At 40.8% G+C, this 144179-nt stretch overlaps 2 protein-coding genes and 1 pseudogene across 2 annotated transcripts; all 3 read right to left on the bottom strand.

The window, feature by feature from the left end:
- Positions 1 to 42375: 42375 nt before the first annotated feature.
- Positions 42376 to 65805, bottom strand: IL22RA2 (interleukin 22 receptor subunit alpha 2). The gene is made up of 5 exons (XM_047102583.1): positions 65629 to 65805; positions 59839 to 59974; positions 57062 to 57240; positions 44285 to 44454; positions 42376 to 43257 (listed from the first exon to the last, which is right to left on the bottom strand). Exons 1-5 carry the CDS (start codon positions 65687 to 65689, stop codon positions 43108 to 43110), a joined length of 696 nt encoding a protein of 231 aa, XP_046958539.1. The 5' UTR covers positions 65690 to 65805; the 3' UTR covers positions 42376 to 43107.
- LOC124529533 (uncharacterized) lies at positions 45698 to 45851 on the bottom strand (annotated as a pseudogene).
- An 8594-nt stretch (positions 65806 to 74399) lies between the features above and the next one.
- Positions 74400 to 96701, bottom strand: IFNGR1 (interferon gamma receptor 1). The gene is made up of 7 exons (XM_047101202.1): positions 96477 to 96701; positions 85993 to 86107; positions 85132 to 85295; positions 83161 to 83330; positions 80839 to 81025; positions 78030 to 78157; positions 74400 to 75279 (listed from the first exon to the last, which is right to left on the bottom strand). Exons 1-7 carry the CDS (start codon positions 96559 to 96561, stop codon positions 74719 to 74721), a joined length of 1410 nt encoding a protein of 469 aa, XP_046957158.1. The 5' UTR covers positions 96562 to 96701; the 3' UTR covers positions 74400 to 74718.
- Positions 96702 to 144179: the final 47478 nt, after the last annotated feature.

Here is a 144179-nt window from a genome sequence, read left to right as displayed (position 1 = left end):
GGGAGTAGCTGCTCCAGAGGGAAGCATAAACTTGGGTAAGGCAGCTTCTTTCAGCCAAGAACAGTTCCCTGGGAAGGACACACCTATGACAGCCAACACCTCTGGCAGCAGAAAAAGGAATATCTCAGTCTGAAGTGTAGATCTGGTTGGTACAGTGTGATATCCATTCTGGCAACATAGCCAGGCTTTTCACACATGGGGCTTTAAGAAATCATTGATGGGCTCTTTCATTTCCGTGAAACACAAACCTGCTTCCCTGAGCTGATCCTACTTTGTTACTCTCTTTGCTTTTAGAGTCCATCTTCGTTGACATCTTATCTCTGCCTTTTATTGTTTTGAACCTAGAGCACAAGTTTCCCTGGTAGAAAAGGAAAACTTGACTAGAAAGCTTTCTATATACCAGACACAGAGCTGGGTACTTTAGGTATGTCCTCTTTTCAAACACTAAGCTTTATTAGTGTTTTCTCCCAAACTCTGTTGAACCCTTAACTACCTCTTTGTTTCCCCATTTTATTTCTGAGATTTTCGTAAAGGTGTTCTAAAATTTCGCTTTGAAATGAAAACTTCTAGTGGTAGTGTATATACTAGACGCAGTAATAAGATGAAAACTAGCCAAAAAGTGGCAAAAGGTATTTTACCATTATATTTAATATATTATGAATTACTTCATCATTTTTTAAGTTGCTAAAACTGATGCATCCTTACTACTTAACATGAACTTTGCCATAGCAAGAACTTTTAATATCTGCCTTATACGTTTTTGTATGTATATTATCTGCAGATTTCTGCAAACAATAATTGCAAACAGGAATGCATTTTTAGATGAATGATTCCACAGCTCTCCAGAAGCATGCTAAATCCTATTCCGTGCATTCTATAATTCTGAATGGGACATTTATTTCTAGCCCCTTGTAGTCCCAACTGTGTAGTGAAAATTGAAATGTATGTCACCTGGATTGCCATAATATTCTTTTGTCTATTGACCTAATATTTTTAAAAACTTTGGATCGTTATATATATTTTTTTCTTTTTCATTTTTAGAAAGAGAAAGCACATGCAAGCAGAAAGGAGGGGCAGAGGGAGAGAGAGAGAATCTAAACAGGCTCCAGACTCAGTGCGGAGACCTACCCGGGGCTCGATCCCGTGACATGATCCCATGATCCTGAGATCATGACCTGAGCCAAAATCAAGAGTCAGACACCCAACTGACTGAGCCACCTGGGTGCCCCTAGATCGTTATATGGTGGTCTTAGAGTCTGTTCACTATTTTTAGCTGTGTTTCCATATGAATCAGCTATTCCAATAGTCAGTCTAGTGGGATTAGCACAGGATGAGAAGTAGCCCTGGTGACCAGAATCTAGTGTGGGTTCTAGAATGAGCCTCTGTGTTCTCATATGTGAAAAAGAGCTAATGTTTATATCAGATAGTGCTGTGAGATCAGTTAAGAAAACCTACGTAGAAGATCTTTGAAAACAGTGAGATTTTAAAATGAAACCATTATTACTAAAAAGAAACATATAAGGAGAAAGAAATGTAAAATACACTAATTGACTGTGTGCTGTGTACCAGGTACTTTATACAGATTATTTCACAACTATGCTAAGGGGCAGGTATTATCATTCCCATTTTAAGGATGAGAACACTGAGGCAGAAAGAGCTTAAATAACCTCTTAAGGCCACTGACTAGTAAGTGTCTGAACCATGATTAACGCTTAGTTTAGGATTCCAAGCCCCGCCTTTCGTTCGCTTCACCAAAGTTGGTTTTCAATTAATTGTGTATAATCTGTGCAGATCGGTTTACTACTGTAAGTTTTTCCATCCCTTCTCCCGCCCATCTCTTTCCTAGTCATCTCCAGGAGTGCTCCTTGAAATCTCACGGAGGCAGTGGGTTACGATGTAAAATCTCTTGCTTTGGGCATTGCGGTTTACCTTGTCTCTCATATTTGTTTTAGCTCAAGAAATCTGAACTCGAGAACGCATATTACCACTGCTAGTCATGTGTATCTTTCTATATCTAATTTCAGTCCTTGGAGGGAAGAAATTGGTTTGAGGATGCATCTCACAGGTCAGTTCCAGAAGGTCAGGAGGTGCAAATGAGCTGAGCTGTTGATTCAGCTGAAGTAATTCTGATGAGCACATGCTTGCATGCGGGTCTATAATGTGGTTCATCTCCATAAAATCCCAAGCTTTATGGGTTTGAAAGCATTAACTCATGTCTTAGGAACATCCCACATAGATTATTATAATTCTTGGTATGCTGCCTGACCATCTGCTTACCTACAGGAATTACAATCAGATAGAATGGCCCCGCTCAAATCTAGGCTCAGAAAAGAAATATGAGAATACCTGAGTCTTTTTGTTTTGTCGAAACAGCACTATTTTTGTACACCCTGCCCAGCATAATAATAAAAAGTATGTTAACTTGGGATTTTTTCTTGCTTCAAATTGATTAGACTAGGACCGTAAAGTTCTTTCTCCTCCTCTTGGTTTTTTTTTTTTTTTTTATGAGAATGTATCAACGATCTCATGCAGCATGCCTGTAAATTAGTGATATTTAAATGCTTGTTCCCTTGTATTCTACAAAGGTGTCTACCTAATTTCTGTTTGCAGATTTAGCTAAATCACAGGGAAAAAAATTTACGGCAGCTCTATTGGGTCACCTAGGCATGGTTTTAGTGGAAGAAAGGAAAAATGGGAAGCGGAATGAGCAGATTCTCTTTATTTCCTTTACCTCTGATAATGAAATATTAATTTTTTATGCACTTTGATAGCTAAATAACTATCAGATAGTTACTTAGATAGCTAAGTAGCTGACAGGAAAAACTCAGCATACTCCAGCAAAGAGTTGGTAGGACCTAAAGAATGTCATGGTTATTAAGACTATAATGAGGGGCGCCTGGGTGGCTCAGTCAGCCAAGCATCCGACTTCAGCTCAGGTCATGATCTCACGGTTTGTGGGTTTGAGCCCCGCATTGGGCTCTGTGCTGACAGCTTGGAGCCTGGAGCCTGGAGCCTGCTTCGGATTCTGTGTCTCCCTCTCTTTCTGCCCTTCCTCTGCTCATGGCTTGTGCTCTCTCTCTCTCTCTCTCTCTCAAAAATGAATAAACATTGAAAAAAGTTTTAAAAAGAAGACTATAATGAGATTTCTGTGAAAATCATGATGATCAAATATTCATTTCTTAGTTGCATGCAAACAAGATAAAAATACTAAATTTCAACTCCCCTCGTCCATTCCTTTCTTCACTTGATCTCATATGATCACATGACTATCTGGGTACAAAATCCGGATGGAATCCATTTAGTATGAGAACTACATTTTTCCTGTTATTTTATTATCATTTTTTTCTACTATGGCAAAGACTGATCAGAACACACGTGCATGTGAAAGTGATGTCATGACTTAATGCCTATGTGGGTTAGTTATCTCCTATCCATCGCCAGAGATTATACACTTAACCTATGGGGCCATTGGAAGAACCAGACGAAATAGTGTAAATCTGTGATCACTCTGGGATCATCAAACCTCAGAACGATCCCTCTCTTCTCTTCTTCGCTCCTCACTTCCTCCTCCTTTCCTAACTTCCACAAATATTTTATTGATATACTCTAAGCACTGGCAATTTACCACTCTTGAGGACGCAAAGAGGAACAGACACAGTACTTTCCCTTAGGAATATCACAATCTGTCATATGATTTCACTCATATGTGGAATTTGAGAAACAAAACAGATGAATATAAGGGAAGGGAAGTAAAAATAAGATAAAAACAGAGAGGGAGACAAACCGTAAGAGACTCTTAAATTCAGAGAACAAACTGAGGGCTGCTGGAGGGGTGTTGGGTGGGGGGACGGGCTAAATGGATGATGGGCATTAAGGAGGGCACTTGTGGTGAGTGCTGGGTGTTGTATGTTAAGTGGTGAATCACTGGGTTCTACTCCTGAAACCATCATTATATTGTATGTTAACTAACTTGGATTTAAATTAAAAAAAAATTTTTTTAAAAGGGAGATTATACTCTAGTGGGTGAGATAGACATTAAACAGCTCATTCATGTCACCAGAACCCATGACGTTACAGTTGCAGTAAGTGCTATGTCTAAAAATTCCTGGATGCTATGGGGGAAAAATGTATTAGCATATTCTTTCCTTTTTGAAAAAAATATTTATTTTATTATTATTATTTTTTTGACAAAGAGAGAGAGAGAATGCATGCACAAGGGAGAGACAGAGAGAGACGGAAAGAGAGAATCCCAAACAGGCCCCGCACCCTCAGCAGAGCCTGAAGCAGGGCTGGAACTCACAAACCTGGAGACCATGTGCTGAGCTGAAACCAAGTGCTTAACCAACTGAGCCACCTGGGTGCCCCTGTTTTCTTTTCTTTTTATTAGTATTTCCTTTTCTTGTTTTGAAATTGAAATATAATTGACGTATAACATTATGTTAGTTTCAGGTATACAACATAATGATTTTATATCCATATATATATCCATATATATATCTATATACCCATATCTATATATCCATATATATATCTATATATCCATATATATATATCCATATATATATCTATATATCTATATATATAGATATATATATCTCAAAATGATCATCAAAATAGGTATAGTTAACATCCATCACCACACAGTGTTTTCTGAAATGAGATTATTTCTTTGCTATTTTGCTGTCAAGAAGAAACATTCTGGAATTCAACAAGCCATTTCTTATCACTTCTTTTCTGTTCTTCTCTCTACTTCTTAACCAGTCCCAACAACTGCCCATTGGTGTTTTGAGCTAATGCAATTGTATGAGAAAATAGTCATAGTTCTAATGCCTTTGCATAGCCCAAATACCATTACATACCTTTGAAAAGGACAATTTAAAAATCGTATTTTATGTTTTCATTCTATTTTTCTTAGACATGACTCTAATATTGTCCTGCTTGGGTATGTGTATTTTTTCAAGTATTGCTAACTTCCACCTGAAGACAAAAGTCTGATTTTTATCAAGGCTCAAAGAACTTCAAAGAGTTTTGTCCTTAAAACAATGCTGGTAGGTAACTAGGGTGGGCTGCAGGGGGCGCCGGAGGAGAGAGGTGTTTTGGTGTTGGGACAGGGCTTGTAAGAGTAGGAAATGGATTGGCGCAAACCCTAAGGCCCCGAGTTGTGTGTGTGTGTGTGTGTGTGTGTGTGAGTCTGGTACTCTAAAGTCTGGCTTTGAAGTGTAGCTATGGAATTCATTATCAATTGGTTTATCCTCCTCTTGGTTTATTTATAGAGTTTTTCCCAGTGTGTGCCTGTGAATATTTATTCTATGGGATGTTAACAAGTGTTAATGTGGGGGAAAAAAACAACAACAACAAAAAGCCACAAAACTGTCCATGGTCAAATAAGTTTCTTTACTGCCAGACTTCTCAGCAACTTTAAACACCAAGGCACATTGTGAAGTATCAAGAGAGGAATCATAGACAGTATCTATTCAACTTTATTTGATGATTAACCTTGTTTTTATAGAACATCGTATAGGAATTAATACTGTCTGGAATGAAGTTTGGGAAACAGGCTTAGATTACTTTCTGAGTAAATTGATTCTTTTGAGGATACCAGTGGATGACGAGGAAGATGTTTCATAACCTATAGAATAGTAGAAAACAAATTAAGTCTGGATTAAAGTGTTGTTATAGATAATTTACAAAATGGCTCATTCACAGGGAGAAAATCACTGAGGATCAAGAGTTACTATGATTTAATTTCACAAAGGAACGATGAACATGGGCACTAGTGTAATTTTTTACATACATTGTGAAATTTGGCAATTGCAACTTGTTCCTAGGTATTTCAGGATCAATTATGTAAAGTAGAATCATTGTTATTTTGTTTCTTTCAACCCAACACAGCTGACTTTTAAAAATTCTAGATTCACTCATTTGATTTAAGTAGCCCTAGTTTGAAGTATTTCCATCCTTCTTTACTGCAAATGAATTTCCCGGTTAGGGTATGGCTTCACTGGAGATGAATAAAAGGCAAACATAACTGAATGCTGCATGATTTCATAACTCTGTAAAAACATATCGACCAGTTTGAATTGGTCTATGAAGATCTCTTTCTGTTTATTTCAATCCCAGCCTTCCTAATTACTCTAGCTCCTGTGTTCAGTCAGACTTTATGGTGTCTCTTTTTGGATTCTAATTCCAAATTCCATTTCCTAATTTATTGATAGAGGCAAAAACTACAGTTGTACTTCTTTTTTTCTCTCTGGCATCTGAAAAAAAAGTTTGCCGTATTTTCTGAAACTAGATTCTTAAATCTTTCTTTATCATCCTTTAACTCATTAGCCATGTAGTAAGAAACTTAACAGATAAAGTAGAAACATATTTCAGCTGATTGGAACCATCCCTATCAGGAGTTAAAAAGAGGACCCCAGCTTACATTCCAGTGTGAAGGTAGGAGTTTCTTAGGTACTAGAATTGAGGAATGGATTTAGACATCAAAATTTTCATTTCCACCATAACGTTCAAACAGAAATCTTGTTTTAAAAATTAAAATGCTCTAAAATCTCTGCTCAGAAAGTGTACCAGATGAACAAATTGTTATAATACATTTGCACATAATGAAACATTGTCTAACACTGAGTAATGATGGGAGAGAAGTGGAGTTTAAACTCACCTCTGTCCTAGGATGTTCTCATATCAGTCCTGGGATATGTCCCATATCATGGGACATTCCTTATTGTCAGTTTGGATTTCAAAGTCAGCTCAAAAGGAGGATTTCTTTCTTCCCTTTCTTTCTTTTATTTTTTTAAAGTAATTATCTATCATCATGATATAATTACGATTGCAGTATATTGATTTTTAAGATGTAAAGAAAGCCATTCATTCAACAACTGTGGGTGGTTGGGTATCTGATGTACACAGTGTTCTCTCTCTTTTTCTCCTATCATCTGAGCCAGGGAAACATCTCAACACAAAGGGAAGGCATCCTCTTGGTGTTGGGATGCACACAGCAGGCTATGGAGCACGTGGCTAGGACAGTGGCTTGGGAGAGCTATGGTTCACAGAAGGTGAGGGCTCAGCTAGTTTCAGATGATCATTGATTAATTCAGTTATTCATTCAGTGTAGACTGAGCATCTACGGTATGCCAGGAAATACATTTGCAAGGTCAGATCCCTGAACAACTCAAAGTCAAGCTGATGCTGAAATTGCTACCCAGCGCTCGGAAGCCTGGACATTGCCTCGGGAGTGACTTAGCACAAACAGGTAGAGGACTTTTATAATAACGTTCCAAACCAGCTTTCGTTCTCCCCTGATGTTGAGGCTTCCAGGTATTTAAAGAGCTGGTACTTTAACGGTCTGGGTAGAGGTTTTAATTCAACTGGGACGCTGGTTGCAGTTAGTTCATGGGCAATTGAGGATAATGCTAACAATTTCCTACAATTATTGAAACATTATACTTTAGGAAGAGCTCTCATAGCAATTAATTGATTTAGCCCTTATAATTCTGTAAGGTAGAAGGCTCTGACCTGCCGATATCACATATGGAGTAACGATCAGGATCATCTGACTACATGTCCGTTCTCATCTCTTTCCCCAACTTGCCTTCCCAAGGCTTCGAGAAGGGGTCCGCCAACTACAGCCTACGGGCCAGATCTAGTCTGCGGGCCAAATCCAGCTGTTTCTGAACAGCCCGAGCACCATGAATAATATTTATATTTTTGAAAGATTGTAAAAATAAAGAATAATATGCAGCAGAGTCAGTATGTGGCCTGCAAAACCTAAACTATTTACCATCTGGCTCTCTTAGTCCATTCAGGCTGCCACAATAGCATACCACGGACTGGGTGGCCTCGAAACAAGAGAGATTTATTTCTCACAGCCCTGCAGGCTGCAAGTCCAAGGTCAGGGTGCCAGCACAATCAGGTGAGGGCTCTCTTCTCAGTCACAGATGTCTCCTGTGTCCTCACAGGATGGAAGTGGCAAGCTAGCTCTCAGAGCCTTTTTAGAAGAGCCCCAATCTGATTCGTGAGGATTCCGTGACTCCTCCCAAAGGCCCCTCCTCCTAATAACATGACCTTGGGCATTGTATTTTCAACATATGAATTTTGGGGAGGACACAGACCATTCAGACCATATAGCACTGCCCCTTTATTTTAGAAGTTTGCCAGCTTTTGGATTAGCGGCTTATGCATGGGTCTTCATGCTCTTTAGAGACGATTAGTATCATTCACTCTGAAGAAAAAATTGGAAAAAATTAATAGTAATCCAAAAACCTGTCAAAATTCTTGTGACATAATCTTAAAACCAAGCCAGAATGGGCCTGCTGAAGAGTATGAAGAATGGCAGCTTAAAAATGGGTTACACCTGGGGCGCCCGGGTGGCGCAGTCGGTTGAGCATCCGACTTCGGCTCGGGTCATGATCTCACGGTTCCTGGGTTCGAGCCCCGCCTCGGGCTCTGTGCTGACAGCTCAGAGCCCGGAGCCTGTTTCAGATTCTGTGTCTCCCTCTCTCTCTGCCCTTCCCCCACTCATGCTCTGTCTCGCTCTGTCTCAAAAACAAATAAACATTTAAAAATAAATAAATAGATAAAAATAGGTTATACCTGGCCCTGGACCAGTAATGTGTCAGAACTTGCTTGCAAGAGCCGACTGTGCATGTCTGTTCCTAGCTCCAAATCTAATGATGTCAACTTGGTAGCTTGACAAGGCCACGAGGGAAGTAATTCCACCACAGAAATTGGCAAGCTCTACCACTTGGGACCTTTTCTCCCCAGAAAGCTGCTTCTGATACATTTCCCAGTATGCCTCTAAATAAATACATGTTATTTGATGTCTGAGGTCATTTAGAGCCCAAGCTGATGTACTCATTCTGGTAATAAAAAGACTTGAGTGTTTTAATTTCATAGAAGCTAAATTTTGACATGATACTGACAAATTTTCTTAGAACCCAACTCATCTATGTAAGGGGAACAATACAATTCACTACACTGTTGCCTTGTGAGAGTTGAATGTGTTAATATTTGCAAATATTCAGGAAGTTTTCAAAGGTGGAACATTTAACGCAGTGTTTACACATTCTAATTATGCTATCAGTGTCAGTCTTCATATCCAAATTCCAGCTCTGTGGAACAGAGCACATTCGGACAAATCGTATCTAGGTCCCATCTGGAGACAACTTTGGCTTGGAGTCAGAAGAATGCACTGTTCATCCTGTTCCCCCCTTTACTGCTTTGCATCTCAGGCAAGTCAGCCTCAGTATGGCTGACTCTACCCATTTGTAGAAAGAGCTTAATGTCACCCATCTTGCCAGTTGGCGGGAGGATGAGACAAGATAATAGACGGGGAGGCACTTTGCTAATGGTAACACGTCACGCAAACATAAGGTATGATTATCTTACAACAATAAGATATTGAAATGCGTGTGGTAAGACTCAGCCTGACATTCTGTTGAAAAGAAGAAATAAATGAGTCACATCTTCCTTTGCCTCTCACCCTCTTCTGTCAAAAGTGGTGAATCACTGGCCAAAAATGTAAATGAGACTGTCATAAAGACTGATATGGAAGTTTTTATTCCACTTCAAGAAGCTCTGATGGCACTCTGTGTTATAGTAAAACTAACCGATTGACTAGAAACCAAGGTATTGAACTCTACTGCTGTAGAAAATAAACATGTATCTCTTCAGTATAGTTCATTTATTTTTCTATTATGTAAAATATTGTTTTTATTAAAACATTATCTTTATACTTTAAAAATATTAGTTGTGTCATGCATTTGCACGTATAAAAACATTTGCACAATATAAAAACAGTTTTATATTGACATAATTTTATTACTATTGCAAAAGTTGGTGAAGAAATTTGTTGTAAGAAGCTGTTGTTTGAAAAAAAAAATTTTAGTGTTTGTTTATTTTTGAGAGAAGCAGAGAGAGAGCATGAGTGGAGGAAGGGCAGAGAGAGAAGACAGAGGATCTGAAGTGGGCTCTGTGCTGACAGCAGAGAGACTGATCCGGGTCTCAAAACCATGAACTGTGAGATCGTGACCTGGGCCGAAGTCAGATGCTTAACCAACTGAAGCACCCAGGCATCCCTGTAAGAAGCTATCTTAAAAATAATTTAATTAAAATGATAAAAAATGAATAAAGTAACTACGAATTAAGCTTACAGTATACAACTGAGTTGGGAGAGAGCAATTATTATTCTTGTTAATATTTGCTACGAGCTCTGGAATCTTTCTACTCAGACTTTAATGTATTTGTGAATCAACTTGAGACCCGGTTAAAATGCAGATCCCGGTGCAAAAAGCGGGGAGGTGGGACCCTATACACTGAATTTCTCACAATCACCCAGGAAATACCCAGTGCTTTTCTGCAGACCACCCTCTGAGTAGAGGTAGAGGCTGTGCGATATTTAGTGGAGGAAAAAGATTTTTTGAGTCTCTGCTGATTGACTGCAGATTCTATTCTGGCCGCCAGCGGTTGAGGTCCTCAAGAGAGAACGCCTTTCTTTTTGCATAAGTTCTAAATTAGTTGAAAAGGGAAACAAAGGGTAAATATTGAAGCAAGAGTAACACCTTTGTTACTGGTGGAAGTCTAAAGTGAAGAACGTAGCTTTGTGCGAGAGCCACGTGAGAGCTCTCAAAGTCACTGAGAAGTGCAAGCTTCAGCTTTAGTTTTACGGTCAATGTGCAAAAATACTAGTTAAAGAAGGAGTATGGTTGGTGGAAAGTTGAGTTTCTTCTGAGTTTCAGTCTACAGGTCAGTCAACAATTGTTACAGAAGATCCAGATAATTTGGAAGGAGGCTGGTGTCTTGATATCCCAAAATAAATAATATTTCCTAGGCACAGAAAGCAGGTTTTCAACCATACTGTAGTTGTTAGCCAGTTTCTGAGGATTTCTGTGGGTATTCACCATCCTGGACTGCCTCGAGGAGTTAGCTGGGTCCTGGGGAGCTTCTCCTTCCCATTTGAGAGGCTGCACCCAAGCTCAGTTTCCCATGGGACCAGTGACTTCCTCTCTCATTTCCAACCCCCACCAGACCTCAAAGAGACTACACGGAAATACCTCTGAAATCCATTGGCAAGAGAGCAACAGAAGCATCGTGTATGTGTGTGTGTACAGAGATGCTTCTTTGTTAAAACACAGACTCCGATGTGTAAGTCACGTGACGATACCCCATGGCCACCAGCCATTGTGTCAGAAGGTAAGTATTTTCCCTTCAGATGATATTGAGGATCAGTTGTTCAGTTTTTAAAGTTAAATGTCATCTGTCTTTTGAATTTTCATTGTGGTTGTAAGCCGGTAACTAAAAATAAACGAGCAAAACAAAATAAACCCCAAATCACTGCTATTTGTCTCTCCAGACTGCTCTTATCCCTGACATGAAAACTCACCCCGGACAATTTTCTTGATAGGAGAACTTTCATTTTTTTCCTTCCTGCTCCCCTTCCTCTCTCTTCCTTTCTCCTTCTCTTTCTCTTTCTTTCTTGTGGCAAATGTATAATGTTCTATTTATGTGGTTTTAATGTACCTGTGAGGGTGAATTTTTTCTCTCTCTTTCTTACTGTCTGTCCACCCTCCTGCCCCGACCACCTCTTACGTTGGGAATGAGGAGGTCAGAAAGAATGATCTCCTCTTAAATGTCTGATGAAAATAGACTAGCCATCCCATAATATGGAAAGACATTTGTATCATTTATATTCTAGGTTGATGATAAAACCATCTTATAAAATTGGTTGATTATGCTGGGGTTCAACTGTTTATCATGTTGGAAAAGTGGAGTTTGGGGATGATCTAAGGTAAAGGAAATGTTGGTAAGGGGAGACTCCATTTATTGCTTCTACCAGCAGTAAAATCCGAAGCCTTGCAAAATCTCTATAGTGCCCAATTGCATAAAGGCAAGTTAATTTTCCTTGCATCACTGATATTTAAAAGCCACTTAGTGAGCGATGTTGGGACACCTATGTTTTGAAGCATGTGAGGAAACAGCTGTGACCACATTTATAGTAATCTATTGAGTAAGACGCTTCAAATTCAAGATGTGTCCTTTCAAATTTGTAATGTTTACAGGTATCTTTGTATCCAGAGTACCTAAAAAATGAGGTAAAATCATGGAAACTCATTTTTCTCACTTTCTTTGCTTTTTAAAAACCCTCTTTTCAACTAATGCTTTTTGCATGATGGTTCTTTCCCTCCAATTTCCCAAATATCTTCCAAATCATGTTGGGGCGCCTGGGTGGCTCAGTCGGTTGAGCGTCCGACTTCAGCTCGGGTCATGCTCTCTCACTCCGTGAGTTCGAGCCCCGCGTCGGGCTCTGTGCTGACAGCTCAGAGCCCGGAGCCTGCTTCGGATTCGGTGTCGCCCTCTCTCTCTGCCCCTCCCCCACCCATGCTCTGTCTCTCTCTCTCTGTCAAAAATAAATAAACACAAAAAAAATTACAAAAAAATCATGTTAAAGTCTTCAATGACTCCTTTCTGTGCCAGAGACCCCATTTCTTACCAACTTCAATGTGCAAACCAACGTGCCGACGTCGGTCTGGAAAATGGTAAAGGGGATGTTACCTTTCAAAAATAAACAGAAGAAAAACGTAGGTACCCAAATCCAATAAAGAGAATACATGTCACATCGTGGTGTTGTAGAAAGACACCAGTTGTGTTTTCAGCATCGCTGGTATTTATAAGTCACTTGATGAGCCATTTTGAGACATCTCTGTTTGCAGCATGCAAAGTTAACAGCTGGGTCCCATTTATAACATTCCACTCAATAACATGCTTCAGAGTCCATGTTTATAATTTCAGATTGCAATTTATAGGCATACTTGTCTCTAATCATAAGCCTTTTTTTAAGTTGGATAAAATCACTGAGGAGAAGCCTTATCATGCTACTGCGTATCTTTTTAAACTCTTTTTGCAAGTATTATCATTAGCATGATAGGCTTTTCTTATATTGCTTTAGTTTTTAATCATCTTAAGATCTTAAGCTGTTTCCCTTCCTACCAGAATCATAGCAGCCTTCTTTCCATACCAACCCTGAAGTACAAAAATATAATCCTCCAAATAATTGAAAACCACTCTTTAACTTGCAGTGTTGAATCTTATGATGTGTCTTGTTGAATTCTCCAGTCTTTGGAGCATAATATTTTGAAAAACAAAACAAAACAGGACAAAACAAGACCAAACAAAACAAAACAAAACACATGGTCTGTGGAGGCTGACTGATCTGCATTCAAATAGCTATTCAGTTAGAGCCCTTGTGCTTGACCTTACTGGAAATGGGTAAAATAATGTCAGTTTTACAGAATTGTTTCCACGATTAAATGAGAATGACAAGAATAGCTAAGATACATGAAGGCGTTCCTATGCGCTAGGAATTGTTGGGGAGGAAAACAACTTTTCCTCTACCCTTAGGTTCAGTGTCTGGGAGCCTGTGAATGTAACTGACCAAAGATAGATTAAAAGCTTTACATGCACAGGAGTCCACAGGAAAGAAGTGAAACTCAAAGAGGTGGTGAGACTTGGGAGCTTATACACCATTTTCACCAAGCAAAGAGGGTTTGGGTTTCAAGAATGTATAAGTTGTGGGGAAGTAACAAAGAAATAACACGGCAGAACTCATGAGAGAGAAAGGTTTTTAGTAAGGTTCGTTTATGCAGACTCATTCTGGTGCTCTCTGTCTCTTGCAAGACAGGTGGCTTTCCTCATCCTGGAGCAGGACGGTGGGGAAATCTTATTCCCCCTTTACGAAGGGAAATCCCTACCCTGCATGTAGGCAGAAGAGGGGAGGGCAGAGAACTCTTCTTGTGTCTGCTGATTCTTAATTGCTTTTAGTTCAAAATAATGTCTATGACGAAGTGGCATATTTGGGGGTGGCATATCTTGAACCCTTCTGTATTGTGCTGACAGCTTCACGTTGACTTGATCCTTCACCCAGATCAAGTACACATAGAAAAGCTGCCACATTAAATATGAGGCCAGAGAAATGTGAATTTATTCCCTCTTTCTATGCCATTACACTTTTTGTAAGAGATTTTTTACATAAACATAATAGCCTACGGGACACATCCTAACATATTTTACCATTTCCCTATAGTTGAAGAGCATTTAGATTGTTTCTACTCTTTGTTTTGCTATTAAAACTTACACTGCAGGGGCCCCTGAATGGCTCAGTCGGTAAAGTTTCTGACTTCAGCTCAGGTCATGATCTCGCAGCGTGTGAGTTCGAGCCCCGCATCGGGCTCTGTGCTGACAGCTCAGAGCCTGGAGCCTGCTTCTAGTTCTGTCTCCCTCTCTCTGCTCCTCCCCTGTTCACTCTCTCTCTCTCTCTCTCTCTCTCTCAAAAATGAATAAACTTTAAAAAAAATTAAAAAAAAAAACTTACACTGCAGTGAATATCACTGTACCTGAATTCATATTTGCATTTAAAATTTTTCACCCTGAGTATAGAGGGCCAGAAATGCAATTACTGAGTCAAAGGATATGAACACTTTAAAGCAAAATTGTTTTCCAAATTGGTTATCCTAACTTATCAACCTCATCTCATCCTCGCTATTATAATTTAATTATTTTCTGGTTGATGGTTGTAGAATGGTACTTTTTTTTACTTTAACATTTTAACATTTCTAATAAGCCAAATAATAAAAATATTTACTGGCAATTTGTATTTCCTCCATTAAGAACAATTTATTTATGTGTTTTTCTTATTTATCAATGGTTTGATGTTTTTCTTGTTGATCCCCAAAAGCTCTTCATATATTAAGATTAACTCTTTGTTCATTATTTGTTCCAAAAAAAAAAAAAAAGAAATCCCCACACCTTGCTGTTTGGCTTTCAATTCAATTTATATTAAATTTTAAGATTTAGAATAATTTATGGTTTTATGGGATAAAATCTAGCAATTTTTTTCTATTATAACTTCTTTCATTGTTTTTATAATCTAAATCCTTTCACCTTCCAGAGATCAGAAAAAAAAATGTTGAAGTCTTTTCTTCCACGTTTATTTTTGGTTCGACTTTTTTTCAGTTCAGTTCTCTATTCAGTTTAGACTTTCTTTTGATGTGTGGTGTGAGAAAAATATCAAAGTATTCTTTTGAGTGTTCCACAAAGATAAGCCCACATAACTTGGGTCCCGTTAAAATTAAGTGAACAAAGACATCTAAAACAAAACTCGCAAAGCCAAAAAAAAAAAAAAATCAATTAATGGATTTCTTTTTCTTGGAAAACTGTCTTTGCAAAAGAAAGAAACTTAGAAAAACTTTATGTAAGCTCAGGCTTAGCCCAAGATTTAAAAAAAAATATTTATTTATTTTTGAGAGAGAGAGAGAGAGCTGGGGAGGGGCAGAGAGAGAGAGAGAGAGAGGGAAAGAAAGAATCCCAAGCAGGCTCTATGCTGTCAGTGCAGAGCCTAACATGGGACACTGTCTCCTGAACAGTGATCATGACCTGAACTGAAGTCAAGAGTTGGATGGTTAACCAATTGAGCTATTCAGATGCCCCTAGCCCAAGATTTTTAAAACACAGAAAATCCCTTTTCATCTTAATTATTCGAGGCATATAAAACATTACTTTTTCCTTATTCTAGAGTATTCATATTTGTTTCTCTTGCCACATAAAAACATTGAGTCTTTATATCTATATCTGTAGCTCTATCTACCTACGTACATGTATATATTCTTCATGTGGCCACTACTCACCTTCTAAACCTTGTGAAAATGAAATGATCCTCCAGGTGAATGAGAACTTATAGTCATGATACACAGGACTTGCTGGATTAATTCTCTGGCATGCTGCAAGTGAAGACCTCAGGAGGGTATCCTGATTGAGATTGAAGCATATACATGAATAAATCCCCAGCCAATGCTTGATTTGAATAGATATATGGGAGCTGGGGACAGAATTGACCAGATGCTGGACCATATGATAAACACAGAGGGTCATGGTGTGGTATAAAAACCAGGCATTTATATGGTACAGCTGGCCGTGCATAATCTTCTACTAATTTATAAGCAGGAGCATCTGTTCTCTAGCCGCTACTCTTTCCAATTTTCTAACGGCCTTCTCCTTGAGTCTCTTGTTTAATCGAGCAGCTCCCCCATGCTGCGGGAAAGAAAGGGGGGGTGGGGATCACCGGCAGGGGAAAATGAAATGGCCCTGAATCTGCCTTTCAGAGAAGAAAGGGAGAAATACCTCCGGGAAGATTCTTGATCTCATTTTGAATAAGACTTCTTTAGTATCCAATGGCATTTTGAAAATGGTCTTGAATGGAGTATCTTGGGCTGCCATCATTGGGCCCAATCTCTTATAAGAAGAGATTTCTCTCTGTCCCTTAATCAATACAAGGAGATTTTAGGCCACATTACAGCCTCACATTGCTTCCAGTCAGAGTTAGTATCACTTTCTGTTGAATTTGGATCCACCAGCTCTCCTGGAGGCTACGCAGGCAAAAGAGGGAGGCAAGAGCTATGATGTCCTTGTCACCATACAACTTACCTCAAAAAACCAAAACAAACCAAAATAAACCAAAACAAAAGCTTTTGTAGAGGGTCTATCTCCCTATTCACTGTTCTTCCTTTCTGTTACCATTTTTCTTTCTGCTTCTTGGCAGGGCAGGGGGGTGGGGGATTATGGTCGTGGCATGCCCTTCATAATCTACTAGAGCAGATGATGAATGGCAATAGTAGTAGACTGCCTCTCTGTTGAACTTCACTGATGTCTTAGGTGATGGGAGCTTAGAAATTTTTTTTTGTTTCTTCAAAATGGACTTCTACCACTGATATTAAAAAAGTCAAAGAAATGAACGTCTTAATGATGGAATTTTGTTTTCTGGGACACAGAGATAACATAGTTTAAAGAGAAGGAGCACTGTACCTTCAAATAATACCATTTTGGAAGAAATTCCATTGGTCTAGGGGCTTAGAAGGGTCTTGGGTCCTTATTTGGCCCCTAATAGTATTGTGATGTTTGTCCTGTCACCTAACCTCTCTGACCTTGTATTTCCAGAACTTAACAAGGGGGAATAGTAAGAACTCCAATTCATTTTACACAAATACCTTTTAAGATATAAAAGGTATCTAAAAGGTACCTTTTAAGATATAGGACATTAGACAAATATAAGTGACCATGATTAGATCCATAGACATGTGAAATGTTACAGCTACCTGAATTTGTCTAATTTATATAAGTAATATAACTTATCATCCAAACCAGGCTACTTTGAGAGAGAGTGGGGGTGAGAACCACACAGGAAGCCGTGATAATAGCAAACTGTCCTGGGAAAACCTAGACATATGGTCTCTGGCCATAAGAGACTCTAGCAGCCATATGCTGTAATTACTCATAAGACCAGCTTTGTCCCTGGACACTGTACACACAAGAGAGGAGAGAAAAATAAATAAATAAGAGGCCTTTCTGCCGATATGTTATTATGTGTTGGGGGAAACTGAGCACGTTCAAAACACTCAATGATGTTATACGTGATGACCCTCCAATGTTGCCTTTAGAAAAAATGTTTATTTATTTATTTTGAGAGAGAAAGTGCACACATGCAAGCCAGGGTGGGGCAGAGAGAGAGGGATAGAGAATCTTAAGCATGCTTCTGCTTTCAGCGCAGAACCCATGGCATGATCCCACGAATCTTGAGATCATGACCTGAGCCAAAACCAAGAGTCAGACGCTTAACTGACTAAGCCACCCAGGAGTCCCTCCCATGTTGCCTTTTGACCCAGTAACACTTTGGCCATTTGTACAGTGGCCTCCAGCCTCCCCCATCCAATCGTATTCATAGAATAAAAAAAAAAAAAACCATGCCAAGTGATTGAGATGATTTCTGCAGTGCTTTGCAAACAGTGGGCAAGGGTCAAGGCAAAACTGTGACCCTATGGATTCCTTCTGACCGGTTCCTTCAGCTTTACCCATTTCCCCTGGGGCATGCATGTTGTCCTTGAATGCCTGTGACCCACCCCACCATATCCTGCTCCAACCTAAGATATTCACTGATGGTGTTCTGCATTTGATATAATAAAGTTTTCCCAAATCCTCTGATCATAAGAATCACCTCTGGTGCTCTCCTGGTGATTCTGTCACTAGGGTTTGAGGTAGAGTCTGCTTATCTACATATTTAACCAAGCTCCCAGGTGATTTTTATGATCACATGAGTCTGAGATATATGATTTAATAAATATGAAAGTAGAAATTTGCCTTCCAGATCATTTAAACCAGTGGTTATTAAAATGTGGCTTTCCGGTTAGTATCTAAAATCTATAAAGAACTTACCAAACTCAACGCCTGAAAAACAAACAATCCAGTGAAGAAATGGGCAGAAGACATGAATAGACACTTTTCCAAAGAAGACATCCAGATGACCAACAGACACATGAAAAGATGCTCAACGTCACTCCTCATCAGGGAAATATAAATCAATACCATCTCACACCAGCCAGAGTGGGTGAAATTAACAATTCAGGAAACAACAGATGCTGGCGAGGATGTGGAGAAACGGGAACCCCTTGCACTGTTGGTGGGAATGCAAACAGGTGCAGCTACTCTGGAAAACATTGTGGAAGTTCCTCAAAAAATTAAAAACAGAACTACCCTATGACCCAGCAATAGCAGTACTAGGAATTTACCCAAGGGATACAGGAGTGCTGATGCATAGGGGCACTTGTACCCCAATGTTTATAGCAGCACTTTCAACAATAGCCAAATTATGGAAAGAGCCTAAATGTCCATCAACTGATGAATGGATAAAGAAGATGTGGTTTATGTATACAATGGAATACTACTTGGCAATGAGAAAGAATGAAATCCTGCCATTTGCAGCAACGTGGATGGAACTGGAGAGTATTATGCTAAGTGAAATAAGTCAGTCAGAGAAAGACAGATATCATGTTTTCACTCATATGTGGATCTTGAGAAACTTAGCAGAAGACCATGGGGGAGGGGAAGTGGAAAAAAAAAGTTACAAACAGAGAGGGAGGGAGGCAAACCATAAGAGACTCTTAAATACAGAGAACAAGCTGAGGGTGGATGGGGGTGTGGGGGAGAGGGGAAAATGGGTGATGGGCATTCAGGAGGGCACTTGTTGGGATGAGCACTGGGTGTTGTATGTAAACGATGAACCACAGGAATCTGCCCCAGAAACCAAGAGCACACTTTACACACTGTATGTTAGCCAATTTGACATTAAATTATAGTACAAATAAAATAAAATAAAATAAAATAAATAAAATAAAATAAAATAAAATAAATAAAATAAAATAAAATAAATAAAATAAAATAAATAAAATAAAATAAAATAAAATAAAATAAAATAAAATAAAATAAAATATGGCTTGCCAACTAGCAGTATCAACATCACCCGGGGACTTGTTAGAAATGCAAATTGTTGGTGCTATATTGAGTAGGAACCCTGGAGGGTGGGGGGAAGTGACCTGTGTTGTAACAGACCCTCCAGATGATTCTCATGTAAAGTTCCAGACCACTGATTTGGGCCAACCCTTTTTTTTTTTTTTTTTTTGTCCTCCATTTTACAGATGAGGAATGTTGACACTCTTCTCTCTCACTTTGGGATCTCGTGTGTTGAGAGAAGGACAAGTGCTGGAACCCCTGGATGATTGAGAACAGGGCAGAAGACAGATGGTAGGGGGCTACTGAGCATGGACATCGGTGAGGATGGTCCACCACTCTGTCTCCCTACTCCCAGAGCGAGGGCTCTTGTGAGTGTAGATAAGGACTCATGTTTGCCAAAGGACTGCTAAAAGACACAAGGCTTCTGAAGAACCACACCCCTGTGGTAAACCAGAGCCTGGGTGTTAATAGCGACTCTCCACTTAAGAAATCCCCTGAGAACCCAGACACCAAGAAGCCCCAGTTCCTTCCAGAGAAAGACATGTTTCACTCTTGGCCAAGTTTCAGCTCTGCTTTTGGTGGTTAGTCTCTGCTGATTCTCAGGAGTGGTTGACAAAAGACTCTTCTAACTAGTGCTGCAAAAGAAGGTCTCAAATTGTAGCCAGATAGTGATGCAGCTTGATTACACATCTTTCCCTGTCACACTGAAAGAATGAGTGCTCAGCAGATAATTCAGACATCCCTCATAAGCCCAAGACCAGTGTTCCCAGACTTCAGTCATTGACTACAATTTTCACAATGTTTTCCATGTTCAAGTACTAGATGTGCTATTATTTATTTAATATTTTTCACTTATTCTATTTAAAAAACTGTTTTAAAATAGTTTTAAATTTACAAAAAGTGTATGAAGCTAGGACAGAGATTTCCCATATACCCCTCACCTGGTTTCCCCTATTATTAACTTCTTACATTGGTAGGGTCTACTTGTCACAGTTAATGAATCAATATCGATATGTTATTGTTAACTAAAGTCCATATCTTATTCAGATTTCCTTAGGTTTTACATAGTGTCCTTTTTTTTTTTCCTGTTTCTTGATCCCATCTAGGATGTCGCTAAATTAAATTCATTCCTCATATTACATTTGGCTCCTAACCCAGACCTACTGATTGGTGATCTAATGCAAAATGATGCTACTCTGGTTATTACTGTTGCCGTGAGTATTAAAGACCTTTGTTTTTGACCCAGGAGTCTCCTGTCAACTGCCAGCATCAAAGAAACTTTGACAGGCCGACTTGTTAGCTTACAAGTAGGGTACAATACCAGATCTCTGAAAGTTCCTAACAGTGTGTTATACAACTGAAGTATTCAAAAAGGATATGAAATATATGAAATTCATAAACATGTAAAATAATTCAATTAAGCTGGGAAAGGCCTCAGAAAAGGTAATTGTTAAAAGTTGCCAGATTTATAAACAGAATAAGATTTATGAGTTGAACTTAAAAACTCAAGGGAAAAGGGCGCCTGGGTGGCTCAGTCGGTTGAGTGTCCGACTTTGGCTTAGGTCATGATCTCACAGTTCATGAGTTTGAGCCCCACGTCGGGCTCTGGGCTGACAGCTCGGAGCCTGGAGCCTGCTTTGGATTCTGTGTCTCCCTCTCTCTCTGCCCCTAACCCACTCACACTCTGTCTCTCTCAAAAATAAGTAAACATTTAAAAAAAATTTTTAAAACTCAAGGAATAACAAGGGACTTGAATTTGTAGTTTTCATAAATTAAAATATTAATTAAAAAAAAAAAAAGCACAACATTCCCTGAGTAAGTTTTCTGGCACAAAAGCCACTGTAAAGGATGCTATAAAATTCAAATAGATAATATTAGACTGTCTGATCTTGGGTTACTGTCATATGAGAACCCATCCTCAAAGTGAACTTACCCAGAGTATTTATGGCCAAGAATGAAAAGCCATACTGCTTTAAGGGCATTTAGCATATGACAAAGAGCTTTAATCCAAAGAATGAATCTCTAATGGTGGAATTTGGGCACCAGTGTGGGACTAATACTCTTTAAGTCATGTTATGAGGCAAGGACCTATTTTTCAGATTCAAAGGATAGAGCACAGTCCTATCTTGATCTCTGCTGAATCCTCCTCGATTAGAATGGGTGCATAATTGGTGCTCATTCAACATGTGTTAAAGCATTGGAATTGAGGGCGCCTGGGTGGCTCAGTCGGTTAAGCATCCGACTTCAGCTCAGGTCACGATCTCGCGGTCCGTGAGTTCGAGCCCTGCGTCGGGCTCTGGGCTGATGGCTCGGAGCCTGGAGCCTGCTTCCGATTCTGTGTCTCCCTCTCTCTCTGCCCCTCCCCCGTTCATGCTCTGTCTCTCTCTCTGTCTCAAAAATAAACAAACATTAAAAAAAATGTAAAAAGCATTGGAATTGAACTAATTAATGATTTTAAACAAGAGAAAGCTATGATCAGATTTTAGTTTCAGAAAGGTTATTCTGGCTATCACATGAAAATTAGACGGGAGAGGGCAAGTCTAAATAGAAAACCAAAAAGGAAGTCTGCGGTAAGTGAACTTGGTAGTAGACGCCCCGCAGAGGCTTCTAGGGTTTTGGAGCAAAATTTTACCCTCCTCAGCAAATAACTAGTCTGGTTCTGGAAAACAGCTATTGGTTGGTCCCCAGGCACACAAAGAGGCCAAAAGCCTGACCAAGTGCAGCTGTGTGACCACATGACCCAAGCTTCCCATCATTAATGGGTATTCTTTTGGACTATCAAGCTGGGAGGCAGGAGGGGCATAATCAACACTGGACCCAAGGGCACCTGGATGGCTCAGTTGGTTAAGTGTCCAACTCTTGATTTCAGCTTAGGTCATGATCTCCCGGTTCGTGAGATTGAACCTGCATCAGTCTCTGTGCTGACAGTGCAGAGCCTGCTTGGGATTCTCTCTCTCTCTCCCTGTCTCTCTGCCCCTCCCCTGTTCTCTCTCTCTCTCTCTCTCTCTCTCTCTAAGTAGACAAGCTTAAAAAAAAAGACTGGACTCAAACATGTTCTTAGAACACAAATTAACTTCAGCACCTTGAGAACCGACAGATAAGATGATCCATTCTGTAAATATGTAACTTAACCTCTTTCCCACATACGCCAGCTTTCTCAATGCTCTCATGAACAAATGTCCATGCAGGAGAGACAGAGGTTATTATATATGGCTCAAAAGCATGAGCTTCCTGCCATTGAGGCTGACCTGACTACTGCCATTCTGAGTGCCCATACTGGCAACAGCAACAAGCAACCTATGAAGTCTTTGTATGTTGCCATATTTTGGAGGAGGCAGTGACTTGTTCCCAATGGTGTAGGTGCAATAGATTTAGGTTTGCTTTTCTAGCCCACCATGTTTCTGTTTGGCACAGCATGTGTGGACTTACTGAGTGTCTTATTCCCCATGTTGTGTTTTGCCACACAGCACTGCTTCTAACAAAAGTAGTCTCTTTGTAGGAAAAGAAGTCAAGCAAATATATACCACTATCTACCTGGCATCTCTTTGGGGATGTTTCAAAGGCACTTCATGCTCGACGTATCCAAAACTAAACTCATGATCTCCCACAGCCCAATGCTCGTCCACCAGTTTCTGAGTGAATGACACTAGCATCTACCTCAGTGTCATGCTTGGTACCCCCTCCTCTTTCATCCTTCATATCTAACCTAATATCCAATGATTGCCTTCTAGACGTTTCTTAACTGCATCTACTCTTCTCCATTTTTACTATCCATGCTGGATGGAACTTTCAAGAAGACTTTGAATTATGTTATTAAATAAAGACTGCTGTATCTTTTGCCTTGCTTCTGCTTCTTTGTTCCAATGGCAGAGTGGATAGGAGCCCTGGAGGTGCAGAAACTATCTTGTAACCACAAGGTGACAAGAATGTAGACAAAAGCCTGCATGTAGAAAGATGGAAAAGTGGAAAAACAAACTGAGTCCTCAAGGACTCATTGCACTGCCATGATGTGTCTGAACCACCTGTCCTTGTGTAAAGTTCTTTCTGGTTTGTGAAGCAACGGTCATAAGGGTTTAAATATTACTTTTTGAGGAATGAGAATTTTGTTTCAAAACAGGAAAAAAATTATCATGTTGTGATGTGTGGCTCTTTGACTCAAGCTAAAATGGTTCCAAAACCAACACACTCAAATCCAGTATTACCCACTCTCCTAATCTAATCAACATCAAGAGGTAGAAAATAAAATTTTAGCTTTATACCAAAAATTTTAAGATTGTTTGGGAGTGTCAGTCCTGTTTCAGCCTGAGTCTCAGCCAACCTCCCTTTTCTCATCTAACGCACACAGATGTGCACCTACACACCTCTGAATGTTTTGGATATAGGGTTCTACCAATCCCCTAATGTAAGGTCGTATTCACCCTTTCCTGAGTGCCAATTTGTCACTGTAAAGGGACATCTTAGTGGTCTGTGAGATATAACAATACGATAAATTTGTAAGATTAATTTGAAGCCATACCTTAAATACATCTTTACTTCTTGTTCAGACAACACACTAGTGGTGATGGTACTCTCACTTTTCATAATTCTTGTATGCACCACCTGCCCTCAGATTTTGGTCTCTAAGTCTAGCCTCCAATTCAGACATAGGACTCTTTAAAGAGTCCTATAATGATGACCACAAAAAAAAAAGTCAAGATGGGTTTGGAACATCCTATTTTTTGTCATAAAACAGGGTCTAGAGCTAGAAGGATGTCGTGGAAGGCAGCCTAAGGGGGTCCCCAACAGCTAAGTCATGCTCATTTGAGAACAGATTCAAAACAAAGCTTAAGAGAGAAAACTCAGGGGGCCCCTGGGGGGGCTCAGTCAGTTAAGCATCTGACTCTTGATTTCAGCTCAGGTCATGATCTGGCAATTCATGGGTTTAAGCCATTTTTCTACATTTATTATTTTTTAAAATTTTTACATTGATTTTTATCTATTTTATCTACATGAGCAGGAAAGCTACTAATTATAGCTACTTACTTGCATAAAACTAATGATAAATATTTGCACTTTAAAAAACTAGTAGCAGTTGATGTCTACATATGACAAGGGACAGCTAGTGTCACAAAACTTAAAGGCTACTACATTTGAAGAAAGACAATGTCTGAAAAATTGAGAGTTTTTGGAAGTGGCTGGGATATGAGTGAAAACGGTTTTACAAAGTATACTCAGTTTATGACCAAAGCTCAGGTCTAAATGGTCTTAGACTGGGGCGCCTGGGTGGCTCAGTCGATTAAGCATTCGACTTCAGCTCAGGTCGTTATGTCACAGTTCCTGGGTTCGAGCCCAGCGTCAGGCTCCGTACTGTCAGTTCAGAACCTGGAGCCTGCCTCGGCCTCTGTGTCGCCTTCTCTCTCTGCCTCTCCCCCACTCGTGCTGTGTCTCTCTCTTTATCTCTCTCAAAAAATGAATAAACGTTAAAAAAATAGTAAATGGAGCACAAACGATGTACTAATATTATTAAGAACATATTTCCTTCATATGCTAAAACCCCTCAAGCCCCTTCGAACCCCTCGATCTGCCCACTCCTCTCTGCTCTGGGTTCCATGGCCTCAACACCACTAGGTCCCTTCTGTTAAGGTGACCTAACCAACCATGGGTTCTTTGATTCAGTACAAATATACTGAAAAATATTCTGTGCCCCACATCCAGACTAGGCTCACAGTTCCACTCACAGCCCTAAACATCTGTTCTCTTGCCCTATACCGATACGTGTAGACCATAGGATGACTCTTACACTTCCTGCCCTATATGTGTGTGGAGTGGTAAATTCTGTTCTGAGTATACCTGAGCAGACAGCTTCAGATTGCCCTAGGAGGACCTGGAATGTAGAACTGCTTAGTAAGAGAAAAGACAGATTGAATCGTCAAATCTTCCTTTCATTACGCTAATTAAACCAAGACGTGTTTGCATCCAAAGCATCGTTTTCCAAAAGCATCCATTTTCTTGCTTTGTTCCTGCTCCAAAGTATCTTTCCGGAAGTGTTTACAAATCTGGGTAGGCTACACAGCAGTGGCCGGTAGTAGCTAAGACACATTTTACAGGACTGAATGCTACTTTTTTCCCCTTAATGTTGTGCCTCGTAGGTCTAGGTGTAATATGAAAGGTAATATCATTGCTTCTCTAGATAACCAGAGGGAGATAAGAACACTAGAATTGTGAGTTGTGTTATTGTTATAAAATATATGATATTATTTCATTGAAATTTCAAGAGTTTTCAGTTTAATTTAAATGATTTTGATATTTAAATTTCATTAATTATAGATATAATTTTATCAATTATAAAGTGGCCACTAATTATCCTTTTACTTTGCCTTTTTTAAAAGAAGAGATCCTGAATATTTTAATGGAAAATAGCTTTATGGAAATAATACAATAATCATTTTTATATTTTATCTTAACATTTATTTTAATATATATGGATAAAAATATATCCAAGTTCACAATTAACCAACTGAGCCACCTGGGCACCCCTTACTATCTTACACCTCATTTTCAAAAGTACCGGCTTGGACTGCCAAAAAATTTTTAATCTTGAAATTTTAGTCATTGATTTAAGAGATTATCCAAAGTAAACCTGTGATAATGGCATTAGCATTGTTAATAAAAATGGCATATACCTAGAATTTTGGCCCAAAATCCAGAAGCATTCTTTGTGCCATGCATGGTACAGTTAGAATCTGTTACCAAGAGACAAGGCCAATAGTAATGACATTCTTTGAAACAGTTCCGAGATTACATAAAGTACGTTCATCTGCCTAAAGAGGAAACAGTTTGATGGAGCACATACAAAATTTGACCTTATAAACACTCTCAAAGAATGAGCATTCTGAGTAAGTGCTGTTAACTGAGTTGGTTTTTAATTCAGATGAGATGCAAGATACCGTGAAAGAGTAGTGTGAAAACAGCTGTTTTCCAAAAAGAAGATCATGTACTTTAGTGGACTATCAAAATAATTTTGAATTTTTGTTCTCTGCAGTTATTTGCTGTGAACCCTTGCTGGCCATTAATAAAATAAGCAAAACCTCCTAAAAATAAAATAAAGACAACAAAATCAGTCTGAGTTTGGCTGTTTCACTTTTCCAAAGCAGTCTGTGGGCCTTGGTCGAGGAAAATTTCTCCAAGAAAACAGTAAAAATTCTATCAGAACTACAGTGCGTGTAGGTAGGTTGCTCACTTGACATTACGGCCAGCAGAATACAAAATAAGTGAAAATCTTGACTAAAACAGCATAATTAGTAATTGTAGAATGAAGTGAATAGAAATGAAGGCATGAATAATAAATATTATGAAGTAAGTGATGATAAAAATAGATAATAATGTATGAATCACATACCTCTTTAGTTTGTTACACATCTGAAAGGCACTGGCCCATGGCAGAATGCTAAACATATGTAACAATGACTAAATTCAGTCATCGTTGATATTTGGCCAACTCTGAGTCACATAAAAACCATAGTTTTCCACAGTTTTCATTTTGCGCTTATGAAGGCACATTTATCAAGATAGATTGATAGCATATATTTTATTTACCAACTTATTTGCTTTTGAAACACTCAGGTTTATGAAATGTGAGCCTCATTGATTTCTGCTTTTCCCTTAGTTCCTATAAATGTTGGGAACAGTTCTGTTCTTCACAAAGAATTGGGCCTCTGGTACACAGGGCCTCCCCGAGACAGACCCCCACTTCTCCCCCAACACACACCTAACAGGAAGTGAAAGGGCCTTCTGTCTTCATCTCAGAATTGCTGCTAATGCACAGAGCTGAGACCCACATGAGGTGAGTTCCTCCCAAAGTTAAAGAGTAGAGCCAACTTCTGTCAGATATTTTTCTCCCCAAGTGCAAAGTGGAGGCCAAGCTGGTCCTCTAGTCCTCATTCCTATTCCCTCTGCCAGTTTATATAAGCAATAATAAAAGTACACTGAAAAGAGAGGAATTCGTAGGAGACATGGTGCTTTCCCCACCCTAACATCTGAGGGGAAGTCCAAGAGGGCAAATCCTGCTTCAAGGGGAGACTAGCGTCTCACCCCTGTCTGGTACTTGCTGACCTGCCACCACTTAGAAGCTCCCCCAAATGCTCCAGAGAGAAGGCTGGTGGGAGAGCTCTCGTGGGGAGTGAGGTGGCTGAGAGTTCTTGACTCACAGGAGAAATACATGTGTTCCTAAAATTTCTGAATATACATATTGGTGCCTGCCTTCCTCCTGAAAAATTCTGAAAGGGGGAAGCTGGCTGGTGTAGACTCGGATGGCTGCACGAGGTGGGAGGGAAGCAATAGTTTCTCCTATTCAGTACCGCAAGGTGGTGATTTTCCCAAAGACTAGTAGGTAACTGGGTTTGAGCTGTCTTGGGACCCAACACCAGAGGGCTGCTGCAGCAGAGGAGTTACTCAAGGAGTAACTTGCTCTGTAGAGGGTGGCCTGCTGAGAGCAGAAAACGGAGGAGGTCACCAAAGATCAGCAGTTGTAGTGGCCAGATTTCAAAATGGCCCCCAACAATCCCTGCATCCTGGTATTTACAGCCTTGGGTAGTCCTCCCTCATATCGTACCTGACCTGACCATGATGGTAGAAGTGAGGGTGCGTCCCTTTTGAGACTGTATAAACGACACTGCTGCTTCCATCTCTTTTTCTCTTTCTCTCTCTCCCTCTCTCTTTTTCTCACAGATCACTCGCTTTAGGGGAAGCCAGTGTCATGTCATGAGCAACCCTATGGAGAAATACATATGGTGGTGAACTGAGTGAGGAGGTCTTCTGTCAATAGCCACCTGAGTGAGCTTGGGTTTCTCTTTGTATTCTTTAGCCCCAGCTTGGCCTTGATATGACTGTATCCCCAACTGACAGCTAATCTTCAATCCAGGGTTGGGGGAAGGCGGGGTAAGTGGCAGGAAAAGAGAAGCTTTGAAGTGGATGTGGTGTTAAGGTTTTGGCTTAGCCTAGCCTGGAGTTTTTAATACCTGGAAAGTTAGTTTGCCTGAGATGACGAAAGTTGGGGAAGGGACAGGCAATGTAGCATGAATAGAAGCTATGATGAGAGACAATTAAAGCCATTTCCTGTTTATATCCTCCATCAGATAAGCTCATTCAGTATAGGAACAGGCTAGGTAGTAGATGTTTGTGTGTGTGTGTGTGTGTGTGTGTGTGTGTGTGTGTTTCCTGTGATATAGAAAAGAGGTAGGCAAACTTTTCTGTAAAGTTCTAAACAGTAAGTATTTTTTGCTTTGCGGGCCACATACGGTCTCTGTTGCATATTCTGAAAAAAACAAAAACTCTTCGGAAATGTAAATACCACTCAGCTAATGGGCTGTACAAAAATACAAAATTCAGGCCAAGGGCTGGATTTGGTCCTTGGACAGTACTTTACCAACCTTTGATCTGCGTGATATACATGAACAAAGAGACACTAAGAAGAAAAAGTTATCAGTGATAAAATAAAAGTTATTTAAACCGAAGGATGGCATGGCCAGACAAACTAAATCTATATTGAACAGAATGAGTAACGTGAATCTTAAAAATCTTGAAGATTTAAAAAATGTTAAAAAATACCCATTTTATAAGATCAAAACATCCTAAATGCTCATATTGTTTTTATTTATTTATTTATTTTTTTTTTTTCAACGTTTATTTATTTTTGGGACAGAGAGAGAGACAGAGCATGAATGGGGGAGGGGCAGAGAGAGAGGGAGACACAGAATCGGAAACAGGCTCCAGGCTCCGAGCCATCAGCCCAGAGCCCGACGCGGGGCTCGAACTCACGGACCGCGAGATCGTGACCTGGCTGAAGTCGGATGCTTAACCGACTGCGCCACCCAGGCGCCCCCATATTGTTTTTAATGGTGTCTTAATATAAGGTCATCTATGGCTCTGCACATAAGTCCAAGGCCCTTTTGAAGCTTGACAGTGAATAGCTAATTCCCACACAATGAACTTAGGCTATTTGGAACAGAGAGGGACCATGACAAGGCCATTAACTTACACATTTGATGTGTTCAGAGCCCAAAAATCTTATGGAGAGTATAATTTCTTTTTCTGAATAATGACAATAAAACAACTCCTTTCTTGGAAAAATACATTAATTCCGTAGTCCAAAGTGCCGTTTCTCACACAACCCTTATTAAATACTATTTAGCCCCTTAAAATTTTGGCACTCAAAGTGCCATCTAAAAACAAATATTGAGGCACCTGTGTGGCTCAGTTAGTTAAGTGTCTGACTCTTGATTTCAGCTCAGGTCAAGATCTCACGGTTTGTGGGTTCGAGCCCCGCATCGGGTTCTCCGCAGATGGTGTGGAGCCTTCTTGGGATTCTCTCTCTCCTTCTCTCTCTGCCCCTTTCCCACTTGCACTGTCTCCGTCTCTCTCAAAATAAAATAAATACACTTTAAAGTAAAATAAGATAGAATAAAATAAAATAAAGACAAATATCAGTTCTAAACACCAAGCCCAAGGAGCAGATGCAATGGATATACATTTTTGGTATGTTTTAATTCTATTTTTATAAGTTAGGAAGCAGTTTGGAATTCTAATTCACGACAGCTGAATTATAAGAAGGTTCAGTCCATAGACACAGCATGTAATGTTTTCTTTCCTTGTTGAGAGGAAATATTTACGTTTAGGGAGGAAACGTTTATTTGCGTTAGCATCTGCCTAAAATTCAGTGTAGTACTGAAACCTATTGCCTCTAATAAATGGGAAAAGAATGAGAAAATAAATGCCGCTTTTAGTGACTTGTGGAAAACGGAGCACCATCACACGAAGTGTTTAATGAAAACAAAAGCAACAGCAACAAAAAGTGTTTTCTGTGTTTAGAAGCAGAACCTTATTGCACTGTTGGGAGGGGAGTGAGGGTAGGATGAAAATTGAAATACCTTCCAAGGAGGCGCCAATAAAGTCATGGATAACAGAATCAAATAGAATCCTAAGGGAAAGTTAGGACAGATTAGATTATCTTTCAATGTTCAGAATGACAACAAGGCGAAAGCTTCACGCGTTTGAGGGGTTACTTTATTGTTTAAAAACGGTTTTAGAGTGGCCTTTGGGACATGCATTAGAAACAAAGTACTGGGTTGGCTGAATCATGGGTTGATCCAAAGTGGCACTTCTGATGTAGATGTCCATACACTTAACATAATTCCAACCCATAATCTAATCCTTATGCAAATACATGCATATCTATGCATATACATACATGTAACTTTGCATATCAGAATCGCTTCCTAAAGAGAAGAATCGTGTTTTCTTCTTTGACATTCAAGAAATCTTCATTTTTTGTTTCTCTCCCAAATTTAACTGTTTAAAATAAAGTTTTACCGCTTTGAAAGAATTCTACAGTGCTCGAATAGCCAGACATAGACTCCTACTGTACTCATTTGGAAATCCCAGTATGTTTCTCTTAAGACTTTGGTTTGTGGATAGTTGGATGTGGAGGGAAAAGGAAATGAAATGCAGAAGAGGTTAAAAGGAGTTTGCTCAGAAACTATACTTTTCTGTATTCTAACTAACTTATGTTTCTCAAATTTTGGTGAACTTAAAATTCCATGAGAAGCTTTTCCAAAATACATGGGTATGGCCCCCAAACACTGGAGATTCTTTCACTGAGTCTAGGGCAGGGGCTGGCCAACTTTTTCTGTAAAGGGTTGGAAAGTAATTATTTTAGGCTCTAGGCCACATAATATTTGTTGTAAAGGAAACCTGAATATGTCACTCCAAAATATGCCTCGTTGACACAAAAAAATTGTGAGCTGAAGGCAATTAAGAAGCAGCAAACACAGGAAAACTCTCTCCCTTGTCTGCCTAAAGGCAAGACACAAATTCTCTTTTTACTGGAGACGGACTTATCAGCCCAGAACGGCACCACGGGAGTCTGCAAACAAACCTTCTTCCATTAGTTTCCTCCCATATATTTCCCTTACCACAGTCCGTCGCCCTTGGAAGCCTACAGCTGCTTTCCTGTGTCCTGTCACGTCCCTGCAAAGGTATTGTTCTTCGTCGAAGATGCTAGATAAGCTGGAAAGCTGTTGAGTTACTCTTTGCTTATGTTCCTCCCTCGTGATGGGCGCTGCACGCGTTAATGAACAATTTGTTTTTCTCTCGTTAATCTGCTTTTTTGTGGAGTCCCAGCTGAAAACTTCAGACAGGCAGAGGTGAAGATCTTCTCACCAACAGTCGCAACCACTTAGAGGGAAGGACCACGCCAGCCCAAGACCAGCCAGAGACAGTCTGTTAGAAAGGGGGCATGCCTGCGTTCCAATAAAATTTCATTTACACGGTGGATTTGGTCCACATGCTTATTATCTGCCCATCCCTGACGTGGAGTATGGCCCAAGTATACTGTATTTAGAAAACCACTACGGTTTGATAAGGTGCTAAAAAAATTTGTAAAAATAATAATAAGAAGAAGAAGAAAACCCAACAGAAAACTGACAACAACATAGAATAGGTAGTTACAAAAAAGAGATAATAAAATTATTTTATAAAGAAAGGAAAAAATTCAATATAATTAAAGAAATGAAAAGTGAAACAGAACACCACCTTTTGTCCAATAAATTAGCAAAGACTACAAGATCTGATAAAGTGTACTTCTGTCAGGCTGTGGGAGAGCAGGTACACTCGATGTCCTCAGTAGGAGGATGAATTAGTACATCTTCAGGGGCAGTTGAGGCACAGCTATCAAAATTATGTATAAAGAGGGTTTACAATCGCAATAAATTAAGAACTATTTTAAAAATTCACCAACTGGCGGGGGGGGGGGGTGGCCGGTGTGCCTGGGTGTCTCAGTCAGTTGAGCGTCCAACTTCAGCTCAGGTCATGATCTCACGGTTCATGGGTTCGAGCCCCGTGCGGGCTCTGTGCTGCCAGCTCAGGGCCTGGATCCCGCTTCAGATTCTGTGTCTCCCTCTCTCTCTGCTCCTCCCCTGCTCACACTCTGTCAAAAATAAATAAAGATTTAAAAAAATTTAAAAATCCACCAAGTGGGGCACCTGGGTGGCTTAGTCGGTTGAGTGTCCGAATTTGGTTCAGGTCATGATCTCATGGTTCATGAGTTCGAGCCCCACCTCTGGCTTGCTGTGCTGTCAACACAAGAGCCCGCTTCAGATCCTCTGTCCTTCTCTCTCTGCCTCTCCCCTGCTGGCGCTGTCACAAAAAACAAACATTAAAAAAAATAATAAAGATAAAAAATCCACCAAGAAGGACATGGTTGAAAAATTCCAGAATGTGTGTTCTGCCTGATAACTATATAAATATTATGAACAATAAGGTAGAGCATACTATGCTGACTATGGCTGATTATCTCCCCAAATCATTCTCTCCCTTTTTGTTGAACGGGGCTGCCCTGTTTGAGACGTTTGTCCGACTCCTGGGAGCTAGGTGTAGCCAAGTGCCTAAGTCCTCGCCGATGGGAAACGACTACAATGGATGTGTGTAACTGCCAGTTCATCTTCTTAAAGATGTTTACTCTGAATCATTCATCCTTTTTCTATTTCTGTGGCAGCTTAGAAAGCTATGTGTTCGAGATTACCACTCCCCTGCATTCCAATGGGTCCCTGAATGGTTTCCTGGGGCAAAACCCACTTTTCAGCCCTGCACTGTAATGTGAGAAAGAAAGAGATACCTACCATACTTGAACCAGGATGTTTTGGATTCTCTTTACAGCAGCTTAGCACGTTGCCCTAAACAGAAATGGGAAACGGTGCTGTCATAATTAAAACATAAAATGTGGCATTTGTATAATGACAGAGCGGCAAATGATGGAGGTACAGGTATCTCGGGCTCAAAGGCTTGTTCCGGTTGACACACACATTTGGAAAAATGATCATCGGCAGTAATGGGGAAAGCAGACCACCTCCTCTGCTTCTGCAGAAGAAGCGCTTGGAAAGAGTCAGAATGTTGACCTGTGTTCACTGCTCTTTGTCGTTTGTTACAAGACTTCTTAGATAGTGGTGAACCTAGGTAAGAATTGGCAAGTTTGTGAACACAGATGGAAGAAAATAGCCTCCAGAAAAAGGGAGGCTCATAAGGTTTGAAAAGCCAACTCATTCTACATCCCAAACTGGAGGAGATAAACCAATGATCAGAGACTTTCTCAAAGGCCTGTCAAGACTCCTCAAACAAAGAGAAGTCTTTGACAAACAGCACATTCAGAGAGCTGCCTTCCTACCCAAGCTGATTTTTTTTTTTTTTCAGGTGACTTCAAGGTACCTGCCCTTCAAAGGAGGAACAGTGTGTCCGCCTCCAAGGCAGGAACTATGTCAGTCTAAAACCCTGTGTCCAGACAAGAACTTTGTTCTGAAGTCTGAAATCAAGGCCCTGGGAGGGCATACTCTCTCTGAAGGCACTTGGGGAGGATCCTTCCTTGTCCATTCCAGCTTCTGGTGATTTCTGGCAACCCTAGGCAATCCCTGTTTCATGCCTTCGTAACTCCAGACTCTGCTTCCATCTTTACACAGCTGCCTTTCCACTGTGTCCTCGTTTTTTAAGGGCATCAGTCCTAAAGTTACTTCTGGATGAGTTAGAATGTCTGACAATCATGTCACCTTTTGCGAAGCTGATTTTTAAATGCTGTCTGATCACTCTTACCAATAGGTGGCTGGACTACCTACTATGGTCGTTCTCTGGTCACTGATCACACGCATCTGTGTTACTGAGCTAAATGACCATCCTTCTGTATTAATTCTATTGGATTTGTCTTCCAAAGGTCAGATCTTGGATGCATACAAAGAATGTTTCAAGATGTTTTACAAATAACCTATGACAAACTGTTGTTCCCTGGAGGTCCTCCAGGCAAAAGATGTATGTATGTATGTATGTTTGTATGTATGTATGAATTTAACTTTATAAAAAGAAGAGGCTAAAAATAGGTTTGGTATGGTCCATATTTTTTTAGTTAGTTCAACACTATTGTAAGAGCTGCATGGGAAAAGCTGTCAAAGGAAAGGCTCAGCCTTTTGTAGATTAATTCTGTCTTGGTACAATATTACTGATAAATGTGTTTCCCAGCATGGATAACTTTACAGGATAGATTAGAAGGTTCTGGAAATTTGTGAATGCCCTGACTGTCCATAGGCTATTTTTACCTTCAGGGGAAATACTGATCAAAGGTAGTTATATATTAGTATATATGGTACACTATATATATATATATATATATATATATATATATATATACATATACATATATATATTAGTATATATATAAGGTAGTTATATGTTATACCCTGATAGAAAATTTTAGTTTCCTCCATTCTGTATTGGCAGCAATTATAACAAATTAATTGCAGCCAGTCTGTCTTCTCATAGCCAAATGGTTTCGATCTTCCTCCCATACTTGCCTGAAGGCTCTACCATAAGCTATAATTCTAGAAATGGACCTTTAATAATAATAATAATAAAGACAGTTTCAGAGACTTAGTGGCAAGGACTCTACCAGATACTTCTGCATCTATTGTTACTTCGAAGACCAGACTCAGAATAGCGTAGCTTCTGAGTGGATAGTGCTTAGATGGCCGTTTGATTATACCATGGGTCTGACTTGGGATTTCTAGAACTCTCTTCAGTCCAGAAACAGATGCACTCAGGAACACAGACTACTCACCCCCAATATCTGATGATGCAAGAATTCACCAAATAAAACACAATGAACTTGTGAAAAATATATAAGTCATTTTTTTGGATTAATGTTAGTATCAGTTGCAGTGTTATATTTTGATAGATCTATGATAGAAATTGCTACTTAATCTATCTTGAACCTTTCTATGTCTAATACTACCTAAGTAGAACATTCTTGAAAAGTTATCATTCTCATTGAGTCCTTGGAATTCAGACACAATTATTGCTAGAGAAACTTTCCCCCTTTAGTGCATAGAGTCAACAATAGCCTTTTTTAACCAGAAATAATTTGATGAATTGATAGCATAACCTAACTGATTTTATTGAGACTTTCAATAAGTTTTTAAAACTAGATATGACAAACTCACCACTTTGGAACAAAAGTTGTACTTCACTCATAGAACCAATGACTACGAATCTCCCTGGTAAAAAGGTCTGGTACCTGCTTTGATTTACAGAGATACAGTCTTATGTAGTAAGGAAGGTCAATTCCTGACAGGCTTGGTGTTTGTTTCTTTGTTTGTTTTTAAGTAGGGTCTACACCCAATGTCCAACGTGTAACTTGAACTCATGATCCTGAGATCAAGAGTCGCATGTTCTACTGACTGAGCAGCCAGGAGCCCCAGGCTTCATGTTTTAGAAAACTTTGGGGACCTTGAAGAGAGAGGAGATCATCCATATTTATCCATGCATTTATAAATATGCATTTACCTGCATATTTAATTGCAGGTAAAAGTTGGTGGAGATGAATTTCTGGGTTTAGTTTTTTGATCTTGGAATAGAAGAACAATTAAAAAACATTTTTGGAGGGGTACCTGGGTAACTCAGTTGGTTAAGTGTCTGAATCTTGGTTTCAGCTCAGGTCATGATCTCACAACTCGAGTTTAAGTCCTGCATCAGGACTGTGCTGGTAGTGTGGAGCCTGCTTGGGATTCTCTCTCTCCCTCTCTCTCTCTGCCCCTCCCCAACTCACGTTCTCTCTCTGTCACCCTCTCTCTCAAAAATAAATAAATTAAAAGTTATAAATAAATAAATAAATAACTTTCTAGAAAGATGGAGACTATTGAAAATACAATTTCTACAAAATTTTGAGAAAAGTTAATCTTGTGGTCTTAGTAAATGCTTAAATGGGTCCAGCTGGAGATTTGCTGATTATACCACAAGTTGGCTTCTATATATTAAATAATGGTTCTTGCTGCATCTACATAAGTGCATCAGGCTGAAATATATGATTATTGATGATAACAACGAAGGAACCACTAATAAAAGATATCTATAACTTATAAAGGGAAAGGGATGACAGCAATCCTTTCGTTGTAAAACAGGCTTATCTTGACCCACTAATTACTCTTTATTAGGACATTTTACAACTTCAGATGGATGTTAACTTTTAGAAAATCAAATGGCATGTAAATTATTGTCTCTATAGCAATGCAAATGCTTTTTCTTCCTATAGAGATGTATATGATTTTCAGAAGATAACCCTAAAGGTTATAGTTTCACTGACCTGTAGGACATCAACTAGGTTTGTCTCTAAATTAACATTCTTTCTTCAATGACTGTAAATACTTCTCTCTCTCCTGTAGTCCTTTGAATAAGCCTTACCATTCTTCTGGTACTCTCATTCATGAGTTAAATCTTTATTATACACTCACTTAAAGACACACACACACATACACACCACTGAAATGTGACTAAATACCCACCAATATAGCTAAAATTTAAAATATTAACAATACCAAATATTTACAAGGATATAGAACAACTCAAACTCTCTTGTCTTGCTGGTGTGAATATAAATTAAAATAACTACTTTGAAAAAATGGGTTTGTTAGTACTAAAGCTAAACATACTTAAACCTAATGACCTACTCCTGGGTAGATATCCAATAGAAATCCATGAGTATGCATACCAAAAATATATGTAAGAAAATTTGTAAAAACTTGATTTGTGACTGCCCTAAACTGGAAGCAACCCAATGTCCATGAATGGAATAGATAAATTGTGTTTTAAATATACAATGGAGCCTACGCATTGATTTCAAAAGATGCACAGTTGATATAAGCTACAACATAGATGGACTTAACAGACCTAACATTAAATGAAAGCAGACAGATGCAGAGTACTACACACTGTATGACTCTATTTACATGAAGTTCAAAAACAGGATTTCTATCTCTGAGATAGAAATCAGGATGTGGTTACCCCTTGGGAATAGTAAATAGGAGGGCTATGCAAAGAAGCCTTCAGCATGTTGGAAATATTCTATATCTTGACCTGAAATACATATGGAATACATATGTAAAAAAGCACCGACCTATATTCTTAATTCTTGCATCCGTTTTGGGATATAAGTTATAGCTTAATTTTAACAGAAAGAAATAAATGCATTTTGGTTAACTCACAGGCTCTCTGGGGGGTGGGAGTGGGGCAGGGGAGAGAATCTGATTTGGAACCTGCAGGGCGGGAACAATGTGCCAATGTGTTGTAGACTGGCCCATTAAAGACTCCTGTGCTGTGGCGGGTGTAGCCAGTGCAACTTATACCTTAAAGTTCAAACACTAGCCACCGGAGGCTGCCACCGAAATCAAAGCCGCAGCTGTCTCTGTGCCATTCTCTCACCACTCTGGCTAGAATGGATTCTGCACAAGACTGCTCATGTGCAACCTGTCTTGGGACAGCCCGGGGCAGGCCTATCAGATTGGCCGAGCCTCAGTACTTGCCCCTTAGTTGAAGGGAAGTATGGAGAGAAAGTACCTGTTACTATTTCATAAACTGGAGGGATTCCTCAAACATAAGATGGTGGTTCCAATATGAAGCATCCTGAAAGAATAATAAATGTCGGCACAGGGAGGGTAATTCAATTAGTCAACAAGTACTTAAAGTGTGTTTATGTTGTACCAGCCATTATGCTAGTGAAGGAAATCCTTAGGCTGCTTTCCTATGAGATTATTTCTCCTCGCTTATTTGCAGGAAGGGAAAGGAATTTGCGTCCATTTAGTGTTAAGGTGATGAGAGATAAGGTTCAGATCTTGGCAGTAGGCCTTTTCCTTCCAGAGCAGTGTGAGTTCACTTTTCTTTTTATAGGTTTATGAAGCAAGAGTAATGATCTCGACTACCTTTTCCTTGAAAGAATGGAACACTACTTTTAATAGTGAACTTGAACCAATGAAACACTATATACGTTAATGGCAATGGGTCCCAACCTGTAGACATCTTGGCAAACTGCCAGTATCTTGCCTCCACAGCTCCATTCTTGCCACTGTGGCAAAAACTATTGATGGCCTAGGATCTGTGCCCTGGAGTGAAGTACAACATCCAAATATAAGAACAGAAATACACTTACGGGCTGGTGTTCTGTTAAGAGGTTGACAAACAATGTTTCTGGAAACATTCCTCTTTGCTAAAGTTATTTTGAGAAAACAAGAAATAACAGATTAACTTTAAACAATTTTTTTTGATGTTTATTTATTTTTGAAGAAGAGAGAGACAGAGCGCGAGGGGGGAGGGGCAGAGACAGAGGGAGAAACAGAATCCGAAGCAGGCACCAGGCTCTGAGCTGTCAGCACAGAGCCCGACGTGGCGCTCGAACCCGTAAACCACGAGATCGTGACCTGAGCCGGAGTCGGAGGCTTAACCGACTGAGCCACCCAGGCGCCCCCCGGATTAACTTTAAGCAATGAAAAATATTGTTCTCTATGCAAATATGGAAGATAGAGGTGAAGTCAGGTATTAGCTGGAATTTAGATGAAGTTTACAAAGTCCTGTTCTCAAATCAGTAGAGATGACACCCTAGAAGCCTATAATGGCAATTGCTGTGTGTGTGTGTGTGTGTGTGTGTGTGTGTGTGTGTGTGTGAGGAAGAGAGAGAACAAGAGAGCTGTAAGCATTTGAAACAAATACTGAAGACATAGTCGGTGTGGTACATGGAATAGAGTCATTAGCACTGTACTGAGAGGACATCAACAAATATTTGTGGCTTAAATGTGGAGCATTCTAAAAGGACTTTTTGGCCTTGAAGATTATATTAATAGAACAAGTGGGAGATACTGGCCCTTTGGTTACAGTATTCACATAGCTATGTGATCTAAAGAATATCACATGGGACCTTGATTTGCTGTTATAAAAATGGGTAGAAATGAAATTGCACATGTATTTAGTGCCAAGGTAGCTGAAAAATGAACCAAGTGCTATCACTAAGTTGAGAATTTGCTGAACACAAGACAGTGGCTGACTCTGTCTCTAAAAAAGCCTTGACCAGGACAACACATGCACTTGTAGGGTTTTCCTGAGTTCAAATTGCATTAATTTTATCATCTGAAGAAAGGTACGCTCTCTAGCAATGCTCCTCTCGGTATTTAAAAGTGATAGGGGACGTGGACAAAGTTTACTTTTGTTAATATAGCACACAAGTCATGCCACACACACTTGTTACTTTATTCTATTAGTTAAGGATCTCTGGGTTGAAAGTGACAGAAGTTTAGTGAAAGTTAAAGTAAGGGGGAAAGGCAAATTATTTGCTTGCTCGAAGCCAGAGTTCAGCAGGTTGACTAATACTTAGTGCTGCCACATTTACTTGCATACCATCAGAAATCTCTTTCTCCACCTCTGCTCTGCTTTCTTTACGTTCACTTTATTCACGAATGGGCTTTCTCTATCTGGTGGGAAAGTTGGTCTGTGTGGCAGCTCCATATTTAGCTGATCCTTACTGTTCACCATTCCAGAGGAGACAGCAGGCTTCTCTATCCCACTCTCAATATTTGAAAAGAACTCTGATTGACCCACCTAAGATAAATCCCACCAGGGGAAGATACCGTGCATGTATGCAGGAGACCCCTTTGATAAAGTGACAAACAGGGGCAACGGAAGAAGAACAATAGCATTGCTATTGCTGTCTTGCGGCAATCTTGGGGTCAGTGGATGAAATGAGGGGTGACTGCAAAGACGGACCAGCTACGCAGTGTCCACCTTAGCTGCTGTATGCCTCTTCTCACCATCACCCACCTTCCTAGACCTCTCACGGGATCATCAGCCTTGGGTACTGTATGATTTCAAGGGCAGGGAAAATTCTTGATAGTAGTCTGCAGAGCAACTTGGAAATGGAATTTCCCAACAAGTGAAGTTTGCCAATCACTGTATAGACCTAAGAGATCTTTCCAGTGATTACATACCTTCCAACTGTGCCTGTCTCTGAAAGTAGAGACAGTACGTTCCAGCTGCACAGTATGTCTGGAATTAGTTTTACTCAAGGCAAAGTATACTGCTCCTGATTAATTTTTTATAGATAAAAAGCCCCAATCTAAGTATCTGGCAGAACTGGCTCATGGTTGCTTTCTGTCACCAATGGGGGGGTCAGAAAGGAGGAAGGCTTAGGGGAATTGGGGCATTCCATGGGAATGCCCGATGGACCAGTCCCTGCCCACATCAGGCCCAGGAGGTAAGAGAGGCTAGCTATCACTGAAGTGGCAAAAGGGACTGAGGTCTTAGCTTTAAAAAATTGGACACTTTGGGGGCATTGGGGTCAAGCTCCCTCCCCCTGGATCACCCTCATTCTGTAGAGATCAATTTTGGTTGTTCAGTCTGGGCAACACCAAGCACTGAGTTTTGTAGTCCGTTCTGTTACTGTTTAGAGACAGAGGCCCACTTTCCTTTCAGGGGCATGTGGTCCCAACCAGCACGATAAAATAGACAAAAGAAAATCCACTGAAACAACGAAAAAATATTCTCTTCTCTTCTCCAAGTTCACTTGTGTCCCTGGGTAAATGGCAGATAAGTAAAGGGAATCACAGAGTCTGGTGTAAGAATTTCCATGGTTCCAATTCTAAAAGACTTGTCTAGACTTCATTCTAAATCAGCTCTTTAAGTCATAAGGTTGTTTTGTTGCTGTCGTTGTTGTTGATTTTGGTTCTGGTTTTTTGATTTATTTGTTTTTTGCCTTGAAAACATTGGGTCTTCTGTTCAGAAAATAAATTTCTGAATTTTTTCTTGAAAATCAAGATACTATACAAATTATTGAGACTAGCCTTAGAAGCAACTTGGAGATGGAATTTTCCAACTAGTGAAAGTTGGCCAATACCCGTATAGACTTAGATCTTTCCAGTGGATACATACCTTCCAACCATGCATGACAAATAGGTGCTATATTGGTGCTGCTCTACTTGTCTCTGAGAGCAGATGGCTACCCACCAGCTGCCCAGCTGTCCCATTAGATCTGGCCCCCACTGCTCTCTTGTCCTAAAGACCAATACTTGCCCTTCTATATACCGACTGACATTACAGAAAAAAAAAGTCCTGAAGTTCAACAGAGCAAAACTGACATTTAAAAAAAGGTATTTTAACTAGGAAACTAAAGGGATATCTGTATGTACCAAATCCCAGAGGAAGTTCTAGAGGGTCTGATAAAAAGCGCTTAAGCTATGGAGTAGATAGATGTGGTCTATTGACCTTATCGAATCACAACCTCTCAGAGGTTCGCCTATAAGGTGAGCGACCATCTATTTCATGATAACCATGACTGCCTTGTGGGCAAGTGTGAGGGCTAAAGATACAGTGTGGACTGCAAATGTGGACTTGTACAGACTGAAGCCTGGACCTGCTAAGGGATGTGCCTGGAGAAATGACCATCCCTTCATCCAGTTTTATGGTTAGTTCTTGGTATTGGGCTGAGATTGTCTCTAGATCTGTGCTCAAATTCATTTTTTTCTGACCATATGGGAGAGCAATGAAACCAATTCTCTAGCTCCTATTCTGTCTCTTATTCTCTCCCTCCATGCAATTCTGGTAATTTTTAATCCACCTATTATTGGGTGCCATTGTGTATAACCCGAAGCAATTACTGTATTGTTATCACGTTTAGGAGCAGTTTTCATGAGGAACCGTACAAATATTCTAGGATATGTATCTCTTCACAAGAAAGACAACCTTAAACACACATACAAGACTGAGCCCAAAGTGGAGAAGGCAGCTTTTTGTTGCCTAACCTGAGCATTAGGCCAGACCTTTGCTCAGGGGGCGGTGGAGCTTCTGGAAGGTCACTGTTGGGTTTTCTTTGGCCCTATAATCTCCACTCACACCAGTCCCTCTTCCAAATAAACCTACCACCCACTGTATGCTTTCAGCTTCAAGCCAACTTCTCTACCTGGTCCCCAACCACCCTCCATACCCCCCCACTCAAACTGTCATTCATAACATCCTTGTGCAGAGAGAAGGCGATGGTGCCACCAGCAAGGACCCTTTGCCAGGAGGGTTGAGTGGTAACTGTGGTATAAATTGGGGTCAAAATTTCTTTTCACTTTGTTGCTGAAAGGTATTTACTTGATTTTGAGAATAAGGATGAATAATTTTAGGGTAATATTAAGAAACAAAACAAAACAAACACAGAAAAGAAACCTTTAATGTGAGTATGTATTAAATGAGGGAAATTGTATTGCATAGGATTCCTTTGGTATTTAGATGTTATTGTCAATATTAATCTAGATACTAATCCAGAAATCATGAGAAGTCTTTTTTTCAAATGCTATTTGTATTTACATAGAATAGAAGTTGAAAGAAAATATTGGCTCATTAAGTGGAAATATTTTGTAACAGAAAATGAATGTATGAAAAAGTACATTCATATAAAATAGGAAATGCATGGAAAATATGCATTCATGTAAAAGTTCCATTTATGTAAAAATTGGCATATCTATGTCAAGTGAACTGTCTCAATAGCGAGTGAAAAAGGATTGCTTCAAGATTGCTTTTGTCTGTAGCACTCTCTTAAAAAAATCAATCCAACTCTCTTTTGTTAAATGTCTACTATTACCTTGTCTCTTAAATGTTTATTCAGCTGTCTTAGAACAATGCAGGCTGTGGTTGGGATGTTACATTCAGAGACAAAGTTCCGCATTCAGAGAGGACTTTATTCTTTGCCTCCTCTTTAAATTCTAATCTTTTGAGCCATGTTGCTTAAATTAGTTTACCAGTAAAATGTAAAGGAAGAAAGAATGGGTAAACAAAGGGTTCCCCAAGGTGTAATTAATGGTGAACACCGCCTCAAGAAAATATAAGCACAACTTTCAGTGAGATCCTTCAAACATGAGCCGTCCCGCTCTCAGAGAGTTTTGATTTCCATATTGTGGAGCACTCCAGAACCCTTCAAGGAAGTTCCACACATTTCTCTTCACTTCTCCGACTTCTTTTGTCTAGCATGGGCTGGTACATTTCAGCCACTACACAGTAAGCAGTGTGAGGTGCCAGAACTCCAATTTCAACAACTCTGTGAGCTCCTTCATATACCTTTTGTTCCTGTACATAAGGGGAAAAGTAAGATGACAAATGGCTTTCAGTTAGTCACTGATTTGCTCTATTATTAAGAAGTTGTCCACGGTCTCGGTAGTGGTTGGATTATAGGGTTTCTTCCCAGACACATCCTCTTTCTCCAGAGTCCTAGTTCAGAGCCTGATAAAGGGACAGGTCATGGCTGTGTACATGCGACATAAGGGCTGTTGACTGGTTGACTCAATGGCCAGAATCCCTTCTCCAAGAATTTATGCTGTGCAGTGAGGAAAATGGAGGAGACTTGGAGGCCACTGTAGACATGCAACATGTGGCCAGAGACACGGATCGGGATCCTTTAAGACTCTCTTCTCTATCCGTCCTTCCCTGTCCCTTCAAAGCCCGGCAGCACTTTATTTCCTGTTTCTTCCTGTCCCTAAGACCACTTGTTTATTGGGAGTTTTATTAAGCTCCTCCCTTCCCCCTCCCCTTTTCTATTTGAACCAGTTTGAGTGAGTTTCTGTTCCTTACAACCATAGGAACCTTGTCTTAGATGGACACCAAAAAGGAACATTCAATTAACTATCAAACAAGATAAAGGCACATATGGTAGATTAAAATACTATAACAAAATTGGCCTAAATATATAATGCTGTGATCCAAAAGCCACTTAAAAAGAGTGTGTAAAATCCATAAAAATTAGTATTTGTGGTCATCAAATGGAATTAAATATTGTTAACACCAATCTTTAGATATGCACCAATCTTTAGATAGTCACTTTAATTTCTTCAGATTAACTAGGCAGGATGAAGTGGAGACCAGCTGAGCAAAGGCACACACACACACACACACACACACACACACACACACATCTGATGGTGATGCCGGTCACAAATTGCTTATCAATGAGGGTGGAAGTGAGAAGGAATTGAAAAAAAAAAAGGTAAAGAAAAGTAAAAGGAATTGAGTGGCAAAAGAATGGACATACTTTAGAGCTAAAATGTGACTTAAATGAACAAAAGAAAAATACCAAACTTACCTATTCACCGGAACTTACCTTTCCTATTGAATTGTTAATTATAAAGACTCGATATACTAGCTCATAGTAATTTTCTATTGATACATTTTTTCCTTTTTGGTCTCTATATGGTAAACCTGGAGCATGAAGAATCACCAACAAAGATCCATTAACTTGAGTTATATTCATGACTGGAGGATCAATTTTCGCTGGAGAAAGAATGGGAAAATTTGACAAATCATTAAAATAACGTAATATTTCACATGGACACATTATACATAATAACAAGTCACTACTAAGTTCAGAGATCTGGTAAAAATCATTATGAAGAGATACTCTGACACCTAAGATATGCATGTCTGAGAATTCTCTTCAAAGATAATTTTTTATTTGCAAAGACTGGTACCTCCCGATTCAGCTTTAAGAGGACATTTATCAATCATTTCCCCAACTCATAGTGATTGTTTTGTAAAATGAGGTGTAAAAAGTTATTTGGGTGGAGATTTCAAATATTTTGTAGGTTCTTAAAGATGTGAAATTTCAAAGCAGCGTTAAAACCATTTGAAGACTTGTTGTTATAAAATTAATTCAACAGGGTTATGTTACGTACTATGGAAGAGCATGGGAAAGATCCAGAGAGAGAATTTTCGGTCCTTGCATTTTGATATGATTAACCAGATCATTATGAACTAGGAAAGAAAATTGGATAAATTAACACTTTAATTCTCTTCAGATTAACTAACGGCAATTCTAGGAAGAATTAATTCTATGATGGATTTGTTGTTGTCTTCCTTTTTGGTATTCGTTACATATTTTCAGTTTGTAAGTTCATATCTTCTATAATTCTTGAAAATCAACCATTCTTGATAGACAAGAATGATGATAGCTAGACCGCTAGACAGCTAGACAGACAAGTGCATAAAGAGCTATATATGCTTTTCTTCTGGAATTTCAGTTCAACACCTGTTAGAATTTCTTACTTGATTCTCTATATATCTTAACTTTGGTTTTTCCATCCGTTTTCCTCAGCAGAGTATTCTGAATGGCTTTTTCAGACCTGTCTTCCAATCCACCAATTTACTATTCGACCATGTCTGAACTGGTCTTTAAGTCTCCAAATTAATTTTTTTCATTTCAATAATTTTTTTTTTCATTTTGATGAGCTCTGGGTCTTTTTCAATCTATCTGGTCCTAAAAAATAATATTTTGCCTTTGATTATGCTTTTATTTTCTCTGTTATATCTTTAAACTTATTTATTTTGCTATATGCTTCCACTATTATAAGTACTTGAAGTGCTAGTAAGGTAGATGGCTGTTTCTTCCAAACTTCCTTATATTGATCTACTCCCTTGTGTTTTTGTTGTTGAGCACATGTTTAAAGTTGATACTTTCTTTTTTTGCTGCTTTGGTTTGGATTTTTTGATCTAATTTAACTTAATTTTTTTTTAAATCGGGGGACAGTGCTAAATTCCCCACGAACAGAAATTGTGCAGCTGAGTTCCCCTGCTTGAGGAAATTGCAGGTGTCAGAAAGACCTGAGTGCTTTGGATGACCTCTGCCTTGAGAGAACCATGTGATCATGGTATCTCCTCTGCCATGTAAGTATGAATTTTTAAATTAAAAAAAATTAATGTATATTTATTTATTTATTTTGAGAGAGAGAGAGAGAGAGAGCACAGCAGGGGAGGGGCAGAGAGAGAGACACACACACACAGAATCCAAAGCAGGCTCCAGGCTCTGAGCTGTCAGCACAGAGCCTGATGTGGGGCTCGAACCCACAAACCATGAGATCATGACCTGAGCCAAAGTCGGACACTCAACCAACTAAGCCACCCAGACATCCCTGAATTTTTAAATTTTAAATAAACTTTCATTAGCCTATAAGATAGATACTGACAAATAAGTAAATCATATGGCTCAACAAATCTTTACAAATAAACACTCCTGAATAGCCATCCTCCAGAATAAGAAACATTACTAGCACCCTAGAAACCTCCTTCATATTTTCTCCAATTACTTAACCCCAGAAGATAACTACAATTGTACTGATTTCTATGACCGCATATATCAGTTTTTGAAATCATGCAATATACACTTTTTTGTGACTGGTTTCTTTCTCTCTCTATATATATATCTAGATCTAGGTCTATAGAGAGATATAGATATAGATAGATATAGGTATATAGATATATAGTCATATAGATATATAGATATATAGGTATATAGGTATATAGATATATAGATATAGTAATAGGTATGGATATAGATATAGGTAGATACAGACGCAGATACTTAAATTATGGGCTGAATTGTGGCCCCTGCAAATTCATAGGATGAAGTCCTAAGCCCCCTGTACCTCGGAATATGACCCTGTTTGGAGACAGGGACTTGGAAGCGGTTAATTAAAGTAAAATGAAGCCATATTGACTTCATGGGTGGTATTGGTGGGCTTTACTCCAATATGACTGGTGTCCTTACAGGAAGAAATGGACATGCGTGAGCACAGAGGGATGACCATGTGAGGACACAGAGAGAAAGCCAAGCCAAGGAAGAGAGGCCTTAGAAGAAACCAAACCTGCTGATACTTTGGTCTTGGACTTCTGGCTGAAGAACTGTGGGAAAACAAATTTTTGTTGTGTCAGCCAGGGAATCTATGGTATTCCGTGACAGCCCTACGAAAGTAACGTATATATTATGTAGTATATATATACTAATCAATATTGTTGCATGTTTCAAGAGTTCATTCTTTTGATTGCTATGTAGTATTTTTTTAAAAATGTTGATTCATTTCTGAGTGAGAGAGCATGAGCAGGGGAGGGGCAGAGAGAGAGGAAGACAGAGGATCCGAAGCAGGCTCTGTGCTGACAGCAGCAAGCCTGGTGTGGGGCTCAAACTCACGAACTGCGAGATCATGATCTGAGCTGAAGTCGGACAGTCAACTGACTGAGCCACCCAGGGGCCCCTATGTAGTATTTAATTATATGTATATCACAATTTATCTATTGACAGGCTTAGGTTGTTTTATGTAGGTTTAGCTTTTATAGATATTTCCATGCTTCAGGAGACCCACCAATTTATATTCCCTTTAGTGGCATATGAAAGTTCCCATTGTTCACATTCTAACATTTGGCATTATTATTTTTAAAAAAATTAATTTGGGCTATTCTGGGAAGTGTGTTTCATTGTGTTCATTGTGTTTTTAAGTTGCATTTCCCTGACGACTAATGGAGTTTCACGTGTTTATTGGCCATTTGGATGTCCTCTTCTGCGAACAGCTGTTTCAGTATTTTGCCCATTTTTTTAAATTGGTTTCCTCGTCTTCTTCTAATTAATTCGTAAGAGTTCTTTGTACATTCTGAGCACAGTTCTTTGTCAAATATAGCACTGTGAATATTTTCTCTCTGGGATTTGTGTTTTCATTATTTTAATGGTACGTTTTGATAAACAGAAGTTCTTAATTTTCGTGTAGTTCAATTTATCAGTTATTTCCTTCATCAGTAGCACTTTTTGGGGATCTGGCTATGCCAAAGCCATGAAAATATTCTCCCATGTTATCTTACAGAATAGGAGGCAGCAAATATTCTCTGTAAAGGGCCAGATAATAAATACCTCAGGCTTTCGGGCCGCATGTGTCTCTGTTGTAACTGCTCAACTTCGCCATGGCTTGCAGTGCAAAAACAGTCACAGGCAAAATGTAAACGAATCGGTGTGACTATGTTACAATAAAACTTTATTTACAAAATTAGAAGCAGGCAATTTGGCTCACAAGCTGTAGTTGCTAAGTTTTATTGTTTTCGTCCAGCCAGACTCGGTTTTGTAAATGGGTGACGTAGGGGAACAAGACTTATTATTTTCCCAACTGATCTAATCTCGTTTAGACCATAGTGATGCCACTGAACTAAACTATGAACATAAATCAAATGATCGTATATGTGGGTTGTGTTGCTTCTCAACACTGTATTTGGTTTTGTGTCTGCAGGGTATCCCTGTGGCACCATCAACCTGGTACAATCTCAAGATGGTGTTTTCTGAAACTCAAAAGTTCGATATATTTGAATCTCAAGCCTTTATGAATTTAGGAAACACCTGACTGCTGACAGAGTGGAGACAAAAACACACACCCTCCTTTGTTTCCTCTCTTTCTCAGAAGGGCTCTCCCTAGTCTGTTCTTTTATTTATAGGAGCTCTTCGAGGGTCTAAGATTTTATGAGGGTACTAGTTGTAACTCCCCACCCTGTGTAGACCTACAGCCTTGTCTCCTGCCCCAGGGGTGGGGGCTCTTACCACTTAGGGTCTAGTTCCCAAGTCTGGGAAAATGCCCTCAAGGACAGCAAGGCTTCCCTTTGTTTCCCCTCTGGTTTCCCCTCTGGTTCCAGTTACTTTGCTTTGGAGGCCCAGGAGATTTCCTTTATTTTCTTTTATGTTCTTCTGTAGAGTTAAAAAAGAGGTTATGTTTTATCCAGACTTTCTAAGCATTTTAGAAGAGGACAGTTTCTACCATCACAAACCCCCACCCCATCCCATTTACTCTGAAACCAAAAGTTGTTAATTCACTTTTCAATTGTCGGAAATTTTGCCTAATTGTTTTGAAGGTGAAGGATTTCCCCCTTTTTTACACTTTAATTTTGTGAAGTGGTTGATATTTAATCCTGCTTGTGATTTCCTTGCTCCAAATTTGAGTGATCAAGTTACCGTTGACCCCTTGTCTGTCTCTTGCAAGATGAGAAGAGTTACTGCTTTTTGTAGGCTAGTTTAATGTATGTTTAATGTTCTCCTGGATAAAACACATTTCTAACATTCTTGTCACATATCTAACACCAAAAAAACAAAAACCAAAAAAAAAAAAATCCAGTCCTCTTTTTAAAATGTGACTCAGAGTTTAGACTTACTTCAATTGGTAGACATTAGTTAAAGATGAATACTGGCAAGGTTAAATACTACTGTGTATTTTCTTTCTCACTAATGTATTTATACATAAACTGATAATCCTTGCCCCTTCTGGCCCAAGCTGTTATTATTGAAAAATTTTCTTTTAATCATATGCACGCAGAACCTGTCCTTTGAATGTATGCATTCATTATCTTAAATTTTTATTGTTTAATGTGATATTTAACCTTAAATACAGGTGAAGTATATATTTCCAGTGTTGGCCTAGAATTCCAGTGAGCCCGGCTGCAGATATCACAGGAGCTCCTACTGTGTGGTCCATGATGCTGAGCTTTGTAACTGAGTGACCATTCTTGACCCATGCACTGAATTGTGATTTTGTTACAATGGACAATTTAAGATTACTTTATCTCCCAAGACCAATTCATTCGACTGCTCTCTCCTTGAAGCATTAGCTTCCTGGAGCATTCACAAATATAATGGACTCACTGGTTTCCTCCTACTTTGTACTCAGGCATCCTTTAAATACCTGGACTTATTCAACTCTCCTCAATACTTTCTGCCTAGACAATCCTATCAATGCCCATTGTACTACATGCAAATGACTCACAAGTTTGTGTCTAATAGAGTCCTGGATCTGTATAGCTATTTCCCTTAGATATCTGAAAAGCATGTTAAACTCACCATATTCGAAACTGACTTATGGTCTCCATTGTTCTGCATCCCATCAAACTGGTCTTTTCCCATCGAGTGGCATCCAAAAATATCTCAGTGATTCATCCGGTTATGCAAGCCAGAAGCTTGGAAGTCATCTTTGACATGTACCTTCTTCCTTACTTCTTTATGCAACCCATCTCCAGGCCCTGCCAATTTTTCCTACCAAATGTCCCTTCAATGATAAATTTTCTATAGTCCTTTCCATTATTCTAATTTAAGCCAAATCCTGTCTCTTACAGGCCAGTACAGGAACTCACTAACTCACTTCCCTGTATCCAGTCTCTTCGTTTTCTGATCTGTACTTCCCAAATACAGCCAAATCGATCTTTCCAATACACAAATCTGATCACATCATCCCCTGATTAAAATCACTTTATATCTTTCTGGAGGATGCTATAACTTCCTAATAGAAAATTCTCATTCCTGGTCTATCTCTCCAGTCCCATCTTATTTCACAGCCCCTCTGCCTGCCCCTCATCACCATGCAGCTGTCTTTCAGTCTCTTGTACCTGTCAGGCTTCCTCCTGCTAGAGGGCCTTTGCCAATGCTATGCCCTTTGCCTGGACTTGTCCACCTTTTCTTATCTAGTTAACTTCTATTCATCTTTGGATACCAGCTCAAGTGTCATTTCCCCAGACATGCTTTTCCTGACATCCCTGATCGTGTCCCTCCTTGACTAGGCTCTCATAGCACCGTGGGTCTGTTTTGTGCCACCTGTCATTGGTATCCTTTTATGTTTGTTTGTATTATTATTTTATTAAAGGCTGTCTTCCCCGTTGAACAGGAATCTCTATGAAGAAAGAAACTTCTTTGTGTCTTCTGTGCTTGCTATTTTCTCCCCAGGACCTAGTACAATGCCCAGAACGTAGGAAGTGCTTTATAAATACTTGCTGAATGCATAAAGTCATTCAGCCATTACTGAATGATTTTTAAGTCATTCCATTAGAAACTCAGATCTATTCCAAAACTCCACAACTATTTTCAATTCAAGAAAATATGGCTTTAGATAAGACTAAAATCATATTGAGCCTCAAATGCTGCTTTAACTTAAGTTTTTTTTTTAATGTTGCGTTGTCCCTAGATAGATACCAGGAGTCAGAACCCCTTAACCTAAAGCAACACCCTGTTGTTCAGAAATGGATCTCACATTAAGTCAGTGCATCCAGTTGATTCATTAGGCCTGTATCATAGACTCTAGGAACATGCTGTTCTATTATCCCTAACAACATGCTTTTCAAAACATTTTTTTCAGAAAGCCTCAGGACCTGTGGCAGGAGAGGCAAACAAAGCTGGAGGTAAGGAAACAGGCAAGTGAGCAGGGCTCTTGCTGTCTCTTCAACAAGAGTAGCTCCAGTTTTGACTATGTGATGCACTGCTTTCTTACTCTTCTTCTTAAGTGGTCTTGGAAGAAGGTTTTTGTTGTTTTTTAGAGGTTTGTTCCTTCCTGGGGCAGTCATACAGAAAGAACACAAAACCTTCTTAATGCAACACTATCTCAATTTAGGTAGAATTGAGTCAAAACTTCAGCTCATCTCAGCCAACATCTTTGGCTCATCTTACCAACTAGCCTAACGGATCACCCTCAAGAAAACTTTGTTTGAGAAATAAATTTGAAGTTGACCCCATCTGTAGGTTTGAATATAGTAATTAAACTACTCTGCAAATTCCCCTCAGTGCTGTGTATCAGCCTAGTTGTGCAGTCTCCTTTCCTCCACCAGAGAATTGCTGAAGTGAATTGGGCTTCACTCTCAAGTTATTCCAAGAAATACTGTACTGGAGGCCATGGGTAGTTTACTCAATTGCCATTCTATTCTCTTACTGGTTGAAGATTTGCAAAACTAAAGATGTCTTTTTCTAAATTCAATTCCATCTAGCATTCTGGACATGATCTAATTAGTTTGGATTTAATTGGACATTACACTAGTTAAGGTCATTAGGGTGAGATTTGGAAGCAATGATGCTACCAGTTTTATGATAAATCTTTCATCCTTTCCCAGAGGGTAATTGTGAATTGGAGAAAGGTAAGTATAGACTCTGGCCAGTAATGGGACCCTGGTTCTCAGTTGATAATAATTTCTGGGGACTCAGAATACCTCTTATAGTGCATTCTTATAGTGGTCAGGCAATGAAAGTAAATTTAATAAGATATACACCACAACTAACAGAATTCATTTCCATTCTGGTTCCCTGATCTGTGGCATGGAAGTTATGATGGGATGAAAGGCCAAGTGGAAGCCAATGGAATTTCTCTTTTGAACAAAATTTGTCCATCAAAAACACCTTGAAAAATGCCGGGGTAGTGAAATGTGTCACTTCCCCCACTTAAGTCATTTATTTGAATTGTACCCTCCTCTCCCCAAACCATGGATCATAAATAATTAAAGGGATAATTGTACATGTACTCAGGTGACGACCACGGTGTAATTGCTATTCAGTTACAGTGTCTCTGTTCTGGGGTCAATCAATAGAGCTATTGTTTGGGGAATTTTTTCCTCCTTTTGTCCAATAATTAGAAAGCATCAGAACAATTTCTTTTCACTTGGCTTTCATTGTCATCTGGATCTTTATCACATACAGTCTACAGAGTCTTTGATATTTTTACCACGGGATATCATGACACTGATTGGACTTGGTATGCCTAGAGTTCTAGGCACTATAGATGCTTGAGTAAGAAACATTTTATAGAAACATGTTGGAGTAAGAAACACATTGGAGCTATATTTCCTCTGGGGTTTGTTGAGACATTTCCTCTCAAGTGAAAGACAAGCTATTTCACTTTGCATCCCCTACTGCTAAGAAAGGTTCACTGGGTTTGTTGGGCCTCTATGCATTTTGTAGGAAACACATACCGTATTTAGATGTGCTACCCATTTGCAAAGTAACCCATAAGATTTTCAGCTTTGAGAAGGACCCAGACTAAATGACAGACTTCTCAACCAGTTCATGTTGCAAACAAGCTACTCTACCACTTGTCTTTGATGATCCAGAAAATCCAACAATCTTCAAAGTATCTGTGACAGATCAGGATGCTATTTAGAGACTGGCAATTCTAAGTCCCTGGATGTTTTGGAACAAAGTCATACCCACTTTTCCCATAGGAAACAACTATGTTTCTTTTGAAAAAAGCTCCAGATTTCCTTGTTCCTGAACCCTGATAGAAAATGAATGCTTAAATCAAGGGATATCAGGGAGCCATGTGGTCTGAGTTTCCTATCACAAACTGGATGTCCTCTGATACAGAAACTCATAAAATGCAAGTGGAAACAGATTATAGGAGTCTAGCCTCTAGCAGGTCTTAACATCAAATTAATTCACAAAAGTAGGTGGTTTATCCTCTCAGTACAACTACACATACTGTCTTATCACTTCTTCCTCCTTTATAGTTATGGCATCTTGAGGAGTCCCCTATGACTAGTTAAGAAGAAAAAAAAGAAGCCTGTTTCCCAGAAGGTTCTGCATGACATGATGGCACTGGCCAGAAGTGGACTGCTACAACATTATGTACACTCAGTTGGTGGCAGGAGGTCTGGGTAAGAGGTATGTGGAGGGACCCTGAAGCAAATATTTCTGTGTCCATGTGAATGCAAAGCAATATACACCTACCAAAAGGAAGCTTTCAAAAATCTAGGTGGATATGAAATTGCAAGGGACCCAGAATAGCCAAAACAATCTTGAAAAAACAAGAACAAAGTAGGAGGGCTCACACTTTTCAATTGCAAAGTTTGTTCCCAAGCAACAGTAATTAAGGCTGTGTGGTACTGGCACAAGGATAGATGTATAGATCATTGGAATCAAAGTGAGAACTTAAAAATAAACCCACAGGTCTATGATTAACTTTTTTTCACCAAGAGCACCAAGATCATTTGGAGGGAAAAGAATAGTCTTTTCAACAAATGACACTAGTCTTTTCAAACAACTGGATAGCCATTTATAAAAGAAGGAAGGTGGACCTTTACCTCACACCATATATAAAAATGAACTCGATGGAAAAAGATCAAAATGTAAGAGCTAAATCTATAAAACTCCTTTAAAAACTTCAGATATACCTCCACAGCCTTAGATTTGGCAAGAGATTCATAGATATTGCACCAAAAGCACAAGCAGCAGGGAAAAAATAGATTGACCTCATAAAAATTACAAAAATTTGTGTTTCAAATCACTCCACCAAGAAAGTGGAAAGACAAACCATAGAATGGGAGAAAATATTTGAAAATCACATATCTGACTAAGGACTGGTATCCATAATATATTAAGAGCTCTTACAACTCAATAATAAAAAGACAATCTAATTTAATAATGAGCAAAGGAGCTAAATAGCTAATTCTCCAAGAGACGTTTGCAAACAGCCAATATGCACATGAAGAGATACTCAACACCGTTAATCATCAGGGCAATGCAAATCAAAACCACAGGATACCACTTCATACCCACTAAGACAGCTATAATCAAAAGGTTAGGTAAGTGTTGCTAAGGACGTGAAGAAATCATAACCCTCATACACCGCTGATGGGAATGTAAAATGGTGCAGCTGCTTTGGAAAACAGTCTGGCAGTTCCTCAAAGGATTAAACCTAAAGTCACTATGAGATCTAGGGATTCTACTCCTACATATATACCTACAAGAAATAAAATCATTTGTTTACACACAAACTTGTATATGAGTGTTCATAGACACACTATCATAGCCAAAATGGAAAAACAATTCAGATGTCTATCAGCTGAGCAAACTGTGGCATATTCATATACTAGAACATTATTCAGCCACAAAAAGAAGTGAAGCGCTGATACACGCTACAACATGAATGAACCTTAAAAACATTATGCTAGGTGAAAGTGGCCTGCCATGAAAGACCACGTATTATATGATTCCACTCACGTGAATTGTCCAGAACTGAGAACTCTATAGATATAGAAAGTAGATTAGTCATTGCCTTGGGCTAAGGGACTGGAGAAATGAGAGAATAGGATGGTGATAGCCGAAGAGTGGGGCGTTTCTTTCTGAGGTGATGAAAATGTTCTAAAATGGACTATAGGTGATGGTTGTAATGTCTGCAAATATACTAAAAACCGCTGTATTGTACACATGATATAGGGAACGTAAGGGGTGCCAATTATATCTCAACAAAGTTGTTTTAAAAACTCCAGGTGGAGGCAGTGAAAACTTATTTCCCCAGTGTCTCATACTTGCTCCATAGGCTCATGAGCAAAATGGTTGTGTGAAAGGAACGGAGACTTTATATAGATTCAACAACATGGACTTCCCTTTTCAAAGCTGGATTGACACCACTGAATAGAAGAGGACCAGTGCTGAACCCCTAGTATAGTTCACTTTATATAGTAGATATATATATATATATATATATATATATATATATATATATATATTTTATCCCTTCCAACAGGGAGGGGAAAAGAGACAGGGGAATAGACACTTTTCTGATTATAGATTTGTCTTCTCTGCATCAACGCTTTTATCAGCAGACCCCCTGACCACCCACCATGAATGTAATGGATGCCTTATTCATGAGCATAGTACCTAACGAGACGTTGTTTATGACAGAAGAACTAAGTCAATGTGGAAGAGGTGAAGTCATTCTCATACCCACAGGAGTATTTGATCTTCTGATATATCCCATCACTTAGAAACCCCTGGTTTTGGGGCGCCTGGGTGGCGCAGTCGGTTAAGTGTCCGACTTCAGCCAGGTCACGATCTCGCAGTCTGTGAGTTCGAGCCCCGCGTCAGGCTCTGGGCTGATGGCTCGGAGCCTGGAGCCTGTTTCTGATTCTGTGTCTCCCTCTCTCTCTGCCCCTCCCTTGTTCATGCTCTGTCTCTCTCTGTCCCAAAAATAAATAAACGTTGAGAAACCCCTGGTTTTATGGGCAGGTAAAGTGGCTAATTGAAAACTCAGTTTGAGAGCACCTTGTGAAGTTGAACATGAACTGGTATATGCTCTAATCTTGTGACCAATATATGGTGATATTTCTTCCGTAGACAGCACTCACCAGTCTAGGATATAAGAAGTAGAAATGGGAGGGGCAATTCTTGCTGTTAAACATGATGAGCAACTCATGAAATGGCTTGTTTCCAATACACTTGATTAGAACAACAATGGTTTCAAAAAATTGGAAATTGAGACCGCCTCCTGACTGTTTGGAGCTCTTTATGCCATTTAAGCAACACGGAGAAAATGAGATCCTGTGTTGTCTAGGGCAATTGGTTCTGACTCTCCAGGGGAAGCAGAGTTGCTATATACACAACAGGGTCAGGTAGAAGTCTGCTTAGTGTCCCCTGGGATGCCTCTTAGAACTCCTACTTTCAGTGATAAAAATTAATGTAACATTATGTTCAACTAATATGGTAAAGATTAAAAAGACTTAAACTCCTCAAGAGTGAAGAGCTGAGGTGCTACCTGGAAAGAAAGCAGATGTTGAGTTAATAATGAGAAAAGTTATAAATATTAACTACAGCTACATGACTAGTCGCAGTTTTAAGGACTGTTGTAGATATCCATATTTTCTTTCTTGTTTTGTTATGCATGTTTTTGTACATGTAAATTAAGCGCTTTCCTTTTACTCTTTCCCTTTTGTTCACTATTTTATATAAGGTCGGTTGGTCATGGTTTCTTATAACTTATATTTTAGGTTATATTATTCTAGGACTATGACTGAGAAAAAGAGTATATGTCATTGAGGAATGGATACAAGAACAAGCTTTTGGTCTTCCCTTTGGGGAGATGACTAAAAGTCTTAATTTCGTCAACAGAGAATCTTTCTGAAGAGTATTTTCAAGAACTTATTCCCCATGCTCAGAAAAGGACTAGACTTCTTTCTTAGTGCCTAAAACTACTTTTTTGTCCTAGCAGGTAATAATTGGGTAGCAGGCTAGACTATGAGCTCTGCAGTCAGATGCCATAGAATGTGAATCCTGACTTGGGTTGTACAGGCCATGAGACCTGGCCACGTACTGGAGCCTCTGTGCCTTGGTTTTGTGGGCTATAAAATAAAGATAGTAAAAGCCATCTTTGGGGGTTGTTCGGAGAATTAGATCAAATGAGATGATGGTGTCGACCTCAGTAAAAGCCGTCTTCTAGGGTTGTTCTGAGAATTAGATCAAATGAGATGATGGTGTAGACCTCAGCAAAGCACAGGGCCTGCTCTATGGGGCTCCTTGGGGTCAGGAAGAGCAAATGTAAAGGAACTCCATGGAACTCACTTTCCCACCAGGGAGTGAAGCGCTGCGTCATGGTCCAGCCTGAGCGGATCCCAGCTGAGATGGTCCTCACCCTTCCATAGTAAGGTTCCTGTATATCTGATGTTTCATTGGTAAGGTCACAAAAGGATTCGAGAATACCCCAACAGTCCTCTTTATTTTTCCATTGTCTCTGTCCATACCTATAGAAGGAAAAGACAAAGATCTGAGGGTTTTTTTTTTCTTCCCATTGAAGGAGGCATCCATTTTTTTCAGTCTATGAATATTTTAAATGAGTTGAGATTTGTCCTCCAACATCAGCACCCCTGTGAAAGCTTATGGCTACTCTCATCAAGTATCTTTTACAAATATTTTATTCTTATTAATCCAAGTGTTATCTTGCTGAAAGAAAAACTCCACACAGACACCTTCTGTATCCATAGCAAAGGGGTTTCAGGGTTTTTAATACTTAGTGAAGTTATTCTTCTAGTATATGAACCAACTTCCACTTTTGAGTACTAGCTTCCCACATCCTTAATGCTTCTGAGGTTTCAACCCTGTGGTTTTCTTCACTTCTCATCAGCCTGCTGTTGAGTAACGTGGCCGATTCTGAGAAGTCACTACCACTTTTTATCTCAGGTGTTGCTTACCCAACACATCTGGTCACTATTTTTGTTGAAAATGGGGCAGGGGTTAATAGTGAGGAAATCCTGTAATTAGGAACTAGGTGTGAAGGAGGGGAGCCCATGATAGAAAGGTCTGAGTCAAAGAAACAGGTTGACTCAGCCCAGGACTATGGGACGATGTAACAGCAACAGGGAAGATTAAAACTTCCCTTCCTTTTCTGTCACAAATCAGAAAAGACACAGGAAGACGATGGTGGAAACAGAGTGGAAATTAGAAGCTGGGGCGAAAGTCTTCCCAAAATGTTTGTGAAAAGACTTGAAATCTAGCTTTCTGGCCATATAATGGCCTCTATACTCTGTAAACTATATAATGGCAACAGTGGCATTTTATCAAAGGACACCATTAGAGCAAAACCAGTGACATAAATTGAATACAGTTTGATGTCTTTTAATTGTTATTTATTGTTGAGACATTGCCTTTGCTAGCTACATTTAGTTGTTGTGGTTGGCTTCTCTTCTAACGTGGCAGCTCATTTCTTGTCCTATCCCAAATGGGATGTATATTAACAGTAGACCCACATGGATGGAATAGTACCATGTGCTTTCACCAAGTGAAAGATCTCAAAAATATAAATCTGCATTGTGCTCTTGAAAATACGATATAGAGAGGAATGGATCCAGGCATTCTGAGTCTCATAGAAGTTTGGGAGTATTCTTTAAGGAAAAAAAAAAAAACATTACAAATATAAAATTCTCCCATGGGATCTTAAAGTTTAATCTTCATTAGTTTCATGGTAAAACAACTTCTAATCCAATTTTAACACTGGACCATAAACAGGCCCTATTTATACCGCCTAAGGGGGAAGTATAAAAAAAAATCCCTATATTCTATATGCTGGAGTATCTCCAACTATGCACAAATCTGTTTTTAGAATGGAACAGTTTTTATTGGAAAGATGCATAAATTTTACAGCTGCTACACAAAATATGTTGAGAAAAGCAGCAGTATTTAGAGACTGAGAAACTTCTGGAAATAGTTCTTATGAGGTTAGCAAGAGGTTAATTAATGGGGAGATCTGACCTCAAGCCTACCCCCATGCTCTAGAGACATGGAATAAAAATTATGGAATAAAAAGTGTGATGTTGGTCCACAGCTACATCTGATGTTCTGAATTTCTAAGAAAAAACTCATGGGAGCGAAAGTGCAGTATCTCCTGTCTCAGTATGTCTCATCCAGCATCTTAAACTGTGAAAGAGAAGGAGGGGGCTCGGAAAACCCCAAGAAGTGTATGAGTGGGAAAACCCGCCATTTGCAAATCAGGAGCTTGTGTGTCCAAGGCCTGGATCCAGGGAAGGAATTGATTGTATCTGATGTTTGTTTTAATTTTTTTTAAACTTTATTTATTTTTGAGAGAGAGAGAGAGACAGAGAGACAGAGAGACAGCGTGTGAGCAGGGGAGGGGCAGAGAGAGAGGGAGACACAGAATCCGAAGCAGGCTCCAGGCTCCGAGCTGTCAGCACAGAGCCCGACACGGGGCTCGAACTCGCGAACTGTGAGATCATGACCCGAGCCGAAGCCAACCGACCTGAGCCACCCAGGCGCCCCTATTGTATCTGAGTTTTGGTAACAATCCACCAGAAACATCCTGAAGAGCCCAGAGAGGAGCATGCAGCCGCACGCTCTGGTTTGTGTTTCGTGCTCACAGGAGCCATTCGTTTCTGAAAACAATTTTCTGAATTTTCAAAAATGGCTTTTCAGTTACAAAATATATTGTGTACACTCATGTCCATGTGTCCCACAGCTTGTTCACCAATTATCAATAGCATCAAGGTAGTTGAGTGCCTACTATGGGCTAAACAATGTGCTTCCAACATTCACTAGATAAATATGTACCGAGAGGCCACTATGTGCGGGGCTCCGTCGTGAAGCCAAAGGCTCGGCCTGTAAGATCTCGGTGCTGGGTCTCTGAGGGATGAAGCGTCTTCCCAACAGACTCACATCATCATGCATTTTGTGTCCCCAGGCAGCCTTCAAGGAGACACGGCCCTCCTGTCCCCACCTCTGCTTCTCAACCTCTCTGAAACTGAGAAAAAGATCCTAACGCTCCACTGCATTCTCGAACATGAAATTCTAGTGACCATCTCCATCAGCTGGAGGAAACGCTAATTACTTACATTTTATACTGTACGAAATAGATACTGCTGTTGCTGGTACAAGCCCTCCCAGGCTGCCAGTGCAAAATGTTGTGGAAATTTCGAGACTGAAAATGTACTCGCTGAGGCATCAGGGATTCATGGGCTGACTGGGTTTCTGGAATAAAAAGAGAAGGAAAAACATTGAACACGGATGCAGGCGCGATTGTTATTAGCACTACTTTTCAGTGTAATACCGGCATCAGGATCTCCTAAAATAGTTGCTGTAAGTGCAGATGGTGGAGGTGAAACCTAGAAGCCGACATTTTGGATCTTGAATGTGACCATTTTTATGCACACTAAAGTTTTAGAAAAACTGTGTTCCTGACTGCACAAACGTAAGGGATATCCTTCCACCCCATTCCCAAGCTCCAGAGGAAGTAAATGGCAGCGAAGAAAATATTGTCCTCAGGTCCTTCCATGATGGCAAAGGAATATAATGACCAAGATGAAAAGCGCCACACCAAGGCCACTCACTCACCTTCCTTATTATTTTATTTTATTTTATTTTATTTTATTTTATTTTATTTTATTTTATTTATTTTTTAAACATCATTTATTGTCAAATTGGCTACCATACAATGTGTAAAGTGTGCTCTTGGTTTTTGGGGTAGACTCCCATGGTTCATCACTTACATACAACACCTAGTGCTCATCCCAACAAGTGCCCTCCTCCATGCCCATCACCCATTTTCCCCTCTCCCCCACACTCCCATCCACCCTCAGTTTGTTCTCTGTATTTAAGAGTCTCTTATGGTTTGCCTCCCTCTCTCTCCATTTGTAACTATTTTTTCCCCTTCCCTTCTCCCATGGGAACCAAACCTTCCCCCTTCTGTTAAGTTTCTCAAGATCCACATATGAGTGAAAACATATGGTACCTGTCTTTGTCTGACTGACTTATTTCACTTAGCAGAATACTCTTCAGTTCCATCCATGCTGCTGCAAATGGCATGATTTCATTCTTTCTCATTGCCAAGTAGTATTCCATTGTATACATAAACCACATCTTCTTTATCCATTCATCAGTTGATGGACATTTGGGTTCTTTCCATAATTTGGCTATTGTTGAAAGTGCTGCTAGAAACATTGGGACACATGTGCCCCTGTGAATCAGCGCTCCTGCATCCTTGGGATAAATTCCCAGTAGTGCTATTGCTGGGTTGTAAGATAGTTCTATTTTCAATTTTTTGAGGAACCTCCACACTGTTTTCCAGAGCAGCTGCACCAGTTTGCATTCCCACCAGCAGTGCAAGGGGTTCCCGTTTCTCCACATCCTTTCCAGCATCTGTTGTTTCCAGAGTTGTTAATTTTAGCCACTCTGACCCGTGTGAGATAGTATCTCAGTGTGGTTTGATTTGTATATCCCTGATGAGGAGTGACGTTGAGCATCTTTTCATGTGTCTGTTGGTCATCTGGATGTCTTCTTTGGAAAAGTGTCTAGTCATGTCTTCTGCCCATTTCTTCACTGGATTATTTGTTTTTCAGGTGTTGAGTTTGGTAAGTTCTTTATAGATTTTGGATACTAACCCTTTATCCGATACGTCATTTGCAAATACCTTTTCTCATTCTGTCGGTTGCCTTTCAGTTTTGCTGATTATTTCCTTCACCGTGCAGAAACTTTTTATCTTGATGAGATCCCAATAGTTCATTTTTGCCTTTAATTCCCTTGACTTCCGAGATATGTCGAGCAAAAAATTACTGTGGCTGAGGTCAAAGAGGTTGTTGCCTGCTTTCTCCTCTAGGGTTTTGATAGTTTCCTGTTTCACATTTAGGTCTTTCATCCATTTTGAGCTTATTTTTGTGTATGGTGTAAGAAAGTGGCCCAGTTTCATTCTTCTGCATGTTGCTGTCCAGTTCTCCCAGCACCATTTGCTAAAAATACTGTGTTTTTTTTCCCCCACTGGATACTCGTTCCTGCTTTGTCAAAGATTAATTGTCCATACATTTGTGGGTACAATTCTGGGTTCTCTATTCTATTCCATTGGTCTACGTGTCTGTTTTTGTGCCAACATCATACTGTCTTGATGATTACAGCTTTGTAGTAGAGGTTAAAGTCTGGGATTCTGATGCCTCCTGTTTTGGTTTTCTTTTTCAATATTACTTTGTCTATTTGGGGTCTTTTGTGGTTCCATACAAATTTTAGGATTGTTTGTTCTAGCTTTGAGAAGAATGCCGGTGCAATTTTGATTGGGATTGCATTGAATATGTAGATTGCTTTGGGTAGTATTGACATTTTAACAATATTTATTCTCCCAATCCACGAGCATGGAATGTGTTTCCATTTCTTTGTGTCTTCTTCAATTTCCTTTACAAATTTTCTATAGTTTTCAGCATACAGATCGTTTACATCTTTGGTTAGGCTTATTCCTAGGTATTTTATGATTCTTGGTGCAATTGTAAATGGGATCGATTTCTCGATTTCTCTTTCTGTTGCTTCATTATTGGTGTATAGAAATGCAATTGATTTCTGTACATGGATTTTGTACCCTGTGACTTTGCTGAATTCATGTATCAGTTCTAACAGCCTTTTGGTGGAGTCTTTCGGGTTTTCCATGTAGAGTATCATGCTGTCTGTGAAAAGTGAAAGTTTGACTTCTTCTTTGTCAATTTTGATGCCTTTTATTTCCTTTTGTTGCCTGATTGCTGATGCTAGAACTTCCAACACTATGTTAAACAACAGTGGTGAGACTGGACATCCCTGTCATGTTCCTGATCTTAAGGGGAAAGCTCTCAGTTTTTCCCCATTGAGGATGATATTAGCTGTGGGCTTTTCATCTATGGCTTTTATGATGTTTAAGTATGTTCCTTCTATCCTGACATTCTTGAGGGTTTTTTTTAAGCAATCACCCACCTTCCTAGGAGCCATTATGTTACGGCTACACTGAGACAAAATCTGGCCTGGGACCATTTTTGACTCTAGGAACTCAGCCCAGAACTCGGTTTCTCCTTTCTCAGGTTCTTTCTCAGTCTCTGGGTCTTGCCTCACTGGCCTCTAACCTCTACCAGGTGGCCTGGCTTTATTTCAGGTAGATGAGCCTTTGCCGCCCCAGTCCTAAATGGCTGCACTTATCAGTTTGCATCTTGGCTCCAAGAACCCAAGCATAATTGCTGAGATGAACCTGTCCGTGCTATCAAGGGAGACTGCCCAAGACCCTGTTGTGTTCTGAAAAGAGTCTCGGCAATAATTGTGGCAGGAGAGGGGATAATTGTGTATTGGCGTGGCTTGTGTTTTCCTCCACAACTGATTGAATGAGTGACCCAATCTCACCTGCATTCAGTCCTATGGAAGCAAGGGATCTTGACAAAATTTTGTGCTAGAGTCTGTAGGAAACTAGAATATGTCACTAAAATATGCCTCTTTGACATAAAAAATATTGTGAGCTGAAGGCAATTAAGAAGCAGCAAACACAGGAAAACTCTCTCCCTTGTCTGCCTAAAGGCAAGATACAAATTCTCTTTTTACTGGAGACGGACTTATCAGCCCAGAACGGCACCATGGGAGTCTGCAAACAAACCTTCTTGCATTAATTTCCTCCCATATATTTCCCTTACCACAGTCTGCCGCCCTTGGAAGCCTACAACTGCTTTCCTGTGTCCTGTCATATCCCTGCAAAGGTATTGTTCTTCGTTGAAGATGCTTAGATAAGCTGAAATGCTATTGAGTTACTCTTTGCTTATGTTCCTCCCTCGTGATGGGCGCTGCACACGTTAATAAACAATTTGTTTTTCTCTTGTTAATCTGTCTTTTCATTAAGGAGTCCCAGCTCAAAGCCTAAGATGGGCAGACTTGAAGTTTTGCCTCCCAACAAGTGTAAATTTTCTGATCAGGGATAGGAAGTCCAGCAGAAGGAGAGGACGTCGGGAAATATATCCTGCTCTTTTCCCTGGGTCCATCTTCCACCCCTCACCCCTCCAGGGCGGCCTCCTGACTCCTGCTTCCCCCTGCTTTGTGTGGTCCCGCCCGAGGATCCCTGCACTGGCCGTTGCTCTCCCCGCATGCGTCATTTCTTTACCTCCTTCAAGTGTTTGCTCAAAAATCACTGAGGTGTCAGAACATACTTCTGAGCCCTGAGCCCGTGATCTCAGCTCTGAACATTTAAGATTTGTTACAGTCTAATAAAGGAGGCTGTTTCCTTACGTATTTGTTTTTACCAACCAAATACTGTTATTTGGTTTGTTTGCTTTTATTTTTCTTTTTTGGAACTCCTCCAGTGCATCAAATGCTGGTGTGTTCATGGTAAGAGTCTATGGCCAGCGTTGATTTTTCTCACGGGCATCACTACCGGATCAATCCTGTATAGCACATAAGCATTCCAGAAGTCCCAGGACACGATGCACACAATTTCCTAGAGGCTGCGCCTAGGGCTGATCTGCCACCCCGAGGAGTGTCGGCTCAATGCCCTTTATGTCCTCCGTCTCTGGATTTCTTTTCTCACTTTTACACCACCACCTCCGCCACCACCAACAATAATAGCAAATCTCAGTGCCGGGCACCGAGCGCTTGTACCTGCATTAACTCACGTAACCTGCCCAGCTCTCCTCTGAGAGAGGTACTCTTGCGGTCTCCCTCTTCCACACAAAATCGGTGAGGCTGATTTTGTACCCAAGCATCTGGCTGCAGGGTCTGCCTGTCACCCACCACAGAAACCAAAAGCAGAGCCTCCCTCAGCAGAGAGAAGTTAATGGTGGGGGAAGAAAAAAACACTGCACTGAGAGCCTGAGGGTATTCTTTCTCCTCCTCTTTCCCTCCTCCTCCTTCTGGCTGGCATTCACCGATCACTGGACATGTATGAACATCAAACGTTTATCAGGCACCGTGCTGGAAGCTTTATGTCTCATTTCGTATTCACAACCACCTAATAAGGTAGGCATTTTTAATACATGTTACAGATGGGGAAGCTGAGGCTTAAAGACTTTGTGGATCTTGCCCAAAGCTACAGGCCTGGTAACATGTAGAGCCAGAATCATTTTGGTAGTGCTTGAATTCCTGCCATATTTGGCTAAACAAGCCCTTGCTATTGCCGCAGACCAAAGGTGCACTGTACTCAAATCCACACCTTTCTGAAAGAAGAGGGATTGAATTGTTTTTATGTTACCAGCCACTGAGTGTAGTCTTAGAACAGTTACTTGAACCATTTACACTGAGAGGTACCTGTTCACTGGGGGGGTTTAATGGCCTTGATCAGAGGTGTCTTGGGGTAAGATGTTCTCTGCTCTTGAAAAGTCCTCTGTGAAAACCAACAGCAAATTCTTACACGTAGCTTATGGTCTCTATTCTGTGCCAGGCACTGTTCTAAGCACTCAGTATATATTAACTGATTTATTCCTCCCAGTGACTTACAACCCCCTTTCTACAGATGAGGAAGTTGAGGCACAAGGGGGCCAAGTCAATTGCCCCAGGTTTTCTAGATGGTAAACTACAGAGCTGGGATCCAGACTTGGGCAGTCTGGCTTAGGGGGCTGCTCATAATCACCATGCCACAGTGTCCCTTGAAGGCAAAGGAAGCGCTAAGGACACAGAGAGGTGGGTGTCCCTATGTCCTGGGTGAAGTTTCTTGAATGCCTCCTCTTTGGTAGCTACTTATTAAGGCCGCATGGCGTTAGTCAGGCTGCAGACAGAAGTTGACCCCCTGTCTGTTCTGATCATTTCACGACAGAAGAAAGCTGACATTTTTACAAAGCCCAGAGAAGCACCAGTGCCGTTTCTAACAGTCCCTTGAGCAGACTCAGAAGACAAAGCCGTGAACAATTAAAAAGAAATGAAGCACTTACCCACTACACCAGTCAGGAGGAAACTGATGAGGAAGCCTAGAAAGCAATGTTTAGGCGTCATGGTTGCAATGTGACCGGTCAGACAACCAGTGCTGCCCTCAATGAGAGCACAGCTCTGGACAGAAGAGGAAACTGTAGAATCCTCATGCCGGACATCCCCTCGTGGGTTTAAGCGGTTCCTTGAAGGAACTACAATTTCATTTTTTAAATACATTATATTATTTATTATTTTGGGGTTCTTATAAAAGAATGAAAAACCACCAAAAGATAGGTGCGCTAAGTCACTTCAGTGTGGCAGCTTGTTTTCGTTGGGACTGGGACTTAGTTAGCTTTGAAAAGCCAGAACACTGAGGATTGGCGGAATGGAGGGCAGGGTGGGGCAGAAATTGTGCAAGGCACTCAAAGGTGAGGGAATAAAACAAGTCGTGAGCCTTCAGGGAATCTAGCCTCGGGAGGAAGAGAAGCTGCCTGCCAGTCACCAGGACTTGGCTGGCAGAGTGATTCCCGAGAATTGAACGTGGCAGGTGTAGCTATCTGGGCTCCTGGCAGTGGTTCGAGCTGGTCGGGTCTCTGGGAGATTCTTCCTTTTCCTCCCTTCTTGGAAGCTCTCTGACTAGCCTCCCTGGTACCTCACACCCTCCATACCCTCTGGCTCTCCACAGGGCTCCCTGCCCTACTGGTCAGTCTTCCCAGTCCATGATGGCCTTGGGCCCCACTCAACTCATGCTCTTTCTTTTCCATGCCCACCCTCCATTTCCAGCAAGCTGATAAAGATTTTGAGCTGTCAGACTAAATGTACCCTTAAAAGGTTGAGTGTGGAGAACAATCGTTCTGAGCTGCATTCTGTCTTTTTCCATATCTTCTTTGAAATCTGATCGAACTAGGTCATCTGTTCTTTGCCTATGATTCATTGCACTCATTTTTCTCACCTATCTTTTTAACCGCATGTTTTTAGAGGCACCGGAATTATACTGAAAGCACACGAAGAAAATCATCTTTTTTTTTTTTTTTTAATTAGGATTTTTAGGTCAAAAGAGGAAATATCTTCTTAGTCTCTTTTAAGTTCTTGGAAGAACAGCCTCTTGAGTGACTACTAGGGAGGGTTGCTAAGCAGTTCTCACTCATTCAATAAATTGAACAAAGATTTGCTGCCTTATCACGTGCCAGGAATTATTCTCAGCAGCAAGGGTGTAGCAGCAATTCAGATAGACATTACCCCTGCTTTCCAAATCCTACTCAAAGGGGAGTAGACGTAGCTGCCAGCAGTGTGGAGGGGTTTGTGAAGATATGCCGGATTTCCCAGCACCTCCGTGCTGTGTCCCACTTCTGAAGCAGACCCCTTATCTCCTCCATGTGGAATTTCCATTGCTCGTAAGCAAACCGAGGCTTTCAAAGAAGAAACATGCAACCAACCTCAGGCCCCCTTTGCACCGTCTTGCTGCTCCTTGTCACAACTCCAGGGCTCTCAGCAGTACCTACTTACTCACCCACGTTACCCAGCAAGCTCTAGACTTCGCATTAACTTTGGTTTTTAAGTAGGGGGGCGGGGCGAAAACCTGTGTTTGCGCTACTGATGTTCAATACCTTCAACACCAATTAGCTCTTGTTTGGAAACAACCCAATCGTTCCAAATTCTGGCTAAGAAAACAAGAAACTATTTTAATTCGAGGTTTAATGAGTGCAGCAGAGAATAAAATTGGGGTTTGTACTGGTTTACTGACTTTGTAGAACAAATAAGGGGCAATTAGAGGGGAAGGGGGGGAAGCACAGAATATACTAAGAACAGAATTCTCTCAAATATGTGTGAACGTTTGTGCTATGTTAAATTACAGAAACTAAACCAGTCCTGTCACCATTCAATGAGCTCCCTAGTTGTGTGATATCATAATCTGCATAGATGAGAAGATAAAATTAAATTGTAAATCCCACCTATTTGGAAGCAGAAGAATTTATACAGAATTCTTTCTTTTTAAAAAAAAATTTTTTTTAACATTTATTTATTTTTGAGAGACAGAGAGGGACAGAGCGCAAGCTGGGAAGGGGGAAAGAGAGAGGGAGACACAGAATCCGAAGCGGTCTCCAGGCTCTGAGCTGTCAGCACAAGAGCCCGATGTGGGGCTTTAACTTTTGAACTGTGAGATCATGACCTGAGGCAAAGTCAGCTGCTTTACCAAGTGAACCACCCAGGTGCCCCAGTACAGAATTATTTCAAACAAAATGACATTTGCTTTGGGAAGTAAGAAAATTACAGATAATAGGAGATCTCTGCTCTACTTTGCTTCAAGCATGAAATACTGACTTCCAGCGCATCCCCCACCTTCCCCCCCCTACCCTCACCCCCTCCAGCCTATTGGAAGAATCTACCTTGACAGTGACAGTGGGTGCCTCCATCATGGTGGGTCTGGAGAGAATTTGCCTAAGCCCCTGCCTTGGACAGACCTGATTCTTTTCTTTTCTCCTTGTGGCTTTCAGCAGACCAACAATTCACCTAACTGGGAAATCATTATTAATTATTTTTAATGTGATATGGGATTTTGGTTATTAGAAATACATATTGAAGTATTACAGATAACATGATACAATGCCTGGAATTCACTTCAAAATAATCAAGGGGTCAGGAAGAGGGTCACCAATCAACCCCCAGCTGAAAGTTATTGACACTAGATATTGGGTACACGGAGATTCATTATACTTTCTACTTTTATATATATTTGAAGTTTTTCATAGCAAAAGGAAAAAGATTTTAAAAGTTAATCTATAAGATGCCATCTTTATAAAACTTCGTTTGATAATCTGAATGCCATTTTAGTGTTGATAACAAGAATGAATAACTACGGGCACTGTGTTACTTTCTTGCCATGCGTTATTCTAGTTAATCCTTACGACAAGCCCAGAAGGTCAGTATTATTATCCTGATATTACAGATGAAGAAAATGAGACATAAGCGCAAAGAACCTGACTAGCTCTATAGCATATAGTGACAGAGCAAGGGGTGAAATCAGGTCTGGCTGACCTAAGGGACCTATTATAAAATCACTATGTGTTGTTCTTCACTTTTAATATTTATTCCATAAAGGGATAGAATGCTGTCAGTGAAAATTTGGACCTGCAGCCCTTTGTTTATCACTCAAATGAATGTTTACTGAGCCTATGCTGTATCCCAGGCACTGTGTGAGGTATGCAGTAATGACAAATGGGCTGAGCCAGTGCTGATGGGCCAGCATCATTTTCTTCAGCCAGGTCTTGGTAGTGAAGGGCCACATGTTCCTTATTCTCCTTCAGAAAAGTGTTTAGGGGCCCCTGGGTGGGTCAGTTGTTTAAGCATCTGACTTTGGCTCAGGTCATGATCTTGCAGTTCGTGAGTGTGAGCCCTGTGAGTTTGAGCCCTGCATCGGGCTCTGTGCTGATGGCTCAGAGCCTGGAGCCTGCTTTGTAGTCTGTGTCTCCCTCTCTCTCTGCCCCTCCCCCACTTGTGCTCTGTCTCTCTCTCACTCAGAAATAAACATTAAAAAATTAAAAGAAAAAAAAAGGAAAAAAAAAGAAAAGTGTTTAAAAACTGGTGTCCTGGACTGCCTCAGTGGGGTATATCCAAGGGGTCAGATGGACTGGGTTTCTGCCCCAGGTTCTTTCCCTCTTTCTATGATTTGGTAAGCAGAAAGGCCTCTTTTTAAAGTTAATAAAGAATAGTAACTTGAAATCCACTCTTCTCCTCAGACCCACAGAGAACCATATATTTGTAGTACCAATAACTGGGAGCTTTTTGTTCTTTCTCATGCTGGGCCCTCAATAACTCTGCTGAATAATGTCCATGACCTTTAAGCAGTTCTGCATTCTGGAAATAATTGGCATGAATTTCAAAACAGCTTATGGACTTAAATTCAGGAAAAAAAAAAGGAACTCTATTGTTGAAATACATGCAATAAACACAATGACCAATCTGATCAAGTTCAACTTTGATTAATTTTTTGGACCATGAACACTAATACATTATTTAAAATTTCCATTCATAAGACTTAGGGCTTCCTTATGGTCACTTTTCCTACTCTTCACTCCTGTTGCTCTGAATAAAAGACGCTATTGATTTTACTTTGTTCTTGACCAAGGTCTTTTACTGACCCTGAAAATCCTACTGGATATAACGTGTCATTATACCCATACACTAGCACGTGCTTGGACTTTGTTTCAACTCTGGAAAGATTTTCATGGTGGAACCATATTCCAGCCAGTTGGCACCCCTCTGCTGCAGCCACTTGGGTCCCTGCCACCATCGTCTCTTGCCTGGGTTGTGGTCACAGCCTCCTGTCCATTCTCCCCACCTCTGCCCCTGTCCTCTGCAATAGGAGTGTTTCTCTAAAACACGAGACTTTGTTCAAAACCTTCTAATGTCTTCTCATCTCTGTCAGAATACAAGTCAAAAATCTTATAGTCACCTACCAGACTCTAGGTAATCTGGCCCTGTTATCTCTAAATACATCTCCTTTATCTCACCTCCTAACCCACAGTGCTCCAGCCCTGTGACCTTTTTGCTGACCTTTGTTTTTATATCAATACAAGTATTCACACTAGGAATTCACTCTGAAATGTATGCCGCAGGCTCCCTCTTTTGCTCTGAAGTGGGATATATTCTTTGTGTTCTTTTTCTTAACAATTCTGCAATATAGATTGTTTTAATTTTAATGATTTCCAGAGAAAAAGAAGATGCTGACTTATGCAATCACGTGCAATTTGGAAATCCCCCCTTTTTTAAAAGGTTTATTTATTTATTTTGAGGGAGGGAGAGAGAGAGAGAGCGCCCAAGCTGCCAAGCTGGGGGAGGGGCAGAAACAGAGCAGGACAGAGATCAAAAGCAGACTCTGTGCTGACAGCAGACAGCCTGATGCAGTGCTCGAACTCATGGACCATGAGATCATGACCTGAGCTGAAGTTGGATGCTTAACCGACTGAGCCACCCAGGGACCCCCAGAAATCCCCTCTTATTGCTTTTCTTTCTGGAAGTTGAACGGCAGAAAGCTGGATTAGTATTCATTATTATTCATGAACAAAGATAAAATATGGCCACACAACTGCTTAGGTGTAATATCCATTCAACAAGATGTACACTGAGCATCTAAACAAAATTTAAAAACCCTAATGAACCTCAGACTAACTAAAATACCTTTTGAATTTCAAAGTAATGACTTTGTCTTATTTTACTGTAGTGTTGTGAGTAACCACCATAAGCAACTTATTAGAGTGTATTTCCAGCTTCACCTAAGGCTATTTCTGGAGATAGCCTCTGGGTTATCAAAGTTAAAGCATGACTTATATTCAAAGACAGCTGGAAGGCGTAATGTGTCTTTTTTTTTTTTTTTTTTTACCAGAAGCTAGAGACATCAGACCACAGTGGGAAAAGCTGCACTTTGAAGTTGAGTAAAGCTTGAGTTCGAATCCCTCCAAATAGATCTATCTCAGCTTCATCCACTTGTGATGAGTTTCCCATCCTGGTACGCAAAGGCCCGGAGGATGTCATTTCTTATCCCTCCCCAAATGCACAGACAAATCCTGAGCACAGACTCAATTCACTTAATTTCTGGGGTCTCTGAATTCTTTTCCTGAACCCATTTAAACATCCTACATTCAAAAGGTACAAACCTTGAGTTTTAAGGTAAGTAAGTCCTGGGGACTTAATGGACAGCATAGTGACCAGAGTTAATGATGCTGTATTGTATATGTGAAAGTTGCTAAGACAGTAGATCTTAAAAGTTTTCACAAGAAAAAATTTGTAACTATGTGTGGTGATGGATGTTCCCCAGACTTACTGTGGTGATTATTACACAATATGTACGAACAGCAGATCATTCTGTTGTATACCTGAAACTGATAGGTCAATTACATTTCAGTTTTTAAAAAACCCGTATTCCCCAAAGGAGGGCTCCACCTTAATATTGCGGAGGGTGCCCTAGCTTCTCCCCACCTCCTTTCCTTCCCTCAGCTACATACGACTCCAGCAGAGGTTCCTGGGCAAGGCTGCAGGGTCCAGGCTCCCGGGCCCCAGCCCCAGAGGGGCACTTTGCCCAGGCTCTGTGGCACCCCTGCACCCCACTGCCCTAGCTCCAAAGGGTCCCAGTCCTGCCATCCCCCCATGTTTTAGGTGCATTCTGATTTCCTACTATATTGTATTCCCAAGATATACCTCTTTGGTTTCTAGTTCATCCAAAACCAACTTTGCTGTGCCCCGGTTTCCTCACTTGGAAAAAATTGTGTAATACCTGCCCCACCAGCTAGTGGGGAGGGCTGATAAGAGAAATTGGCCAAACAGCTGCCTGTAGCAGAGGCAGGGTAAACATTAGTCCTCCCTGCAGGCTTGGTGAGTGGGGGACGGCTGCCACAATGTTCCCTGAACATTCAAGCAGGAGTCAAGCAGGAATCTTGCTGTGGAGAGCAGGGAGAGGGAGTCAGACTGGCTGCATGTGAGCCCTACCCGAGAACAATGGAATTGACGGGAACAAACAGCTCTATAGGTGGCATAACACAGGCAGAATCATTACGCTTAAATGTCACTTCCTCAAGAGGCTGGATCTCAGCTAGGTCCCCTTGTCATGCTGTGGTTGCACCATGTGCTTTTCCTTCATTTTATTTGTCCGTTTGTTTGTGAGGAAGAATTTGAAGATTTAATTATGGTTTCCTTCCCGCACCTTGGCATCTGATCTTTATTGGGTGCTTGCGTACAGCCCTTGCGAGTACCGCGCGAACGGCTCTCTGAGCTGATTTCGTGCCTATGTTGTGCACCTGCACCTAGTAAAGCAGGGCAAAGAGAAGCCAAGGGACTTGCTCTAAATCACTTGGTGAGTGGCAAAGTCGGGGTTCTAACTCAAGGGTCTGACTTGGGAGCCTTTGCTCTTCATTAACCACTCCCCCAACACGTATTTGAGCCTGGGGGCTACCGGTGCGTGCTTGGCTCTCGGTGGGTGAAAACACATCGACCGAAAGAAGACATTTCTTAGACCACATCCTCATTTGAAATCGATCCTTCTCCGAGATTTGAATTTAGAGCACCCTTCTCCAGCCATCGTTTCTAACTCAGGGTGGGCATCAGGGCCTCCTGTTGCTCAGGTCCCACACTTCACCCCTGCCCATTGTGTGTAACATGCCGTTCTTGGCCTCTCGCCAGCAGGTAGGGTTCCCTCTCCTTCCTGGAGCTTCTGGTCTGGTAATCCCGTGCTCATTCCCCTTATTTTGAAAAGATGGCTTTGCATGGGGTAGCTACGTGACAAGATACAGGTTCTTCTTCCTCTCTGAGCCTGTTTCTTCACTCATGAAACATGGGTAATATGGGATCTTAGTAATGACATAGCACATGTGAAATACTCAGCATCGTGCCTGGCACGCAGTAAGGACTCAGTGAATGTCAGTTGTGGTTTGCTCCTCGGCTCCAAATGTCATGTGACAAGAGGCAGAGGCTGGCATGATACAGCTAAGATTTAAGGCAAGCTGAGGTTTGCCAGTAACCAGGAAGAGGCAAAGAAGGATCTTCCCCTAGAGCTTTCTGAAATAATCTCACCCTGCCTCTGAATAGCGAGAGTATAGACTTCATTTATACTTTGTTTGAGAGAGCACGAGCAGGGGGAAGGACAGAGAGGGAGAGAATCCCAAGCAAATTCCATGCTCAACAGAGCCCGACGTGGGGCTCGATCCCACAACCCTGGGATGATGGCCTGAGCTGAAATCAAGAGTCAGACGCTTAACTGACTAAGCCACCCAGGCACCCCTTCATCTGTACTTTTAAGCGAAGAGAAATATTTCTACATGGTTTGTTAATTTACTCAGAGAGGTGTATTTAAAAATTTTTGGGGGGGGGGTCAATTAATTCATTTGAATCTTAAAATTACTACCCTCTTAGTAATTCCCAGGAACGCCTTGTGTAATATAGAAATCAACTCTTGGTTTGCCTCTTGCTGGGACTCTCTCTTCATACTACATGCTTCTCAGGGCTCCCACCCACCCCAGTGGCTTTGACCACCATCGTTATGCCAGAGACCCCTCAATCTTAATACTCTACAAAAAAATCTGCCTTTTTGTTTCTTCCCCAAAAAGCTTGGGACAGCGTTCTGTACATTGGATGCTAAATATTGAAATACAGACGTAGGGGGCGTCTGGGTGGTTCACTTGGTTAAGCGTCCGACTTCAGCTCAAGGTCATGATCTCGCAGTTGGTGAGTTCGAGCCCCATGTCGGGCTCTGTGCTGACAGCTCAGGGCCTGGAGCCCTGCTTCAGATTCTGTGTCTCCCTCTCTCTGCCCCTCCCCCACTTGCACTTTGTCTCTCAAAAATAAACACTAAAAAAAAAAAAATTAAAAAAAAAAGAAATAGACATAAAAGGACCATTCTTAAAGATTAGATTATTTTAAGACTGCTTTGAAGATTAGATATGAATAATTACGAAACGATTCTATAGTCTTACTACGTGGAAACAAGCAAATGGATAAAAAAAATATCAGGTTAACTGCCTGAGTGCTTGAATAAATGAGTACAAAAATGAATTTTAAACATACTTTATTTACAAATATCTAAATACAACGTTCCATACAAAATATATACATGTGTGTATTTACATATTCTTTATGAAGTCTATTGACTTGAATTAAATTTTGAATTCACGTTTGGAAAACTTTCACGATTTCTTCTCAAAGTGAGCATTTAAAAATACTATGGACATAGACTTGCAAAAACAAATAACATGCTAAGGCACAGAAAAGGAAAACAAAACAAAACAAAACTAGTTTACAACTGGAAGTGATTAGAAAGGACCTGAGGCATCTCACGCACTGTCGTAGGAAGCAGGATTCTTAGCGTGTTCACTGATAATGCAAGCTGGATGGAAAAGTTCCTATGTGACAACGGTTTGTTTCTTTACAGCTTCTGCAGTTTTCGGGCCAAATCTGACAGTGCCACAGAGGCTCTTTGCCCTTTATGTAAACCAAGATACTACTGTATTTGGTTGATGTCGACAAAGAAACGGCTTCTAAAATCATGATCTCTTCATGAAATCGAGGCAGAAAAACCGTCTGGGGAAAAAGGTAGATCCTTCCGAGATGGCACATCTTCTCTGATCTCAGGAAAACTCTTTGGAATCTGCTGTAAGTCTGTAACCGATCAAGGATTCCTTACCGCCTTCATCCACCAGCAGATCCACTAATACGTGCGGCTTGTCATAACCAAAGGAGGTGGTCGTGTTTCTCAGCATTACGGACTCCTGTTCCTCGGTCTTTATTTCAGGTTTACTACTTGGGGGAAATTCTGAGTCTGAGAAGCTCTGCGGTTCCACAGTGCCGCTCTCGGAACCATTTCTGGAGTGATAGGAGTTTAAAGCGACAACACAGGTTTCAGACTGGTTACTATTTGAACGGACAGAATTCTCTCTCATTACCGGGGTCTGAGGGCTATCAGGAGCCATGTCAGAAATAGTCCCTTCAGGGGTCACCACTTGTAGTTCTTCGTGGTGTCCCATTTTTTCCAGACTGTCTTCAGCGGGCAGATCGGAAATTGTCGCTGGAGACAACTGCTCTTCCCAGACCATCTTCTCATTTTCTGAGACAATCGGTTGGTAGGTGATGGGTGATACACATTTTGATTCAGATTTTGTCTCCGAAGATGCATTTTTCACCACAGAGAGCTAAGGGAAGAAAAATAAATGATGAAACATAATGAATTATTAAACTTAAGTGCACATCCTTAAAAAGAAATGCTCTAAGAATAATGGTCAATGAAATATACTACCAAATGGTATATTTATGGTAATAATATAATGGCATCTGGTGGTTGCCTTTTCTTGATTTTTTTTTTATTTATTTTTTTTATATATATGAAATTTATTGACAAATTGGTTTCCATACAACACCCAGTGCTCATCCCAAAAGGTGCCCTCCTCAATACCCATCACCCACCCTCCCCTCCCTCCCACCCCCCATCAACCCTCAGTTTGTTCTCAGTTTTTAACAGTCTCTTATGCTTTGGCTCTCTCCCACTCTAACCTCTTTTTTTTTTTTTCCTTCCCCTCCCCCATGGGTTCCTGTTAAGTTTCTCAGGATCCACATAAGAGTGAAACCATATGGTATCTGTCTTTCTCTGTATGGCTTATTTCACTTAGCATCACACTCTCCAGTTCCATCCACGTTGCTACAAAAGGCCATATTTCATTTTTTCTCATTGCCACGTAGTATTCCATTGTGTATATAAACCACAATTTCTTTATCCATTCATCAGTTGATGGACATTTAGGCTCTTTCCATAATTTGGCTATTGTTGAGAGTGCTGCTATGAACATTGGGGTACAAGTGCCCCTATGCATCAGTACTCCTGTATCCCTTGGGTAGATTCCTAGCAGTGCTATTGCTGGGTCATAGGGTAGGTCTATTTTTAATTTTCTGAGGAACCTCCACACTGCTTTCCAGAGTGGCTGCACCAATTTGCATTCCCACCAACAGTGCAAGAGGGTTCCCGTTTCTCCACATCCTCTCCAGCATCTATAGTCTCCTGATTTGTTCATTTTGGCCACTCTGACTGGCGTGAGGTGATACCTGAGTGTGGTTTTGATTTGTATTTCCCTGATAAGGAGCGCCTTTTCTTGATTTTTAATAAAATATACTATATTAAGATTAAAAAGAAGTTTTTAGAATTTTTAAAAAGTCATCCGCCATCCAACTAGTCTATGTTGCTTTTTCTATGTGACTTCACACATATACACATTACATCTATAGCCGGAGAATACCTACTTATAGAATATTCTCACCATTCGCCTTCATAATTACAATTTTTATTATAATCTTCACTGCCTCCTGATTTCTCTATCCTGATTGATTAACGTAATTTCTCTGATCGTAGATATTGAAGTGTTTCCTATTTTTATGATTTATGGAACGTGCTGAAGTGAATATTTTTACACATCTTTTTATTTATGAAGCGGCTTTATAAGAATAAATTCTTGGGGTGCCTGGGTGGCTCAGTCAGTTCAGTGTCCCGACTCTTGATTTTGGCTCAAGTCATGATCTCGTGGTTCATGGGAATGAGCCCCACGCTGGGCTCTGCACTGACAGCAAGGAGCCTGCTTGGGATTCTCTCCCTCTGTCTCTCTCTCTCTGCCCCTCCCCTGCTTGTGTGGGTACTCTCTCTCTCAAAATAATAAATAAACATTAAAAAAATAATAATAATTTCTTGAAGGTAGAATTACTAAGTCAAAGGCTGTGGCACGTTTATGACACTCCTACACCCTCTACCCATTATATGTTTACCTTCCCACCAGCGCTGGATTACTTTTCCCACTTTCCACCAGTTTACTACTAGTGGAACTACTGAATATTCAGGTTTATTTTTCCTTCTCTAGTGGGTGTAAAGTTATGGACTGCAACGTTGCGTTCTACTTAACTACTTACTTACTTAGTATGGACAAATACTAGAATTCACACGTGAATTCTCTCCTGTTGAGAGAAAGGTGTTTTCAATACAAATTGAAAAGTCTCCTTTGCGTATCATGGATATTGTTCCTGTTATATTTCATCCAAGTAGCTACGATCCTGTTACCTGTAAATGGGCTTTTCATTGCATAAAGGCTTTTATTTATTTTTGGAATGTTTATTTATTTTTGAGAGAAATAAATCACGTTTATTTTTGAATGTTTGTTTATTTCCCACGAGGAGGGGAGGGGCAGAGAGAGAGAGGGAGACAGAGAATGCCAAGCAGGCTCCACACTGTCCGCACGGAGGCCGACACAGGGCTCAGACCCACGAACCGTGAAATCATGACCTGAACCAAAGTCGGGACGTTCAACCAACTGTACCCAGGGCATCCAGGCGTCCACACAAAGGCTTTTAAATACTAGACATTAAAATGTGAAACTTCCAGTCTCATGTGTGACCGCCTTTTCTTCTACAGTCCAACCGTAACAATAGTGTTTCTGTATTTTGAGATTTTCAAACGCCATGCTTTCTTGATCTTGGGCTTTGGCACATACTGTCCCTCAGTACCTGCATAAACTCCTGTCTTTCCATCAAGATTGCTCAAGCCTCACCGCCTCTAGAAAGGCCACAACTGACCAGCACCCTCCAAAGGTGGATGAAGTCCTTGCTGGCCTGTATGGAAAGCTCTGTGTTTGAACACTGTTCACTCACTGAATACTTATCTTTTTCTCCCACTACTCTTGAAGCTCCTTAACAGACTTATCCAATCGTGTTCTTGTTTTGTGCATATACGAAAGCACACGATGTGTAGTAAAAATTATGGGGTTTTGGATGGGTGGTAGATTGAGTGATTGACGATAGGTGATACGCTGCTGAACATCATTCTACTTAAAAAATTAAACAACTATCAAAAAGGTCCAAGTTAATGTGTTAGTGTATATAATTAAAGAAAAATATTTAAATATTTTACCAGGGACTTTGGTAACATGATGGTTCTTCTCTTAAAGGGATTAATCTTCTTAGTGTAACAACATACAAATACCACGACGAGAACTACAAAAAGGGAGAGAACGGCAACAACTGGAACCCAAACAGAATCTAAAAAAAAAAGGGAAAAATCACAAATTAGAATTAAGATGGAATGCTGCTGTCTCTGTGAAATAGTTATAAAGCCTTAGTGCTTTGCCCGTCAGGTGATTAATATGGTCCGGACTGCAAAGAGCACTTGCCATAGAAGTCCGATGAGGTGATCAAAGACTCAGGAGCCTGTCCTAGAGACCAAGGTGATTCTTTCCAGCTCTGCGATTCTCCACTTTCTGCAACCATACCTTCATGATGCAAAGTGGCTAGAACAGATTTTTCATAACAGTTTTCTTGCTTTTTTATTTTTTAATCTCTTCTCACGTGTACTTTTTTTGGAGAGACGGACAGACAGACAGACACAGAGAGTGAGTAGGGGGAGGGGCAGATAGACAGGGAGACACAGAATTTGAAACGGACTCCAGGCTCTGAGCTGTCAGCACAGAGCCCGACGTGGGGCTTGAACCCACAAACTGAGAGATCATGACCTGAGCCGAAGTCGGACGCTTAACCGACTGAGCCACCCAGGTGCCCCTCATAACAGTTTTCTTCATGCCCTGAATATAGGGTGTTTCCAGAGTTACAGTTTTCTCTCCATTAACAAGGCAAAAGAAAGTTTAAAAATCGATCCCTTAAAAAATTCTGGCAATATCTATACCTTTTAAAATAACTGAATCCCACTCCTCAGAATTTTGTTACATTTTATATTCACTTCTAGATGGCAAGTACTTGTAAAGACACACAGACCCACACATAACACACACAGACAGGAGCTGTTGCGCAGGAACTAGGTGCCCTTCAACACAAACCAGAGACAATAACATACAATGGGAAAGATTTGTTTCAGAGCACATTTATAATCACTGCTGTGTATTCTGCTCTAATGCTGCTTTTTATTTTCAAAGCACAATCTTCCGCGTTCTAGCTGCACAGTCCTCTCTTTCAAATGAACAGTCCTCTACAGATCACGGTGGTGTTTGACCTCTCTACTGGCATCTTATTACCTTTGATTTCGATTTCAAAGTTACCTTTTTGGAACAGCGACTCTGGAAATTGCTACTAAGGGAATGCTTGTATAACACATTTTATAGGATGTGGAAAAAACGAAGTTATTACGGCAGTAAAGATCAGATAATGACATAACTAACATCAGCGCTGTGTTTAGAAGCACAGTCCAGGCAGGCAAGGAAACTGAGCCACAGTGGTGCCACCATGTGGCCACCGTGCCAGCCCAGTTTATAAACCACATTTTTAAAAACTAAATCTAAGGCATCTGCATTATTTCGAATTTTGTGTGTAAGAACTTTATTTTTCAAAACAACACAATCCAAGAGAGTGTAAGATGCACTGCATTGCTTTAAGTCACCTATTTGAAACCCTTGTCCTAATGATCTAAAAGTTATCAATATTAGGGGCGCCTGGGTGGCTCAGTCGGTTGAGCGTCCGACTTCAGCTCAGGTCACGATCTCGCGGTCCGGGAGTTCGAGCCCCGCGTTGGGCTCTGGGCTGATGGCTCAGAGCCTGGAGCCTGCTTCCGATTCTGTGTCTCCCTCTCTCTCTGCCCCTCCCCCGTTCATGCTCTGTCTCTCTCTGGCTCAAAAATAAATAAATGTTAAAAAAAAAATTAAAAAAAAAAGTTATAAATATTAAATTTTAGGCCTTTGGTCTAGTTCTTCAGCCTAGATTCCCATTCTTCAAAAAGGTACTTGTAACAGAAAATTTTTGTTCCCAGGAGATATGTTCTCAAAACAGGCTGACAATCATATATACACAAAGACAGTTATCAAAGCATGATCTATCATAGAAAAAATCTGTAAGTAATCTAAAAGTCCAAAATTGGGGAACAATAAATAGTATACACGTTCTACATGATGAAACAGTCTAAAGATCTCAGAAAATAGAATAAAGTATGTGAAATAAAATGGAAAAATACTTATAATAAATACTTAAAGCAGTACACAAAATTATATACACTATACAATATGATCACAGCTATGTAGAAAAAGAGAACAGGATGAGAAAAAAAAAACACCAAACTGTAACCGAATATTTGGATGACAGAACTATCGATAATTTTGTTTTCTTCTCGCTTTTTAGATTTTATAAATTACCCGTAATGAACATTTAAATTTCATAACTGCAAAGAACGGCCCTAATTTCAGCTAAGGTAGGTGCCCCTTGAGAATGTTAGTCCTAAAGTTCTATTATATGTACCCCCTCACACAAAGAAAGTATGATGAAATAAACTTATTTTTAAATAAACTTATCAATATTTATTTTCGGATATTAATTTCTAGTATTTATCCAGTTCACATCACATAAGCCAATGAATATTTTTGCTATTCAGTTTTTAAACTTGCCACCCCCACAAAGAACACTGTAATGGGTACATAGCACCTTGCCATGTGGAAATAGTTAAGCTGACTTCTGTCGCTACGTGTAATCCTGAAGTGCATGCAGTTTTAGGTGTTGTATTTCTTTCTTTCCTAGGTCAAAAGGTCATCATGTGGCTTTCTTTAATCGGCCATTTTATATCTTTTAATGCCTGAGAAATGAGCTTATTTGTACTTTTGAACTTCTCTGAGGAATGGAACCATTGCAGATTTTTAAACGAACAGAGATTTATTGAAACTGCCTCTTTTCAACACCTAGCTCGCTCATCACTCCCTGTATTTAGGACAAAACCAGCAGAAACTTGCCTTCCATGTGTTTGCCATCCAAAGTGGTAACACAAAGTTCTTTGGACTGTTCAGTTGTAACAAGCCATGTTTCTGAGAATCCTTTTGTCCAAGCACAGTACTCAGAATCCAACGAGGACACTGGGACAGTTAGATAGCACTGAGTCTCATTGCAATTATCTTCCTCTACATCCGTTTTATATGAGGTCTGCATGGGAACAAACGACAGTGAAAATGTGTGGCTTCTTTTATTCTGCAAAAACAAACAAAATCACCTACATTTACCTGATCAAACCCCTGAAGAGAATATATGGGATGAAAGTTGAACCATGTCTGAAAATAGCATTGTGGATATCAAATAGTAAGTCAATTTTGTTGTATCTCCAGTAAAATGTCCTTTTTAGGGATCATACATTTTAAAACTCAAATAGCAAGAATGTTCACTGGTCGTCGTTAAACCAGCAAACGTTCATTAGTCCCATTCCAGTAGTGCTAGAAACAGGTGGGGAGAGCTATAAACCCATCTGTAGGAAGAATAAGAAAGGTATTTCGCAAAGACTGTAGCAGCTCTTGGCCGTGGTACACAGAAGGGACCGAGGCAGTCTCTGGCAGTTTACCATTCATTCCGCCAAAGTGTGCGCATCACCTGTGCCAGGTAGGGCCTGAAGACACGAAGGTAGGACAGCAGTACCTGACCTCAAACAACTTCCGCCAGAGCCGAAAGAAATGTGAGTGATGAGTAGTGCAAGGGGGACCGTTAATGGAACTGGGAATATCCAAACCACAGAGGAGCAAACAATCTTCCGTGTCAGAAAAGACTTCAAAGGGGAGATGAAATGCCAGCTGAACACTGGAAAATGAGTAGAAATTTGCCAAAGGTGAGTGGGCGGAGAAGGGCATTCCGTAAAGAGCACGGCACCCGCAGGGAACTAAGAACACAACAGCAGTTCGCCAAAGCACAAATACAATTCGGGTGAGAAGGGACGGGGAGACAGAAAGCTGGAAAGGACGCAAGAGGCCAAATCACGAGGGTCTCGCAGGCCACGCCACGAGAGGGAATTCAGGCCTTAACTGTGTAGCTGGTGGGGATTTGCTAAAGGGTTTCAGGCGGTGAAGTACTATGGTTAGATGTGCACGTCAAGAGGACAACTCTGCTAAGCATCTAGAGTCAAGTTTTAAAAATCTAAGTCTGATGTCACTCCTCCCGCTTAAATCTTCCCAGAGGCACAACACCTCAGTCAGAATAAAAGTCAAACCCTTCCAGTGCCCCACCGGATGTGGCCCCCCCAGTGACCTCTGACCTCATCTGCTCCCGGGCTCTGCTGAGTCCCGCTGCTCTTCACGTGCCCAGTGTGCTTTTGCCAGATTCTCTGCCTGAAACATTCTCCCCAGACGTGCCCCCTGGAGCTCACCTCCTAACCTTCCCCTGCACTGGCCGCAGTAACACCTTCCCTGCTCCAACCACCCTACCGAAGACCACTAGCGCCCCCAATGCTGCTGCCCATCTCCCCCCTCCCTGCTTTGTTTCTCTGCTTCACGCATCACCAGAGGTTTGTCTAGAACACGCAGAGCATGTGCTTGACAAACACTATTAAATAAAGCAGCGGCAGTGCCGTGGAGAATGGATGGACTAGCACAACTCCAGTCCAGGCGTGGGCAGCACACCGGTGCCAGAATGCAAGTACATCCCCACCGCAGTACTGCTACTTTTTCTTTCCAAAACAATGATTTCCGATCACAGCTTCATGTTACGTTACATCACTACCAATGCAGAAGGAAAGATTAAAATGATCCTCACTTTGCCAGGGAAGAAATAAACAGGTTTAAGACCCTCAAACAGGACCATGCTGTTAAATGAGGCAAAGACACCAGTGCTAGTGATGAACTCCAAGCCAGTTCCCTCCACCAGCACTCGTTTAGGTCGTGTTTCTTTTTTTTTTTTTTTTAACATTTATTTATTTATTTTTGAGAGAGAGAGAGAGAGAGAGAGAGAGAGAGAGAGAGAGAGAGACAGAGCACAAGAGGGGGATGGGCAGAGGGAGAAGGAAACACAGAATCCAAAGCAGGTTCCAGGCTCCGAGCTGTCAGCAGAGCCTGATGCGGGGCTTGAACTCACAAACTGTGAGATCATGACCTGAGCCAAAGTCAGATGCTCAACCGACTGAGCCACGCAGGCGCCCCTAGGTCGTGTTTCTTAACAAAACCTATGGTAAGGTCTATGATCCGTAAGTCTTGTCTGAATGTTCATAAGCATTCTACTATGGTTATACTACATGCAGAAACAACTTCGCGTGAGCAACAGAAAACCTGCCATTTTGGAAAAGATGAAATAGAAACACATACCTCATTTCCATTTATTCTCAGATGCACCTCGTACTTGAATGAGTAACAATTTTCTTCACCATATATGGCTACTGGCTCCATTCCACTTATAATAGCTAAAGGGTGAAATATGTCAATAATGATGTGTTTTTCCATGTTTCTGATGCCCAGTTCAGGTGGTCCAATTTTCCCTGTGGTTGGGGGAGGGGGGGCAGGGACAAAAAAAAAAAATGCAGAATTAGTATTCCCCTGGAACTTTATAATACATTGCATAAAACTGCCAAAATCAATCAACCTACTTTTTCTGTTGTTGTTCTAAAGCAGGATCATGTTTAAACCATTCCACAAAGATCTAGATGATATTCTATATGTTCTTAATAAAGGGGCGCCTGGGTGGCTCAGTCGGTTAAGCATCCGATCTTGGCTCAGGTCATGGTATCTCACAGTCTGTGGGTTCAAGCCCCACGTCAGGCTCTGTGCTGACAGCTCAGAGCCTGGAGCCTGCTTCGAATTCTGTGTCTCCCTCTCTCTCTGCCCCTCCCCTGCTTGTTCTCTCTTTCTAAAATAAATAAACACTTTTAAAAAATAATTTAAAAAAATGAATGTTCTTAATAAATGTTTAATTAATCTCAAGCAGGAAGTATTCTTATCTAACCTAAACTTCTCTTTAGCAGTTTAAATTCTAGTGCTAAAGGAAAACAAACAGTTGGGTCATGAGCTCTGGTCCTGAGTTCTGGTAAAAAAAAAAAACAAAAAAAAAACCTTACCATAATAGAAGCTCTGTTAAGTTATTTTTCCTTTTCCTTTGGTTCTGGTAGATTAAAAAGGAAACCTGTTCTCTAAAAAATGTTTCAGAAAAGGCATTTTAGTTACCTTTGAACACTCACTGAAACTCTTTGTACCTCCAACACCTATAGATGTCTGGCATGAGGCTCGTATAAAAGTTTGCTAAATAGATTCAATTTTTAGAGTGAAAATCAAAACCAGATATTTATTCACTTCACAAATATTTATTATGTGTCCCTGATGCTTGAGACTTTGCTGGTGAGCCATTTACCTATTCTTCACATATTTATTGCACACTTACCATGTACCAGGCAGGTTTATTTTTATCTTCAGGGCCTGGCATATTTTCTAGCACATAGTGTGCCCTTGATAAATCTGTGTGGGAAAAATCTAATATACAGATGGGCACAGTTCACAGATAACAAAGGCATGGACTCGAGGGAATAAAATTATTTCAAGGGCAAGTGGAGGAAGGGCCAATGGAAGAGACTGGGTAGGCACAGCTGAAGCGTAGGAGCAGAATCAAGGCCATAGTGGAAGGAAAGACACGTGGCAACTGAAGAAGGGAGAGAAGTTGAATGGCAAGGCACAAGGGCATAGAAGACTAGGGAGGAGTCGCATGATTAATCACTTCTTTACCCACAAGTGAGGGTAGGAGAGCTACAGGTAGGATTTCAATCAGAAAAGAGGAATTGGTGCTGAAGATTCTGAAGCTTAAAGTCATAACTCAGATCAGGTATGCCATGGGGATGCGATGCTGGCAGGAGAAAGGGCTGACAATCACTGGGGTTGAGGAGACTGCAGAAATCTAAAATTTCTTAATGTATTAAGTTGGTATATAAAATTCCCAAGGGCCTTGGGGACTGGGCACACGGAGGAAGAACGAGAGCAGGTGCCCCTGGCCTTGGTAAGTGTAACTGAGCAAGGAGCGTTGGAGGAGGGGAGTGGGGGAGGCCGGTGCAGAGCCCAGCAGGGCAGCACCGATCCGTGTTTACAGGGAGTAGAAATGCAATGGTTTAGACGGGGCATAGTGATGGGCACCTCTCATCCCTATTTTGTGGAGCTCAGGGAAAGAGGAAGATACAAACTCCCTAAATTCTTCCAAAGGTTTCCTGGGCATTGCGATAATTTTTAGCAAGTGCTAATAAAAGCAAATACGTACAGAAGACGTGTGTCAGTATTTTCAAATTTCAAAATTCTACTCACCTTGTTTACACAAAATAAATTCTTTGGACTCTGCATAGGCTGATTCTTTTTGTCCAAGTCTAGCTTTAATTCTGGCCCAGAGAGAAAGTGATGGATCGGTAATTGCGGAAAAGATATTACAAGAATGATGAGAGGTATTGCAGGCATCAACCCAGATTGCCTCCCTAAAATGAAGACGAGTAAAGAAACAAGGATAACTTTTGTTAATCTGTACACTTCAATCACCTCTGTCTGTGCTTTGCTTTTCACTCACAGCATGGAGCTGGTAGCTGGTCGAAAGAGCTAAGAACAGGACGGAGAAGCCGGACAAAGGAGGAAGCCCTTACTCTGGTTAGAAGTCCTATAAATTCCTTTACAATAAAGAGGCTCAATTCAAAATACAACACCTGAACAAAGTACATTCCATATGTAATTGTAAAAAATCTGGTCTTTAAACAATTCTAGATTCTATTAACATCGATAATCATTACTTGATTGCAGAACCTAACACATTACAAAGACTCTTAACAGGAACTCCTAAAATTCTTCTGAAATTCTCATCTTTCTGCTAAACAACACATTCACTATGGCAAGTAAGATGACCTCACTTTTCATACGAATTCTAAGCTTTATTTGTCATGCCTTAAAAAATTCTGAAAGTTGCTGAGACTCCTCTACTTGAATTTGACAGGAAGAAGAACTAAAAGGCAGGAAGTCTTGTGAAAATAACTAATTTGCGTCCTTAGAGCTTCTGGAAGTCTACAAGCAGTTTAGGAAGTTCTGCCACATGGGAAAGGAAGATGATGGGGCAAAACACAGTCATGGAAAGTACAAAGACCTAGGCAAAGTAGAATAAAAAGGATGAAAAGAGTTAACACTTACCCATAGTTCTTTACCTGTACGATAAAAACAGGGGTCTGTGACATGGTCGGGTAGTCCCAAGATAGGACAGTATTAAAGTTATAGGCCTTAATTTCAATATTCGTTGGTTTTGGCACTGTAAGAGATTCAAAAAGTAAAATGGGCAATTGTAAGAAACTAACATTAACATTAGAAAACCTCACAAAGAGCCATGGTAGCCGAACACGTATTTTGAAGAAAGGTAGAATTTGCCAGAACAGACTATACAATTATTTAATTGAGATGTATAAAAATTAATTTTATTGGAAAATGTATAGAGTTCTGATTCACTTTAAATTACTGAAACAACACTGGGATACACGGGAAATACAAGTATCGTAAAGGCCATAAATTCCTCTCATGTTTTGGGAGTTTTAATGAACAGATGCACTACCTGTTGTAATAATAATCCTGAATTCGTTTAATCACTAGCATTTCCTATATTTGATACCACAGATTGCCTTCAATGTCTAGAGAGCTGGCTACCCCAAGCGATGGCCAATTTCAGTCTAAAATACCATCCGGGCTCTCAACTCTCTACTCGGTATCGTTACACACGTTCAGCACCTCGTCTCTAGCCCAGGAATAGCAGCCTAATAACGGCCTGAAGGAGCCATCCACCACTTGAGTTGCACTAACATTTTGCTCTCTGGGGTGTGCAGGGCTTTTCACAAAACACGTCCAATATTTCTTCTCCCTTTTGCGCTTTTAAACCATTTTAGAAAGGGTTTGCTAACATGGGAGTCCCATGAGAGAACAGAAGAGGCAGAAGTCACTTTAACATCTTGTTACTATTTATGAAAAGCAGCCACGTATTCCCCCCTGCTCAGTGTAGACGGCTGTTGTCTATCACCCCTTGGAAAACAAACATACACATACATCTCCTCCCTTCCTCCTTTTCTTTCTCCTTCCTTCTCTCCCACCCTTCCCTTCTTTATGAGCGAACATGAAGATACAGAGTTGGTGATACGACCTCAATTTTAAGATTATTCAATCCTACCTATCTGAAAACCATTAAACATAATATAATTACAATTAAAATAAATGAATAGCAATGCGGTCAGTGCAGTGGCTTACAAACATAAGTCATCATCAGCCTCAAAAATTCTAAGAGAGGGGAGCCTGGGTGGCCCAGTCAGTTAAGCGTCCAACTCCTGATAACAGCTCAGGTCTTGATCTCAGGGTCATGAGTTCAAGCCCTACACTGGGCTCTGCGTTGAGCATGGAGCCTACTTAAAAAAAAAAAAAAAATCTGAGAGCTAAAGTGTTTTGTTTTTTTTTTTAAAGGTACTCCAGCTGATAATGATGATTACTTAGGGTTGTATAAAGTGGATGGGGCTCCAATAAGAAAAATACTCCCTGGGCTGGACATTAGGAAGTGTGGGTTCTTTCTTCGCTATACTGCTAGTCATTTCAGATTTCCTGATCTGTCACGTGAGGTGTTAATTTCACATATATAAAGTATTTCCTTACTATTAAAGGAAACACCTCCTAGATTTTTTCCCAAAGCAAAAATTCCAATATTCAAATCCAAGCTGGTGCATTGCTTTAATTTCCAATTATTTCACACTCATATTATCTTTTTTAAAAATCTTTATTTATTTTTGAGAGAGAGACAGAGTGTGAGCAGGGGATGAGCAGAGAGAGAGAGGGAGACACAGAATCCAAAGCAGGCTCCAGGCCCTGAGCTGGCAGCACAGAGCCCGACACGGGGCTTGAACCCACGAACCGCAAGATCATGACCTGAGCCAAAGTCAGATGCCCAACCGACCAAGTCACCCAGGCGCCCCTCACACTTGTATTACCTTTTTAAAGCAGAACATGGATCAAGAATTATTTAGGTAAAAAATACAGACTTATGGGCAATTAAATTCTAAGGTCTTTCCTCCCCCCCCCCCTTTTCTGGCTATTTTCTTCCTTGATATCAGTGGTTTTCAACAAGAGATGATTTTTTTTGTCCCCGAAGGGACATTTGGCACTGTCTGGAGACATTTTTGGTTCTCACTACTGGGTGTAGTGATAGGGTACTCGTAATTTTTTTTTATTATTTAGGAGGAAAAACTAATTTAAAAACAGATTTTTTTTGATACTCCAATATATTTTTCATGGCTTCTCCCGCAATGAATAGCTTTGATTACTGCCAAAATGTCTAACTTCCATATTACTTATTAAGTAGTGTGACAATCTGTGCCAAAAGGTCGAGATTACGAAGCTGGGAGGATGTCTCACAGATTCAGATACTACCTACTTATCCTGCGTATGCGCTTTCTGCAGCCTGTGATCAGACACCTGCAAGTTTTCCATTTGCTCTTCCTGAAATACAGCTGACAGCTGTTGGTACCTATCATCTTTGGTTCTCTAAGCAATTTCCTTGCAGGTGAGCCAGAAAGCACTGGCCTTGCCAGATTTAGCCCTGGTTCTTCTCTTTTGCTTTTTGGTAGAGCAACCATGACCCTACTTAGCAGGGGGTACCGAAGCTTTCTTTTTCTAGGTTTTTAGAACTGTTTGTATATGCTTGCACCTTAATTCATGAAACGACCTAGTCTCAAACAGTTTATAATCTGTGGTTGAGAAGGAAATACAAGGCACTCCCCGCCCCAGGTTCAATTCAACATTAATATCAAATAATATCCACACATACACACCTAATTTTCAACCTAAGATAGGTACTGGATGCTAAGAAAACTCATAATGAATCTGAAATTCTCTCAGAAGCCATTTCTTAATTTCCGCCTCCTTTGCCTCTCCAGAGGCTGAGAATTTTCAAACCACCAGGTTCTGGTTCTTATTAACAGTCATTCTCCTGACTACTCTCTCTAGTCCTGCATTTTACTCTAAGAAGCAAGAAGAAACCACGTGGCACCTTCAGCACTGCTCGGAGACCTCCCCGCCAGGTCGTGCCGGGCACCAGGCACATTTCCTATTCTACAGACTCCCTGTTCCTGAAAGCCCACAGCGTGGCTAAGCTTTCTGCCTCTGGTAACTAGGACCTGACTTCCTCCAGTTTCCAGTAAAAGTGAGTTCTTCACTGCCTTTTGAATCTCTTTAAAAAAAAAAAAAATTATGCCCAATAGGAATGACTTTTAAATTGTATAGACTCCAACTGAGATTCCTGTATTTGAGAAACAGGCATATAGAAGCCAACCTATATAAGAGTATTAAGTAAAGTGCATTTATATTTAAGAAGTTACTGAATCATAAAACCACACAGAACAGTGGACGTGTATCAGATTAGTTTTTAATGTGAATCAAATGAGGTTTCCCATAATTTAAGCAGAAGCTTGCCCTGGTTAGACTAGAACAAGGGCTTAAGTCACAGCTTTCAAAGCAATCAAGACAGGCAGGTGGTGGAAGGAGGAGGGTCCAATGGATTGTAACAGACAGGCATTACCATTATAGTAAAGGAGAAACTCGGAAGTAACCTGTGGTTTTAATGCTACCAGAAGAGAAACCGTGTGGTTATTACACATCTGCCTTTGTCATTATTTGCCAAACTCGTACGTAAACAGCCATGAGTAGTTTTCTCGTTGTTTCAGAATTTTGTGACCTAAAGTTTAAACTGTTATACATTCAGATTAAAATAATGAAGGCTTATAGCAAATTTCTATTCATAAGAAATTTACCTTCTATCAATAAAAATGTGTGGAGAAACAGCAAGAGGATTATCTATAGAGTTTAGGGAAAGATGCTACTAGAGTATCTAATGAAGTTAAATAATGTTACGGATTTCTCCATCTCTGGAAAATGCGCAACTAGCTTTCTGGGACTCCGGTTCTTTTTGGAAATGGATTCAGTTATTTGATACATTGTGTCTACAAACAACCCAGAATAAACTTCAGCTGTTTTAAAATCTGCTTCCCAGGATGCCTCTTAGGGGATTTAACAAAACTAAACAGAGGAAAGAAGAATCAGTTCTTTATCACACTGGGGGGGGAAAAGGGAGAGTTCTGGTTATAATCAACTGTTTCCTCTTGATAAACTGGGAGAGACAGGATATGGAAAAAGAGCAAGAGGAGGACAGAAAAACTGACGGAGATCAGCACGTGAGGGAGCAGCGCCACAAAACAGGGCAATGGGGATGTCACCGAAGACCAAAAGCCAGAACGGCTCTGTTCTAATTGCTGGGGACAGCAGCAGAGGGGAAGCAGGGAACTACAGACATCTCCAGGTCTCTTCTGCGTGGATGCTAACCGGAGCACAGGCTGCACCTGCCCTCCCCTCCCCCCCCCCCCATTCCATAACCACCAACAGCATCTGCACCGTGACTGAAAAAGCGACAGCCACAGGAGCTCTTCACCAATGTGAACACAGCAGCAAAGACTATAAAAGACGGGCACATCTAAGGCAGAACAGAGCTCTGCAGTCTGAAGACATCCGTTTGACAATCTGCCTGCCAACCTCTCTACGGGAAGGACACGCTGAGAAGCATAAAGAAAGATACAGGGGTCAGGAATTAAATTGTTTTGGGGGATTCTATGCCATCTGACACTACAGGTCAAACATAAATGCTCCAGATGAAAGCATCCAGACCGTTCTGTGAATGAACAACTGTCAGAGAAAAGTTCTAACACTTTCCCCAAATGAAAGATGCAGGGCCACCTGCATGTTTTTACATGCAGGGGTCTTACATGCATGTAAGATGTTTTTACAAAGGGTTCTTCCTTCATTGCAAACTGAAAAATGACATGAGAAATTCAGGGGGAAAAAAGTGAAAAATACCAAATCAAGACTTATGCATTTCTTTTCCAGAATATATTATGATTACCTCCTGAAAGCTTGTATAGAGCTGACAAAATAGCTATTTTCTTTTTCTTTTTAAATTTTTTCCTTTTTTTGAGAGAGAGAGTACACCCAAGCAGGGGAAAGGGGCAGAGGGAGAGATAGAATCTTAAGCAGGCTCCATGCTGAGCATGGAGCCTGACGCGGGGCTCAAGCCCATGACCCCAGGATCAGAACCTGAGTAGAAATCAAGAATCGGACGCTCAACCAATGAAGCCGCCCAGGCACCCCAAAATGGCTATTTTCTTAATGCCTTCCAAATTTTTCTCTTAGCAAATAACAGCATCCTCTAGATTTTTTTTTTTAATTTTCTTTTAATGCTTATTTATTTCCGGGAGAGAGAGAGAGAGAGAGAGAGAGAGAGAGCGCGAGCATGAGTGGGGGAGGGGCAGCGAGAGAGGCAGACACAGAATCCAAAGCAGGCTTCAGGCTGTGAGCTGTCAGCACAGAGCCCGATGTGGGGCATGAACCCATGAGCTGTGAGATCAGGACCTGAGCCGAAGTCGGACGCTTAACTGACTGAGCCACCAGGTGCCCAAGCAGCATCCTCTAGATTTAAAAATAAAGACGTTTTAAGAATTCTTGCACATGTTTCTTGCACATGTTTCAAGTGTTCATAAAAGTTTTGTACATGCAAATACATTTTTTTAATTCAAACATTTCAGTCTTTTCGGGCTTTGAATCATCCATCACTTTGTGAAACAAATACAAAAACAGTCTGTTTTCTGCTTCTGTTGCTTTCTTATACCTTCGGAAAAAAAGGGTCAGAGCTAAGGGTTCAAATAATAAAATAATTATTGTCCATAATGAAATTATTACTCTCTACAAAATAGTTCCTCAGCTGGGTCAATACGATCAATACTCTTAATATCTCTGCAGTCTGCTCGTCTTCCTGTGTGTCTTCCGGATCTGGTTTTGTCATTCACTCTTTCTTAAGCTGTGGAACCCAGAATACGACAGACGTGAATGAAATACAATTCTTCCTCTTCTTCTTAAACAGATGGACATATCAACTAGTGGCTTGTGCTGAATTTATAATTACCCCAAATCCCCCCAGATCTTGTACTCAAACCACCACCCAGTTAGTGCTTATCCAATAAACATCTGCTCAGCCACTTTCTGACCTGAAATGCAGGATTTTACACAGGCTCCCATTTATTCGGTTCCATCTAGAACAAGTGAGCGGCTGAGCCTATTTTAAATTTCTCATAGTTGAAATGGATGAGTTTGATTTCTTTATTTTTTAAATTTAATTATATATATATATATATATATATATATATATATATTTTTTTTTTTTTTTAAGGTAGGCTTCACACCCAGTGCAGAGCCCAACACAGGGCTTGAACCCATGACCCTGAGACCAAAACCTGAGCTGAGATCAAGAGTCGGATGTGCTCCACTTTATTATGCATTGTCTTAGTTAACCCACACAAACCATTGTACAAGGGAGTTGAGATTATTACACATATTTTTACCAATGAAAGAACAAAGGCTTAGAGAAGCTACTTAAAGGCAAGACAGTCTGTAAAGTTTTGCTGGTTTTAGTTAAGAAAAGCTACTGAAGCATCATTTTTGTCATAGTTGAATAAAATAAGAAAATGACCTCCATATATAAACTGGAATTGGAGATGATTATTTGCTGATGACTTCACAAGCATCTAATTCAAGTAGTTTTACCTGATTTATCATACTACCACAACTATATGACGGCCACTGTAAAATCTGAACCATGTAATGAAAGGAAATAATTTCTTTGGAACGGACAACGACTGAATGGGTATCTACCATTCTGATTACTATGTGTTGGGATAACCCAAAATAAAGGGACTCCCGTAGTAAGAAAACTGTAAGCAAACAGATTCGTTCCTGTCAGGAATTCATTTAATTCTGGTTCAATTCTCCTTCTGTTTCTCTGTCCACTTAAAATGGAACCATTAAAACATTGGTCTAGTTCGTATAACAACGGTGTGCTGCTACATTGTATTAGATAGCTTGAGGTTTTCCTAGATATAGAACCAAACTGTGGACCTTTCAAAGTCCATACGGATCATGTTTCAGAATAAGCTGAAAAAGAAAACTATTAGCCTGTTCAATAAATATAATTAAAATGCACTGTCGTAAGTATTCGGAATTTCTGAAATAAGTAAAAATAGGATCCAAAGAAAATCAGGAAAAATTCAAGCACACCCAGAACATTATCCTCAAGTCAGAAAAGAGGCTTTCTCTACTTTATCAGTGGAGAAGGTAAGTTAAGAGCCCCATATCTGTGCGGAAGTACAGTGTGCTCTTTAGGTAATACCCAGAGTGGAAGAGAAAACTCTAAGAAGGGAGACACTGATTCACTTCAAAATATATATACTACTTTTATAGGTAAAACCGTATGAAAAGCAAAACACCACTGATTATTAGACAGCACACACGGGTTCATTCTCCCTATCCATTCCCTAAGAAATATTAACAAAAGCCCATAACTGTAACACAATACATTCCCAACCACTTAGATTTTGCAGAGACCGGCTATATTCTCTTGCCTGCCTTACTGTTCCTGCCAGATTCCCTCATCTGAGATGAACTACTAAATATACCAGTGAAACTCAACGCTATAAGATACACACTGAGTGTGTATTAAGTGTCAGGCACTGGTGAGCCAAGAAAGCTAGCCAAGAGCCAGAAGTAGGTTGTCCTAATGGGTTTTCCTCCTAATCTCTGGAGACTTTATATTTTATTTTATTTTTTTTTATTTTTTATTTTTTTTGAGACTTTACATTTTAAACTAACTTTAAAAGCCTAGGGAACACAGCACAAACTAGGGAAATACACTGTAAAAATCTAGGCAAATGTATTGAAAATGCACTGAAAAAAAGGAGGGTTGGGTGGGGGGGGTCACTAGCTCTTGTGTTTACAAAATGTTGGGGTACAGAAGGCCATAGGAGTAGATGTTCCTATGGGAGCAGACAGGCGATACTCCCAGGGCTGGCTTCAAGGATATGCAAATTGTGTAATCACAAGGGGGCCCACATTGTTCTAGGTGTTGGAATACAAAAAAATGGGAGTTACTCAGTTTCTGCTTTTGAGGATCATGATTATACAGCTAACAGCAAGTGCTAGGCACTGTTGTTAACTTCTCATCCCATCCCGTTTTTACGACAACCATATGATGTAGGTGCTATTGGCATCTCCGTTTATGGATGAGAAATCAAGGCACAAAGAGGCCTGCCCCACTTGTAGAGAGGTCACTGGTACTCAGCAGGGAGCTTGGCAGCTGGGCTCCAGAGTCCAAGTTCTTAATTAACCACTCTGCAAACTGCCATTACCTCGGGCAGCTTCCTTGTCTACAAGGACAGTTGCCATATATTGTGGTCAGAGCCTGGACTTTCACACAAGCTACTGGAAAGCAAGATAGGCTGGCTCAGGAGGGGCCATACTCAGACAGGTGTGGCACATAGTTTAATGCTCCACCTACATCAGGAACCCTAGGTACCCTCTTCCTCTCTTTCCACACCCAAACACCGACTCCTGCTGACTCTGACTTTTGAATGTTTTTCAAGCTGTCATCTCTTCTCCATTTAAACTGCCATTTTCATCAATTCCTCCCGACTTAAGCAGCGGCATAACTGGCCTCCCTCTTTTGGGTCTACCCCCAAACTACTGTGTAAGATGACTATGTAGGTCTTTCTAAATGGCTTCACTGATCCTGCATAAAATCATTTGTCTTCTTAAAATCCAGTGACTGCCCACCAACTTGAGCAAGGTATAGTGAGTGAGCATATTATTTTGTTGGCTCAGCACCAGTACTCCCTTCAGGAACATTATTTCTCTTCTGGGAACTCCCCTACCACCAGCCTCTGTAACATGGTCCTTCCCATGCCAGCTGGTGGCTGACCCAACCAAGCTGGGCAAATCAGAGCCTTCCCCTGGGATTCTGTCAGAACGGTGGAGGCTGCAAGATGTCAAAACCCAAAAGCTGTCAACATCCATGATTCCTGCCAAGTAGGAAAAGGTATCCACATCCAGAGTCAACAATAAGCAAAAGAGTGTCTTGGCACTTTTGACTGACTGGTTCAGCTCTCTGAGGCCCAGATGGCACCTACGCCTTTCTAACTGTTGCTTGGATTCTCTAAGCCAATAAATTCTTCTTTTTGCCTAGGTTAGCCAATGCTATGTTGCTGTCTCTTACACGTGACAATGCACTTCATTAACTGGTTCCTACCTCTCTCCCTATCTTAACTTCCCTTGTATCCTCACACACCTATTCTACAGTGATAACCCTTAGTATTCCACTAATTCAACATGCTGTTTCACACTTCTCCCTCTGCACACACAAGTCTCTCTCTACCTCCAGCTCCAGCTTCAACTCTGGGGTGATCTTTCTCTGGGAAGTCCTCCCTGAATCCCCTCGTCAGAGTCTGGTACCTCTATCTTGCTTTCCAGTGGCTTGTGTGAAAGTCCAGGCTCTTACCACAATATATGGCAACTGTCCTTATAGACAACGAAGCTGCCCTAGGTAATGGCAGTTTGCAGAGTGGTTAAGAACTTGGACTCCGGAGCCCAGCTGCCAAGCTCCTTACTGAGTACCAGTGACCTCTCTACAAGTGGGGCAGGCCTCTTTGTGCCTTGATTTCTCATCCATAAATGGAGATGCCAATAGCACCTACATCATATGGTTGTCGTGAAAACGGGATGGGATGAGAAGTTATCAGTGTGTACCCAGCACTTACTGTTAGCTATCTAATCATGATCCTCGAAAATAGAAACCGAGTAACTCCCATTTTTGTATTGACAACGTCTGGAACAATACCTGTCCCAAGGAATGACTAATTGCTTGTTTGTGTGACTCTTATAGAGCAGTCCAAAGGACAGCTGGATACGAATACAGCACACCTAACAGGAGCTCACAGAGGAAGTCATAATACAGAGGTTTGGACCCAGAGTTGGCCAACGGTGCAGGAGGGTGGGTCTCCTTGACCCCTTCCAAGCAGCTGCTAACTGTGGGCACTGAACAGACACTCAAGACTGATGGGGTTTCTGATATTTTAGATTTAACCCTGTTGCAGGAAAGATTCGCTGATTTCACTGGAGTTCCTAATCACCATTACGCCGAGCTTTGGAAAGCGTATTCCCAGCACTTATTTCCGGAGAAATCTCAGCGAGCAGGAGGAAAAAAAAATGCTCGGAGGAACTAAGCTAAGTGAAGAGACGCACAGCCTGACAAATCCGCTCCTGAATTCACGCACTAAACGACTTCCAGACTTAGATGTAAGATGGCCAGTCACTGCCACTTAATGATTCTCAGTTGGAGAGAGAACAATACTCTCTTAAGGATTTTGGGTCCACCCTAAGAATATTTAAGTCATGAGCGCTGGCCACCGTCTACAAAATGCTGATCGGGAAACTCACTTATTTGAAAATGACTTAAATGGATTGGAGGACCGAGAGGCGAGTTTTGTCATTTCGGCAACAACGGAAGAGGACAGAAAAAGGGAACTTAAGTCCGCGGACGGCGCAGACCTGCGTGGCCTTCCCGGCGGTCGCGAAGACGTTCCGGGGCGACCGGGAACCCGGTGCGAGGTCTGAGGCTAACTAAGTAGGACGCGGCCGCGCGGCGCGTGCTTCCAGATTCCTTAGTCCGGTCCCCTCCGCCCCCCCCCCCCCCACCGGCCGCCGCCCTGCCGAGAGCTACATACCCGAAGACAGCTCCAGATCCGCGGCGTTAATCTCAGCCCTACTCCCGACCTGGAAGACGAGGACGAGCAGAAGGAGGAGAGCCATGCTGCCCGGGGGTGCCTCGAGGTGCGGCCCTGAGAATAGGGCGTCCAGCCTGCAAGCCGACCCCCGCGTCACTTCCGGACCAGAGGACCAACACTCCAAGGGGAGGACGGACCCGCAAGCAGTGGAGGAGCCAGAGTGGAGAGGCGGGGCCAGAGCATGAAGGCGGGGCCCCGGGGGGCGGGGAGACCAGGAGTGGGCCAGGCAGCGGGATAGGGCGGGAAGGCGGGACTGGGGCGGGGAAACTGGGCCATGGGAAGGGAGGCGGAGCCAGGGAGGGGATGCCAGGCTTGGACTGGGCAGCGGGATAGAGCGGGGAAGCCGGGCATGGGCGGGGCAGTGGGGGCTAGGGCGGGGAGTAGGAGGCAGGGTGGGGAAGCGGGAGGCGGGGGAAAGGGAGGGCGGGGGGCGGGGCCAGGATGCGGCCTGGGGGGCTGGGGACCAGAACCTGAGCGGGAAGGCAGGACCTCTAGTGCCGAACCGGGCGTTGGCTAGTAGGCAAGACTAGGACCGGAAGGCAGGAAGAGGCCCGTTCCAAGGACGCTCGGCCTTAAGGGCATGGAAGTCTGTGGTCCTGACAACGGCCCACAGGTTTGTGAGGAACTTGAGTCCAAAGGTTACGTTCTTTCGATTCGGCACCACCTTCCGCGATTATTCTTCCTGTTTTTGCAGTGTTCTGGGGTTGCAGAGCTTTTCCTGAGGCCACAACCCAGCCACAATCCTAACCTTACCCTGTTAGACTTCACCATCAAGGCGTCTGGAAGCCTGGGAGTTTAGAACGCGAAGAGCCTTAAATGCCTTCTCTAATCCCTGCATTTCTATTCGAGGAAGCTAAAGCTTCAGTGGTGAAATGGTTTGTGTAGACAGCCCATATCGAATTGGCTTGGCCCAGAACTACTTTATCTTTGGAGGAAAAACAACTTGTGTTATCTTTTCAGCAATTAAATATCACATAGCGATTTCTTTTTTTTTTTTAATTTTTTTTTCAACGTTTATTCATTTTTGGGACAGAGAGAGACAGAGCATGAATGGGGGAGGGGCAGAGAGAGAGGGAGACACAGAATCGGAAACAGGCTCCAGGCTCTGAGCCATCAGCCCAGAGCCCGACGCGAGGCTCGAACTCGCGGACCGCGAGATCGTGACCTGGCTGAAGTCGGACGCCTAACCGACTGCACCACCCAGGCGCCCCTCACATAGCGATTTCTTAAGCAACCTCTCATCGTGTGATCCGCCCCCTTTCCTCCCTGACCACATCACCTATTACTGGGCATTTCTCCTATATTGATGTTTATTTTCTCCTCTTAGAATGTAAGCTCCGTCTGCCTGAAGTCTGGCACTTGGTTGGTATTTGTTGAGTGAAAGAATGCCTGATTATGCTAGCATTAAGCAATATTTTAGAGAGAAAAAAAAGATGCTCTCTCTACAAACTAGAGAGGAATTATTAACAGGATCATTTTATTTACATTAATAAATGCCTTAGCTCTGAGACTTCTGAAACTTCAATGAACATATGAACCACTTGTGGATCTTGTTAAAATGCAGGTTGATTTAACTGGTCTGATTCAACTGGGTCTGGAGATTTCTGCATTTGTAACAGAATACACAGAGAATGCCCGGGGCCTCTGACTCTGAGACCATACTTCGAATAGGAATGCTTCAGCTCCATCTAGACCAAGTTTGGGGGAATATTTTGCTTGGTATTTATGATGCCCACTGTCTTAGTCTGTTTGGGCTGCTTTAACAAAAAACCACAGACTGAGTAGTTTATAAGCAACAGAATTTTACTTCTCACATTATGGAGGCTTGAAGTCAAAGATCAAAGTGCCAGCATTATCAGGCACTCTTCTGGGTTAGAGACTTCTAGTTGTGCCCTCCCATGTTGGGAGAGGGAGAGAACTCTCTGGAGCCTCATTTATAAGGGTGCTAATCCCATTCATGATGTTTCCATCATGATTTAGGCACCTCCCAAAGGCCACATCTCCTAATACTAATACATCTCCTAATACATCTCTAACTCCCCTTTGGGAGTTAGAATTTCCACATCTGAATTTTGGCGGGGGTGGGGGGGGCGCAGACATTCAAACATTAGCACTCACTATATGAAAGGCACCTAGTCATTGCAAGCATGCAAGGATGAATAAGAACTGATCTTTGCTGTGTAGGGGTTTATGGAGTAGGACAAAACATAATCCAGTTCAGTAACTATTTTTTAGTAGCCATCACTGGTTGGGCCATCCATGAAATGGACCCAGCAGGGGAGATTAGCATGCAAAACAGGCTGTTGTGTGCTCTTGGGATCAACCTCTGTGAAAGGGAGGGGGAGGAAACAGGATTGAGCAGAGGGAGAGATTGATCTGTGATGTCATCCTAACAAAGGCTTCAGGGGACCTCTGGGAGCTGGGATGGCCTTTGAGAGGGAGGGATCGTGAGTTGATATGAGTGGCTAGGCCTTCACCTCCCAACATTGATTGGTCGTTGGATACACACCACCCCTGGAAGGAGACATGATTTGAGCTTGTCCATTTCTTTAACTGAGGCATTCTCCAAAGAGGGCTGACAGTTAAAGGGTTTTGCCAGCACTGCTCCCAGCAGCAAGGAGGGATGGGGCTAAGTCTTCTGTTCCTAAAGGGGGATATGATCAGAGCTTCAAAGTCAGCATCCACCATAGTACCTATCCTTCTGAGGCACCTTGCTAGTCGCTTGGAGACTAAAGATGTTTATTAATTCACTAAATATTATTGAGTGCCATTATGTCTATGCAACCCTGTCATGCACCGGGATACAGACCTGAATAAGACCGATATGCCCCCCGCCCATGGTGCTTACAGTCTATGAGCGATTAAACAAGCATTGATCAAACTATCATGTAACTAAGTACTAAAATTGTGGTCATCCTTATCAAGGAGACCAGTGGATTTACAGGTGAGTAAACAGAAACTTAGTTTAGACTAAGTTTGAAGGAAATTCTCTCTTAAGGAAGTTATAATCATGACCTGCAAGATAAGAGGGAATTCATTTGGACAAAACTGGGGCATGGGGACTCACAGGCTAGTATGAGAGGTAAGAGGATGATCGGTAAAATATATTTTAAAACCCAGTATATAAATCTTACATAGGCACACAGAAAGCAAATGAGCAGTGCCAGTTTCCTTGGTAAAAATCTTGTGCCTATCCAAGTATATCCTTGAACATCCAAGTATATGTTGGTCCCCACTATGTCCTCTGGTGAGTTTTTAAAGCCAAAAAACAAAACAAAACAAAACAAACCCAATGTAGGGTAAGGGGTGAGTAAGTCCAAAGCCAAGTGTGAACTGAAGTGGCACTCAGAAGCTAAGGCTGCATTTTGTAGGTCAAAACAGGAAATTAATAGCCCAAGTAAAATAATTTAAGATGCTAGAACTATGATGTAATGAGAACAGAGGGTGAGTGTGCAGCACAAGCTATGCACTTCGGGCTCCTGGCAGGCATTGTGTATTTCCTTCCTTTTTCCTCTAGAGCAGAAAGGTCTGCCAGTTTCCCTTTAAAGGCCACAAACTTGCCAATTATTCTATGAACTATTCTATTTCCAATTCTAATTATTCTAGGAACTATGGCTAACACTTCCCCACCCTCTCACACTTTACCATCGCCTCTATCCTGCCCCTTACCTACGTTTTCACCACAGAACTTATTACCATCCGTATGTGTGTAAATATATATATTTCCAGATATATAAGTATGAAATGGTGGTAATCATTACCAAAGAGAGCAACGAGGTTATTAGAGCACAGATTCTCTCTCTCTTCCACTAGAAAGTAAGCTCCTTATTTTCTTCACTGCTATACCTTGAGAAGCACCTATCACTACACAAATATTTATCGAATAAATATATGAATGACAAAGCAAGCTTGTGAATAGATACGGGATTAGAACAGATACAATTAAATTTATGGTTGATTAAGCTATAATTGGGTCACTGATGAGAATTTAGACCATTTGTTCTTGCCCAGAACACAGCCCCCTTCCAAGGAAGGCTGTCATGTTACATCTAATCCTATCATATCAACCCCTGACTCAAAGGCAATTGTCCATAGACTGCAAAGTCTTTTAGTAGATAGCTTGTCCTGAAGCATTGCCTAAGAGACGCCATATGTAAGATGGTGACTGTGGCAGAAATTGTTCACTAGCTGAGTGCTAATAACGTTTCTCAGTATCCTTCTACCTTTCTGTCTTCTCACAGAGGCTATAAAACTCAATACTCACTTTCCCAACCTTCATGGCAGCTACGTGTAGTCACGTGACACAGTTCTGGTCAATAAGATGTAAGCAGAAGCCTGTGTGTGTGCATGTGAGCATGTGGTGGATGCGAAAGGAGAACTTGCTAGCCTTGACCCTTCTCCAGTCTTCCTGCCTGAACTGTAGACTCATGATACAGTAGTCCTCCTGCAACCACGAAGCAACATGATTGAGGATAAAAAAGCCAACAGCTAAAAATGGAAGAATAAAAAGAAACCTTAAGGAGTCAATGTTAGCATCAAGCGGCTGGACCAATGTCTGCAACCACCAACCTCTGGACTCTTGTTTTAGGAAAAAAATAACAAAACCCTATTGATTTAAGGTACTGCCAGTTTGGTTTTCTGTTAGTTGACCTGAACTTTTTTTCGCACTCCTTGTTAGGACACCCTAAATAAATTCTCATTCAGAGAGCTGGAATGTAAACCACAAGAATGGATGGGGTTAAGTGGGAAAGAAAAAAAAAAAAAAAAGCGAGAGAGAAGCAACTGGGACACCTGGGTGGCTCAGCGGGTTAAGCGTCTGACTCTTGGTCTCGGCTCAGGTCATGATCTCATGGTTGGTGAGGTCAAGCCCTGAGTCAGGCTCTTCGCCAACAGCGTGGAGACTACTTAGGATTCTCTCTCTCTCCCAGTCTCCCTGTCCCTCCCTGTTCCCTGCATGCTCCCTCTCTCTCTCTCTCTCAAAATAAATAAATAAATTTTTTTTAAAAAAAAGGAAAGAAAGAAAAGGAAAAAAAAAGAAAAAGAAAGCAGCCAACTCAAGGACAGAAAGTAGAACTTTAAACAATTTTTTTAAAATGCTTATTTTTGAGAGACAGACAGAGTGCAAGCAGGGAGGGACAGAGAGAGAGCGAGACATGGAATCCGACGCAAGCTCCAGGCTCTGAGCTGTCAGCACAGAGCCCGACGCGGGGCTCAAACTCATGAACTGTGAGATCATGACCTGAGCTGAAGTCAGCCACTTGACTGAGCCACCCAGGCGCCGCAGGAAGTAGAACTTCAGCATACGAAGCAAAGGTGATCTGTCATTGAGGGGGAACAGGAGGCCCCAGTGTTGGGGCTGCAACAGTCTCCAGAAGCTTGCTGGCCCTGCTGTGTACCCTGACCAGTGCTCCTTCCCTGTGGCCCCTGAGGACCGGCACACTGGTGACTTTCTCCTCTTCTGACTTTCCGGCACATCTTCATCCAAATCCCTGGTCACTAAAGGTAACCTGAGTGTCTCTGTCCGTGGCAACTAAAAAAAGCTCACTTAACCTAATTTCTAGCCATTGTGGTCAGTCTCTTAAAGAACAGCTACCATATCTTTCCAGAAACCATTTCTCAATGTCAGACAAAACACTGAGCTGTTGGATGACTACTGCTGAAAAAAACCCAAGAGACGTAAAGAAGCTGCAGTTTGTCCCCAGGGCCTCTGACTTCCTCTTTCAGTGCTTCTGCCTCTCTGAGTGCTTCCTCTCACCACACGAATGTCCAGTGCCCTCTTGCTGCTTTTTACTCTTTTATTTTTTTTATTTTTTGAGACAGAGAGGGCTCCAGTGAACGAGGGGCAGAGACAGAGAGAGAGAAAGAGAGAGAAGTGGGGCTCATCCGAAGCGGGGCGCGTGTTTCACCCAAAGCAGGGCCCGAGGTCACCTGATGTGGGACTTGAACTCCCGAACTATGAGATCATGACCTGAGCCAAAGTCAGATGCTTAACGACTCCCCATCTTGCTGCTTTTTAGATACCAAGAGTTCTCCTACATTGAGAGTACCTAGAACTGCCCTGGCTCACAAGGCTTCAGCTTAAGGCTTCTCTGTACCTTGATCTTTAACCAACATTTAGGTAAACTGTTTTATAATCTGCAGGCACATGCTCTTAGCTGCCTTTGAGTAAAGATGGATAAACAGCTTATAGACATCAGCATTTGGTAACTATTCTAGCGTTGGCACCCTTAGGTATTTTAGCATTATAACATTCCCTAACTAGCAAAACAATGGATTTGCAAGACTGTTGTCTTTTTCTTGAGTCAACACATCATCAGATGTTTTTTAAGAGAGACTATACAGTGCAATGTGCCCAGTGTGAAGTGTCTTGACGCCGGGCTACCTGGCTTCAATGCATCGGTCACCGTTAATTAGCCATGTGACCATGGGCAAGTTACTTCGCCTCTCTGTGCCTCAGTTTTGTTACCTGTAAAGTGGAGATAGAATAGAGTGTACCACACAGGATTATTGTGAAGGTTAAACGAGATCATTATGAACAGTGCTTAGCCCCATGCCTGACAGGTAAGTAGATAAACATTAGCTGTGTATTATTATATGCCAGATACCCTCTGCCATAGGGATGTAAAGAAGAATAAGGTATAATTACTTCTCGGAAGGGACTTACTCTATGAGGCAGAGGATTGTAAACAAAAATCGTGTTACAGATTTGTCTTGTCATAGAAGTTCCTGTTAGCTGTGTGGGAACAGAGCAGGGATGTTCTGTTCAAAGAGCAATCCGGAAATTCCTTCCGAGAGGAGGGGACCTTTGAACTAAACCTTGAATCCAGTTTCTAGTCTCACCTGGGGGTCCTAGCCACCACCGACTAGTGGTGAAGAAAATAAAATAGAAAACTTTATCAACGTGTGGGGGCCAAAATGGGCCGCTTTGGCATGAAAATTATTTTTGAGTTAAAAAGCAATGAAACGCCTCGGGCGCCCGGGTGGCTCAGTTGGTTACGTGTCTTGATATGAGCTCAGGTCACAATCTCACTGTTCGTGAGATGGACCCCCACGTCGGACTCTGTGCTGACAGCGTGGAGCCTGAGTCTGCGGGAGATTCTCTCCTCTCTCTGACCCAACCCCAAAATAAATATTAACCAAAAAAATATGAAAAGGCAGCAGATTCGGGAACCACTCTTTTCTTCCCCACAAGTGCCTACGAGAAGTGAGATGGATCTGCTCCAGGAAGACAGTTCTCCCCGTAGATAATGATGTCATGACATGAGCTAGATTGGCAGACAGGAAGGAACCTCGCAAGGCCTGTTTGATCAAACTCCTCTGTGGCCCAGTTGCTTCTGAGAAGCTGAGCAAACATCTGTTTCCCAACATTTGCTCTTTTTCATCTTCCCGTGAATTGAATTCTTTCCCTTTGAAGACCCCTACCCACTTCTCCTTAGTTCAGAATGACATCCATACCTCATCCTGCCTGACTGTCTTTGGAATGTCTATGTCTGTGTGGATTCCTCATATGCCTTAAATTAAAATTGATTTTCTCCTGTTAATCTTCTCATGTCAGCTTGATTCTTAGTCTGGCTGGAAGGACCTTGAAGGGGACAAGAAATTCTTTCTTCCCAACAGGTATGTATTTTTCCTATCAACTAAAATAAAATGACTGTACCTTTCATTGATTGCAGTGAACATTTCAACGTACATTTCGATGATTGCAAATAATAAATCTGTTAGCATCATCAGCTTGCATTTCCCCTGTTTTTGCCTTTATAGCCCCTGTACCTACAGACCCCCAAATTCTGCACCTCCCCTATACCCCATTCCTTACTCATTCACGTCAGGGTAAGTACATCAGCAGGTTGGTAGAAGATCATAACAAGAATTTGCTTTTTTCTAAATTGAGATAGAGTTGATATATGCTGTCTATCAATTATATCAGTTACAGGTTAATCAACTTTATGTTACAGGTATACAGCATAATGATTCCATATTTGTATATATCGTGAAATCATCACCACAATAAATCTAGCTAGTGTCTGTCAGCATACCGAGTTACAGGTTTTTTTCCTTGTAAGAACTTTGAAGATTTGCCCTCTCAGCAACTTTTGAATACAGTATTATTAACTATAGTCACTGTGCTGTATATTACATCCCCATGACATTTATTTTATAGCTGGAAGTTTGTACTTTGACTCCCTCCACTCATTTCACTCCTTCTGCCCACCCACCCCCTGCAACTACCCATCTGTTGTCTGCATCTACAAAGAAGCTTGTTTATTAAAATTAAAATATAATGAAGCCAACACTAACCCTTAGGCTAAAAGTGGGAGGAACAATTTAATCATGACCTAAGTGGAGACAATAGAATAGTTTTTAAAAATTGCATCAATGTAAGAGGAACAGTAATGATGGAAACAGAAAAAACTGCAGAGTCCTGAGAGGCAAAATGGTTCAGTGTGTCCCCAGCAGAGCCCCAGAGAGAATGTCCATTCCTGGTTATGCTCACATTCAGCCCCTTTGCCAGAGAATACAGGGGTGGGAAAGCAGACTGCCTGGGTTCAAATCCCAGTCCCGTGTAGTAGCCCTGTGATCCTGGGGAAGTTATTATACCTCTGTGTGCCTCACTTTCCTCCTCAGGGAAATGTGGATAATAGTGATACTCACCTCAACAGGGCAGATGTGAGAGTTGAGCGAATACATGAGAGGGTAGCACAGGGCCTGGTCCTGAGAGGGCACATGAGAAATTACAGTCCACCTTTCTTTTCCCGGCATCAACTAGTTACCGTTTCCTCCTCTTTTCTCTGGCCCGCAGTCCCAGGGCACCCAGGAGTTGGCATGTGATGCGGGCAGAACTAGGCCTTCCTGTGGCCATTTTGGGGGTACTTGGCACTGAGCAGGCTGAGAAAGGAGGTAAGGACTGGCCCCAAACGGAATTCCCAGAAGCAGGCCTGGGAGAGTAAGAGAACTGACGACCTAGCCACGCCTCTGGGAAGCAGAAAGGCAAATTAGGAAAATCCGCTTCAGGAAGAGGACAGTTGGTGTCCAGCACAGTTTTTGTACACGTTCTAGACACAGCGCCTCAGGAAAACTGGAAATCAGAGGAGACATTCAGGAGGTGAATGGGCCCCATATCTGACTGAGCGAGGATGAAGACAAAACCCTTGTTGGCAGGGCTCAACCTCACGGAAACAAGATTTCGAACTTCTCTCTTACTAGTGCCTCAAAATTTTCGGCAACTCCCTAGTTTCATTACAAAATGGCGACCGTAATGATGACTGTATTAAATTTATTTTTATATTTCTTTTAGGGAAAGGGATGAACATTCAGAAATAATAATCTGTTGATGGTAAAAATTGTTCTCATCTTCTCTGTGGAAGAATTGCGCGGGTTTTAAATCAGAGCCCAGAAGTTTAAACAGCTACTAGCAATGAATTTCCTTTTTAGAAAGTGTTACATTGTAATCGTTACGTCATTATCACTTCAAAAGGTTTGTTCTTTCAACTTTGTGGTTTAAAATGTCTGTGTTAATTTGTCAGCAGTGAAAAGGAGCTGGGGAGTTCGCTGAACTGTAATTGTGGTTTTTAGCGAGAATACTCGGGAGAATCCTCGCATTGCTTGAGTCCGAATGAACGTCAGCAGACTCTTCTCTTTTCAACGTACGAGCCTGAAACACAAAAGAGACTGGGCATATGATCCATTTTTAAGTGATGAAGATTTGGATTTAAAAAATCTGTAAACCCAGTCCCTTTTTCAGGTTAGGGAACAAGAAGGAGAAAAAGGTCAGAAGATGTTTTAAGAGTCTAGACTTGCCAATAGCTACCTGTGGCTACCGAGCACTTTTAATGTGCTCGGATTCGGGCACGAATTCTGGATACGGACGACTCAGTACAAAAAGAAAAAGTAAAACATATCATTAATATTTTAAACGTACGGATTACACGCTGAATGATCATGCCTGGAATATAGCGAGTTAAAAAAGGGTTCTCAAAATTAACTATACCTGGTTCTTGGGGCACCTGGGTGGCTCGGTCGGTTAAATGTCCGACTCTTATTTAGGTTCAGGTCATGATCTCACTAGTGAGTTCCTGAATTCGAGCCCTTTGTTGGACTCCACACTGACAATGCAGAGCCTGCTTGGGATTCTCTCTTTCTCCCTCTCTCTCTGCCCCTCCCCCATCTTCTCTCTCTCTCAAAATAAATAAATGAACTTAAAAAAATTTACACCTGTTTACTTACCTTACACCTTTTCATACTTATTTAAGTATGAAAATTTAAAATCACGCACACACACACACACACACACACACACACACACGGCTCACACTAAAATCTACCTGACTAGCAGCGCCTGGGTGATTCAGTTGGTTAAGCGTCTGACTCTTGGTTTGGGCTCAGGTCACAATCTAAGGGTCGGTCCCTGAGATTGAGCCCTGCATCCAGCTCTGTGCTGACTTTGCAGATCCTGCTTGGGATTCTCTCTCTCTCTCCCATTCCCTCTGCCCCTCCTCTCTCTCTCTCTCTCTCTCTCCCATTCCCTCTGCCCCTCCTCTCTCTCTCTCTCTTTCTCTCTCAAAATAAATAAAAATAAAACTTAAAAAAAATAAAAAGAAAAAATCTACCAGACTAAACACGAAAGTCCTTTATTTCCGTTATTTTCTTTGCATATGTGTGGACACCACGCTGGTCTCAGGCTCTTCTGCTTGGATCCTGCAACAGCCTGCTATCTGCAACTCCTTCCTCACTTCCCCACTTTCTGCTTGCTGCTGAGATCTTCCTCAGTCAGCATTTCCCTGCTAGAGACTGACAATGACTCCATCCTGCTAAGTGTAAGGTTTCAGGTCTTCTGCCTGGTCGTCCTTTGCATTACCAATAAGCTTTGAAATTAACTCTTGTTTTAGACCAAACAATAGAATTTGTTGGAAAGGATACCAGGGCCTTTCAGGAGGTCCAAAGATTGGGCCTTGGGAAAGGAGGCAGGGATAAGGAGAGCACCGTGGGCTAATTCAGGAGAGTTATTTCATTGCTGTCCTGTTCCCATGCTCGTGGTTAAAAAGGCTACCGGTTGGCCTCTGATTTTTACCTATGAGGCTGTTTCAGCTACTGGTAGAATGACACTTGTCACATTCTGATTCTAAAGTGGAGATGTCCAGCTTGGGGGCCCTGGTCTTTTAATTTTTTTTTTCAACGTTTTTATTTATTTTTGGGACAGAGAGAGACAGAGCATGAACGGGGGAGGGGCAGAGAGAGAGGGAGACACAGAATCGGAAACAGGCTCCAGGCTCCGAGCCATCCACCCAGAGCCTGACGCGGGGCTCGAACTCACGGACCGCGAGATCGTGACCTGGCTGAAGTCGGACGCTTAACCGACTGCGCCACCCAGGCGCCCCTTGGGGGCCCTGGTCTAATACTGTATCTAATACTCCTTTTAATTTTTCACATTGCAGTTGGCCTGAGCATACGGGCTGTCTCAATACTCACTGACTGATATCACGGTAGTAACAGGAAATTGTTGTTTGCTTTACCTTTTAGGAAGCACTTGGAAATAGCCATTATATTCCTGAATTCTCATAACTGCACGCTGTTTATTATCATTCTGTAGACATACCAACAGAAGTGCAGATCAGCGAACTGACTTTCCCGAGGTCCCAAGCCAGGTGATTTGGTTGGCTCATCCTGAAGGCTGGGCTCTTGGCCACATGTCTGGGACCCTTTCCACTCTTGCATGCTTCTTGCTACTCTCTTTCCTCAGGAAAACCCCTTGGCTCTGACCTTGCAGAAAGCGTGTCAGAAGTTGTCAGACATCATCTGCTTTTTATCAAAGGTACTTTGGATGTGGGAGGAGGAAAGTGGTGAGCTGTACTAAATAGATGAGTCATTGTCTCAAGATTGAGGAAGCCAAGATTTGTATCTTGGGGACTTTTCAGGAGGATGGTGAGTTTCTTGACATTAAAAACAAACAAGTGAAGGAAAAGAGGAAAACAGACTTCAGGTTTTTATTTTCCCTTTTTCCTTTTGATGCACATTCTTCTTATTACATTTCTCACCTGCACATTTCTTACTGATCTTAACAATTTCTTGTTAAAAATGCCCGGCGTTGTTGTAATTTACTTAGTTTTTATAGCATTATAGAAATTGACATTAATTGACAACCTCTGGAGAGGTGTTTGTACATATGCTTTACAAGGCAGTCTTTCTTTCTTTTTCTTTTTCTTTCTTTCTTTCTTTCTTTCTTTCTTTCTTTCTTTCTTTCTTTTAATTTGAGAGAGAGGAAGCATGCACCTGCTGGGGAGAGAGGCAGTGGGAGAGAGAGAGAGAGAGAGAGAGAGAGAGAGAGAGAGAGAGAATGTTAAGCAGCCTCCATGTTCAGCCCAGAACCCTATGTGGGGACTGATTTCACGATCCTGGGATTATGACCTGAGCCGCAATCAAGAGTCAGACGCTCAACCGACTGAGCCACTCAGGTGCCCCACAAGGCAGTTTTTCAACTCTTTTCCTACTAACATTCAGGTCTGCGCTTAATTGAATAAGCCTTGCTGAGGTTTATCACATTTTTCTTCCTTTTCTGCTTGGCTCTTCTGATTCTTCTCAAATACTCCACCCATTTGCAAGAAAGCATTCTGATCGGTGTCCTTATTTCCTGGCCGGGAAAGAAAGAACAATGAATCTTCTCAGCAGGAGACACTTGTGGATGAGTCACAGTCATAGCGTAACTTTTTTCTGCACATGTATTCTCCTTAAACATTCTCTTGCCAGCCTTTAAAAGTTTTGGGGGGGTATTTAGTATTATCTGTGAGAATCTGGAGAACTAGTTAGTATTAAGGTCTTGTTGGATAGAAGCTAGATAGGAGCAGTAGATAGAGGCAGCTGTCCCAAGTCCTTGAAGGGAACGACAGAGATAAGCTGGAAGCAAGGAGAGTGATAAATAGATTACACATTACAAGCCAGAGGACACAACATCCTGACCCTGTGGCTTCTAAGACCTTCAGCCTGACAGACCTAGAGTCACTCTCTAGAGACCTAGGGAGTACATATACACTCTCCTCTTCCACCTCTGCCCCAGGGTTACACCTAGACTCATTATATACGTTGGCATTGCAGGCACAGTCACCCCTCCCCCCACATTGAGGAAGGCTGCCATGATGGTTCTGGTACAAACATTCTAGAGTCAAAAACTCCCCCTCCCAACTTGTGGCAGGAGTCTCCCAAATGGTTGGAAGCAGCCTCTGTTAGAGATCATCCCACTGTCCCATCTCCTTCCAGCCCAGAGAGACCCAATAATATCCAATCCCAAAACACCTGTTCCACCTGGAACCTACTTGTTCTCCCACCATGAGAGTGCACTTTCGTTTTAATAAACTGCTTTGTGCTACTTTCCTTCTGGCTGGCTTTATCCAAGTGCAGATCCCCACGTAAGTCTTGTGGGAAATACAAGGGCCAAGACCTCCATTCACACAGTGCAGACCTCACCCCTGACATTCTGAACCGTTATTATTTTACTTGGTTGCTTGCTGTAGTGGGATGAATTAAGTCCTGTGTTGGGAAACCAGAGTAATTGGACGATGAATGTTATGTTCGAGTATAGTTTTATGAAGGTTTCTAGGCTCTTTAAAATACCCAATTTTGCCTCCTTCTGGAAGAGAACTATAATATTTTTACTTCAAAAAACTTTTAGGGGCATCTGGGTGGTTCAGTGGGTTGAGCATCTGACTCTAGATTTCAGCCCAGGTCATGACCCCATGGTTCATGAGATTGAGCCCTGAATTGGGCTCTGTGCTGACAACAATGGAGTATGCTTGGGATTCTCTCTTGTCCTCTCTCTCTGCCCTCCCCTGCTCGCTCTCTCTCTTTCTCTCAAAATAAATAAAAATAAACTTAAAATATTTTAATGAATTATACACAGAGAAAAGCATACATAAGAAAATATTAGTCATTTTCAAAACCTGAGTATACTAAGTAACCAGCACCCAGAAGAAACAGAACATTACAGCACCCTAGAATTCCTCTCATGGTCCCTGCCTGAAAGAGAAAGAAAAAAAAAAAGGTTTAGAAATGAGCTTAGAAACGGTAGCTTCCACGATATGCAAGGCTGTATCATTATAGAGTAAGTCTTTGGTTAAAAATGGTGTTCACTTCCCCTGATTCACTTATCTTTCAGATGTTTTAGGTATCTGGGAATTTCTAAATGCTCAATCTTGGAATCACTTGTTATTATCAGCCTTAATCTTAAAATGTCAGCTACAGATTGTCACTGTAAAGTCTAGCCACCTCTGTTACTTGGCAGTTACTAATTGTCTCCTATGCCAAACCCCTTGATGCAGTCTCTGGGTCTCAATTTTCCCTCTCTTTAGCCAAGACGAACCACTGTCCCGACTTTGGACGCCAGAGATGAGTTGCCTGTGTTTGTACTTCACATAAATGGAATTGGATTGTATGTACTCTTTTGTGTCTAGGTTCTTTCACTAACCATCAATCATTTTATAAGCCCACTTCGGATCCTCTGTCCCTCTCTGTCTCCCTGCCCCTGACCGTGCATGCTCACTCTCTCTCTCTTTCTCAAAAATGAATAAGCGTTTAAGAAAAAAAAGTTTTTTGATGTTTTTTTTTCAGTACATTCTCATGTAGAAAGCCTAAAATGTACAAAGATGCATAAAGAACCAAAAAAATAATATGCATAATCTCACCATCTATAGAGAACTACTATTAATTAAGACTTTCGGGTATTTTTTCCAATCCTCTTTGTATGAAAAAATTTTTTTTTAATGTTTTTTATTTATTTTTGGGACAGAGAGAGACAGAGCATGAACGGGGGAGGGGCAGAGAGAGAGGGAGACACAGAATCGGAAACAGGCTCCAGGCTCCGAGCCATCAGCCCGGAGCCTGACGCGGGGCTCGAACCCACGGACCGCGAGATCGTGACCTGGCTGAAGTCGGACGCTTAACCGACTGCGCCACCCAGGCGCCCCTGAAAATTTTTTTAAAGATTATTTATTTGAGACAGAGAAAGTGTGCAAGTGGGGGAGGGGCAGAGAGAAAAGGGACAGAGGGTCTGAAGTGGGTTCTGCACTGACAGCAGAGAGCCCGATGTGAGGCTCGAATCCCTGAACTTCGAGATCATGACCTGAAGTCAGATGCCTAACCTGAGCCACCCAGGCACCTGTATGAAATGTTTTACAAATTTACACAGCGAGGATGAGCTGAATAGTCAACTTTGAATTTTTCCTTCTTTTGGCTTAATATTATATTTTGACATTTTCTTTTTCATTAAATATTCTTCATAAATATCATTTTTTTGGAGCAGCAGGCAAAAGTCTATTGGAGTATAAGATTAGAAAGGAAAAATAGTAGGAAAGCTCTCTTTGCAGAGAGGGGACATTCGGAAGTGAATGCCCCATGAATATCATACTTAAAAACTGGATATTCTCATTTCATAAATGAACCATCATGTACTTACTCATTCTTCTGAGGGAATCTTTAAATTTTTAATTGCCAAACAGTTTTTTAATATATAAATCTTTTCCTGCACTTCTGATTACAGGGAGGTATCTAGATGTAACGTTACCTGCAAAACCATCTGAATGCCTTAGGTGTGCTCGATAATTATTTCCCAAAATATTTCAGGAGTATTATACCAGTTTATACTCCTAGTAGCAACGTTTGAAAGTGTCTCTGCTGTGTGTCCTTATTAGCATTGCTTCTTGTATCACCAAGAAAGGTTTCTGGGGGCACCTGGAGGGCTCGCTCAGCTAAGCGTCCAACTCTGGTTTTTGGCTCAGGTCATGATCTCACGGTTTGTGAGTTTGAGCCCTGCGTTGGGTTCTGTGCTGATAGCGCAGAGTCTGCTTGGTATTCTCTCTCCCTCTCTCTCTGTCCCTCCCCTACTCACGCTCTCTCTCTCTCTCAAAATAAATAAAGTTAAAAAGTTTAAGAAAAAACATTTAAAAAAAGAAAAAAAAAGGAAAGGTTTCTGGTTTAATGGGAAAAAAAATTGAATCCGCTCAACCTTCAAGTGAGGTTGAATATTGTCTCACGTGTGTTCTTGCCATCTGCATTTTTTCTGTTGCAAAATCAATTCATTTCCTTTGTCCCGTTGCATGATTTGTTAACCGTGATTTATCTGTTTATATTATTTCTCACTACTTCATCTCAGAAAGGAGGGGGTTTCTGTCTCCACTTAGAGACTGGGGGAAAGGGTTTGGCCTAGGAGACAACGAGTAACTCCCCAGGGACAGAGGTGGCTAAACTTCAAAGTGGCAATCTGTGGTTGACATTGAAAGACTAAGACTGGTAATAACAAGTGATTCTAAGATTGGGCATTGAAAAATTCCAAGATATCCAAGAGAAGTGATACCCTTCCTTCCCTCCTCCCTCTCTCCCTCCCTCCCTCCTTCTTTCCCTCTCTCCCTCTCTCTTCCTTCCTTTTTCCCTTCCTTCCTATATATACTTATTATGTGCCAATTACTGTTCTGGCTGCTAGGGATAAAGCAACTAAAACAAAGTACATGCCCCCATGGAACGTTCTTTCTGAAATGAGGTTGATTGAAGTATCATTTACATGCCGTAAAATCTGCCATTTTCAGGTGTACATTTCTATGATTTTGACGAACCTATAGAATGATGTAACTGCCACAACAATTCAGGTATAGTATATTTTCCATCACCAAAATCAAAAGCCCCTTTATACTCATACCCTCTATCCACCCCTAGCCCTTCATAAGCCCTGATCTTGTTTTTGTCTCTATAATTTAGCCTCTTCCTGAATGCTATATAAATGCAATCATTTACTATGTAGCATTTTGTGTCTGGCTTTTTTTCACGTAGCATAATGCTTTTGAGATTCATCCGTGTTGTTGCATCCGTCAGGCATTTGTTCTTTTTATTCCTGAGTAGGATTCCATTTCATGGATGCACGAGACATTTATCTGTTCACCGTTTGACGGTCATTTATGTTGTTTCCAGTTTGGGTTTATTATGGCTAAAGCTGCTGTAAACATTCACTGACAGGTTATTTTGTGTGCACACAGGTTTTAGTTTCTTTTGGGTAAGTACCTAAGAATGGGAGCATGAGGACATACAGTATTTGTTTAACTTTATGAGAAACTGCCAAACTAGTTTTCAAGTTGGCCAAACTCTTTTGCATTCCCACTAGCGGTAAATGAGAATTCCAGCTGCTCTTTCCTTATTCACACCAGTGCCTTTGCCAGTGTAAGTTTCTTTGTTTGTTTAATTTTACTGTAACCATTCTAATAGGTGTGTGAGCTTATATTTTATTGGAAAGCACCAATCTTTTGCCCAGTTCATCAGTGTGGTATTTCTCAATCTCCCATATTTCTTCTTAGATTGGAAGAGATGGAATCAGTCCATCGGGTTATGACAAATAGAGGACCCCAATCATTCTGATTGATGGTTCTCATTGTGGATTCTCTTCTGTGAAATTTAGGCAGAACTTTGCTGTTCACAAGCACTTAGGGTCGGGTATGCTATGTTTTAGGAGGGCATACTCATGCACTGAGCTGGGGAAGTAGGTGAGAAAAGCCTCTTAGTATGTTTCTGCTGATAACCAAAGGGCCTAGGGAATCCCTGAGAAAAGCTTTGTTCTAGGGTGACTAATCGCGATGCATTGCCGGTGAGGAGACTAGAAACCAGGACACAGTTTAGGAGGGTGTGTGGGAATCCAGTCCTGAGCTAACAGAGATCAGAACTAGGTTGTAGTATTGGTAAAGGCTGAATATGACTAAAGCCAAACGAAACCAAACAACAACAACAAAAAACGCACAAAAAAAAAAATGATTAGGGATGGATATGATAAAAGGATAATCTAAATTAGTAGCTGAATATTGGTGTGAGGGCAAATAAATGAGTTGGAGCGCTTGGAGTTTTACACTTAAGTGATAAGGGGAAGGATCCCAATAGCAAAGTGGAATAGCATTTCACAAAGTCTCCGTCTTGCTAAATCCAATGGTCAGGCAGTTTTCCAGATGCATTTTACTGACTTCTCAGCAAAACAGACATGCGCCAATTGACACATCAGATGCTTTTTTTGTTCTTTTCTTAACCTTAGGATACTACTCCCTCTTAAATCTTCTGTAACATTGCCTGCTCCTTTTCTTCTCCTTTGTTGGTTCCTCCTCATCCCCTCCACCTCTCAAGTTTTGTGTCCTTAGCCTGAACCTTTTCCTTGGCCTTGACTTGCATATTTACCTACTGAATACCTCTGCTCTGGTGTTTAATAGGTACCTCAAACTTAGCATATCCACTGCCAGTCTCCTGGTCTTCATAATCCCGCACCCATGTCTCCTACACTTGTCCTCTTTTATTCCAAATGCTCAGGCCCCAAATCATGAGATCAGTCTTGACTTCTCTTCCTCTCAGATCTACGTCATACTCGTTAGCATATGTTTTTGGCTTTCCTATGCTCAGAACCTGACCATTTCTATCTGCTTCTATTGCTACCATCATGGGCTGAGTCACCAACTCTAGAAGCTTTATTTTTCTCACCTGTAGAAAGGGAATAATAATTACTAATGATGATGATGATGATAATAATAATAATATCTTTTTCATAGAATTGTATGAAGAATAAATGAGATAGCCCATGTAGTATAGTATAGCATCTTGTACCTAGTAAATTAAAGTTATTTATTATTTCTATCACTGATAGAAAGAGGTATTCCTTATCAAAAAAAGCTATGTAAAGTTACATTTCAAAAAGATTTTCCCTATTCCATAGTCCCAAAGTTGGATCTATTATTTTTTAGTTGCTCCTTTTAAGGATGTGACTGTTTATTCTGTAATTGTGGTTTCTTAAAGGGAAGTTGCACAACGTACTTTATTTGTGCTGACCATTTAAGAAATTTCTAAGTTGTTATGAGGAGTCAAACATTATATCTGAATAACCTAAAGCATGGCTTAAAAACAGGAATTTCTGGGCGTTAAGAGTTAGCATGTTTCTGAATTGTTGTTGAGCTGTTCTTTTTGTTTAGAATAGAAGAAGAAATTCTTTGGGTTGGCACCCCATTCCTCTGTTTTCAGACACTAGAACATGCAATATTTCTTGTCTCCCTTGCCTCTAAATTGAGGCCTCTAATCCTTGCACTGCATGATCCTTTATTAAAAATTAGAGAATGACTTTGTTATCTTTTATTTGATAGGAAGCCCTATATAGGGAGAACTGTTTTTTAAATTAGCTACTGTTATCAAGAAAGAGAGGCTATAATTGCTCTTATTCAAACTTCCTTAACCATTTCATTTCAGAAGATATGAGGTGTAGAGTTTGGAAAGATGTCCAACATAAGTTTTCTGTTGGCTACTAAAAAAGTCTTTATTGACTTATTCTAGGATATGGGGTATGTTTCTCGTCATGATTTAAAAAATAAAAAAAGATGGGACACCTGGTGGCTCTGTCGGTTGAGCATCCAACTTCGGCTCAGGTCATGATCTCACCATTCTGAGTTCGAGCCCTGCACCAGGCTCTGTGCTGACAGCTCAGGGCCTGGAGCCTGCTTCACATTCTGTGTCTCCCTCTCTGTCTCTGCCCCTCCCCCGCTCATGCTCTGCCTCTCACAAAAATAAATAAACATTAGGAAAAAAAATTTTTTTAAAATGTTCACTACCCCAACCTTTTTCTTGGTAATCCTTGTGAAAATTGACTGCCTTTAGAAGAGGCTGATCAGAATGTGGGACAAACTAGATACTAACAGTGATGCTAAGTGGCAATGAGAGAGCTCCACATGTCCCTGGAGATGAGAGAGTGGGACTGTCGTAAAGTCTTAAAGTCTTAAAAAGCCTGGTATGCACGGTCAAATATTTGAGGGAACACATCACAGAACTATGTTGATTTCTTGGAAGTTCTTTTGACATGTGGACTTTCTTGAGTGGCTGTGATAATTGCTATCACTATGTGTTGGCTAAAATTTACCAGCTCGGTGTTGGGAATGTATATTGAGAGGAAGCTATGCCAGAACCCACTGTGCTTTGGTTTAAGGTCCAAACAGTCACCATATTCGAGCTATGATTCAGATAAGAGCTCTGCCTTTTTCTTGTTATACGTGTCTAAGGAAATCATAAAGCTTTAAGCATGAGCACAGCTACTTAATTTCTATGATCGAAAAACATAATTAGAAGAAAAATCAAAGAAATATGAATAATTAAATAAAATTAACATTTTCTTCCCTGTTTCATAAATACTGGCTTTTCATTCATTCTTCATGGAAAAAAAACTTTTGAAATTTCTTTCTAAATCCAAAGACTTTATGCCCCCAACTCTCACATGTTATGCAATTTCGGGCTTTGAGAATTCTACCCAATCCTTGAGGCAAAATCCCTAACATTTTTCTTACAACGTTCTGACTGCTGAAGATTAAAATTCTTGCCTATTTTTTCAGCCCTCCCTCAAAGCTGACTTCTAAGGTAATTCTCAGAGGTTCTCATTCCCTCTTATGGAAACTTCTGTTTCTCTTTGTTCCATAGGGGAGTAAAAGAGAGATTGTATCTGCCTATGAAAAGCTTTAAAGTTGCCTGGGTAAAATCTTATTGATAATGTCTAACTAATCAGGAAATACTTTCTCTTTTCTCTTAACTTCAGCCTCTGCTTTATTATTTTCCTAATGTACATTGAATAGTCTCTCCAGCCACATCTCTCAGAGGTTAAATTCGAAAACATAGTTAAATTTAAGCACTACTTTTTATAAACAGCAATATTTGAAAACATATATAAGGGATATCACCATATTGGCCCATTTTATCACATAAAGGCAGATGCAGTATTCCACATTTTGCTTGAGTATTTATTATCTTTCTCCCTTCCAGTTTTGTCTGTTTTTGTTAACTTCCATATTCTCACCACCTAGAGTAGTACCTGATACCTAAAACACAATACAAAATAATTGAGTGAGTGAATTAATATCTTTTCCTTCCTTTGTACCTTCTAAAGATATTAATGGTCATACCGTATTGTATTACATTTAAAAGATGGGTTTTAGTGAGAGGTAAGATGTTCCAAATAAGAGACCTATATACTTTAACTATTGCTAACAAAAAGATACAATTATGTGATAGATGCATCTTATGTTCTGAGAATTCCACACAGGAAAACTTAAGAAGGTATATTTATTTTATATGTCATACGAATATAACGTTTAGTCACAAAAAATAAATTTGTACAAGAGTTAGAAATTCTGGGCTCTAGGACCAGCTCTCTCCTTAATTATGTCTCGTACCGTGAGCAAATTTACTTTTACTTTTCTGGACTTGGACCCATTAACAGTGCCCGCCAGACTATTAAATATCTCCATTATCTTCACTTTGTCATGTTCTTATTGAACCCTGGTGAATGCATCTATGTGTCTCCCCACGTACCACATTATATCGAAGAGATCTACTTATGCATGTTCTTCCCACAAGATTTAAGAAACTTGGACTCCACCCTATAAAAATAATAGCTACTACTTTTTAGTACTTTTAAGTGTCCTATCCTACTAATTGAATATTTTTTTAATGTTTATTTATTTTTGAGAGAGAGCATGAGTGGGGCAGAGGCAGAGAGAGGGGGAACAGAGGATCTGAAGAAAGTTCCTCGCCGACAGCAGTGAGCCCGATGTGGAGCTCAAATCCATGAACCGTGTGATCATGACCTGAGCTGAAGTTGGATGCTCAACCCATTGAGCCACCCAGGTGCCCCTGCCTAATTGAATATTTTTAAGAAAGCCATTAAATAGGTATATCTAACTCCATTTTATAGAAGAAAAATGTTTAAAACTTTGAGAACTTAATCAACATGCCCCAGATCTGTAAACATCTGGGATTCCAACCTCTACTTTGACACCAAGGTCTCTGTTCTTCCTCACCTTACACTAGACCCTACTGCCTCTGTAAAACATGCTGAATACCTACCAAGTGCCAAATACTAATATATTGACTGTAATCCTGAAAACAACCTTGCACAGTAGATAATGATTATCCTCAGCCTACATCATATAGATCAGATAACTGATGCTTAGAGTTGAGAAGTAGTCTCCTTCTCAACCATGCAACTAGTAAATTCTGAGTAGTCTAATACTTCTTTCTGCAAATTATCATATTTGATATTTATATTTTTCTTCATCCTCTACCCACTCATGTTCCGTTTGCTTTTAGCCAGCACTTTAGCTGGTTGGAATTCTTTGTATGGTTGAATGATTTTATTTGGTTGAGTTGTTTTTTTGTTTTTTTTTTTTTACGATTGTTCCTAAAGGGTCTGAGCCCTTAGTGGTCCTACCTCTATTGAGCTATTCTGGTCTTTCACAAAATTTGTCACTGAATAGGAAAATCCTGACAGTTGTTCCGTGCCCCCAAATAATTTGCTGGAGCTGAGTTGAGTTGATGTGCTCCAGGAAGGAGACCACATTTGTAAAAATACCTTAACTTAGAGTCATCCCGTATGTGATCACATTTATGGTAATTAACAGTCATTCTCTAGGACCCATGTATCTTTGTTACAAGCCAGGCAAGTGAATCAAGTGGGAATATCACAGGAGTCACATTCCAACCCCAACATTTTCCAAGTGTTTCATGGTGGGTGATCTCTGTAATTTCCTTAGGGGCATATTATTGTTTTCAGTTGCTATTTTGGAAGGAAGAAGCAGAGGGGTTCCCACTTAGTTTAGTCTTTTCTACCATAATATACCTTATTCCATGGTCATTGAGTTGATTACAAAGTTTGGTCAAAAGTTGGTCAAAGAGTTGATTACAACTCTTTCAACTATGTACTCATGAACTGGAGAAGCAGTCACAGTTTCACAGACAAATTCAGGCCAAGACTTTATTTTCATCTCCCTCTTTGACCTCTTCATAGATGGTCCAGAGAAGGATTCTGGTTCCACAGTGATTGGGATCTGCTCAGATCCAATCTAATAATGGACTCCATTTTCGCACTGAAGAAACTCTGTCCCTATAACTGGCTCAGATCTGGGACCCGGATGTGAGACCATGATTCTTAATTGTAGCAGCTCAAGTTAGGCTTACTAGTCCCAAAGTTTGTTTTTGTTTTTTTTTTAAACACATAAATATAAATGTAGAGTTACATATATCCTGCAGATGATATCTTGCTGATTACGTATAGGTCAGTTTTTGAAATTTATTTAAATAGTATTGTACTAGTGATCTTTATTTCTTACATTTAAAACTCAATATTCCATTTCCCTTCTCACTGTAGCATGACATTCATAACAGAAGCATCCCAGATTTTACGCATCTGTTCCCTCAGTATTGGGCATCTGTGATGCTTTTAATTTTCTGCTCTGCAGAGATGCTCCTGTGTGCAGGCCCCATGTCTGTGGACCTGTGTGGGAGCCTCTCTAGGGCTACGGCCAGGAGTAGGATTGCCTGTTCAGGGGCCTGCTGAGTACTGCCCTGTGCTCTCCTGGACGGCTATAACACTGCATTTCCACCTGTGAGGCATAATCATTCCCGTTTTCCTCTGTTTTTACTAAAACTTAACATTTTCTGATTACCTGAAAGCTTGATCTTCTTTAGTTTACATGTCTGCAAGGAATAGTAGGGTTGGGCATCTATATACTTGTTAGCCTCGTATGTCCCCTTCTGTAAATTGCATCATATCCTTTGTTCCTATTTTGTTTCTTGTCTTTTGCTGATCTGCACAGATTTCTTCTCTCTCCTAGACATAACTCCCTTTTAGACTTTAGACATCACAAATGTTTTCTCCTTTTCTCTCACCAATGACTTTATCTTGCCTGTGGTACTCTTTGTTGGAAAAAAAAAATCCTTAATTTTGACATAAGTTTATCAATTTTTTATTTTACCTTATGACTTACAGTATGTGGGTCTCATTTGAAATGTTTCTTCTGAATTTATTGTTATTTTAGGGCGCCTGGGTGGCTCAGTTGGTTAAACATCTGGCTCTTGACTTTGGCTCAGGTCTTGATCTCACGGTACATGGGTTTGAGTCTCACATTGGGCTCTAGTGCTGGCAGTGCAGATCCTGCTTGGGATTCTCTCTCTATCCCTCTCTCTCTGCCCTCCCCCTGCCTGTGTGTTCTCTCTCTCTCTCTCAAAATAAATAAATAAAATTTAAAAAATAAAATATTTCTTCTGACTTTGAATCTGCAAAAATATTCTCATATATATATATATATTTTTTAAGTTTTATTTATTTTGAGAGAGGGAGAAAGAGAGTGAGCAGGGTAGGGACAGAGAGGGAAGAAGAGAGAGAATCCCAAGCAGGCTCCGCACCATCAGCAGGGAGCCCATCACGGAGCTCGCTTGATCCCACAAAACGTGAGATCACGATCTGAGCCGAAATTAAAAGTTGGACACTCAACTGACTGAGCCACCTTGGAGTCCCTTTCCTCTCTTTTTTCTGTTCCCTTTATAGTTTCCCTTCATATTCAATTCTTTAAAACATCTAGAGCTAACCTTAGGTATGATGTACAATAGGAATCTATTTTTCTTCTTATAAAAAGCCAATTTTACCAAAATGATCTACTAAACAATCCGTGATTTCCCTTATGATTATATTTAAATATATACGAAGGTCTGTTCCTGAACTTTGTTCTGTTGCTGTACTATTTTTAAAATGTTATTATCATGGCTTTGTAATATGCTCATTATCTCTCAGGGAGAAGCCCCTTACTTTGCTCTACTTTTTCAAAACTATTTCAAGATATGCACCATCTTTTATTCTTTTATATATGTCTTGAAACCATTTTTTTGTGTTCTTCAAAAATATCCAGCTGGACCTTTGCTTGGAGTTGCATGAGATCAATTTGAGGAGAAATGACATCTCGATAATGTTAAATTGTCTTATCTGTGATCTCCTTTATAGAATTCTATTTTTGTTCCAAATAAAACTTCCTTTGCTATTTTTATTGCTCTGTTATTTTCAATTATATTTCTCTTGGGGAATTGTTCATGTTGAGGGATGCAAATTGACCTCATTGCTGGCAAGCTTACTAAACCTTGTTCTTCCCTAGAATCCATTTGCTGATTATCTTTTAAAATTTTTTTTGAGAGAGAAAGAGTGTGCACGTATGAGCACAAGGGGGGCAGGGGCAAAGGTAGAGGGAGAGAGAGAATCTTAAGCAGGCTCCTTGCCCAGCTCGATCTCACAAACCATGATCATGACCTGAGCCAAAATCGAGAGTCAGACACTTAACCAACTGAGCCACCCAGGCACCCCCCATTTATTGACTCTGTAGGTTTTTGAATATTTTTATGATATCACTTGCAAGTAATGACAGTTTCACCATCCTCCTTCTAGTCCTTAAACTTGTGTTCCTTATCTTGGGATGTTTGCCGAGGCCTTTGATACTAGGTCCAATAGAAGCTGTGATAGAGGATGTTGCTTCTGACCTCAACATGAAAGCACCCAAAGTTTCTCCACTAAGTAGGATATATGTTAAAGGTTTTTGCTAGATAATCTTTTTTTTTTTCACTTAAGGAAATTCTCTATCTTCTCAGTTTTCTGAGATTTCTTAAAAAATAGTAAGTAGGGTTTCCGATTCTGTGTCTCCCTCTCTCTCTGCCCCTCCCCCGTTCATGCTCTGTCTCTCTCTGTCCCAAAAATAAATAAACGTTGAAAAAAAAAATTAAAAAAAAATAGTAAGTAGGTACGGAATGTTTAAAATTCATCTGTTTCACCTCTGCCGCGTAACCTTCCCTCACACTCATCCAGCGTATGTTATCCATCCATTCCACCAGCCACGGATACCTGTGCTCACTCTAGCTCCATGACTCCAGAAACGGTTCTCCGTGGTTCAGCCTTGTGCAGCCTTAGCTATTCCCTCTGAGGGAAGATAGAGATAAGATATGGCAAGAGCAAACTGGAAGATGTAGATTATTTACATAATCTACATGTTCTAATTTGTGGATGATGGGTTCATGGGCATTCATTATATTTTTAAAAATGTATATATGAAGACATATACATGTTTTTAAAAATTGAAGGGGGTCATGTATAAAGTGATGACAATCTATCGTGATTAATCCACTTAAATATAGCTGAGGTCTTAAAAGAAAACAACAAAGACTGCCCCTTCCCTGGACAAATAAATCTCTAACAATCCTTGACTAAAATGTTAGGTAAAACCAATGTGGTGAGACGTAGTAGGATGTAAGGGGTAGAACCCGAAGAAGGTTAAGAATGCCTTGTTCAAGGGAAACAAATAGATCTTGACAAAATAGTTGAATGCGGAAAAATAAACAGAAACACAAATATGCACCTTAGAATATAAGGGGTGCTCCCTGGATAGACAAAAAATGTACACATTTCAGAACAAGGAAGTTTGAATTACCAAGGAAAAAGCATAAAAGGGGAAAAAAAGGAAATAAAAAGTATGGCCAATAGGAAGTGTGAAATACAACACAGAATTGTACAATATACAATAATACAATAATTACAGTACGCTTAAAAGAGTCAAACTGATGGGTGAAAACTGACACATTTTCTGGTAAGAAGGATACAGAAAGGTTGAAAGGAGTAAATGGAAAGAGATACACCAGGAAAACATGAACTTAAAGGAAGCTGAGGTAACCATCTTGGGTTAAGGCAGAATTTAAGACAACAAACATCCTGGGGGCCAGAGACATTAATATGGGAAAAAGAAACCTTAGATCAAGAAGATGTGACAGTCATACATGCACCAATCAATTTAATGTCAAGATATATAAGGGAACAATAGATCAATTTGGGAGAAGTGCTTAGAGCTTACCGTCTTATTATTTTCCCAGGAAGCTAACATTTTGCCCTTAGCTGGTTGGCGTACCTGGGGGAAGGGACAAAGGCTCAGCCCTTAGCTTTTGCCCTTCCAAGTGCATTATTTTTATTTTTATTTTTTTAAATGTTTATTTATTTTTGAGAGAGTGCAAGTGGGGGGGGGCAGAGAGAGAGGGAGACACAGAATCCGAAGCAGGCTCCAGGTTCTGAGCTGTTTGCACAGAGCCAGACATGGGGCTTGAGCCAATGGTCAGCCGGATCATGACCTGAGCTGAAGTTGAACCTCAAACTGACCGAGCCCCCCAGGAACCCCTCCCCTTCTAAGCACATTTAAAGAGTGAGCGCCCACACACTCACTTTCCTCAGCCTGGGGAGTTCTTGTGTGAGGTCTCATTTATTGTGTCCCCAACTCCCATTACCCCATATTTGGGGGGACTTCCCTGAGCCTCGGACCAGCGCTGCCTTTTTCCCAGAGCTGCCTCCTCTGGGCTGTCATCTCCTTTCCTCCAAGAATGTTGGGACAGGGCTGAAAGATAAATGATCTGGAGTTGCTGGTCTGCCTGTGCCTGCTGCCATTTATCTCACACCGGCTGCCCTGATGTGACACCACAGCTCCTGACAATTGCTGTGGACGCTGACTAGTAATGATCCAGCCAAGGGTTGAGGGGCAGAGAACAGGGGCCACAGGGAAGGTCTCAGCAGCCTGTCCCCTGCTCTGTAGCCCTTGGTCTCTTCTGCTCCAAAGCTAGGATCCTTCCTCTTCTGTATTGCCTGAGATTTTCCCAAGTCTTTTCTGTTCTCTTTGAGGAACTAGAATTCCTGAGACATTAATTCCTTACAGATAGTACGTAACTGCTTAAGGTATGTTTGCAGCAATATTGACCTGCACTATTTCACCTAACTCCCAAGTTCATTATGAGGACCAAGTATGTTTCAAAAATATGTAAAAAATGGGGGCGCCTGGGTGGCTCAGTGGGTTAAGTGTCCAACTTTGGCTCAGGTCATGATCTCACGGTTCATGGGTTCCAGCCTCCATCGAGTTCTGTGCTGACCACTTACTCAGAGCCTAGAGCCTGCTTCAAATTCTGTGTCTCCTTCTCTCTCTGCCCCTCCTCCGCTCATGCTCTGTCTTATTCTGTCTCTCAAAAATAAATGTATGTAAATATATATATATTTACATACATACATATAATGTATGTATTATATATTATATATACACATTATACATTATATATATATTGTATATAATACACTGTACTTAAATTAGTATGATTTAGCACATAATAACTACTTTGTAAATAACCCCTAAATATTAATTTAGATGAGTAATATGAGTAAGTTGCATGCCACTATTACAGAACTATTTCCTAACACCATAGCTGTGGTGCTTTGCTTAGAGAAAAGAAACATCGTATCAAATTCAGGTGAATTTTGACCAAATCCTTTAGCACACTTGGTTGTAGTTTGGGATTTGTTATTTTAAAAACATTTTAACTTCTGGGGCACCTGGGTGGCTCAGTCGGTTGATCATCTGACTTCAGCTCAGGTCATGATCTCACAGTTTGTGGGTTTGAGCCCCGCGTCGGGCTCTGTGCTGACAGCTGGGAGCCTGGAGCCAGCTTCGAATTCTCTATCTCCCTCTCTCTCTGCCCCTCCCCCCGCTTGTGCTCTGTCTCTCTCTGTGTCTCAAAAATATATAAAAATGTTTAAAAAAAAAAAGACATTTTAACTTCTCAGTTTGGACCAAAATACACGGATTGTTTTTGAATGAGCTTTGTAATATTGAATGCAGAAGTTTTGATCATGAGGCAAAAACTCGCTCACCCTGTTTTAAAGAAAATTCACATGACCTTCTTGGTTATATTCTAGGAAGAAAAAGGAGAAGTGCTCTCTGGGGGTGAATTTTCTTTACCCTTGTTTTCCACCTCCTTGACAGAGTGGACCAAGTCTTCATTTATTTGGCACACAAACCATACTCCATAACTTCCAAATAAGGAGTAAGATTTGCCCTGTACACATCTGCTACCTTAAATCTGTGGATCTATTCTCAGTTAACAACAGAGAACGTCTGTATCCTATGATTTCACCAGAAAACTCAGTTTTGAGTTGAGCTAGTTAACTCATGCAAAAAAATGTCATTCAGGTACCTGATACGTGAAAGCATACCAGTTTAAGGAAAATATTGACCATTTATCCCTTGTAAGGTTTCAGTTCTAGCCTTTTATCCAGTTAGATCACCATAAATTAAATATCCGGTCTGAATTAATGTAATTCTGTGTAAAGTTGCCTTTACTAATATAACTTAATATTGCTGTCTTTGGCATTCTTGACTGTTGATATGACAAATGGTCCTGGGGAGTTCAGATTTATGCACCCTTTTAGAAGTCTCTGTTGCAAGAGATTAATAATCTAGCAAGAGCTACCATTCAAAGAGTGCACTGCATGTTCTAGGTGCGTGCTTTACTGGATTTAATTCTCACTATAAACTTGCTAAGTGGATATTATAATTCTCCCTGTGTAGTTGAGGAAACAAGGCCAATTTAAGCAATTTGCCCACAGCTATTAAGTGCTTGACACAAGATTCAAACCCAGGCCTGTTTGATCTTGAAGTCTATGTCCTTAATCTTTGTTTTGCAATGTTATTACGCTTCTTAGTCTCCCTAAGGCAAAGGTTCCAGGAATCAGCTATTCTTGTAAATTGGCTAGAGGTGATCTGCAGAAGGGACGAACAACACTCTAGAGCCAGGAGTTTACGTGAGGTGACAAGGTACAACTGGGATGCTCTGTGACACATGTAAGCTTGCCTGGTAATTCCAAGAATCCTTTTGCCAGGAAGCCAGAAAAAGACTGGCTGGGGACTCAACTATTCCTGACTGGGAAGTTCAAGGGAAACTTGATTTCGTGTCCCATGTTTGGGACATTTAGGTGACATGCATGTGCAACAGTTAACCTTTGATTTCAGAGCTCTCAATGAACCACAGGTCAAGAACTCCCAGTGTAAGCCTTGTTATTTCCCAGTTTTTATGACTTTAAGGAAATCTTGAATCAAATGAAACACTCAAAGGGGTGCCTGGTTAAGCGTCCCACTTCGTCTCAGGTCATGATCTCACGGTTCATGGGTTCGAGGCCTGCATCGGGCTCTGTGCTGACAGCTCAGAGCCTGGAGCCTGCTTCAGATTCTGTGTCTCCCTCTCTCTTTGCCCCTCCCTTGCTTGTCTCTGACTCTCTCTAAAAACTAAATAAGCATGAAAGAAAGAAAGAAAGAAAGAAAGAAAGAAAGAAAGAAAAAGAAAGATACACTAAATTCTGACATGCCCTCAAATAATCTTACGTGCTTCCCACTCTTTAAGTTGGTAGGTAAGTTTCAGACTGTCTCCTGTAGTACTTGGAGTTCTCCACACCCTTGCAAAGGGTGCCCTGATGCTAGGAGAGAAAATGGAAGGAATGAAACTGTGGCTGCACATCCTCACAACTCAACTGGGGCAGCTCTGGAGACACAGACACAAGGTACATGAGCTCAACTCCACTGTCCAGTGATTTGATTTTTCTAACAAAATAAAGTTTTTATCAGTATCCTCATCGGTGAAAAGGTACTAATAATCCTACCCTGTGGGTTGCCAGTAATGATTGAATGACTTAATATGTGCACAGCACTTACAACACTCCCCGAAAAAGAATAAGCATTCAGTAATGGTTGGCTATTACTATTGCTTAATCATGCTTTTGTACATAATTTTGTAATAATCAGAGAGCTAACACTAAAAAAAAAAATCACCATCTCTGTGATGGCTGAACTTTTTCATGTTTAAACTTTTTCTGTGTATTTAATTTTTATTTATATTATGTCATTTTCATAGTAAATGGCATCTAATTTTTTCCCTATCTGCTGCTTTTGAGCCAATACATTGCCCTCCCTGAAAATGACAAGAGTTATCCCTGACTCTTCCCAGTAAGAAACTTGGAAATTGCCTTTATTTCTTGGGTAGATGATCTGATAACTGAGACAGTGACAACTTAAAATATTTTACTGTCTTCCCTGCAAATGAGGAAAACTAGCAGCCAAGGAGCTAGCTAACAGCAAAGGGAAAATAATGCCTATTACTAGTCATTTCAGCGTTTCTTACTATCCTTGCTTTTCATTTCTACTTTTAAGACATCTTTAAAATAATCCTTGGTTGGGAAAAAACAACAACAACATTATTTTTGTTGTATTTTCCCCCTACTTTTAAGTTCTAAAATATATCATGTACACAAATTGGTATAAATATTGATTTAAAAGGAGGATGAAATAAGCTTTATTGAACGGATATCTTCAATTTGCCCTTCACCTTGACCTTGCTTCACTCTGTCCCACATGCTCTGTGCTCTAGCTGACTTGCATGACCTCCACCTATAGTCTCTATTGCCTTCCAAGTTCCAGTTGGTTTTGGCCAATGAACATTGCATTAACTTATTTTTCTACACACTGCTTCTACCTTCTAAGTAGTCCCTTTAGTAACTTCCCCTCAAATTAACTTGAGTGTGTCGTCTGTTTCCTTTAAGGCCAACCAGCTCTTGTGTTCACCATTTCCTTGCCTTTTAAAGATGCAGTTTTGCCATGTATATAGGCTAAAATATATTGTTTAGGGGTGCCTGGATGGCTCAGTGGTTAAGCTTCCAACTCTTGGTTTTGGCTCAGGTCATGATCTCATGCTTTGTGGGTTTGTGGGTCTGAGCCCCACATCCACTGACGGTGCAAAGCCTGCTTGGGATTCTCTCTCCCTCTTTCTCTGCCCCTCCTCCACTTGTGCTGTCTCCATCTCTCTCAAAATAAATAAATAAACTTAAAAAAAAATGTGTATATATATGTATATATTGTTTAGTTTTCCCTTTTTAACTTATGTAAATGTATTGATTTAAGGTCTCCCTCTACCATGTTCCATTTTTGCTCTTTGCTAATTTGGAAATCATAAATTTGTTAAAGAACAAAATTCAACAGAGTAAGTTTAAAGGTCTAATTGGCTTGATTCAAAAATTTATGGATCAGGCAGCATACTTGTCTAGGAACTAGAAAGGAATTCCAAGGAGCGGTGCAAATTGGAAGGACTTTATAGGCAAAAGTGGGGTGAAAAAAGAAAGTTATTAGCGAAAGAGAAAAGCAAAGATTATTTCAGGCAAGGTCACTTTCCTGGGGGAAAAGCAGGGGATCTTATCATGCAGGTTATCTTATTAGTGCTCATAGGAAATTCGAGGTTCATTGGTTTAATATTCCACATTTGAAAGAGGCTGAAAGTACAATTAGGTTAGGCATTACATCTTGGTGGGACTTAACATAAGTGACTCCAGTTAGGGCCATTTTCTTTTTTATACATCCTATTTTTATGTGTTTAGTAGCTATTCTATAAATTTTAACATTCATATTTAATTTCACAAAGTTAGTTAACTTAGTTAACTAGTCAATTAGTTGACTAGTCAACTTAGACCTTTACCTTCCTTTTAAACACCAGTATCTTAGAATGCTTGGCCCCTGATTACTGTTTTCCCAATTTCAATTCTATTTTTATCTAGTATTTTGGTTCTGTCTTATTTTTATACTTGCAGAAAGTATACATTGTTGATTTTATTATTTTATGTAATAAATAAGTCTCTAGATTTAGCCATATGTTATTTTCCTCACTCATCATTCCATCTTGCATCTGAGATCTTTCCTCTGGAATTGTTAGAGTAAGCAGCTAGTTAGTTTCTAACAGAATACCTGGAGGCCAAGGACAAGGAAGTCATGGCCAGCTATTGGGAAAGTCAGAAACCCGTCCTGGCAGCATTCCACATGAAGCCAAGTTGAATCAGACAAGCCCAAGATGGTAGGTGCCATGACAGGAAATCCCTGATCAAATGAAAAAGAAAAGGCACAAAACCCTGCTTCCAAGAAATCCCTACCCCAAGTACTGAACATTCCACCCCCTAGTTACCTACTGTCAATAAAAGATAGCAACCCATGCCGCAGAATGCACAGCTTTCTCTCTTGAACTCACCAGCTCTTACATCTCAAGAGTATACTTTCACTTTCACTTTAATCTCTCACTTGTTTTTCTTTTTTTAAAGTTTATTTATTATTTATTTTGAGAGAGTGAGAGAACAAGCAGGGGAGGGGCAGAGAGACAGGGAGACAGAATCCCAAGCAGGTTCCTCACTATCAGTGCAGAGCCCCATGCAGGCCTTGAACTCATGAACCATGAGATCATGACCTGAGCTGAAGTTGGACACTTAACTGACTGAGCCACCCAGGCACCCCTGAAATCTCTCACTTGTATACTGTGTCATGTTTTTCTCAAGTAAAGAACAATAACCTTTGGCAACGTGTTTGGAACCAGCTAGGTTGATGCCTCAGGTCCTAAGGTCTTTCCATTTCACCCAGAAACAGGGTCATTTTCCTTCTGAAAGAACATACTTCAGAAATTCTTTTTTTTTTTTTTAATATTTATTTATTTTTGAGAGAGAGAGGGCATGAGCAGTGAGGGGCAGAGAGAGAGGGAGACTCCAAGTAGGCTCCACACTGCCAGCACTGAGCCCATTGTGGGGCTTAAACTCATGAACCGTGAGATCATGACCTGAGCTGAAATCAAGAGTCAGACACTCAACTGACTGAACCATCCAGGTGCCCCCATACTTCAGAAATTCTTTAGTGAAGCTCTATTATTAGTAAAGTCCATCTTTGCTTGTCTGTGTAATTTTTTAACCCTTGTTCTTGAAAGATAGTTTAACTGGGTATAAAATTTTATTATTAAGATATAGGTAAATACCTTTTTGTTCACTACTTTTGGATATTTTTGGTGTTCTTTTGTTTCAATATTTTTTTTAGTTTTTTTTTTAAGTTTTTATTTATTTATTTGGGAGAGAGAGATGGAGAGAGAGAGAAAGAGAGTGGAGAAGTTGCAGAGAGAGAGGGAGAGAGAGAGAATCTAAAACAGGCTCTGCACCGTCAGTGTAGAGCTGGACACTGGGCCAGAACCCATGAACTGTGAGATCATGAACTGAGCTGAAGTTGGAAGCTTAACTGACTAAACCACCCAGGCACCCCTGAATACATTTTCTACAGATATAGATTTCTTTTTATTTATCCTGCTGAAAGTTCCTTAAACTCACTCAATCCAAGAATTGTTCTTCTCTATCAGTTCCAAGGATTTCTTAGCCAATATCTCTTCTTTTTTTCCTCTCAACTATTGACTCATTCTGCAAAACTGATTCAATATACTTTATATTTTCTCATCTATGACCTGAAACTTTCAACCTCTCTCTCGTAATTTCCATTCCATCATTTTCTGGCTGTGTTCAGGTAGTCTTTCTTAGCTGTGTCTAATCCACTGTTCAGTCCATCCATTGAGTTTCTAACTTCAAATATTACCTTTAAAATTTTACATTTTCTATTTAGTTATTTTCAAATTTGCTTGGTCATTTTTCATAACTTTGTATTTCTTCATCTTATTTTTAATTCCTTCTATTATTTCCTTATAACATAGTGAACATACTTATTTGCTCTCCTGTATTCAATAATGCCATTATTAACAGACATTTTGTGTCCTATTCCTGCTGACTCTTGCATACAGTAGCTTGGTTTCTTGATGGCCTGGGGTCATTGGTGTGGGAAACAAAGGCAAACAAAAAAATTAAATTTCCTTACTGCCTACAGTGCATTGACAAGTTTTTGAAACAGGCAGAGTGACATTACTGTAGGAACTCAGCTGCCTCAGTGTTGACATTTTGCTAAGGGCAAAAGTCAATCTTAGCCCTACATTCCAGGATCCTGTAAGTCTACTTCAATGTGCAAAAATTCCTTTTGAAACTTCCTTTATCTCTATCCCCCAAATAGGTTAGCAGTCATCCTCCAAGCATATGGCCCACTGATATACATCTGAAGCTGTCTCATGACTAAGGTTTTAATAGACAATAATAAATGACGTTTTCCTAATAGCAGCTAGCTCCTTCAAAGTCCTGGAAAGCTTGTTTCCAAAATTCCTTAGAGACTTACACTATCCCATCCCCCTTCCCAACTTTAAGGTATATAATCAGTCACCCACCACAACCCCAGTGCAACTCTTTCTTCTCACTGGTCCTGTCTTTGTGCTTAAATAAAACCATCTTTTTGCACCCAATGTTGCTCAAGAACCCTTTCTTGGCTGTTGGCTCTGAACCCCAACATTTCCACATCAGTCAGGACTGTTGAATCATGCCCACTGGAAAGTTTTTTGTGGAAATTCCTTGATGTCTTGATTTAAAGTGCAGTCTCTGAGAGCATATTCATCCTTAGCTCTGCCAAGAACCTTAGTATTCTACCAACCTAGAGATTTTTAACTAAATTTTCAGCTTGGGTTGCTGGAAATATTTGAATTTTAATTCTCAAACTCATGTAAGTATCAGTTAGGGTAGGAATTTTCCAAAGAGACTTTTCCCTCTTTATTTTCCCTTCCCTTCTCTTCCTCTTTCCTTTCTCATTTCTTCTTTTCTCCTTACATCCTCTTTCTTTTCCTATATCTTTAAGCTTTCTATCCCTCCCTCCCTCCCTCCCTCCCTCCCTCCCTCCCTTCCTTCCTTCCATCTTTCCTTCCTTCCTTCCTTCCTTCCTTCCTTCCTTCTTCCTTCCTCCTTCCTTCCTTCTCCTTCCTGCTCCACAGCTACAATTGGCAATTAGCCCTAGCACTAGCTCTGCAGAATGGTTTTTCCCCCCAGTCAGCCTCCCTTTATGCTTTATGCTGGGGGCTTCAAACTGATTAATTTGAACCCCAGACTATATGCCCTGGGCCACCAGAATTAGCAATATTCTCTCAGCATAAATACCACCTTAACTCCATTGTTTGGGGGCTGTAAGGACTGTGTTACTGTCCCACAAGTCCAACTGATGTGGGAAACAAAGGTGGAAGGAAATGGCAGATAAAATTAAATTTCCTTATAACCTTCAGCCCATTGATAAATACTGGAGGCAGGTAGAGTGTAACATTTCTCCAGGAACCCCTACTATTTTGATGTTAATGTTTTGCTAGAGGGAACAACAACCTTAGTTTGACAATAGCAAGGCCTCCAGGACCCTGTGAGTCTTCTTCAGCATGTGAAAATACCTTTGGAAATTTCCTCTAGCCTTTACCCGCCACCCTCCCCCACCCCAAATCCCAAGTATATAATCAGTCTCTCCTCAAGGTCCGAGGTAGCTCTTTCTGCCCAAGGCTCCTGTCCCTGTGTTTTAATAAAATCACCTTTTTGCACCAAAGATGTCTCAAGAATTCTTTCTTGGCCATCAGCTCTGGACCTCCACCACTCCAAAACCCCATCACAACCATTCATTTAAAAAAATGTTTTTAGGGGTGACTGGGTGGCTCAGTTGTTTAAGCATCTGACTCTTGGTTTTGGCTCAGGTTGTGATCTCATGGTTCATGGGTTCAAGCCCTGAGTCAGGCTCTGAGCTGGTGGTGTGGAGCCTGCTTGGGAATCTCTCTTTCCTTCTCTCTGCCCCTCCCCCACTCGCCCTGTCTCTGTCTCTCTCAAATAAATAAAATAAAACTTAGAAAAATATATAGTTAAAGTAAATAAATAAATGTTTTTAGTGTAATTTTAATATAACTGTTTTGCACTGGGAATTTTTTTCTCTTCTATATAGTGAAGGGGAGCAGAATATACTACCCCCAAATATGCCTCTTTGGCATAAGGATTATCCTAGTATCTTAAGATAATTTCTAAGAAAAAGGAGAGAGAGGAAAAAAAGAAAAAGAAACAGGGAAAACTCTAAAAACACAAGTTGCCTTTTTGTAAGAGAAATTTGCATTTATAAGGGAAATCTCCATTTGTAAGTGTGTCTTCCTCTATGCACTAGGAAGAGGATAGATGATTACAGCTCTACAAAATCGCCAATGAGAAAACAGGGACTTAAATCTGCATAAAAACCTGTATCTTTGTTTATTGAACTTTTCTTGATAACCTCCCATTACCTGTTCCCAGCTCACCTCCCTCCAATCTTCTTTTGTCTCTATCTGGAGATGGTATTTAAGGTGGTGATGGCTTGTGACATTGGGGGGAGTTACTTAGTTTTTTTCCTGTATACATGTTATTAAACTTCTGTTTGTTTTTCTCCTATTAATCTGTCTTTTATTACTGGAGTGTTTTAGTCAAGAACCTAGGAAGGTAGAGGGAAAATTATTTTTCCTCTTCTATAAAAGGTAATATGCTATTTGGCCAAAAATGGAGGTGGAATAAATATTATGATATTTCAAAAACTTTAGTAAAAGCAATGACCTAAAGAAATGAAAAATTTTTGTTTAAATATTTTGATTTAAAAATTTAAAAAAACTTTAACCATTGTTCTGTAATGAACAAAGACTATGTCTTCAAAAACCCAATTTACCTATCTTAGAAGACATAGCCTTGTAATGTCAATTATTCAGAAAAGAGGGAGGGTTTATACTTGCATGGAATTTCAGGGCCAGGTCCTGTGTTGATAAAACACTGGGGAAAATTATTTCTCTTATGCAATTTTTCTAAAACTGCACTGAATTAATAGCAAAACTCTCTGAAGTGAGCATTCTCATAGCCTGTCATGTTGATGGGTTTACTTCCCACATTTTTGTTTCCTTAATCTTAATGACAATGCCTCTTAGGATGGAAACTGGAACAAACAAAAAATATTAAATTGCAGATGTAAATTCCCTATTGGTAGTAATTCTTTTCTCTTTTTGCCCCTTATTTGATGAAAAAAAGGCCTCCCAAGTCTTCAAGTTCAATGGTCTTTTCGGCTAAAGGCCAAATGCTTACTTAATACAATTTCCTACCTAACTGGGTGTGTCTAAGTTAATGACACTAATGAATAATACCACCCTATATCTTTGGATGAAAAATTATTACTGTCTTTGGAAAAAACTCTAAAACAAAGTTTCATTTTTCTTGAGACTCTTGTGTATTATTTTATAATTTCCTTTAAAAAGAGGACATAGGACCTATCACAGTATTAAAATAGTGGATCTTAGTTGTACTAGCAACTTTTGTGAGTCAGTTGCTATATATATGTGTGTGTGTGTGTGTGTGTGTGTGTGTGTGTATTTTATAACTCTGCAGGGTAGATATTATTATATTCATAAAATGTGGATTAGAAAGGTTAAGTCATTTGCCCAATGTAACACAGCTATTCAGTAGTACACTTGGGGTGTGAACAATGTCATAATGTGTTCTATTTCTTATTATAATGTGCCAGTGCCCCTTTGAGCCTTAAATACCTAAACCCACATAAATGTATAAGACTTACAGCAGGAAGCAGCAGTCTATTGTCTAATCTTAGCATACACACCGTGCAGTCTTAAGAAATCAAGACCCAATGGGGCGCCTGGGTGGCTCAGTCAGTTAAGCGTCCGACTTCAGCTCAGGTCATGATCTCACAGTTGGTGAGTTCGAGCCTAGCATTGGGCTCTGCGCTGACAGCTCAGAGCCTGGACCCTGCTTTGGATTCTGTCTGTCTGTCTGTCTGTCTGTCTCTCTCTCTCTCTCTGCCCCTCCCCCACTCTGATTCTCTGTCTCAAAATAAATAAGCATTAAAAAAAAAAAAAAAAGAAATCAAGACCCAGAGAAGTGAAGTGAGTAACCAAGATCACACAGCAGTTGGAACCTAGATCTTTTGATTTGTTGAAAAAAAAAAAAACCTTACAAAATTCAACTGAGTAAAATTTAAAAATCTAATTGGCTTCATTGAATGACTCATGAATTAGGCAGCAACCTATCTAGCAAGTAAAAAGGAGCTCTAGGGTGCCACCAAAGAGAAAGGTTTTTAAAGGCAGGACAAAGAACTCCCAAACAAAAAAGCAAAAAGGATTATTTTCTGGCAAGTTCCTTTAGGGGACAACAGAGTCTTATTAGGTGGATTACCTCACTGGTGCTGACCAGGAAATTCTAGACTGACCAGTTAAGATTGCATTCCATTCTTGAAATAGCAATTTAAGTTAGGTATTTAGCCCTGGTTTGGTGATGTGGGTTTGGCACAGATGACTCCATTTTGGAACTGATTCTTTTTAGCAGATTCTTGGGCCATTGATTGTTTCTTGATTTATATCTGCAATATAAATTCATGAATTGTGGATGAGAAATTTTGAAATAAATGTTTTAAAGAATCCAAACTTTCTATGCTATTTTAACGTAGGGATATTTGCCATCTAATAGGTGATACCAAGGTTGCGAAAGAGTGGGGGAAGTGGCGATGGAAAGTGCAGAGGAACAAGGCCTGACCTTCTTCCCTATGGGCCAACCTGCTCTAGGAGAGGAAGTCAGTCATGTTTCCTTCCTGTTCCATCTGGCTCAGGGCTTTGCATGCTGTTCCTTTTGTCTGGTATGCTTCCTCACGGCCCTCACTTCGTTAACCCCCGTTCTTCCTTCAGACCTCAGCTTAAAGAATAACTCGCCCAGGGACATCTTCCCAAATCTCTCTGGCTGGGAAATGCCCCTTTTAGGCACTCATAGCACCACACCTTGACTTTTCATTACAAATCTCACTCTAATTGTATTTGCATCTGTGATGTTTTGATTCATGTCTGTGCTGCCAGTGACCTGGAAGTTCCATGAAGGTGCGGTTCATGCATATTTGGCCTGCAGTTGTATTCTTGCTGTCTATGCAATGCCCCACATAGAGGAGGCACTTTAACATCTATTTGTTGAGTGAATGAATAAATGAACACAACAAATACTTATTGAGCAACTACTATGTGCTTTGTGAAAGGCACTATGGAAAGCTAAAAAAATCTATGAAAAAGATCCTCTGCCTTAAATAGTTTATTGTATAGTAAGAAAAAAAAGAAATGTGATACCCAGCTGGAAGTTACACATACAGTTTTGGGAGTTCAGACCCTGTTTAGGGGAGAAATCGCTTCCAGATGGCAGGAGTAGAAAAAATTTAGGGATGAAGCTTTTGAGTTAAGGATGAAAGATGTATTTCAAAAACTACCTTTGAAAACTCAACTGTCAGTTATCTAAGACAGCATTTGCATTAGATGCAAGGTCAGGTTTTTTTCTTTAAATTGAGATATAATTGACATAGAACATTATATTAGTTTCAAGTGTACAATATGGTGATTTGATATTTGTATATACTGCAAAATGATCACCACAATAAGTCTAGGTAACATTCATCATCACACATAGTTGACTTTTTTTCCTGTGATGAGAACTTTTAAGATCTACTCTCTTGGGGCACCTGCATGGTCAGTCAGTTAAGTGCCCAACTTTGGCTCAGGTCATGATCTCACAGTTTGTGAGTTAGAGCCCCACATCAGGCTCTGTGCTGACAGCTCAGAGCCCGGAGCCTGCTTCAGATTCGGTGTCTCCTTCTCTCTCTGTCCCTCTCCAGCTCACACTCTGTCTCTCTCTCTCAAAAAAAAAAATAATAAACATTAAAAAAAATCCAGCAAAGTGTGTAAAAAAAAAATCTACTCTTTTAACAACATTCAAATATACAATAAAATATTAACTATAGTAACCATTCTGTATATTATATCCCCAGGACTTGTTTTCTTTTGTTTTTATCTTGTCATTTTTCCATATTTAAGTCTTTTCATTGTGATTTAACTGCACAGTGAATGAGCAATCTCTCAGAAAGAACAAATTCAAGTGAGCGGGTGGAATTCTTACTCTAGATAGTCTAATATAATTTTAATTTTGGATTTTTTAATTGAATAATTTTAGGAGGGTATCAGACTTGGAGGGATGTCTCTGTTCTTCTCTTGCATCTCTAACTGTTCATTCTTAGAATCTTTTGTAAGCTCGTTTTCTTCCTCTTCATTATTTTATTCTTTTAAAAAATTTTTTTAAATGTTTATTTATTTTTGAGACAGAGAAAGACAGACCGTGAATGGGGGAGGGTCAGAGAGAGGAAGACGCAGAATCTGAAGCAGGCTTCAGGCTCTGAGCTGTCAGCACAGAGCCTGACGCAGGGCTCAAACTCACAGAGTGTGAGATCATGACCTGAGCCGAAGTCAGATGCTTAACTGACTAAGCCACCCAGGCGCCCCATTATTTTATTCTTTACTTACTGTTATGGCCCATTACAATTTTCATTTTCCATGCTCTTTGGAGGTCTTATTTACTTCCAATGTTTAATCACTTGATTTGAAATCTGCATTTTGGATGATTTTTTTTTTTTTTTTTTAGAGAGAGCATGAGTGTGGGAGAGGAGCACAGGGTGAGAGAGAATCTTAAGCAGACTCCACGCTCGGTGCAGAGCCCAACGTGGGGCTCAATTCCATGACCCTGGGATCCTGACCTGAGCCCAAATCAAGAGTCAGACCCTTAACCAACTGAGCCACCCAGGCACCCCTTGGATGAATTTTAAAAACAAAGAATATATATCTTTAAAATAGGATAATAATGATGACGACGACGATGATGATGACAATTATAATAGACAATGTTGTCTAACATTGAAGCGAATACACTTCTAGACTTGAATTCCAGCTCTATCATTTGCAAGCATTGTGACTTGGGTAGGTTAGGTGATTTAAACTCTCTAAACGTTAGATTTCTTAGCTGTGAAATGTGATAGCAGCATGCACATTGCATGACTGTTATGAAGATGACACTCAACAATGGACATAAAGGCTTCCTCATAGTTTCTGGTACTTAGGAAGTAATAACTGGTAGAAGTTATTATACAGCATAGAGCGTGAATGACGCCTTTTTGTTGGTACCTCCCCAGTCAACAGCTCTAGTTCAGGGCTCTCTGCTGAACTTCCAGCACAGATATCTGACTGCCGGTGCTATGCTCTGCTAGGATGCCCAGACATCAATCTATCTGTGGCCCAACCTGTCTACAATCAAGCTCTTCCTATCTCAGTGGCATCCCCCATGCTCCTGTCATTCAGACGGAAAACCTTTCCATTATTCTCCCTAAGCAAACTGATAACCAAGTTCTGGAGCTTTTACCCATCTAGCCATGCCTCGCTAATGTCTTGGGCATATGACTTCTTCCCTCCATCTCTTATAAATTCTGACATCATTCACATAGTTTCCTCATAATACCACCCAGCATTCTGTCGGGTGCACGGCCGTCAGCTTGTCTTTTCTAGGGTACAGATCTAATTGCGTTGCTTCCTTGCTTAAAACGATCTGGGGGGGCTGGGGGAAGACAGGACCCCTCACCTTCCTTCTAAAAACATTCTTCTCACCTCCTTCTCTCCCTGCATTCACACTGTGATCCTGCAGAGTAGAATGGCTGCAGTTTCCTGCATCAGCCACGCCTGCAATCATGACTCAGGCTAATATCTGGCCCCAATGCCACCCTCCTCCCTTATGCTCCCAGAGCCACCCCACCCTGCCTTCTTTGCCTGGCAGATAGTTCCTTATCCTTCAAGATATGGTTTAATCACCACCTCCTTTTGTAAACCTCTCCCCCGGGGGTACGTATGACATGGTGATCAGCATGCCCTCAACACTTCAAGACTTCGGCCAATACTTTATGGCCTTGTCCTCACTGCTAGCCTGTGACCAGGTTTTTCATTCCTGTGTCTAAGGGAATGCTTCCTGGAATAAGCATATTTGTTGGATAAGTGTTTTTTCAAAAACAAAATAAAAACACTGAAAACTATTCAATTCATACCGAAACTAATTGCGAAATAGATAGTAAATATTTATAGTTTCTCTGAACAGAAGGTTCTCCATTGCTTGTGTAGATATAGTTATAACGCAACTTCTTCTGTTTACACAGTATAAAATAAAATTTCCACTGTGCTTGTGCAGTGTCTTTTATATGTCATTGTATAAATATTTGTTGTATCGATGTAATGGCCTAGACACTTGTGGGCTTTTAAAAAGTATATTTGGTGAAGTATCGGTGAAAAGGATTAAGAGATACAAACTTCCAGTTATAAAATAGGTAAGCCACAGGGATTAAAGAAATCTTTTGTCATTTTCTACACTCTCAAAGAGGATAAAGTCTGGACCAGATGGTATCACCACTGGGCCTGGCTACAGAATCTATCTTCCTGCCTGTGCTAAATTACCAACTCCGAGTTCCCATTAAAACCCTCCCACACCTGACCATACTCCTCAGATAAAAGCCAGAACCCGGGACACATCCTCCCTGCTGCCTTGGGGTCAGTGATGATGTCCTTACTCTGGTGCGGTGGGCCCTTCTCTTTCCATTGGGTTCCAGGGCCCTGGGGCTGGGAAGTCACCCCAGGTAAACATATTTTCTTTCTGTACTAACCCCCTTCCCTGTCTAACTCCACTGTATTCATTTTCTTTTGGTGTTCTAACAAATTGCTACAAACACAGTGGCTTAAAACAGCACAGATTTTGTAGTTCTGGAGGTCAGAAGTCTAAAGTGGGTTTCAATGGGTTAAAAGCAAGGGGTAGAGGCAGGCTCTGCTCCTTTTGGAAGGCTCCAGGGGAGTATTAGTTCCCTTGCCTTTCCAGCGGCTGACAGCCACACACAGTCCTTGGTGCATGGCCTTCTTCTGCCTTTTCAAAGGCACCAACTACAGGGTTGGTGGATAAATTCATGATTTCTGATTGAATTACTCTGATCTCCCTCCCTCTTCTACTTTTAAGGATTACATCACGATTACATTGACTCACCTGAATAATCCATTTTAACCTCCCTATCTGGAGGTCCTTAACTTTATCAGCATCTGCAAAGCCCCTCTTGCCATGTAACATATTCACAGATTCTGACATCAGGATGTGGACAACTTTTCTCGGGGAGGGGCACTATGCTGGCCTACCACAACTACCATTTTTCACCCAGATGTATACAGCGATCTGATTATTCTCCATCTTTTGTCAACTCATTCATTATATTGATTGCTTTGGTTGCAAAGAGGAGTTAAAATATTGCTGCCTACAGCCTAATATAAAATATATACAGCCAAGCAAATAATTACGAAACCACGTGAAAGTGTTATGTTAAAAGAATTTCCGAGTCCAAAGAGATCAATGAGGAAACAGTGTCAAACTGTCCCTGAATGAGACAGGAAATTGTACAGGTAGGGGAAGGTTCCTTAGGGGAGGCTTCCCCAGACAGAATCTTAAAGAAAATGCGTGGAATTGACCAAATAGACAAGAAAGAAGAGAAAATGTTAGGTAGAGAGGGCAGCATGTACAGAAGTTCTAGACTGTGAGAAAACGTGCAGAGTTTGGGGAACTGAAATTTGTTTGGTATCCAAAGAGTAGCAGTGTCCAATCCAACTTTCTGCGATGGTGGAGATGTTCCGTATCTGCAATGTCCATCATGGCTGCCACCGGCCACGTGTGGTTCTTGAGTACTCGAGATGTGGCTAATTGACAACGGGACTAAATTTTTAATGTGATTTAATTTTACTTAACCTGAATTCAAAGAGTTCCATGTGACCAGTGATTACCAACATCATCAGCACAGCTACAGAGCATGGGGTTATTTCTGAGGGAATCATGGGAGGAGATGGGGCTAGGAGTGGGGGTAAGATTCCTAGAGGCGGTTTTTTTTGCCATGGAAGAAATTATAAATTTATCCTTTAGAGGTGAATTTTTCAAATTGTGCTCTGTGGAAGCCAGTGGTTCCATGAAGATAACTCAGAGCTACTGCCAGCGCTGGTTGTAGAGGTGGGGTTGATCCAGGGAGGCAGAGTGGGTACATGGACGCCTGCTCCCATCAACCCATCGCAGGAGTCTCCTTCAGCTGAGCGGCTTTGGTTTTTAACAGTTAAATATATTGGGATCTTGGATGCGGTTTGGGGGGATGAATGCTTTAGGGGATGGTGAGAAATGGGGTGACAGATTTACATTTCTTCACAGGCTTAGCTGGATTGTGGACAGCACTCTGTTGTAAGAGGGAAGAGGCAGAAACGACTTTGAAGACATGCTGTGGACATTTCAGAGGGACTGCCGTTATTCAAATCAGCAATACACAGAGGCATGTTTTCCAAGTGGCCTGTGGACCTTCCACACGGAAATTCAACTGAGACCGAGTGTGGGGTTAGGAGTTTGCATTTTCAACAATTCATCAGCTGATTTTTTACGCACCTTGGGGGTGGAAACGCACATATCTAGAGATGCTTTGCCCGGACTTCCTGCCCTTAGAACTCAGATAGGGTAGAGATTCCTGATAGAAACTCAGATCCGGGTACAGATTTTGAGACTCAAGTACGAGAATAATTTCAGGTACCTGGCAACCCTCACCCTGTTAGGCAATCCTGTATTCACTGGTGAAGCATCAGCAGGGCCCGTTCTGGACCCAGGGGAGCAGAAGAACAGGTTGGCACCCATAGTACAATGTGGAGAAGGGACAGTGCTCTTGAGGGTGTGAGTGGAACTGTTAAGCACATGTGAAATACATGAGGAAGATGAACTTTACCGGGAACCAGAAACCCTGCGTGAGCTGGAGGGGACGATCGCCAAGGAATTATGTATCATTACTGTTGATGTGAACTCATTTGCATGTCTAACTGGGGGAGGCCTGGATGAAATCAGGTTACAAGCATAGATGAGGAAGCTGAGGGTCACAGACTATAGGTGTGTTTTTTCTTTTTTTTGTTGTTTTTTGGTTTTTGGTTTTTTTCGTTTTTTGTTTTTGTTTTTGTTTTTTTTGGTTTTTTTGGTATTGTCCAAGGTAACAGAGCTGCTTGGTGGAATTCTAAGCCAGGTCGGTTTAACTTCAAATCCTGAAGTTTTGCTATTATACTTCCATGTGATGAAGAGATTCAGAGTTCTTCTGATAGCTTTGAAAATAATTGGAAAGTAGGACATTCCCTAATTTTGAGCTCATTGTTTTGTTTGTTCTTGGCAAAGCTTCCACTGATGCAAGTCAGAAGCTTCTACAGCCAAGTTCCAAGCAGTGTTTTCAAATGAGATGAGTAAGAGGCTTATTCATTACTGATGTAGAATTGAGTACAGATACACTTTGCTTACATCACTTTTATTCGTTTTTCTCACAATACACTTGGGAATCATTTGTTAATGCAAGTCTTACGTAAAAGAGAGACAAAAAAGAATACAGACCCACGTCAAATTGTTTTATTTCCCAAACCTTCAGAAATTTAGATGTTCAAATACAGAGCCACTATTATAGGTTTGCAATGTAGCCTGGGCAATCTTAAGATACAGGAGAACCTTGTGTTTCAAATGCTGAGAAGCACAGACTTTTCAGTTCTATGAAAATAATTGACCACTTCCCTGAAAAAGTTTTAAGATTTCTCTAGAGACAAGGTGAATCATAACAAGTTGCCTGAACGCACTTTAGTTTTGAATAAGCATATAACTCAAGACAGAGTGGTGGTTTTACTAATGTGAAAAAAGAAGAAGTTGTCGAAAATTAGATTTGTCAAAAAATCATCAGGAAAAAAAAAGACCTACTGAGTACAAGCTGTCTCTTGGTGGTTATGAAAAAGCTCTGAAATCAGACCTTCTGGAATTGGATGGTTACATAACACTGAATCTACGAAAACCATGGAGTTTTACATTTTAATGGGATGAATTTTATGTCATGTGAGTTGTATTTCAGTAAAGCTATTGTTAAATAAAATAATAATAAGAGGACATAAGATTCAGTCACAGCACACACATGGACACACACACACACACACCTCCTGGACCTAAAAGTTTTTTTTTTTTTTTTTAATTTTATATATATATATATATTTTTTTTTTTTTTGAGAGAGGGAGGGAGAGCACACACGAGCAGAGGAGGGGCAGACAGAAAGGGAGAGAGAGAATCTTAAGCAGGGTCTTCATGGGGCTCCATCTCATGACCTTGAGATCATGACCTTAGCCAAAATCAAGAGACTGATGCAATTCGTTTAATTTCTGAATCCCTTTAATTGAAATTCCTATAACTTGTTACTTCTCCAGATCCCTAGGCCAGATGATAATGAACTTGGGCTGAGCTAGGAATTCTCTGGACACACTCCAGATGCAATTCCTAAGCTGGGCAGGGAGCCCTAGAAACTCTGTATTGTCTTTTGATCGACGAATTGGCCCAAGGAATTATTACTACTTCAGAAATACAGGTTTTCTGCTAGACCGAATCTTTCAAAACATAATTTTAATAGGGGAAATTAATCACAGGTGCTGGAAGCATTGTAAAAGTTACCAAGGCCTGCAGGAGATAATACCACAGCACACATATATTTGGCAGGCAGTATCTGAGCACCTGTTATTTGCCAGAAGGTATTAGGCACTGGAAAAAAACGGCTGGGGCAGGCTGGGGTCCTGCCCTAAAGAAGCTTACAGGCTAGGGAAAGAAACAAACCCATTTAAGACTATATTTTGGTGCTGTAGCGACAGAATGCAAACAAACTAAGACAGGGAGGAGGGCAGGAAAGGCTCTTTGGAGGAGCTTCTAAGGAGTCAGGATTGGGGGGTGTTAAAAAGAAACAGGCCCAAAATGGAGTCACTTTCGCTAAACCCACTTTACCAAACTGAGGCTTAATACCTAACCTAAGTGCAATTTCAACCTTCCTCAGAAATATAGTCTTTTAACTGGTTAGTCTGGAGTTTTCTGGTCAGTACCAGTGAGGTAATCCACCACATAGACCCTTTTGCCTGAAATAATCCTTTTTGGGGGTTTGTTTATGACTTTTTTGTTGTGCCTTTAAAAGGGTTCTCCTCCTTCCTCCTCTTCCTTCCTCTTCCTCTTTCCTCCTCCTCCTCCCCCTCCTCCTCCTCCTCCTCCTCCTTCTTTAAAGCCTTTTGGAGCTCCTTCCTACTTGCTAGATGGGACGCTGCTTGGTAGATGAATTGTTCCATAAAGCCAACCAGATCTTCACAATTTACTTGGTTGGAATTTTGTTACGCAGGAGAAGAGAGTGTAGTTGACACACATGGGCATCTGGGATGAGCATTTGGGGAGAAAAAAGGTCCTGTGGGCAGGGAGAGCGAATGTCTGAGAAACTGCACAAAAGATTGTTCTTTTCTTTAATGCTGTGTTTAAGTTTCTTTGAGGAAGGAACTACTTTAAGAGACAAAGTATCTGAGCTGAAGGA

This window comes from Lynx rufus, unplaced genomic scaffold (assembly GCF_022079265.1).
Source record: "Lynx rufus isolate CCGP_SWC_20201006 ecotype Redwood Valley unplaced genomic scaffold, mLynRuf1.p SCAF_6, whole genome shotgun sequence".
NCBI lineage: Eukaryota > Metazoa > Chordata > Mammalia > Carnivora > Felidae > Lynx > Lynx rufus.
This window is presented reverse-complemented; position numbering and strand designations above follow the sequence as displayed.

What these genes read in the sequence shown, in the direction of transcription:
- IFNGR1 (XM_047101202.1), bottom strand. Translation starts at nt 96,561, where the DNA reads ATGGCTCTCCTCCTTCTGCTCGTCCTCGTCTTCCAGGTCGGGAGTAGG. An exon ending in GTACAGGTAAAGAACTATGG is followed by an intron (nt 85,296 to 85,992) that starts GTAAGTGTTAAC and finishes TCTTCATTTTAG; the next exon opens with GGAGGCAATCTGGGTTGATG. An exon ending in TCATGTTACCAAAGTCCCTG is followed by an intron (nt 75,280 to 78,029) that starts GTAAAATATTTA and finishes TTCTTCCCTTAG; the next exon opens with CTCTCTGTGGTGAAAAATGC.
- IL22RA2 (XM_047102583.1), bottom strand. Translation starts at nt 65,689, where the DNA reads ATGACGCCTAAACATTGCTTTCTAGGCTTCCTCATCAGTTTCCTCCTG. An exon ending in CCTCCTGACTGGTGTAGTGG is followed by an intron (nt 59,975 to 65,628) that starts GTAAGTGCTTCA and finishes TTTTTATTCCAG; the next exon opens with AAACCCAGTCAGCCCATGAA. An exon ending in TATTTCGTACAGTATAAAAT is followed by an intron (nt 57,241 to 59,838) that starts GTAAGTAATTAG and finishes TTCCTTCTATAG; the next exon opens with GTATGGACAGAGACAATGGA.